The 121,896-nt window shown below is 46.3% G+C and overlaps 1 protein-coding gene across 1 annotated transcript; it reads right to left on the bottom strand.

Annotated features, from left to right (window-relative positions):
• Positions 1-492: 492 nt before the first annotated feature.
• PTGFRN (prostaglandin F2 receptor inhibitor) lies at positions 493-80,431 on the bottom strand. The gene is made up of 9 exons (XM_027623971.2): positions 80,242-80,431; positions 42,525-42,893; positions 39,277-39,690; positions 34,702-35,082; positions 21,943-22,368; positions 16,904-17,323; positions 8,520-8,627; positions 3,725-4,030; positions 493-2,250 (listed from the first exon to the last, which is right to left on the bottom strand). Exons 1-9 carry the CDS (start codon positions 80,288-80,290, stop codon positions 2,084-2,086), a joined length of 2,640 nt encoding a protein of 879 aa, XP_027479772.1. The 5' UTR covers positions 80,291-80,431; the 3' UTR covers positions 493-2,083.
• Positions 80,432-121,896: the final 41,465 nt, after the last annotated feature.

Here is a 121,896-nt window from a genome sequence, read left to right as displayed (position 1 = left end):
CAATCCTGAATCCTCTTTTAGGAGTGATAACCATGTGGGCCCGAAGGGCACGGGTGTCACTAATAGCACCTGTGAATATGTGGTCTCTCTTTAATTCCCTATCTACAATCACCTGTCACCCACCTCCTCTGAAATCGCAGAGTCCACAAACGATGGGTAGAAAAGACCCGAATCTAGAGCTATCAAGGCCTCCCCCTCTTCCTCCGGTCGCCCATGCTCCAGTGGGGCAGACGCTGGGCTGGGAACTCATCTGTGCTGCTACCGTTAGCATGGTGTCTACCACGAGGGGTCCCCTGTGTGGGCAGAACAAAAAGGGGAAGCTGGGTGGCAATCTGCACCCCCCGCCCCCCGGGGAGTGGGAGGGGAGACTCGGTGACAAGGGCAGAAGGGATTGTGGGCAGCACAGTGAGGGAAGTGGAGGGGACGATGGTGAGCCGAGGGAGAGTGTGGCTCGTCCGGCCCATTGTGACAAAGAGCTGCACATGAATGGCCATCATTTTGTATGACTTTATTGCTCAAAACAAACGAATCTTTTTTCCCTTCGGAAGACAGAGCAGTGTTAGATTCGTCAGAGCCAGGATAAAAGCACAGAGGATTGCAATGCAGGGCATGAGTCACCAGTGAGCCTCAGAAAACCCCACTGGGACGCTTCCGAAAGGCCAGTGCTGTGCAGGGGCAGACGCCTCAGGGAGCAGAGGATCTCTTTTGGTCCGTGTCCTACTCTGGGTACGAGCAATCGGGCAAAACAGATTGCTCTCAGATCTACTTTGTAGGCTGTTCACACAGCAGTAAATTGCTGGTTTCCTCCGTGTGCCTAACAGGAAAGCAAACATATCACAAAGCATACCCTTTCTCGCTAACCCCCTGCAGGGGATCTTACAAAGACTTGAAGGACTGAAAAGGTCATGGAAAATGCATGGTTTTCTTCCAGGCAATTTCTGATTCTGTGAAGTCAGACAGTCTTGCAAGCAGCAATACACCTTCACGTGAAGGAGCCCAAACAGCCCGTGAAGGACGCGGGGCATCCGTGGGTGCCACTGGCAGTCCCTCGGTGGCCAAGGCCTTTGCCACCCACAAAGGGCAGGAGCGGGGGGCGGTGGTGGCTCCCTCCTCCAGACATAGCCCCGGCACCAGCGCCCCTCCCGGCACGAGCTGCGGGCATCTAACTCTCAGGACCCCCTTTCACACTTCCGGGGGCCCCCCGAGGCACAGTGGCCTCGGAACCACTGGAGTGAGTGCCTTCTCCTTCCCTTGTCCCCATCCTCCTCTTCCTTGAGGACCTTCGTACTGCTCTGGACAGAGGTGGCTGTGTATTTTTCTTCATATTCATTCTTAAGGCTAAGGTGGCAAGATAAGGTGCTTGGTGGAGAGCCAAATTCTAGATTCCAGGGCCATGTCAGCACGCTCACATAAAAGCAAATACAAAGGAAATGGAAAGGGGGCAGAGAAGCATTAAAAAAAAAAAAAAAAAAGGAAAAAAAGAAAAGCATTTGGGCTCAGTAAGAAGTTACATACTGCAAGTTTAGATTTCAAATGTCGTCTAAACCCCTGAAAATCCGGGGTGGGTAGGGTGGTAAAAGCCACCAGTCAGCCTTCGGCACAGGTCAGGGTGGGGCAGAGGGCTGCACTGGCAGCTCTCCTCACACGGGCCCCCCACGCGGAAGCTGGCCCCCGGCGGGCAGCTCCGTCCCCCCCCCACCCCCCGAGACCAAGAACTCTGAGAGCCATCGTCCCTCCTCCCCGCAACCCCTCGAAACCAAACATATGAACACACACAGGTCAGAGATCTATCAACCGGCAGGAGAAAAAAAATTAGACGAAGGGGTAACCATTAAAAAGCCGCAGCTGGAAACACACACACACGCGATTGTTCTACCAGAAAGTGCCGTGGGAAGGAGAGCCGTGTGCTGGTAAACGTGTCCGCGCTCAGGACTGGACATGCAGAGAAGAGAGCGCGCCAGGTCCCACCTGAGATGAGAGAGGACTGGTTTTTAGTGTCACACACTGCGCGTGAAAAGCTCGCTGCCCTCTTCCCGCCCAAATCGCTCCTGCACCGCCCCGGTGGCCGCTCCCCGGCGGGGCCCTAGTCCATCTCCATGGACATAAGCCGGCGGCGCTCGCGCCTTGTCTCCTGGACCTCCTTCTTGCAGCACCAGTGCGAGCTGCAGTAGCCGATGAGGCAGGACAGGAGCCCGATGACGGTGGACAGGCCCACGCCGATCAGCAGCGGGTACTTGAAGGCGTTCAGCACTGGGAGGAAGGGAACAAAGGGATGCCGGGTGAGTGGTGCAGGAGGTGGCCACGGGAAGCCCACCTCCTGGCCTCCCCTCCCCTCCCCAGGAGAGGTAATCCCCCCACCCCCGCCCCAGAGGGCTTGAGCTGTATCCAGCATCTAGCACAGCGCTCTCGAGACACGAGCACTCTTATCTGTGTGTGCACAAAGTGAGTAGATCACACCCCACCCAGTTCTGTCGGGGAGAAACAAAAAAACCAGGAAAAAAAATTCATTTGATGTCTCTGAATGTCAACTTGCTTTTTAGGGTTTTGGCAGGAGATGGATTTTTAAAAGTCAGGATAAGGGCACCGCGCATTCAGCAGCAGATGCATCCTTAAAAAAACGGTTCATAAATCAATTCTATGCATCAAATAACTGAAGTGTACTCGGGGAGCTATTTTAAGTAACACTATAGTAAATTATCTAGCAAAGTGAATAATCGCTCCCTTGTTCGGGAAATCTGGGTTTTCATATGGAGCTACTGCAAGCAAGGAATTTCTAAGATGCAAATAGGGTTTAAATGACGAAGTTTCAGGAATGCACAAACACCGTACAGATCGCACAGATTCAAATCCCGAGTCTCTTCGCCCAGAAGCACCAGCACTCCTTGGGCGGATGCTGGCATGCTGGCTGCTGCCTGACATTTCACGTGGCTCACCTTTCAGAGCAGCCCGACGAAAGACAGGTACCCCATTGCAGAAGAGAGGAAACCAAGGACCACAAAGGCTAAGTCATCTGTGGACAAGCTGGGGTTCCAATTCCAGTCTCTCCCAAACTGACATCCCATCAGGGAAACACACTCCAAGGCCCCTCCTAGCCCTCGGAAGTGCTGGGGCTTTAATGCTCTCCATGGAATTTCCCCGTTAACATTTAGTCTGAAGCTTTATGCAGAGAAGATGGGTTTCTCACTAGCCAAGGACCAAGTGCCCCCACTCTGGGATGCTCGGGGAGCAGAGGGGTGGGAAGGGGGCCCTCTGACCACCTAGTTAGAATGACTCTGGCGGCAGTGTGGGCTAACGAAGCAGGGAGCCCCCTTCCCATCTCAGGGTTCCGGAGAGAACCCCCTCTATGCTAACGAAACCAGGCAGAGCCTCCCTTTTCCAAGAAGAAAACCAGGAGGAGGGCAGGAGTGGCAGGAACCCACTAACTGCCTCCGCTGAGGACCTGAACCCACTCTCTCAATGATGTTCTCTGCCTCTGCCCGGCAGAGTCCATGCCAACCCTATGACAAGGGAAGTGGGTTTGCACGGAATTTACAGAAAGCAGCAGAAATCTCTCCAGGAAGTCTTAAAAATCGTTTCCCAGTGGTGCCTCCGGCGCACAGTACCACTCCTGGGGAAACAGCTGCGGGCCTGGGCCAGGTCTGGAGAGAGCACAGTCTCAAACGGTGGCCACCTGAGCCCGTCAGCTGCGGCGCAGCACAGAGACTTCACCACGTGTCGGTCTTACCATCCATCTTCACAGTTACAAAGATGGGCTTGGAGTAGATCTCGGCCTCCTTCTGCCAGGAACCCGTCGGGGACTTGACCCACGGAGTCACGGAGCAGTAGTAGTTGCCAAAGTCCTGGTCCTCGGAGCTGTGGACTTGCAGCAAGAATTCCAGCACGCTCACGCGCTCCAGGCTGAGCTCGCTCTTCTGGTCCCTCTCGGCCGTGGTCACAATCCCCTTCCGGTCCAGGGAAGACAGGAGGACGGGAGCCTTGTCCAGACCGAAGGAGTGCACCGCAAACCAGGACACATCAAAGGCCATGTCGTCTGTGGATGACAGACCAAGCCGGAACCCTGGGTCAGTGCAACGGGCAGAAATCGCACGTGGGGCTAACACGCACGTCACGTCACTGGGGGCCAGCGTGGCTTGCCGTGCCTTAGGCCAGCCCCACAATGGGGGTACTGTCACACTCCCCGCCTCTGTGGCAGGGCCCAATACCTCATTCCAAGTCACAGAGCCGGGAGCAGCACAGCATGCGGCTTCACCCACAGAGTGTAGCTCCAGAGTCCTCCCTCTTAACCACACCGCCACCACCACCCAACCTAAGGAGCACCCAACACTGTCTCCCACAGGGAACACAGGACGTAAAGCTGCTAGGTGGTGACACTGCATGCTCTGTTTGCCAAAGCAGGGTCCTCTGACATGTCAGGGGGACGAGCCCAAGACCAGGAGGACACTAATGTAGTCAAGAACAAAAGGTATGTAAAGTGAACCGTACAAAATTTAGAGTGGTAAATAGTTTAGGGCTTTTTTGTTTTGTTTTGTTTTTTGTAGATTTTATTTATTTATTTGTCAGAGAGAGAGAGCAAAAGCAGGGGGAGTGGCAGGCAGAGGGAGAGGGAGAAGCAGGCTCCCCGGAGCAGGGAGCCCGATGCGGGACTCGATCCCAGGACCCTGGGATCATGACCTGAGCTGAAGGCAGACGCTTAACGACTGAGCCACGCAGGCGTCCCAACAGTTTAGGTTTTATTGTTCACTGTGTTTTTTCCCTTGCAGATGTGCTTAAGTTCAAGACAAGAGGAAAAAACACGTCCAGCTGAGAAAGTGGAACACAGCTGAACAGTCCCAGAGAGGATGCTGCTGAATCTCGAAGCACTTTGCAAAGTCACGGTTCTAACAGCCTCAAACAAATGAACATGGGCATAGGAGAAGGAAGACTCTGGCACGTTGAAGACGGAGCACACATCATAAGCCCCTGACCTCGTCTTCTGGCCCATTCCCTACTGACACCAGCCGTGTCGGGCCCGGGGTGCATTCAGCAGGCCAAGAAGGATTGCAAGGCCACACACACCTTTTATCTTAAATTCACCTGATAAGGCTTTCTATATAAATGTTAAACGACACCATTTTTGTTACACAAAAAATAACATTTATTCACTTCATGAAAATACACTAATAACCTCAAAAAGCACTATCTTAAGTGCTGTAATATGATTACACAAATCATATTCAGGTGCTTACGTACTGAAAAGGAAGAGAAGCAAAACAAAAAGCAAGACTTTCTACAAAATTATCCAAATGATGATTCCTTTCCAACTCACTCTGAACATGTTAAGGGCCAGGGCAAACCTCAGTCCCACCTACAGGATGACCGCTCTCCACTCCAACGCTCAAAGTACCTTCTTTTCCACCCCATCGGCCCACTGTGGCACTTGGGCAGAAAATCTGATTTTTGCCAGTGTTAGGGGTCATCTCGTACCAAGAAGACCACCTCCCTGGGGGCAGCGGGAGTGCTGTCAACGCCCTCATGCCCTCACAGCCTCACGCTGTGCTGCCCGTCACCTGGAGGGGCTAGGAGGATCCTGAAGGCGAGAAGTCACGACTGTGTCCCCACTACTTGGGTGCAGATTCTAGCCCCAGTCCCGCCATGCCTCATGGAGCTCCAGGCTACCGCGCCAGACTCCCAGCACCAGTACTGGCTAGCCATGTGGCCTGGACGAGCAACTTAACTCTCTGTGACTTAGGTTCCTCAGCTGTAGAAGGAACATTCCAACTTCGCCCATGGTTAAGTTAGTCATCTCTGTGAAATGCTTACAACTGCACCTGCCTGGTACACAGTAAGTACTCACTGCCTGCCCGCCGTGAACACCCTTATCTCTACACTACAACATACACAGTCTACGAACAGATGCTGCCACAGGGAGGGCCTTACCGCCGGCAGCAGAGGCCCTTGGTGCCCCTAACATTCTCACACCCGTACCCTCTTCCAGAGGACTGGCTTCAGCTGACGGAAGCCACCTCCTGGAGGTTTAGAAACACCCTTGCTCCCCAAGCATTCGGCCTGTGGACAGTGACTGAGGAATGGCGGGGAGCTAAAAGCCTAGTGCCTTAGCTCACGGAGGCCGTACCCTGTGGTACCACCCACGCGCCAGAGCTCCCCGGGGTGTGTGTGTGTGTGTGTGTGTGTGTGTGTGTGTGTGTGTGTTGGGGGGGCTCCCCGGGGTGTGTGTGTGTGTGTGTGTGTGTGTGTGTGTTGGGGGGGCTCCCCGGGGTGTGTGTGTGTGTGTGTGTGTGTGTGTGTGTGTGTGTGTGTGTGTGTGTGTGTGTGTGTGTGTGTTGGGGGGGGGGAGTCAGACTTGTCTGAATTCACATCTTTGCCTGGCTTCCTTCCCTGCTCTGTCTTGACTCCCTTGCTCCCTGGGAGCACATCCTCAATCACCTGCACGCCTGTCTCAGGCTTTGCTTCTAGAGAACCTGACCTAAGACACTGCCTCTAAAGGGCAGTGATCTGCCCTGTCCGGCCCCCTCTCGGCACTGGAGCACCTTGGCACTAGGCCCACTTACGCGGTATGTCCTTTCCAAAAGAAAATTCCTTCACAGCCCATCGGGTGCGTGAGGAAAAACTAAATTACAGCGTGTGCTTAATTATTCAGAATCTTCTACCCACACAGTCCAAGAGTGCAAAGTTCTGGAAAACTGTGATCTGCATCATAACAGCCACCTATAGCTTCTGTAATTACCCTGGAGAAAAAGACTTTTATATTAAGGGCACAACTGGTGACCCATTAATTTACTGAGAAAGAACATCTAAATGATTTATTTTGGTATATATATCATCCATGAGCTTCGAGGGTAAACATGGTACCGACTTCTGAACGGGACTCCCTCCCCTGTGTCCTGGCAGCCCCTTCAACTTTCACTTTTGTTTTCACTTCTGAATCCCACTCCCTGTCCCCGATCCTCTGCACCTCAGCTTCCTCAAGACCTGGGCTCCCTACCCCGTGCCCTTGAGAACACAGCTCACCAACCAGTGGCTTAGATGGATTCCTTTTCCTTTTCTTCGACCTTCTTTTTCCTACCTCTGCAGCTCAGCCAAGTTCAGGCTCCCTGAGAGAGCCAATTTGGTATCCATCATCTCATCCAGGGGTCGGTAGCCTAATCCAGCCCACCGCCTGTGTTTTGTCAATAAAGCTTCACTGGAACACAGTCAAGCCCATTTGCTTACGTGCTGTCTACGGCTACTTTCACACCAACCGCAACAGAGCCGAGCAGTTGCTGTGCAGACCATCTGGCCCACGAGGCCAAAAAGACTTCCTACCGGAGTAACTGCCGACCCGGAGCTGGTGACCACCCGCACCTTTGACCGGCGGTCCCAAAGGAGCTAGATCTCAGCTGGTGGCCACCCAGGCCACTGCTCCTCGAGGCCCGCTCTGCCCAGTCCCCTGCTCATGCTGTCCACTCTGGTTCACTGCGGGCCATCCTCCCTTTGCTTACAACCTGCCCTTACTACGGAATGAAAACCCGCTTCCAGTTTCCACGCCAGGGCCACACACCCAGTGGTCTCTGCAGAGAATGTTGAGAGCCTTGTACACTTCGGCCTTTTCAAGGCGCCGATCGGTGAGAGGCCCGGGCTCTGCCTGTGATGGGGTGGGAGGTACAAAGATGCTCAGAGACAAAGCGTGTGGGAGAGAGCGCAGCTCCCTGTTCCTCCAGGGTAATTACAGAAGCCGTAGGTGGCTGTTATCATGCAGTGAAGCAGGTTCTCCGCAGTCTCTCTAGGAGAAGGTGGTGGTGGGTACCGTCCTGCTCAGCAACAGACACCTTATGTGCCTTTAATGTTCTTTCAAACCCCGGGGGTCTACGAGTGAGGCAGGGACACCAACTGGTCACTGAAGAAAAGGTGTTAAGATTGATGTCCCAAAGCTCTTAGGCCCGTTGGCAATGCTAATAATTTTTGCAAAGAAAAGATTTACAAAGATTTCCCAAGAATTTAAACTACAATAGCACCACCTGGTCACTTGCTACTCATTTACTCTGCTCTGTCCTTCACCATAGAGTTAACGCCATCTGATATCATATTACATGAGGATTGCTTTCTTGTCTGTCTCCTTACCAGGTTGCAAGCTCCATGATGTGGAGCCTTTGGTCCCTCCTCTGTTCCCAGTACCTGTTACTAGAAGAAGCTCAATAAATATCTGAATGAATCAATGCAATGAAACATAAAGTAAAGGAGCTAGACTCTACTGGTAGGTTTCAAACCAGCTTGAGCTTGAATCAGCCCTGGAAGAGTCCCACTGACCGCCTTGATGACTCAGATTCCAATGTCTGGATGGGTTTCCAAATCATCTAACAGACAGATGCATCCATCAACAAGGATTTATTAAACACCTACTGAGTACCAAGTACAGAGCGAGGCAGTTTGGGGATTTAGACAGTCCAATCCCTGACCTCGACGTCTGTGTCACACAGTGTGGATGACACGAGGGGAATTTATAGAAAGCGACATGGGCAAGGAGAGAGGACAGAGAGAAATACCTGGATCCAGTGCTGCTCCTTCAACAGTGATGATGCAAAACAATCTGATCAGATCTCCCCGGATAACCGACGGTGTGTCCGAATGCACGGAGGCATTAAATATAGGCCCTGGAAAAGAGTGACAGCACCTCATTATTCCTGCTCACGCTTTTGTTTCAGTTCCATTCCTGACGCTCTCATGGGCATCTACGTGCAGCCGACCTTCCTTGGAAGTGGGCGAGGTGGTGTTCTCAGGCTGCTTTCCTTTCTCTTCAGAGAGACACGTGCATCAGGCACAGCCAAACGAGCACCATCTGAATTACAAACACAAAAGAACTCTTCCTACAGAATGACCTTTGCTTCTGGCTTTTCCTTTATCCCTTCTCTGATGACAACCACGGTCCCCTTGGAAGGCCACCCCCACCTGCAACCCGGGTGCCTCTTCTGGTTCTGTGTGGTTCACTTCCAGGCCGAGGTGGCAGGAGAGCAGAGGGCACGGGACTGAATTGGCGACCCTTCTGGCCCCGATGGAGTGGGCGGCCTCGCTGTGCTGGGGACAGGGGCTCTGCCATTAGGAGGCTGAAATGCAGTCAGCAGACAGACATGTCAACCATGATGACACTCTGTAGGGGACAGTGGGAGCACTGTCAGCGCCTGACAGCTCCAATCTGTCAGGAGAAATTGAGGCAGCACAGGCATAGCTTCAGAACACTACCCAGACCCGCACCCCTTCCTGAGAACACCCCCTTGATATTCAGTTTGCTTTAAAAAAGACTCTTTCCTTCTTCCAGAGGCCAAAAGATGTGTCTACCCAAAATGAACTAACTGTGCAAGGCAGAGATGCTCCCACTTTGAGTTGTGAGCATAAAAATGAGCAATAAACTATGAAGTATAACAACTGAACACACAGAATTTAGTGTTAAAATAATATTTATCATAGAGTCAACTAGGTGCATCTTCAAGTGACTGTAGGTACAATTATTATTATGCTATTTGATAACTAGGCACAAATAAGGGATTTATTAAATTAAAAAAAAAGTATGCCTTGCATGGAAGGAATCTGGCTCCTAGTCACTTCTTAGAGAGAGGGGCTACGTACATTCTTTTTTTTTTCTTTTTAAACTCTTTATTCCTCAGTTTCAGGTGACAGCATTGTACAGCTTTTAAGTCAACCTGATCCTAAGAGCCCAATATTTACCTTATCCTAATAAGAACAGGCAAGCCTGAAGAAGGTTCCAGAATACCAGTGCCATGGGATTTCCCCTGGGTTTCCTGGGAAGCAAAAAGAGATGGCCCTGGACACTGATTCTGAAACTCATTAGAAGCTAAGAATACAAGTGCTACTACATTTTAAATCAGATCACCAAAAAGAAAAAAGTACTTTAACGTACCAAAAAAAAAAAACAAAAACTGACTGAGAAAGTGTGTAAAGGTCACGCAAACCAATGAGGCAAGTCACGAAGAACCGATAAGGCAAAGAACTAAAAAGGCTGTATCTTCACCATGAGTGCGAGGATGAACTCATTGGACTGCTTTCCCCAAACCGAGAACCGGAGCAGCCAGTGTTCTGTTGGGAGAAAGGTGAAGGGTGGGTGGAGGAGATGGCAACCCAGGGAGGTGGGGCAGCCCCGAGCAGGTTGCGGTGAGAGTTCAGATTAACCAGAGAGCAGGAGGAGGGCATCAACTCCGGGTGCAGGGGAGAATGTAACAGAATGGTGGTCATGGGGCATCGGGAAAGGGAGGAAAGCAGAGAGGATGAGGAAACCTGACCTACCTGCGGGGAGCCTGCCCTTCAATCAACCTCTCTCCCAGCCACAGTTCCCACAGGTCCCGACCACCCTGGATTTGCTCTGCTTATTGGAGTGAGGCAGGACAGGATTGAGCCAGTGGCTCTGACCTGGCCCAGTGTTCATGACCAAAGAGCACTTCATACCACATATGGCCCCCTGGGAGTACAGGTTAGTATAAACCCAGGTGAGCAGTGAGGACCACGTTGTTTTCTCTGACTAGAAATTTCATGGTAATAAACAGAGCTACACCAAGGGGTTTTCTTCAAGTGTCTGAAGCCGTTCTAAGAAACCACAAAATGATAAAACATAAAGACCCTCAAAATGGATTTAGGTTCCTAAATCTGAAACCGCACAGAAAGACTTACCAATTTGGACACATTTCACTTTCTTTTCTTTATATTTCCAAAGAAAACCCCAAATGCCTTCTAGGTCACAAGTTATGGTTCTCATTTCCTCTAGTGGCTATGGCTGTGGGAACAACAGAGCATTTGTGCTACGGCTCACCATGCGGACATGGGCCAGGGAGAAGGCCTTCATTGTAAAATATTCACAGCAGTGGATTTCCTTCTAATGAACAACTCACTGTTAATGTGGGTCATTATCCCAGGCTTGGAAATATTTTTATTATGGTCAATTTCTGTGATAATGCTGTTTTCGCGAGGGAATTTGTCTGGTTAACTTCATGGATGACAGACTATGGCCCGGAGAATTTAAGTGAACCAGAGTCACTAGATGTCCCCCGATTCCTAGTCTGTGGAGAGTACATGGACCACACTCAGCTCTTAAATACAAACATTGACAGAACCATGTTCTAACTCCAGCCCCTAAAAAGGGCTGTAAATAGCAGTATTCTTGTGAAAGCCAAAACTGCAGACCATCTGTGTGTCCATCAATAGGGTAAAATGACTAACTAAATTCTGGGAGGTGTAGTCATTAAAGTTGTTATTTACCTAGAATTTGTATTAACGTGAAAACTGCTTATCTTAGAAGGTCCTTTAAAGGGGGGAAAGCAGATCACAAAACTGTACATACAGCCTGATCTCAAAGCCATGAAGAAAACATGGAAGGGAAGATTTCTAGGAAGACAAACAACACAAATTAACAGTGTTGGGTAGTTATGGCTAATTCTTTTCCTTCTTTCTACTTTACCGTATTTTCAAGTTTTTTCTATTAAGGAGAAAAACTTTATTATTATCCTTTTTTAAATGCCAACATCTTGAACACCATAACATTTAATCCATATTTTCCCCCCTAACACTTTGGGTCAGTGAAATTCATGACTCAGTAGCACCCCTTGGGAAACACGGTCCTCATACCAAGAGGCAAGCACCCCAGAACCTGGGGATAGAAAGGTGGACACCAAGAAGGACCTCTTTGTTATGTGTATCTTCTGCTGTTGCTGTTGATTTTTAGGAAGTGAAGACTCTTCAGTATCAAGTCAGTATTTGCTGGGAGCCATTCAGGGCGAGGGCACTGTGCTGGGTGGATCAGATGGCAACTTCTCCTAATAAAACCGTGAACTGGCCACGACAACTCCGTGGACTAAATAAAAGTCTCTGCCAGTTCATTCAACCTGGAAGCTACAGTCATTTTATCTGTGATGCAGAGATGTAAAGAATTGAGAAAGAGATTCAATACCCATTCCTCATCCAGAAATACAAAAGATTTTATGTCTCCCCTATTTCCCATAACAATTCTAGAGAAACATCAAATAACAAATGTAAAACAAAATGGAATAAACTACAGAGAATAAAACAGATACACAAATAAAAGACAAAAACCACATAATCATCTGACTCTCAATAGACACAGATAAAGCATTTGACAACATCCAACATCTCTTCGTGGCAGAAACACTCAACAAACCAGTAATGAAGGGAAACTTCCCCAACTCAATAAAGGGCATCTATTAAAAAAAAAAACAAACCCAAAACAACAAAAACCCACAGTTACAATGATTTTTAATGGTACAAGACTGAAAACTTTCCCTGTAGAATCAGGAACAAGACAAGGATGTCCACTTGCGCCACTATTATTCTACACTGTATTAGAGGTGCTAGCCAGGGCAATTAGGCAAGAAAATTAATTAGAAGGTGTTCAGTTTGGAAAGGAAAAGGTAAAACTGCCTTTATTCACAGATGCCGTTTTATTGTATTTAAAACACCCTAAGGAATCAACCAAAAAACAATTAAAACTAATAACAAGTCCAGCAAGGTTGCAGAATCCAACATCAATATATTAAAATCAGCTGTGTTTCTATATACTTGCAATGAATAAAGGGAAAAGGAAATTGAGAACAATTTAATTTACAATGGCATCAAAAAATAAAATACTTAGGAGAAACTGAATAAAAGAAGTTCAAGATTTGTACACTGACAACTACAAAACACCACCAACAGAAGTTAAAGACAACCGAAATAAACAGAAAGATGTCCCATGTTGATGGATTGGAAGGCAATACTGTTAAATGGCAACACTCTCCAAACTGATCTACAGATTCAACACAATTCCTAGCTGTCATCTTTGCATAAATTAATGGGTGATCCTAAAATTCATACAGAAATGCAAGAGATCTAGGATAGCCAGAAAATCTTGAAAAAGAACAAAGATGGAAGGCTCATACTTCTCGATTTCAAAATTTACTACAAAGCTATGGTAATCAAACAATGTGGTCCTGGTATAGGAAAAGACATACAGAGCAATGCAACAGAACTGGGAGTCTATAAAAATCCTTATATTCGTGGATAAATGATTCTTGACAAGTGCGCCAAGACAAGTCAAGGTGGAAGGAAGAGGCTATTCAACAAATGGTGTAAGAACAGCTGGGTGGTTCACATGCAAAAGAATAAAGCTGAATACCATCCTCTGCGACACAAAAATCAGGGCACCTGGGTGGCTCAGTCAGTTAAGCGTCTGCCTTCAGCTCAGGTCATGATCTCAGGGTCCGGGACCAAGCCCTGTTTCGGGCTCCCTGCTCAGCAGGGAGTCTGCTTCTCCATCTCCCTCTGCCCTTCCCTACCCTACTTCCCACCCCCCACATCCCACCCGGCTCATGTGCTCTCTCTCTCTCTCAAATAAATAAGATCTTTTAAAAAATTAACTAGAACAGGTCATAGCACTAAATGTAAGAGCTGAAACTGTAAAACTCCTTAGAAGAAAAGAGAGGCATAAATCTTCACAACCTGGGATCAGGCAATGGTTTCTTAGATAAGACACCAAAAACACAAGCAACAAAAAGAAAAATAAATTGGACTTCATCAAAATTACAAGCTTGGGTGCTTCAAGGGACACCATGAGCAAAGTGAAAAAACTACCCACAGAGTGGGAGAAGGTATTTTTTTTTTTTAAGATTTTCTTTATTTATTTGAGAAAGAGAGAGACAGTGACAGAGATAGCAAGAGAGAGCACAAGCTGGGAGGAGAGGGAAAAGCAGGCTCCCCACTGAGCAGGGAGCCCGATGCGGGGCTCAATCCCAGGACCCTGGGATCACGACCTGAGCGGAAGGCAGATGCTCAACCTACTGAGCCACCCAGGCGCCCATGGGAGAACATATTTTTAAACCATGTATCTGTTAAGGGGCTTTTTCCAGACTCTATGAAAAACTTGACTAATCAACAATGAAAAGATAAATAACTCAATTTAAAAATGGGCAAACAATCTGGATAGACATTTCTCCACAGAAGATACACATACAACCAATAACCACATGAAAAGATGCTTAACATCAACAGTCATTAAGAAAATGCAAATTAAAGCTACAATAAAGTACAGCTTCACACCCACCAGGTTGCCTATGATAAGAAAGATGGAGGGTAACAGGGTTAGTGAGGATGTGGTGCACTTGGAACCCTCACACATCGCTGGTGGGAATACAAAACGGTGCAGCTGCTTTGGGACACAGTTTGGGCAGTTCCTCAGAGTTAAACAGAGCTCATATGACCCAGCATCCCTCCTAGGTGAGAAATGAACTCTGATGTCCATCCCCAAAACTTGTACACTAATGTTTATGTCAGCAGTATTCACAGTAGCCACAAGGGTGAAAATAACCTAATGTCCGTCAACAGATGAATGGATAAACAAAATGTGGTCCATCCACATGATGGAATATTGTTCAGCCATAAAAAAACACGAAGTACTAACTCATGTTATAACGTGGATGGACCTGGAAAACGTTATGTCAAATGAAAGAAGCCAGTCACAAAAGTCCACATATACAATTCAATTTACGTGAAACGTCCAGAAGAGACAAATCTATAGCAATAGAAAGATTAGTGGTTGTCAGGGGCTGGGGGTGGGGAGTAAGTACTCAGGGGTACAGAGTTTCCTTCTGGAGTGGTTAACAACTCTGGAATAAGATTGTGGCATTGGCTGCACAACTTCATGAACATACTAAAAACCACTCAACTGTACACTGCACATGGGTGAATTTTACATGTTAACTATAATTCAATGAAGCTGTGATTAAAAAACAAACAAGCAGATATACACAGTAAAAGAAGCCTGCACTTTCTCTGCTCTTTCCAAATCTAAGGATTTAAATCAATATTTTCTCTTTATTAATCTAAATGTTAACAGATTGAAGAAACTAGAAAATAATTTCATTATACAGTATTGAAGTTTATTTATTTTTTTTAAGATTTTATTTATTTATTTGACAGAGAGACACAGCGAGAGAGGGAACACAAGCAGGGGGAGTGGGAGAGGGAGAAGCAGGCTCCCCGCCGAGCAGGGAGCCGGATGCGGGGCTCGATCCCAGGATTGGAGTCATGACCTGAGCCGAAGGCAGACGTCCAACTACTGAGCCATCCAGGTGCCCCAACTGAAGTTTATATTAATACAAAAGAATGTTAATAAAAAACTTTAATGAAAAAAATAAACTTTAAGGTCTAGTTTAGCTTTACTCTAAAAGGTAATCATGTAATTCAACAAATATCTTGTATTCATTATGCCGATTCAATTAATACCTGAATTTTTACAGGTGATTATAAATTTACACAGTCAGAAATTTCTAACTGGAATCCATGGCAGATTTAGTGAAAACATTCATTATTAAACTCATAAATGATGATCCTTCATCTTGATATCCTAAATAAAATTGGGGGATCAAAAACTTTTAAATATCTACCTGCTGAAATACACACTCATACATACACACACACACACACACACACACAGATTATTTCAGAGGAGTTTAATGAATTACATGGATGAATAAGAAATATTTCTATTGGAGAATCTGTATCCATGCCATTAAAAAAAGTTGACCTTTCCGTCTTATAGCATAAAAACATTTTACGTAACCAAAAACAAAATCAATTCAGAATAGACACAAAAATGTTCTTGTTTTAATTAACCTTGCCATACATGACCACCACCAGTAACTATTCTTAATGAGCTGGTTGACAGATATATTCATCCATACCACCACAGCTCTGGCAACTCGATTAATTGATGGGAAATCTTTTTCCAGTCCCAAAACAAGGTGAGGCACAAGGTTGGGATACTTATCACCTGTGTGGAAATACTGCTCTATAAGTCGGGCCAAAAATAGTGCCCATAACCGTCAGTCCTAGGGACCCTTGATGAACTTGGCTCTGAGCCTTGCATGTGTGGCAAGTCATGTAACCCCTCTGGAGGTCCAGTGCCCTCTTCTCTTTATCTATACTCCACTGTGTTCTCTAAAGGAGCTACAATAGCTGAGTTTCGGTTCATCTATTAAAAAAGGAAATGAGGGGGGCACGTGGGTGGCTCAGTCGGTTAAGCGTCTGCCTTCGGCTCAGGTCATGATCCCAGGGTCCTGGGATCAAGCCCCACGTCAGGCTCCCTGCTCAGCGGAGAGCCTGCTTCTCCCTCTCCCATTACTTGCCGCTCTGCCTACTTGTGCGTGCTCTCTCTCTCTGTCAAATAAATAAATAAAATCTTTAAAAAAAAAGAAATGAGGATAGTATGTGCACACAAAAATTTGTACACAAACGTTCACAGGATCATTCCTAATAGTCCAAGAACTGTAAACACCCAAATGGCCATTAGCCGATAAATGGATAAATAAAATGTAGTGTCTCCACACTGTGGAGTATTATTCGGTCATAAAAAGGAATGAAGTACTGATAAATGCTATGACACGGATGATCCTCAAAAACACTGTACAACAATGAAGAATAAAGACAAAAAAAAAAAGAAAGAAAAGAAAGAAAGAAAAAGAGAAAGAAAGAGAAAGAAAGAAAATGCTATGTTACAGTGAAACAAAACAGACGTGAGAACCATGTATTATATTCCATTAATGTAATGTGAAATGTCCACAATAGGCAAACTGATAGAGACAGGAAATAGATGAGTGGTTGCTGGAGGGCTGGGACTTGAAGGGTGTCAGCTAAGGGAGACAGGATTTCTTCGAGGTATAATGAAAATGTTCCACAAATCAAATGTGGTGATGGTTGTAGAACTCTGTGAATATACTGGAAGCCACTGAATGATACCCTTTAAATCGGTAAAACTATATGGCATGTGAATTACATCTCAATAAAGAAAGCTACTTAAGAGAAATTAAGCCACTGGCTCAAAATCCTATGGTTGCATTCTAGTTCAGTCTGTGGTTCAATAAGGTTCCTGGCTCACCTGCAGTTTGGAAGTCAATCTCAATAGGATTGGAGAGACTGGTGGCTGCTTCTCGCCACAGGCTGCCCCTGACAGGAGACCAGGCTGTCACCATGCAACGGTACAGCCCCGCATCCGAGACCTGAGTCTGGTACATTCGGTAGCGAAATTCATCTTCCTGCACTTTCTCCAATACAACGCCATCCACCCGCGACGCATCTGTCCAATTCTCCAGCTTCACCACAGAATCCTGGTCCAGGGAGATGATGTACTTGGTTTCATTGGGACTGGAGAGGTCCCCCACAGGCTTCTCAGCAGTGATGAGAACAGAATAGCGTGGTGACTTAATATTCTTGGAAGACACTTTGCAAGTCATTTCAAATGTATTTCCTGCAGCAAAGAAAGGCTTCGGCTGCCTTGCCTTCACCACGAGCACAGAATCTGGAATGAAGTACCAGAAAGAGGTGATTTCCAACAGGACTAGTGAAAATGGATATGCATCTGAAAGCACAATGACAAGGAAATTGGAATTTATTCGCAAATTGCTGCACAATAGCACTTAAGAAAATCTGGAAACTCAGAAAGAAAATCACGTGTTATCTGTAAGCAGGATACAAACCACCACGCTGGATGAAGCAGAACAGTCTGAAGTGATTTAATGGGTGTGAGGGAATCTGGGAGACTACTGGTATCCTCAAGGACATGAGGCAGGGCTCACTCTTCGTGAATAGGAGGAGATGCGCCTGAACACAACACCCAGGTCAGGCCCTAGACCATGCCAGGAGCATCCTCTCCCTGAGGTTCTGCTGGGAAAAGGGCAGGGAAAGTCTGCTTGGAAGATTAGAGCAAGGGAGAAATGGGTTCTTTCTGTTTAATCATATCATGGTCACAGTACAGAACAGATTATTAGTCAGGTGACTGGAACACACACCTGTCCATCTAGTGATTTCCACAGAGATGCCATTTTAACATTTTGAGCAAGTGTCCATGGCTACACTAACTTTATGTTTAAGTATGTTACTCCCTGCTTCTCTGTGAAAAAAGAAATCCCTAAGCATATACACATTAGAAGCCATCTATATTATAATTGCTCGATGTCAGGCACTTGGAAGGTACTTAAATATTTGTTGAATGGATGAATAAATGAATTAAACACATGCTTTTTATCCTTTAATAAGATTATTAATTCTATAATCTGTCTAGTTATAAAATGATTTTTATGTTGGGTTTTGTGGGCTGTTCCACCAAACCTATTAAGAACATGTGTGTTTTAGTGTCTCTCCAGTATCACAGATTCCTAAGGTCCCATTGAGCCACCCACATTCTTTCCTGATTCTCCTGTGAGTTTGGTAATCCATCCGTTCATTAAACAAGTACTTAGTGAGAGCCTCCCGTATTCCAGGCACTGGGAACGCCACAGTAAACAAAGCACACAGAAGTCCCTCCCTTTATATGCTAGTGGAGGAAGAAAAACAAAATAAATGAGTAAAATATATGGTATGGTTAGATGGTGACAAATGTTTGAGAGAATAAAGGAGGGAAAGAGGAGAAAAAGTGTGTGGGGGGGATGGGGGCAGGGAGAGACAACACAATTTTAGACAGAGTGGCCAGGATGGCATCCCTGACGAGGCATCAAGGAGCCAAGGAGGTGAGGGAATGAGCCCGTATCCATGTGAGGAACAGCATTCGAGGCAGAGGGAAGAGCAAGCAGAAAGCCAAAAGGCAGAGGTATGCCTGGCGTGTTGGAGGCACCATGGGAAAAGCAGAGGGGATGAAGAGGAGTAAGCACTGGGGAGAGTTATAGGTGAGGTCAGAAGGTAATGGGAGCTGGATGCCACAGGGCATGCAAGGCTACCAAAAGGACTCTGGGATTTGCTTTGAGTGAGATGGGAAGTCTTTGAAGGTTAGGGCAGAGGAGTTTCATGATCTGACTGACATTTTAACAAGGCTGCCCCAGCTGTCACTGCATGGGCGGGAGCAAAGAGAACAGTCAGGAGGGCAGTGATATAATCCAGGCAGGAGATGGCGGTGGCTTGCTAACAGGGGAGCGTGGCTGCAGCAAGACTCTGAGTCCATCTGAAAAATGAGGAATTGAGGATGAAGGTTTTGGACTGAACAACTACAACGAAGGTGCTAGAGAAGGCCAAAAGAAGACCAGAAGCGCCATTCTGAACAGGAGTTTGAGATGCCCGTTAGACAAGTGGACGTGTCAACAAGGCAACAGCGTATTGAATCTGGCATTCTGGGAAGAAGTCTGGGGTAGAAATATACATTTGGGAGTTAATGGTGTGTAAGCGGCTTTCAATTCACGAGTTTAGAAGACATCACCAAGGGAGGGAATCCAACTAGAGAAGAAGTCCGAGGGCTATGTTCTGACGCAATCTCATGTCTCAGGGTCAGGAAATGAAGAAGATCCAGCAAAGGAGGCGGAGAAGGAGTTGTGATGAGGTGGAGGAAAGCCCAGGGAGGTGGCATCCCACAGCCAAGGGAAAACCAAAGTATTTCTGGGAGGAGGGAATGACCACCTGCGCTAAATCCTGCTAAGTGAAACAAGACAACAAACAATTGGATTTTGCAGGATGTCAATCACTACTGGTCTTAACACAAGGACCAGGGGCAAAAGTCTGATAAGAAGCAGGTGCCACAGAGAACGAGAAGAGAGAAAGTAGAGACACCCACCGAGTACAGACAAATCAAATGCTTTGGCTATAAAAGGAAAGAAAGAGCAATGGGTGGGGGTAAAGAGGTTTGGAGAAGGGGAAGAGAGAGAGAGAACTGAGATCAAAATTATTTTATAAAATACTAAAACAGGAACAGGAGGTCTAACTATACTCAGGGGCCAACAGAAAAGGTCCAGAAAAGAGAGGAATATTGATGACATAAGAGAGAGGGGCCTCGTGCCTGACCAGTGAGTGGGGCTGGCCTTTGCTAGGACATGGGCTGGGGGCAAGTGTGTGGAAATTCTCCTCTGTTTCTGTTTCTTTAGGGAAAAAGAACCCAGGACCAACAGCTGAGAGTAAGGCTGGGAGAGGAGGTTTTCAGACAAAGAAGGTGGTACGCAATAATCATTTTGGAGAGTAGGGAAGTAAACAGATTATGGAAATGCAGAATGATTGCCAGGCAGTGTTGAGAGCCCCGCTGACATAAATGATCACAGATTTAAAGTGAAGCCAGTCAACACATTTAAATGTTTTTATCCAACTACAGAAGGTTGGCTTTGGACTGGTTTGTGGTTTGGCCAGAGCATAACGCAAAACAAGAGCAGGGCAAGGGAGCTTGGGGTGCAAGGGGGCGTTATGGCTGGCCAGGAATCTAAGTGGGATGCCTGCCCATCTTATCCTCTCTTCCACCCCTGGACATATCTTAAGAATGGAAGAGGGTAAAATGACACAGGGCAACAGGTGTAGACTGGACTGCCCTGGACAACTGGTCCAGCTACATGAGACAGAAATGGAGGCCAACACAAGGTGGTAGGGTTCATGGACGGCCAGTCTGGTGGGGTTGCAGGGGTGATGCTGGAGGAGCAGAGGGAGTGATCAAGAAAAACAGAAGGTATGTTTAGAGAAGAGGATGCCCGGAATTGAGCGCACGGAGGGCTTTCAGTTGTCACAACTGAGATGGTCTACCGTAGGGTGTGAGCACAGGAGGAAATGACCAAACCAGACAGAAGACAAGATGACTCAAGAGGAGGACAGGAGACTGAGAAGGAAACGTTGATCTTCACCAGGGTTCCCAACCCTAGCTGCTCAGGAGAACTGGCTTAAAAATTCCAATGCCCAGGGCCGCCTGGGTGGCTCAGTCGGTTAAGCGTCCAACTCCTGGTTTCTGCTCAGGTCATGATCTCAGGGATAGAGCCCCACAGAGGGACCCACACTTGGCTGAAGTCTTCTGGAGATTCTCTCTCTCCCCCTCTGACCCTCTCCCCATTTGTGTGCATGCACTCACTCACTCTCATACATACATGCATACATACATACAATCTTAAAAAGAAAAAATCCCAATGCCCAAGGCTGCATACACCCTCAGCCAACTAAGATAGGACCTCTGGTGGGACTCAAGCATCAGGGTTTTTTTAAAGCTCCTCAGGTAATCATGAGGTGCAGTCCAAGTGTGGGCCAGCGTTGTGTGCGGAAGAGAAGCTAGTGAGAAGTCAGTGAGAGTACTTGAGAGCACGGCTGTGAAACAGAAGTTAACCACTTCCCCAAGGGAACGAAGAGGATCCAGGAGTCCAATGAGGGGGGTGACACAAGCTGATGAACAGGCCCCACTGTATGAGGAGCGTGGGGAGAAAACACCTCCGCTCAGGAGACCCCAGGGCAAACAGAGGCCTCAGGGGTGGGGAGCGAGGGTGGTCATGTTTAATGTGGGAAAGAGCAAGAAACATTCCAAGCTGAGCCTCAGGCAACAGGAGATTCCGCTGAGCTCCCAGAGGGCCCTGTTTGGGGCTGGGGACAGGGTTGGGGGGGGGATGGCGGCAGTCAATTGAGGCGTGTTAGGGGTGTGTGGTACTTCACATCCAGGGAACAAGGGGGACCTAGGAGGCCTGGGCTTCCTGTAGTGATGGACTTGACAAGTCCGACGTCCCAACGCAGACAGTGCTCCGAGCATCAGGAGGAGATGTAGCAAAGAAACTGTTACCCTCAAGTTCTTGTCACCCCTCTCCAGAAACAATCTCTCTGAAGGGATGACTGGCACCTCAGGAGCAGGTGCGAAAGTCTGGCCCCCACCCCCGTGCCCCCGGTTTGTGGCCCTGCATCCAGCAGGAACTCGCAGACGTGAGCACACTCCCGAGGCTCAAGACCACCCAGCAGAGCAACAGCGTCAAGGGCTGTGGGCACCGACGAGCTACCACCCCCAAGTGCCAGCTCTCTCACAGGCACTGAGCCTTCGCCAGCATCAGCATCTGGAAGGGGTCCATGCTGTTTTTAGAGCAGTAGTCATTTGAGCTCGCATTTTTTTGGATTCCTAGCAGGGAGACCTGGCATATAAAACCGCGCAGTGCAACGACCTGGGCCAAAACAAAAACCCCAAACCTCAGTGAACAAGAATAAAGTGCCTACCTTCGGATGCCCAAAATATGGTGACGGGTTTGGAGAAGACATCCTTGCTCTTCACCCAGCTGTCGTTACGCTGTCTGGTCCACGCAGACACGACACAGTAATAATTGCCTCTGTCTTCCTCTGTAGTCCTTTGGATTCGGAAGCTGAACGTGTCCGTGTGCTCTTTAGAAAAAATAAAGTCTCCGTCCTGGGCGCGCTGCTTGCTCCGGTCTCCATACTTGAGCGTCCAGTCCCCGCTCATGACCGCCAGAAGCTCGCTGGCCACCACGTCGTCACTGCGCCGGTTCACCCTGTAGTACCAGGACACGGTGAAGCGGACACTGGCCTCCGAGCTCTTCATGTCCACTATCCGGCACTCCAGCTCTGTGAGGTCGTCGGAAAACTCAGGGACTTTTGAAGCATTCAGGTACACCTGGTAGTCTGGTTCTGAACGAGAGAGGGGCAAGGATTAAGAAAAAAAAAAAAAAAAATCAGACGGCTACATATGAAGAATGAGCCAAAGGAATGAGGAGTGCTACTCCTGTCCTGACAATCAAATGCCCAACCCACCAATTACAGTGATGGAAAGGAAAGTCTTCGCCCTGGATAGGAAGGATCTGGAAAGAGTCTGTTATGGCAAAACTCATCAATGCTGCATCACTATGGTCCCCAGGACATCTTCCAAGGCCAGAAGCCAACTGTCTGCAATCCGAGCCTGGACCTTTCCATAGGGTTGGGAGCTGCCGGCAGTGTCCCCGGGAGGTTAGTCCTCCGAGAAGGCTCTAAGACGGCTCGGGGCTCACACTCCACCAAGTTTTGCGTGGCGTGCCAAGCGGTGCCCACAGACCTCCAAAGCCCCCGCTGGGGCTGCACAGGGAAACCCCATCCCAGAGCACATTCCAGCACTCGAGGCCAAGCCCCACGGGGCCTGGTGTCCTGCCATCCCTGGCCAGGCCCCAAACGCAAGGCCCTCGGGTCATCATTCCCCCTGCCGATTCTCGTGCTCACTTTCCTGGTCCTCTGCCTTTTTCCACTCAATCTGTGTTCAGTGATCAATAAGCACCCAACCTCACACTCCCCAGATGACATTCTTTTCACGGCCACACGTAACTCTCCCACACGATTCTGCCAACCCTGAAGCCGGCTCCTGCGGATCCTGGCTCTAGGAAAGCCTGCTCCCTCAGGGCCACGCCCCCTCCCCTGCCCCTACAAACTCTGACGGGGGTGGGAGGAAAGCCAGCCCTCTCCTGGGGTCCCCTGCTGCTGCCACAGCCATCTTCGTCTTCACTTGTGTGGAAACCCCTTCTTCCTCTGACATTCACTGTGCTCGTTTCATCCATTTTTGGAACTCCATGTTTCTGTCTTCGCTGACCCCTAGGCCTTCCTCCACGCTTGCCAAGAACTGATATTGGAACCTCTTTGTCCCCTTCCTCCCCGTCCTCACCCCCTCCCCAGGTCATTCCCAATGACCTGAGGATCTCCAGTCCCCACACCATGTCACACCACTGTGGTCACCTACCAGCAGTGGTCTTCTCCTCTTGACCGCTCCGCAAACTTCCACTCCTTCTTCAATGTAACCTCCTCTGGGTCCCCTCCCAGGCCCCCAGAGCGTGGCCCCCGTTCTCCATGCTCCCACAAGCCATGGAGGGGCACCTGGTCAGCAGCAGCCCCTCCCTGTTATTACGCCTTGCTGAAGGTCTCGTCCCCGAGCTCTAAACACACAGCCTTACAAGCTCAGTAGGCACCCAGCCAACGTTTACTGCCTGGCTTTTAGAGAAGGCTACATTTTTCTCTTGTGGCACGTGGCCTGCTAGGAGCACCCGAACTCTCCCTAAACAGAACTTTCCATCTGCCACCACTATCTTTATTCCCATCACCTCAATCAAACAGTTTAGTTTTACTCAACATTGCTTATATTTATGACTCACTCAGATTATAAACTGCTGAGATCAAGGAACTGTTCTTTTGCGATTTACGCTTCTAATAAAACGTGTAACATCATGGCTTCCCTAAGAATGATTCAGTGGCCAGGAAAAGGAAAGAAGTCAAAATCCTGTCCCCTTCAAATGTCATCTTCACAAGCATTTAATTGCAATGAGGGTGGTCCCCACGGCACACACAGTTAAACCAACGGGCCCCGGCCGCCAACAGGAGCACACCGCATTGTGAGGGGGACACTGTGCAGAGACACCGCGGGCTGCTAGAGCGTCACCCCCCGAGTTGTACAGCTCGGGGGTGTCCTGCCTCCTGGGCGGAGGGCCAGCACCCCACACTGCCTCTGCAGTAGCACCGACTGTGGAGGAAATACCACCGAAAGGCCTTTACGCCGTCACGTGCATAAGACAAGGTGTCCCAAAGGACCCCACATCCCAGGCTTCAGCCCCTTCCCTCCTGGCAGACTCTGCCAGAGCAACGTAGCTGCAGCCAGGACACCCAGGTTCCCTTCACGTGGCAAGGACAGCCGCGGACTGGCTGGGTGCCGGGCAAGATGGCGCCCCTCCGTCAGGACCGGCCGGGAACACCGCACCATCACGAGCGCTCGGGACACAGCGGCGGCCCGCCTCCTGTGTGGACCATGACACGGGGACCCTTCACGTGCTCCCACGTTACCCTGAACGACAAACTGAGGCCGTGAAGAGCAGTGGTGAAGGGCCAGGAGTCTGCAGCCAGTCTGTTCGGATCCCGGCTCTGCCGTCGGCTTGCTGTGTACTTGGGCACATGCCTTCACCTCTCTGGCGCCTCACTTGTGAAAAGAGAGGTAGTAACAGTAACTAGCTCACAACCTGGCTGTGAGGACGAAGAGTTCAAGTATACAGGGGCGTCCGGGTGGCTCAGTCAGTACAGCATGTGCCTCTTAATCTCGGGGTTGTAAGTTCGAGCCCCATGCTGGGTGCAGAGATGACTTAAAAATAAAGTATTTTTATTTATTTTTTTTAAAAGATTTTATTTATTTATTTGACAGAGAGAGACAGCGAAGGAGAGAACACAAACAGGGGGAGTGGGAGAGGGAGAAGCAGGCTTCCCGCCGAGCAAGGAGCCCAATGCGGGACTCAATCCCAGGACCCTGGGATCATGACCTGAGCCGAAGGCAGGCGCTTAACGACTGAGCCACCCAAGTGCCCCCAAAATAAAGTTTTTTTTAAAAGACTTAAAATATACGTGAAAGTGCTTAAACTAGTGCCTGGTACGTGTGCAAATGTATACATACACACACATATTCACAGATATATATACACACAGACGTACGTATTTGTGAACTATTCCCCGTCCAGAGCTTTGAAGAGTCAGTCATGTGCCCGTATAGCTCAAAAGTGGCAAATCTGAACCCAGGGCCATGTCCCTTCTATCACCTTTCAAGGACATCTGCACCTCACAGATGAGCCAAGCTCCCTGCCTTCTAAACTCCATTATTTTCTCACGACCACTGACTGGCTCGTGACCTGCAGCAACACAGAATGCTGTGACTGGCAATGACATGACTATGGTCCTGCCACCAGGGATCTGACACAGGAAGACCGCTCCCCACGGGCCGTCCCCTCAGCCTGGATGACCAGCACAGTCCAAATGGCCAGGAGGCAACCTGTTGGATTTCTCTTCTGTCTCATCAGGCACCAGCTCTTAAAAAGAAACCCTTTGGTCCTTTGGGGTTTACTTCCTTCCCTTGAGCAGTCCCCCAAAGTGGCACTGTGAAAATAAAGACTGTCCAAGTTAGCACGAAAGATGGTAGAGAAGCGGTGACATCAGTGGTCAGACCATGGGACACATGGAAGAGGTAGGCAAAACTAGCTCCCGCACCGACCACCTGAGCAGCCCTCTCCCTCTCCTCCTACACCCTGGCCTGGCCACCCCCAGGGCACACTCCTTGTTCCAGAACCCAGCTGCTCCCCTGGGTTCTTCCTTAGGCTCAGACCCTAACACGGGCACAGAGCAGGCTTCTAGGCATCTCAGTTTCATGCTTCCATGGCATCACCAGCACAGCACATCTGTACCCTAATCCCCTCACTCTCCACCTGCCTCTGCCAATGTGCACACTCATGCACACACACAAAGTATACATACACAAGCACATTCATACACACACTCATACATGTGTGCGTGCACATACAAGCACACATTCATACACAGGCACACTCGTTCGTGCATGCACACACATGTGTGCAAGTATACACACACAAGCACACGTTCATACACAGGCACACTCGTTCGTGCATGCACACACACGTATGCAAGCATACATACACAAGCACATTCATACACACACTCATACATGCATGCGTGCACACACAAGCACACATTCATACACAGGCACACTCGTTCGTGCATGCACACACATGTGCAAGTATACATACACAAGCACACGTTCATACACAGGCACACTCGTTCATGTATGCACACACGTGTGCAAGCATACATACACAAGCACACATTCACAGTCACACTTATTCGTGCATGTGCACACACGTGTGCAAGCATACATACACAGGCACACTCATTCGTGCATGCATACACGTGTGCAAGCATACATACAGAAGCACACATTCACACACGGGCACACTTATTTGTGCATGTTAAACACGTGTGCAAGTATACATACACAAGCACATCCATACACATGTGTGCATGCACACACAAGCACACGTTCATACACAGGCACACTCGTTTGTGCATGCACACACGTGTGCAAGTATACATACACAAGCACAATTCACACAGGCACACTCATTCGTGCATGTGCACGCACACACTCATATATCCATGTGCGCATGCATACACACACACGCACACACATGGACTCAGCTGACTCCCACTCCAAACAGACATGGCCAACTCCTCCTCCTAACTTCCCCATTACGGTTCCTGCTGCCACACCCACCATTCACTCTCCTGGTCACCTCTGCTTGAATTGTGTGCCATCTCCGACTCTCCACTCTGAGGGTCCCCAACTCTCACACTGCCCCCATTCCAGGACTTGCACACAGTGGATGCTCTATAAATATTTGTGAACAAAAGTTGAAACCTCATGAACAGCATCCTCGTTCGGGCTCTCTTTGCTTCCAGCCAAGACGATTATGATAACCTCCCAACGCACCTCTAGGAAGACACAGTTATCTGCACAATAAACCTCCCGTGGCTTTTCTTCTCACTTCCTGAGTAAGAACACACTCCCCAGCCTGGCATGCAAGGTGCTCATCAGTGTGAGTCTAACCCATGTGTCCAGCCTCACCGCCTCCTGCCTTCCGATACATATTCTACACTCCACGGAGACCACACCTCTCACCATTCCCTAACCACCTCCTATGCTTCCAGGATTTGTCTCCCTTCCTGCTGTTCCCTCTGCCTCAGCACCTGGGACAGCTGCTCGGTTGGTTGCTGAACAGATGACTGAACAGACTCTCCCATTCTACTCCATCCTCCAGCTCCAAGGGAGTCAGTTTAAACCCTATGGAACCAAACACAGAGAAAGGAGAAGCTCTTCACTGACTGGTTAGTCTCATTCTGTTAAGACTAAATCTCAGGCCCCCAAAAGGGAGGACCTTAATGCAAAGGCATGGGTTCCTGGCTCGGGAACTCATAAGGCACAGGTTCCAGGGATTTAAAGGATGTTCAGAGGTCATCTGGACTACCCACCAGCCTTTCAGGTCCACTTTGGACTTACACTCCCGGAGAAGCTATGGCTCCACAATGTCACAATGGCAGGAGTGCCGGTGGGTTCTTCTTTAGTTTTTGTTTTAGTGCACGTGTAGACATTTTCCTTCATCGTTGTTCTACAATTTTAAACATTCTGTGCAGAAACGGCCTGTTCCTTGAAATCCATCATGCACGTACTTCTCCTATATAGCCTTTTCTACTTAACGGAGAATGCCTACTTTGAATTTACCTGTCATACCTCTACTTCATGTTCAACAAACCTTCACAGAGACCCCACCAGGTGGGTCCAGGCTTACTGCTTACTGCTAAGGATTTTATCTGAACGCTGCCTTGAACTTTGATTATTATTGTATATATGTCTTATGGACCTTCTGTAGGACTCTGCCCGGGGTCCGGGACCCCCTACCTCATTCATCTGTATGTGCTATGCCTGCAGTGCCTTGCACATAAAAGACATTAACACTCTTGCTGAATTGCAGTAAATTTAATATTTTGCATAAAAATGCTCATTTTTGGCATAAGCATTTCATCACTACTGATTACCGTTATATCCTGCTTGATCTCATCAAGAAATCAGCTAAGAATGCTATGGTGGTTATGTTTAAAAAATGCTTAACAGTTAAGGATGCATACTAAAGTACTTAATGTCAAAATGACATGTGTCTGGGGTATGCTTTAAATTCTTCCAGAAGAAAAAGTGCATGCGTGCGTGCGTGTGTATGTTTGTGTGTGTGTCTGCAGGAGGGAGGAGAGATGAAATAAGATTAGCAGAATACTGGTAATTATTGAAGCTGGTGCTTCTTTCTACTTCTGTGTTAGTTTTTTTTAAATTTATATTCCAAAAAAAAAAAACCTAACAAACAACCCACCCACATTGTAAGTAAGCCCTTTCACAGAATACTGAGGCCAGTCAAACCATGACATCATCACTTCTATTCTTAGAAATAAGGATCTGCTCCCTAATCTGGCTCCAGGATGCTGTCTGCTCATACACACACCATCTCCTAAAGCTAGGGCCTCCAACACTGCAACCCTCTCCCCACCCCCTGCCCAAAGAAACACTTGTTTTTTTTTTTTTAATACGGGTCATTAAACGCCCTTATTACAACTTTCAAAAACAGTGAAAAGCTGTCAGAATCCTTGGCTAATTTACTAAAGCAGATATTTTTAGCCTACTGTGTGCAGGGACCTGCACTGGAGGTTCTCACATAGATTGCCTCCTTTTTCTCTCACAGTAATTCCGTAAGGGCGGTATTTCATCATCCCTGTTTGAGAATGACAATCACAGCAGCTGGCCCTGACTGAGGGCTTCCCGTATGTCAGGGGCCGTGCTGTACACTTTCCTTGCCTTCTCGCTTAAGCTTAACAACCTTATGACATAGGTATGATTTTCATGTACATTTCCTAAATGGAAAAAAAAAAACAAAAAAAAAACAAAGCAAAACAAAACCCAAAGCCCAGAGGAGTCAGGTTGGAAGCCGAAGGTCTTGCACGGTGCGTGTGAGCAGAATGATGGCCTGGCTCCCACCAGGACCAAACCGCACAACCTCCTTATACGCCTGGTTATTAATGCTTTCTCGAAGCCCGCTCCGGCCCAGAAGGCAAGAGTGGTAATCACAGCCAAGGCACTGATCCCGAACTGTGTACAACAGGGCCCTGTTCTAATACCCGCTTTGAAGCTTCGTTAACTTGGGAGAGCTCATCAGAGGAGCAGGCTGCGTACCCGAGTTAGAAGAAACCAGGAGAAGGCGTGCCCTCGCCTCTGCTGAGGCTGGTTCTAGTCTCTTGAACTGGGCAGGTACTCCGGCGGCAGCTGAGCAAGTTGACTAATTGTCAGAGTTGCTACTCTCGTCATTTGTCTAACAATTAAATGTTCTCTCCCGTTTAAACAGACAAGGCTCTAAAAGCCTGTTGTTCGGGGGAGACACTTTACCCCACATGAGCAGAACCTTTATTAGGAGGTTGTTTTCAGCACTAGCCATTCTGGAAGAAATAGTAGTATCATTTGGATGACCCTTGTGCAGTTTTTCTCTCTTCATCCTCACTCACTGCTCCCAGAAGAGGAAGAGTGAATTCCCAGGTTTGGGAGCAGGGTCAGGAAGGGGGCTGGGTGTGGTCAGCCCAATCCCTTCTCCTTGCGAGCGGCTGCTTCCAGGACACACATCCCTAGTCCCTCCATGCCCTGAGACGGACCTGTATGTCTTAGTTAGATAAGCACTTGGTGCGGAAGAGTATGTTACATACTGTTACATACTGACCTGCCTTCCCCAAACACCAGGATCATTATCACCACCCTGAGAATGAATAGAGACCTTGAGTGCCAGGCACTGTGCTAAGCACTTCATATGCATTCTCCCATGAAACCAAGGAAACCAAAGCAACACACCCAAGATAACATGCCCAGAACGTGGTGGAGCAGGACCCCAGCACTTGCCCAGTGCTACCTTGCCTTCGGAGATAGCCGTGGGCAGAGAGCTGATAATAGTTGCAGACCTGAATCTGATCTCCTGTGGATGGCACAGGACTCTGAAGTCTCTACAAATACTGGGCAGATTAGCAGCTCCTTCTAAAGAAAAATAATTGCCTCCCTTGCTGGCACACTGCTGGAAGAGGGGACAGTCCTCTAGTGGGGAAGAGTGCCAATCAGGTTCTTAAAACTAAAACGCCCAACTCAGCTCTGCCTTCTACTCTTATAGCTGAAACCCGTGGAACGCCCCCCAGTTAACACCACAGAAGCCTGGTACTTTGGGCACAGAGCCCAACCATAAACTGATTAGTATCCAACTCGTGCCAAAGACTCATTTGAGACATCTGATCGCAGAGAGAGATGGCCTACTATGCAGACTAGCTAGCCACGCCCCCTTAGATTCTCTAGTTTTAGCCGTAGACTAAATTGGATCCACACAAAGCAACGTTTGTCCTCCACAGTCACTCAGCTTCTTACAGAAACTCCTTCACACACTTAAGATTTACGCCCTCAGCTTTTATAGAGAGTGGATATGAGAAACATCCATTTTAACAATCACTCAGAGCCTTTCATAAAAGAACAGTTGAAAGCACTGTCCATTATGTTCTCCAATGCCCTTACATAAAAAAAGCGCATGATGAATTCAGTGCCAACAAAAAGTTTGGCTCTCCCGGGCTTCCTTCATCAGAGGTGAACTGTGCAATCACATTTCTCTTTGCCCCAACTCTTCAAAACTTCAGAGGCAAATTCAGCGCTCAAGTGCAGCTAACTAATGCATCCCAACCACCTTGCGATATCTATTCTTTGATTTGTTTTTACCCCTTTTGATCTTGATTTTATTTTTATGTCTCTTACTTTAAATTGGGCTTCATTTTGCAAGCCAACTGAAATCTTTTTTTTTTCCCCTCCTTCAAAAGTAGGACATAAATCCTAGTAAAAGAGGCTTTTTCTTACCCTCTACAAAATCATCACAGTCCTCCCAGCTGCTGCAAGTGCTCTTGGGCTAGCTGGACCCTTGCACATCACTGCCCTGATCTCTGTCTAGTTAACATGATGGAACATATGAGAAGACCCCAATTAGCTTCAACTCCCTCATCTGCTCTGTGTACCAACCCCAAGCAAATAAGGACAAGAATGGCCCAGCTTTGAGGACTCTAGGCTCTAGCGTTTCAGGAATAAAGCCGATTCCCAAAGCCAAAATGTATTTACGTAAGATGGCAATACTTGGGGCAGACTTGACTTTGAGACATAATTTTCTAAGTCATTTTAAACATTTCTTTTGAAATAAAAGAAACAAGCGTTCACACCAATTGGTAGATTCTATTTTCCAAAGATGTCTGCAGTAATGTTTCCCATCCCCCACGCCCTTTTGCCATGTGACCTTGCTACTCTCTCATTAAGAGATGGGGTCTCTTTCTCTGCCCCCCCTCGAACTTGGGCAGACACTGTAATGGCTCTGACCCATAGAAAACAGCTAAAGGAGGGGCACCTGGGTGGCTCAGTCAGTTAAGCGTCTACCTTCAGCTCAGGTCATGACTGCGGGGTCCTGGGATCGAGCCCCACATCGGGCTCCCTGCTTGGTGGGAAGACTGCTTCTCCCTCTCCCACTCCCCCTGCCTGTGTTCCTGCTCTATCTGTCAAATAAATAAATAAAATCTTAAAAAAAAAAAGGCCAAAGAGTCAAGCCCTGGGACAGCTTTCCACTGTGGAAGGCTGGGCACTTCCACTTCCTGCCTCTTGGAAGGCAGTCACCACCTAAGAAGTGTGACCGCCCCAAGCAAAGCATCTGGTAAGAAGCCAAAGCCATGTGGAAAGGGCCTGAATGAGACGCCACGTGGAGAGGGAGAGGGCCGGGGACATAGCGTCATGCACATGAGAAAGCCATCCAGAAGGGGATCCCCAGCCCCACTCGTCCCAGCTGTCCCTGCGTACATGAGAGATGAACCCTGTTGAGTCCTTCCCTAAATCCTGACCATCAAAATCATAAGCAAAATAAAAATCACAGTGGTTTTCAGATGGGAAAGAGGGGGAGTCCTTCAATCACAAGGGTATTGTGGGGATCAGATATTTAACACATGCAAAGTCCTCAGCCCAGTGTACAGTAAGTGTTTGATAAACAGTAATTATTATTTTCAATCTATCAAGCAGCAAAACTAAAAGTTCTGGGTAACACCTGCACAGGAAACCAACTTTCTCAAGAACTCTTTTGTGCCAACATCCCATAATCACATAACGTAAGACGATCTCCATAAACAGCGTCCTTGGCAGGTCACCTGTCTTCCTGTCTCTTCTGGACACTTCTCAGTCATCTCCAACAGGCCCCACGGTGCATGCGGTAAGGTATCCACATACATGTTGTGTATCTAGAGACAATTGTTAAGCATCAGGTCAGGCCCATCCAATCCTGGGCAGAATCCAGATTGGAGGTCCTGGAGAAAGGTCAGCTGCTGTACTCATGCCTGACTCACCTCCTGAACAAGTGTCCAAGCAGCTGTAACAGTGTGAGGCACAGGGAAGGAGGAGGAGATACAGGAGGAAGAAAGAAGAACACAAGCGGTTTTTCTACCACCTACACGCCCAGAAGGTTAACCCATGTGCAAATATCTCTGCATATTCTGTAAGTTGAACGTTACTGCTTTCTTTGCAATTCTTGTTTTCCTGTGCACGCGCCTGCACACCATCCAGGTTTATCTACCCATTCAGCCAATGTTTACCAAGTGCCCATCACGTGCAAAACGCCGCACAAGGTGCAGGTTCTGCGTCCCTTCCGTCGGTCAAGGTAAAGCACACTGCTGACTTTCATTGACGGGGTGCTGACACTCTGTAGGAAAACAAACAACTGGATCCTGGGGATCCTAATGGAGCCTTTCCCCACAATTTAGCCTCTTTATGTCTTCTCATTCTCTGGAGAACGGAGCCGCCAACAAATCCCTTCTGGTGAAAAGAGCCCCATTCCCTCCCGGAGCAACCCTCCTGCTTTCTGACAGTCCCTGCGTCTCCCCGGGCGATGCCAGGATCAGTGCACCAGCACTTCAAAGAGGCCCTCACACTGGAGTGCAGGCAGCGCTTTCTAAAAAAAAAAAAAAAAAAAAAAAATCCACCAGAGCTCTGATTCTAAATTGGCAGGGGGAGGGAAGGGGGTACTGGGAGTCGGCGCTGGGATTTGACGGCACCACACAATGCACTGAGCATCAGAGCCGTGAGACAAATTCAGCCCCAGAGATGAAAAGTCTTCTTTCGGTGCTGACAACATCTGTTTTATTTTGAAGGTTGCTAAGGAGAGTTCTAGCTGGGCCAACATTGTTCCAGTTCAGTACTTCATAGCGAGACTCTCGCACAGGGTTCAGACGGCAAGAATAAAAGCTCGCCAGATAAACCCTGCTCCTTTTACTGTGCAGATATCAAAGAATCACTTTGCTACCGGGGATGATTAACACCCTGCCTGGGCTCACTCGGAATTGGCCGTACCTTCTGCTCACTCTCTTATTCCTCCTCTTCTCCCTGCCCCCTCTGTCCCCACTTGCCAACTCCCCCTCTCTGCCAAATAAAGGCTCATTAGGAAGAAACAGACAGCGAATGTGCCACTAACCCGGGAGTATCTGATGCAGAGATGAGGAAGAGCGAAGTGTGACATGAGGGTCACGGTGGGAGGATGCTCAGCATCAGATGATGGAGGAAATGATTTCCTGGCCTTTAAAGATCTGGTTTACCTACTAACGTCAGAGTGCTGCCAAATGCCCGCATTGGGGCTCAGAAGACCCATGCGACAGCAAAGAGATCAAGCTCAAAACAGAAGAGTCTGACTAGTAGGTCCAGCTCCACCTCTGTAATGGCGGAGGTGGGAGGCGAAGCACCCCATCCTCCACTTGCCCCTATTCTGCTTAAGCTATTCTAAGATGGTAACAGGAATTAGAAAAGTCAGGCCTGAAGGGCAAGCATTTAGGAAAATAAGGGCCAGGGAAGATGCAAATGAAAGAAAGGCACAACAATTTCATATACACGCCAAGCTGTTATAAAGTGAGGGCCATGGTAGCCAACAGCTGAGAGCTACTCTGCTCCTCCAGCTGGGTGAAAGAGCCCACCAGGACAGCCCAGGGAGCCAGGAAGGCCCTTCCATTTAACTGGTATCTGCAAATAAAATCATGTTGGAATTCCAGGGCATTTAGGGAAGAAAAAAAAAAAAAAAACAACACCCAAAGCACCACATTCCATTAAGTGAAGGAATTCTCTTTCTGTTCCGGGCTTTAGGAAAGCACCAGCTCCTGCCGGAGAGCACCTCAGAGTCTAGGAAAGGAAAGGAAGAATGGCCAGTGTTCTCACTCCAACGAAGATCCATTTCAAAGAGCCATTTAGCAGGGCCCACCCTGCAAATCTTGACAACAAAAGGAAACTCTATCCTCTCCAATGAGGGCCTTGAGACAACTGAGGCCCCATTATCTAAACATTTCCCTTGCCAGATTCTATTTCAGCCTGCTTTGCTCCGCCCCCTCCCCCCCCCCCGCCCCGCCCCAGCTTGGGATCACTCCAGGCTAAAGCATGCATGTCCTGATGTAAAGAACGCCAGGATAATGCAAAAGGCAAGGCACAGCACTCTGCCCAGTCCTGATATCCCAGCAGAGGGAGTAAAGCCCCAGAGGCTAAGGGCCACCTTCCCAGCCACTCACCTAGCCAGGTCACGTCCACACTGGCCGGGGCAGACCTGGCCTCTGCCACCTTGTACCAGCTCCTGTTGTGTCCGGGTGCCCAGAGCGCCACGTGGCAGAAATAGTAGCCGGAGTTTTCTTTGCTAACATCTCGAACCAGTAAATGGTAGGAGCGTGCATCCACATGGCTCAAAGCAACGTGGGGAGAGCTGTGCACCAGGGAATCCCGGTCCAGCCTCGCCAACACGGGCGAGCCAGTCAAAGTGCTGTCAGGCGACCTGCCGAAGTACCATGTCACCTCGGGTCGGACATCATCTACTCGGTCCGTTGTGATGTTGCAGGTCAGATCCAGCTCCTTTCCCTCAGCCACAGACACGCTCCGGGCCACGGCCGCTCGCAGAACTTGAAAATGAAAACAAAACAAAACAAAACAAAAATACATCTAGATCATCTGGGTTATGTTTGCCCCTCCCTCCCTCCCTTTAGATCATCTCCTTCTATGTTCTTATTTATGGCGTTAAAGTTAGAAGGCTTTGTGCGATTCTAAGTGCTTGAGAAATATTTACTGAATAAATTAAGGAAATTATAATACATTTCTTTCCATTACATGAAAATACTAACAGCAGCAAACACTTAACATACACTTACGAAATGCCAGGCACTGCTCGGAGTGCCTTAGAAACGTTAACCTTCAAAACGACCGTAGGAGGTAAGTACTATTACTATCTTCATTTTACCGATAAGGAAACTGAAGCACAGAAAAGTTAAGTAACTTGCCCAAGGTCACACAGGTAATAACATGGCAGAGCAGGGACTCAAATGTAAGCTGTCTCCAGGGGCTCTGCTCTTAACTGTTAACGTCTGTTTGAAAAGAAGTCGAAACATCACAAAACTAAAATTATAGCTTCTCCATGTGCATAGTAAGACTTGGGTGATTTTACAGAGAAAGGATAGCTCAGTGCTGACTGGCACGCGTTATTAGTTGGGGACCAGGGGCTTGGGGTTGGAGGCTGGACTGCAGGAGGTGAGGGTGAAACCATCTTCTGGGTAAAAAAGAAGAAAATCCTAAACAGAAGGACCAGGAAAGTGAAACCAGACAATATGCCTTATGAGTCAAGCCTTCAAAATGCAATGTAATGGAATAAATGCAGAGCATCACTTATTCCATTAGACATACCCACCTTAAAGCCAAATATAAAACAGATACTCTAAAACGAAAACACAATGACTTTCGGATTATCCACGCCACTGCCTTCTCACAAGACTGTGGATAATTAAAAGTAGACTATATTTAGATGAAGTATTGAAGTATTTGGTGTCACAGTCTCAGGGCAGATCTGGTTTCAGCATTCCCCTGTCAAAGCTTTTTACATGGAAACATTTTACTTTATTTGAGTGTTGTTTTTTTTTAAGAAGTTGAACATCTGTAATCAGAGTAGAAAAACATTCAATTCGTGGTAATGCTCTGGGAACCACTGCTTAGATGAGAAATAGCTAACACCTCCCAGGGGATTCGAGTGGAGGCATGGTCTTCCAAGACTGGCTCAGCCTCAGCTGCTATCCTGAGTAAGCTCAGCAACAAAGGCTGGTGCCTGGCTCAGAAAAGGCCCAACCCCAAAGCCCATGCCCTCTGGAGTAGACTGCTTTCATATAAATGTTTCCAAAGCCTGACAACATTTCGAACAAGCATTTTAGGCCAAGTTCAAGACCCACCTTGATGAAGACAGAAAATGAGGTGGGTATAGTATTATGAAAGGGAATTTAAAAGTTTGATTTCTCACCTCACCCACCCTCCAAATTCTTCCTCCTCCTTAACCCCTTTAAAGGGGCCAAAAGTAATCTGAGGGCATCTTTTGAGAGGAGTCAGTATGGAAACTGCCGCTCTGAGCCTGCACTGTGAGGGGTTCGAACAGCCCCACAAGCAATGCCTATGGTCAGAGACCCTGGAATACTGCTGGAGTACCTCTGTGCCGGCTGGAGTACCTCTGTGCCGGCTGGAAGTAAAAGGCGGCTCAGGAGGGAAGCAGGTGAGTGAGGAAGGGGTAAATACACAGCTGTGGACTGCAGGTATGGACAAAACGGATTCTCAGCTTTAAGAATAACTGAATAGTTCTCTTTGTAATCTTCTCCCTGCAAGGTGCTAAATAGCTTGCCACATCACTAACCATTGTTCCCGTATGTTCTGGATTGGGGGCGATTCACAGCTGGGAGACAGGACAGAGCAGGTGGAAGGAAAAAAAAGAATAATTTCTAAGGATTCATAATGCAAGGGGATACCCCAGACAAAAGCCTGTGGTGGTGAAGCTTTCTCTGGTTGGATATAACTGAAGCCATAAATTAGGCACCAAGATCTGCATGATGCAGACCACTCCCAACATGGGGGGGGGGGGGGGGAGAGGGGTATTGCCACATACATAACACAGCCCCACTGTTTAAGTAGCTTTGGGCTGTTTATCATAATAATGCAGTAAGAATATTCAAGAAGCTAGCTATGGATAGTACAGGTGTTGACAAAAAGAGAGAGGCCAGCCCTCTAGTGTGGTGGTTCTTAACCTGGGGTCCAAGAAGATAATTTAGGAAGTCTGTGACCTGGGTGGGAAAAAATCTTGTCTTTGTTTTTACTAATCTCTACCTGAAATATAGCATCTCCTCTCATTACGAAACTAAGCACCAAACCGCTAGAGTATTATCTGTCCCTGGGACTTTGGCCCAATAGAAGTCAAGGATATTTTCAAATTACATTGCAATTGTTGCAGATATCTTAAAATATCATTTGCACTTGTTGCTACTTGGAAAGTACAGTGGTTGTTAAGCCTGCCACTATATATTATTTAATGCATTAATAAAGCACAATATTACCATGTAACAAATTTGTCTTAAAATATTTTGATAACTATTTCAATAGAATCATTTTCCCTTGTCAACCTACATACATTTTTAATGAATTAAAACACGTTAATTCCTAGAAGGGGTCTATGGGCTTCAAGACTGTCAAAGAAGCCCATGGCAACAAAATGGTTATGAAGCCCAGGCTCAGGAGAGAGACAGATGCTATTATATGCATAAGAAGTTCAGACTTTTCAAGTCTTATACTCGATATTATGGGTTTTGTGGCTTATCTGAAATAAAGAATACCTTTACAATTCAAATTCTGCACAAAAAGATAACTTGTTGCAAATCTGAAACTCTTAATCGTTCTGCACCCCCCCTCCCCCGCCGGCCTGAGAATAGTGTGATGCAAACTGAATATCCCAGTTTCTTAGGAGAGATTCCAGGCAGATCACATCCTTAAAGGCAGGCGACCTGAATCCACTTAGAAAGTGATTTCTGCGGCCAGTGGAAGACTGGCCATGATGAGTAGCCCCTTTCCTCGGCAAGAGCACCTCCCACCTCACTGATGGCCGCAGTCACTCAGGAACCTCAGTCCTGCTTTTTTACCAAATCCAACTCCTGGGCAGTGGTATAAATGCAGAATGAAGTGCTCAGGACCATGCAGCCTGCAGGGGGAAAATACTCCCCATGAGGACCATCTCCTGCTTTCCTTCCCATCTGAGCAACAGAGCGGCCACACATTCACATTTATACTCAGGAAATGAGTCTGCCCCAGGTCTTCCCAGTTTATAAAGCAGGAGGCGGCAGCAATGGGTCTGAGGATGTTAGCCTCCCAGAAAACCAAGGATAGCCATCCATCCACAGCAATGACCTCATCCTGAGATGGTCTCTCTACACTGTCTCTGCTGGAGCTCGAAGCTCTATGGGGCCCAGAAATGTTCCTCAAGCATGTCTGACCCCAGGGCCCAGACAGAGCTGATCATCCAGTAGGTTCTTTATTAATGTTTGTTGGACAGAGTCAATAACAGCTTGTTTCTCCTCTCTTACTTTTTATGGTTTTTATAAATGTATCTTGTATTTTCTTGCTTTCTAATAGGAATAGGAAAGTGTGTGTGTGTTTTTTCAAATACAAAGGCTGGTTCACAGGTGAGAGCACAGAGAACCGCCTGCAGGGAGACCCCAGGGCTGGATGCACACTCCAGGGGTATGTGTCATACACAGACCAAGAAGAGGCCCAGCCCTAGAGAAGTCTCATCTAGCCTGGATGGCATATCTAGAGGATCCAAGGTAGACCAGACGTCTGGGGAAGAGCCGGACGCACTCCAACGGCTGTGCAAAATAGCCAAACCAGAATTTCAGGAAACACCCAAATAAGATAAAGCCAAAACAAAATAAAGGGAGTGGGGGCAGCTCCGTCCCGAAGCCCCCCTGAACACCAGGCCAGACCTCATTCTGGCACTTGAAGGGACTTAATCTTTCAGTCAACAAATTGTCTTAGTATTTTATGCAACCCGCAGAGTCCCAGGAGTATGAATCCAGATGAGAAGCAGCTGTAAAGCAAAACCACAGGCAGCCAGCACAAAACAAACACACCTTCCCCAAACTCTCACCACCACCCTAACTCGCCCTGCCCGTCAACGGGAGGCCTCACGTGGCCAGCACCGACCTTGTCCCCCAAAGGATGGGGCTCCCGCCTGGTCCTTTACCCGGCCCCTGGCCGGAAAACAGGCCAGAGCGTAAGCCAGACAAATTCCAGGAGCTCACCTGTTGGCTGGATCAGCACGGTGGCCACTTCCACGGCTTTCTCTTGAATCTCTTGCCAGCTGCCCTGCTCGCCGATCCACTCGCTGACCACGCACCTGTAGGAGCCCTGGTCCGAGGCCAGGGCGCGGGCCACGGCCAGGCGGTAGCCGTCGCCGCCCACGGTGTCCAGGCGCACGTCGCCGGCGCGGTAGCGCTGCTCGTAGCCGGGCCCCGGGCGGAAGCGGCCCTCGTGGGTCAGGGCCAGCACGCTCCGCCGGGCCGCGCCGCGCTGCAGCTCCCACAGCAGCGCCAGGTGCGTGTGCAGCGGCGACGCCGTGGAGGCCGCGCAGCGCAGCTCGAACGGCTCGCCCAGGCGCAGGCTCAGGCCCGGGGCGGGCGGCGCGGCGGCGCCCACGCGCAGGGCATCGGCCAGCACTGCGGGAGGAAGCACAGCCGTCAGCCGCGCGCGCCCACGGCCCCTGCAGGCACCCGCCCCCTTCTGGGGCTTTCTGCCCCCCCCCCCCCCGCGGGAGTGGCGCGGCGCCCTCGCCCTGTTCTAGCGCCCACGCGGGAACCCTCTCCCGTTTTAATTCGTGTGTAATCCCAACTGACTTTCTGACCTGAGAAAGAAATTTTAAAAAAAAGAAGAAAAAAGGGAAAAAAGAAAAAGGAAAAAAAAAAAGAGAAACAAAAAGAAGAGGCACTAAAGACCCCCCCCCCCCCCCGCTAGAACTGAGGGGAGAACACTCCCTTTTGGGAGTTGTGCCTTAGGGATGGATTTCTGTCACCCCTGAGCAAGTTACTTCACTCCTCTGTGCCTCAGTTTCCTCATTTCTAAAAAGGGATGACAACTGGACCCATCTCAGGGAGCTGACAGCGCTGAAGTAGTGATAAGCAGAGGTGCTTGGCGCTCAGCAATGTTGGTAAAATAACTGGCTGTTACCGTCACACACTCCTCTGTTAGGGCACCAGGCTCCAGAATCTTCTACCAGTTAAAGCAGCATGTTCCAAAGAGGGCAAAAGCGTGGCATGAGCTGCCTGTGCCCCGAGGCCTGGGAAACGCCTGAGAACAACTAGGGTGAGTAGAAGGTACATGCAGAAAAGGAACCCGTCAAGGAAAACAGAACCCTCAGCTATGTACCCTGTTAGGGCCATCTGGGAAAAGGCTGGCTCTTTATAGGGGGCCAGAAATCCAGAAAGTATTGGTGAGTGCTATTTGGGAAGGGAAGTGATAATCGAGATAACCAGAGAAAAAGCCTCTACCAAAGGGCGTGGCCAATCTCTGAGACTTGTCTACAAGCTGGATAAAAGAACCCTCCAACCCTACTATTCATTATGTCTTTGGTTTTTCTCGAAATTCCACACTTAGAAACTAATTTAGTGTCCTTGAGAAAAAACTGCTCCATCTTTAGAAAGACCTATCCCAAAGACCCATCTCTACTGCAAAATGAATATAATGACCTTCTAGTATTATCCAGCAGTCTGTGAGTCCAGTTAACGGGACTCCGTTCTTGAGGCCAGATATCTGTCAGCGCATGGCTGAACAGTTTGAAGACCCACAATGCTGAAGACCAGACAGACCCCGGACCCTGCATGGCAGCCACCAGAGGCACTACCTGGGCAACCAGCCAGTCTCATTCATGACCATCTATCTGCTTTCCTCACCCAAGGAAAGCCTCTCCTTGCTCCTTCCTTCCAAAGACTGGAGAAGAAACAGGAAGACACTGGGGGGACAGGGTAAGGGGAATTCTCCTGCTGCCCCCTACTCCTCAAGATGAGAATTACAGGGGAGATAAATGTGCATCTAACCTAATGGAGGTACAGCATGTTTGTGATGACTAAAAGCAACACATAAATATTAACTGCAATGCAGGGCGCCTGGGTGGCTCAGTCGTTAAGTGTCTGCCTTCAGCTCAGGTCATGATCTCAGGGTCCTGGGATCGAGTCCCGCATCAGGCTCCCTGCTCCTTGGGAAGCCTGCTTCTCCCTCTCCCACTCCCCCTGCTTGTGTTCCCTCTCTTGCTGTGTCTCTCTCTGTCAAATAAATAAATAAAATCTTCAAAAAAAATTATTAACTGCAACGCAAGAATGTCTCACGGGACTTTTTTCTAAAAAACATCTTTGGGATTTTCTATAAAGAAGAGGTGATGGAAGAGGTAGATTTGATGTTTTAATACCTACATAATGGATATGGCTGTTTTATTCCCTCCTGAGTCAAATGGGGGGAACAGCCCCTGAGACATAGCAGGGTTCTGTACATCATTACAGAGGGGATGAATATCTGGATCAGCCCCTTCTTTTTAGATCATCACATACATCTTCTACTTTCCCAATCGTTACCTACGTTCCCTACTCTGATATACATGCTTTTTGGAATAAGGCAGGATATAAATAAATGCATAATTAAGTAATAATAACAATAAGCATGTTTCTATTTTGCTGACCCCAAATTAGTTTGTTCTCGCTCATTTACCAATTAGCTATATGATTTTTGGGCAAGTAATTAACCTATGCTCTTCCATTCCCTCCTATGTAAATCAGGGAAATAGTCTGCTGATCTTCTTCATTGGGTTAGAGAACTGAATGTGGGAATAAATCTAATAGGACTTGGAAAAGGGAAAAAAAACCCCACAAAACCCCAAACCTTCCAAATATATAAGGTGTGATTCTCTGCAGAATCAGGCCAATAAGCTAGTAGGGTTCCATCATAAGCTAGCAGTGACCACATCGTTCTTTCTCTACATATAACCCACACAAATTCCAGAACACACTGCCCTTTGTGAAGGGCACAAAGAAAGACATGAGCTTCGAAGTATCTGATATTCCCATAAAAGTGAACACCATCGTGACCATCACCTTCTCAGGGCAAACCTTATGAATGCTTACTATGGAACTGCTCTGAGGCCTGACACGTGCTAACTCACCTTGTCCTCATAACCTTTAAGGGGAGCACTGTTTCACAGATGAGGAAGATGAGGCACGTAACATGCCCACGGCCACTTGGTGACAGGTGGTAGAGCCAGCAATTGGATTGAATGCAGGCAACCTGGCTCAGAGCTGGGCTCTGCCACCACGCCAGCCACAGATGGTTCAGAATCATAGCGAAGAGAAAGGGCCCTCGGAGGGGAGCTAGCCTATCCTCCGCTTTTAATCAGGTAAGATACTTCTGTCCATCGGACAGGGAGCAGAGTCCCAGAGGAGTTAAGTATCTTGACAAAGGAGAGTGGCAGAGAAAAGTCTGCCCCTGATGAACCCCATGAGGATGTTACCTTTAACCTGCACTGTATCCTCATAGTTGCCCTGGACGGTGGCGTCGGTGCTGGGCGTTGAACATTTGTAGTGGCCCTCGTCTGAGGGCTGGATGTTCTTGATGTGGAGCTCCACGGCATCATTGGCGGTCCTCCTCAACACGATCTCGCCCCTCTGCAGGCGTTCACGGTACAGCTGGGCTGCGAAGCCCGCCTCCCAGGTGCTGGCAAGCTCCACGAAGCTGCTCCCCGAAGACGAGAAGCTCCAGTCAAAGTTCTGCTCGCTGGGGCCGTCATAGTCACTGACGTTGCAGGGGATGACCAGCTCAGTGCCCACCACCCGCACCAGGCTCCCTGTGGGGACTCTCACCACGCGCCCTCGACAAACAGCTGCAATGACAAGAGATGAGAGGTGGGACTTGAGTCACAGAAGGTCATCCCAGTATAAATGTGTCAAACCCGTGGGTGCTCCTGCTCACAGGCTCATGGCAAAAAAAAAAAAAAAGTGACATCTGGCCACCTGGGAAAAATGGTGCGCTGCCTAGGGCTGAGCAGAAAGAGGTTAAGCCCATCCCTAGAACCGTGAGCCAGGAATACAACCCTGAAATGAGCACCTCTCCCACAACAGTTTCCTAGGATTCACAGGGAAGAAGACAAGTATTAAAAGTAGGCTAACCATAAACCTGAATAGCTTCTTCCCTCCTGTTACTATTTAACATACCATTGTCACTCAATGTGATGTAGAAGTATTTTAGGGGTGGTGTGAAAGAAAAGGACACAGCTAATCAAGTATTTACATTTCTGCCCACCCTAGATCAACCCTCATCCCTAGAGACCATTCCCCAGGGCTCCTGAGACCTGATTTATAATGATCGATGCCAATTTTTAAACCCTAGAGCGGCCTGCTGATAAAAAGATTTAACTCTGGTTATCTGACATTGCCTATAAATTAATATTAAAATATGACGACCCCACCAAGTATTAATTTTCTATTTTCTGGCTCATTTCCTTCTCTCTGTTCACCCTGATCTAAATTCAGAATGAGGATAGGGAAGCACAAAAGGAGACCGTGCCTTGTCTCGCTGGTTGCTGGGCGTTGTTAGGAATGCAGCAGCTTGCTGGGGATGAGTTCAGTGGATGAAGCCAACAGTTTACTGGCACTCCCTGCCCCAAGAGCACACACCTCCCAGGCCTCTGATAGAGCTCTAGGGACCCTCACCTGTGTGTCCTTTAAGGGGTCACCTTTGCCGTGAACTTCAGTGCGATTTTGTACTGCATTTATTACCTGTGCATAGCATTTCAATTTGGACCAAATGAACTTGTCTGGCTCCTGCTTGATGTTTTATGAACAGGTACAGCACTAAGGCAAACAAGGGAAAGCATGGGCTCCGAAATCCAGGAGACCCAAGTTTGTCTATTTTCTTAAGTCAAAAATTTCTTTTATTTTGTACTTGAGTGACATAACACAAAATAACACCTGCATCCCACACACATTCCTCGTACTGGGATGAGGGCACATTCACTAAGTTTCTCTAAATTAACTTCTTCAATATTAACATCAGGTATAGCTATCTCAAAAGAAACATCACTCAGGGCGCCTGGGTGGCTCAGTCGGTTAGCATCTGACTCTGGATTTCAGCTCAGATTATGGTCTCAGGGTTGTGAGATCCAGCTAACATTGGGCTCTGTGCTCAGCTGGAGTCAGCTGGAGATTCTCTCTCTCCCTCTTCCTACGCCCCTCTCCCCGTGCCTGCACTCTCTCTCAAGATAAATAAATAAATCTTTTTAAAAAAATTTTTAAAGATTTTTTAAAAATTTATTTATCTGAGAGACAGGGAGAGGGAGTACGAGCAGGGGGAGGGGCCGAGGGGGAAGCAGACTCCACGCTGACCAGGGAGCCTGATGTGGGGCTCAATCCCAGGACCCTGGGATAGTGACCTGAGCCAAAGTCAGACCCTTAACCGACTGAGCTGCCCAGGCACCCCTAAAAATAAATAAATAAATCTTTAAAAAAAAAATTTCAAGGGGCTCCTGGGTGGCTCAGTTGGTTGAGCATCTGACTTGATTCTGGCTCGGGTCACAATCTCAGGGAGCCCTGCCTTGGATCTGCACTCAGCATAGAGTCTGCTTGAGATTCTCTTTCTCTCCCTCCGCCCCTTCCCCTGCTTGAGCTCTCTCTCTCTCTCTCTCTCAAATAAAATTTTCTTAAAAAAATCGCTCAAAAATTGTAAGAATTTTGAAAAAATACTCACTGTTTAAAAAACTGAACAAAATCAACACTATGCTAACAATTATAGTGGAAGGAAAAGAAAGCATGAAGTTGTTAGAACGACTGGGAAGAGCTCCTTCCTGATACAAAGAGATTATATTTTTATAAGGGAATCAGTTATGTTTTATACAGAAATCACACACAAAATTGAGTAATTTCCCCACAAAATTTAGTTGCAAGACCAACTACCACACCAGATTTACCCTCACGGATATACCCTGAAGGAGACCCAAGTTTAAATCTGAGAGACTGACCGACCTCTCTCAGCTTTGGCTTCCTCAACTATCATATGGGGCAAGAAAGATTTACTGAGTTCATGAAATAAAATGCCTGGCTGAGAGTCTGTCATGTAATAAGAGCCCACTAAGATAGGAACTTATGTCTTTTCAATTTTGTATTTTTATCATTTGTTACTGGTTGAGTTCTGCTCCCCCCAACAAAACTCATCCGGTGGAGCCCTAGCCCCCCGTACCTCAACATGTGACCTGACTTGGGAACGGGGTCACTGCAGATGTGATCCATGGTTATTAGACACCATTGGGTGAGGTCATACGAGAACAGGGTGGGACCCTAATCCAATGACTGGTATCCTTAAAAAAGGGGTAAGCCCACATGCACACAGACATGCATACAGGGAGAACACCATGTGAAGATGAAGGCAGGGATGGGGGTGAAGTCTCTACAAGCCCAGGAACATCAAAGATGGCCCACAAACCACCGGGAGCTGGTGGGGAGGCCTGAAATAGACTCCCCCTCACCTTCTGAAGGAAGCGACCCCGCCAACAAGTGGCCTGCTCATCCCAGGAGCTGTGAGAGAGCATGTTTCTGCTGGTTAAGCCACCCAGTCAGTGGGTCTTTGTTGCAGCGGCCCAAACAAACTAATATACCATTGTTGCTTGTTTTTCAATGATTTAATTCATGTTTTTCAAAGTCTGAGCTGCCATTTAGTGGTTGTGAAATGAATTTATAGTGGTTGTGACCAGCATGTGTGTGTCTTACTACAATGAAACAGAAGAGGAAATATTAGAGTCCACTGCGTTTAGTAAGGAGTAAATACTGTTTCAGTACATTTTAAGTACACAAAGGTGTGTGTGTACCAGAATACGATGAAAACATTTATCTTCATTTGTATTGGAGTAAAAGGGAAAAAAAAAGTTGCACACTTTTTAAAAGCCATCTCTGGTTTTCACCCATTATCATTTCCCTTGAAAAGGGAAAGCATCCATAGGAGAGAAATGGTGGTAAGGTTAGTGTGTGCTCCGAGCAGGGGGTTGTACGCCAGCCTGGCTGGGGGGCAGGTCCAGACTGCTGCCCAGTTCGAAGAAAAGATGCTGCGCCCAAAAGCACTCCCCTTAAAAACAGAATTGCAACTCAGGCCTATGGGTCACATCTCTTCCTGCAGACAACAGAACCAACCTCAAATATTTTTTTTTTAAGATTTTATTTTTATTTGTTAGAGAGAGAGGGTGCACGCACACGCAAGAAAGTGAGCAAGAGCACAAGCAGGGGGAGCGGCAGGCAGAGGGAGAAGCAGGCTCCCCGCTGAGCAGGGAGCCCAACGTGGGACTCGATCCCAGGACCGTGGGATCATGTCCGGAGCCGAAGGCAGCCACTTAGCCGACTGAGCCACCCAGGCGTCCCCCAACCCCAAATATTCTTCCGCAGTAGAGCTGGCGTCCCCCAACCCCAAATATTCTTCCGCAGTAGAGCTGAAACATGCCGCTTTCTTCCTAAGGCAACTCGGTGCCCATAGGATGACAATGCCCATGAGCTCACACCTGCCAGTTCTGACAAACCGCAGCATATCTGTGCCTCTGGCCCAGCGTTCCTCAACTGCTCCTCAGATGGGGCTGACCCTAAATGACCCAGCCCCAGGGATGGACACTGGCTGACATCAGGTCAGTCAGGATCCTCCTGGCTCATTTTTGCTGAAGCTACTCAGAAACTTTCACTTCCTCTGGAATCAGGGTACTATAAAGATGATTTGAGGAAAAAAAGAATCCAAAGTGGCTGTGTAGGAAGATCCTGCATTCACCTCCTGCCAAGGACACATGAAATCAACAGCTACATCAGGATCCTTTCCCTCTGGAAAAGATATGAAAACTCGATGAACTGCTCTCCACAACAAAAGATAATAGGACTTCACTGAAATGGGTGAGGCAGGGACACGGTCTGGCCAAAACACGCCGCCCACCCCCTGCCCCGCCCTGCAGTGACCCCGCCAGAGAGAAGGATCTCACCAGACAGGCACTTCTCCCGGAGGAGTGGTCACAGTGCCCCACATCAGGCACTCCAACCCTTGGGGATCTGCATCAGAGAGATGAACTCCCAAAAACATCTGGCTGACATCCAAGGAACCCAAAGTGCCATAGGAAACCGAGATCCTCCTTTTAAAGGGATCACCTGCAGTCTCACTGGCCCCAGAATCTGGCGGAAAAAGCACCAATTCCAAAAGCACCTGGACTGTATGCAAAGGAGGTTCATTTGCTGGCCTGGGGGCATCTGCTGGAGGGGCAGGGGGCAGCCTGCTCTCTCCAGGGATGGAGGCACTGGTGGACACTGTTTGTAGCTCTCCACCTACCCTGCTAGCGCAGACTGTGTGCTTGGGCACACACCCACCCACTGCCTCACCGGGTTGGGCGGGGGCTGGTGGGGGGGGGGGGGGACGGTTATGCCGCTGTCCTGCCACCTTGCTGAGGCTGGAGATCCTGAGTGGCTGCAGCAATTCCCAGCTTCCCGGCAGGGGCAAGCAAGCATGAACAATCACAGCATTCTCTCCCTCCCGTGCTAAAGTCCATGAGCACAGGTAGCACTTGTGACACACCCCCACCCCCTGGCTGGGGCTGGTGAGCACCAGTGGTCATGGCATTGCCCCCTCCCCAACTTGGGACAAAGCATGCACGCACACATGGCCCGCTCCGGCTGCACTGCTAAACCCCGGAGGCATGCACAGTGAGGGCATTTTCCCACTGCCTTTCCCAAGCTGGTGAGTGTGCCTCACCCCTACAACCCCCCGTTGCCCTGCTAAGGTCAGCAGCCACACAGAAACCAGGCAGGAGACAGCCCTTCTTTGCCTGGCCCTAGTGGCCAAGGGGGCTGGCATTCCTGACCTCCAAGGGACTCTAACAATCAAAAAGACAGTTCTTGGCAGGCCAACACCCGCAGGGCACTGCACAGACAGCAAACTGAAGCACACGTACTGCCTTCCTGTGAAAAAGGCCTATTTACTTATCCTGAAGCTTCAGCCTGAGGGACAACTCTCAGGTTTCCAACACATCTAGAGGCTATGAAGGCGCTCCCAGGGAAGTGCCTGGGTATCTCTCAAAGAGATACCATTCCTGTGCACCCCACTGGCCTCACTATGGCTTGATGAGACTCTGCAGTGAGATTATACACTCGTTTGGAGCCCCAATTTTTGCAACGGTTGCCCAGGGAACACCTGCAAATCTCCTGGCCTGGAGGCCAGCAGGGTTTACAACTGCAGCCCCACAGGACTGTATATATTTGCATACTTTAAAAACTGCTGCCTAAGGGTCTGGCTTCTAATCAACCTGAAACTAGGTGATAAATGAGATTCGTCCCTTGGAACACTGACAGGTCTTGGCACATCCTCAACAACAGGGACATATCAAGAATAAATCAGGCTACTTAGACAATCACAAAGGTTTGAGAGACAACCAAGAGCTAGGGCAAGGTTGAACAAGAAGTATCATTATCTACGCAAGGCCACTCCTTCAAGACTGAAAGAGGAAGCTGTTTCACCTAATACACAGAAACAGAGTCAAACAAAATAAAGAAAGAGAGAAATATGTTCCAAACAAAACACACACACACACACACACACACACACACACACACACACACACACACACACCCCCTCAGAAAGAGACCTTAATGATATGGAGATAGTAATCTACCTGATAAAGAATTCAAAGTAATGGTCATAAAGATGCTTGCCAAACATGGGAGAAGAATGCATGAACCCAGTGAGAACTTCAACAAAGATAAGATATAAGAAAGTACCAAGCAGGGTGCCTGGGTCAGTTGGTTAAGTATGCAACTCTTGATCTCAGGGTCACGGGTTCAAGCTCCATGTTGGCCCACTATGGAACCTACCTTAAAAAAAAAAAAAGTACCAAGCAAAGGTCACAGAGCTGAAGAAAACAATAACTGAACTGAAATACATACTATACAGGTTCAAGAGCAGACTGGATGAAGCAGATCAGTGAACTGGAACACAAAACACTGGAAATCACCCAGACAGAGAAGCAAAAAGAATTAAAAAAAAAAAAAAAAAATGAAGATAAGAGATCTATAGGACATCAAGTGGAATAACATTCACATCATAGGGGTCCCAGAAGGAGGAGAATCAGAAAAAGGGGCAGAAACTTATTTCAAGAAATAATGGCTGAAAACTTCTCTAACCTGAAGACAGAAACAGACATTCAGGTCCAGCAAGTCCAGAGAATTTCAAATAAAATAAACCCAAAGAGAGCCAAACCAAGACACATTATAATTAAAATGTCCAAAGTTAAAGATAAAGAGAGAACCTTAAAAGCAGCAAGAGAAGAACAACTTGTTACATACAAGGAAAACCTCATAAAGCTACCAGCAGATTTTTCAGCAGAAATTTTGCAGGCCAGAAGAGGGTGGAGTGACATATTCTGCTGAAAAAACTTCTGACCAAGAATATTCTACCTGGCATGGTTATTGTTCAGAATTGAAGGACAGATAGAGTTTCCCAGATAAGCAAAAGCTAAAGGAGTTTATCACAAAAACCAGCCTTACAAGAAATGTTAAAGAGACTTCTTTAAACTGAAAAGAAATGTCACTAATTAACAACAAGAAAACATACAAAAGTAAAAATCTCACTAGAAAAGGTAAATGTCGGGGTGCCTGGGTGGCTCAGTCGTTAAGCATCTGCCTTCGGCTCAGGTCATGGTCCCAGGGTCCTGGGATCGAGCCCCGCGTCGGGCTCCCCACACTGTGGGAAGCCTGCTTCTCCCTCTCCCACTCCCCCTGCTTGTGTTCCCTCTCTTCTTGTCTCTCTCTCTCTCTGTCAAATAAATAAAATCTTTAAAAAAAAAAAGAAAGAAAAGGTAAATGTATAATAAAAGTTAATCCATATTAACCACTTATAAAGCTAGTATGAAAGCTGAAAGACAAAAGTAGTAAAATTAAAATTACAATAACTAGTTAATAAATGTATAAAATAAAATGGTAAAATGAGACATCAAAACCAAAATGTGGGCCAGCAGGGAGTAAAAGTGTAGAGTTTTGGAATGTGTTCACATTTAAGTTGCTGTCAATCCAAACAAACTGTTATATACATAGGACAGTAAATACACAGTAACCACAAAGCAGAAACTTACAGTAAATACACAAAAGAAAATGAGAAAGGAATGTAACACTAAAGAAATAAATCATACCACAAGGGAAGAGAAAAACAGAAGAGAGGAACTGCAAAAACAGCCAGAAAACAATGAACAAAATGGCAAGAAGTACATACCTCTCTATAAACGTAAATGTAAATGGACTAAATTCTCCAATCAAGACACAGAGTGGCTGAATGGATTTTAAAAAACAAGTCTCATTTATACACTGCCTACAAGAGACTCACTTGGGCACACACAGACTGAAGGTGAAGGGATGGAAAAAGATATTCCCTGCAAATGGAAATGAAAAGAAAGCTGGTGTAGCTATACTCACAGCACACAAAATAGACTTTCAAACAAAGACTGTCATAAAAGACCAAGAGGGCCACTACATAATGATAAAGGGTTAAAGCAAGCAAGAAGATATAACATTTGTATATTTTCATGCACCCAACACAGGAGCACCAAAATATCTAAAGCAAATATTAACAGACCTAATGAGGGAAACTGACAGCAATACAATCATAGTAGAGGACTTTAAAACCCCACTTACATCAGGAGATAGATCATCTAGACTGATAATCAGCAAGGAACATCAGCTTTAAACAACACATTATTGGGGCAGTTGGACTTAACAGATATATACAGAACATTCCATCCAAAAGCAGCAAAATACACATTCTTCTCATGTGCACATGGAATATTCTCCAAGAAAGCTCACGTTAGGTCGTGAAACAAGTCTCAATAAATTCAGGAAGACTGAAATCATATCAAGCATCTTTCCCAAACACAATGGTATGAAACTAGAAATCAATTACAAAAAGAAAACTAAAAAAACCCACAAATACATGGAGATTAAACAACATGCTACTGAACACCGTTGGGTCAACAAAGAAATCAAAAGAGAAATTAAAGAAAAAATACCTAGAGAAAAATGAACAGAAATATGACATACCAAAATCTACGGGACTCAGCAAAGTGGTTCTAAGAGGTAAATTCATAGCAATGCAGGCCTACCTCAAGAAACAAGAGAAGTATCAAATAATCAATCTAACTGTATGCTTAAAGGAACTAGAAAAAGAAGAACAAAAGAAGCCCAAATTTAGAAGGAAGGAAATAATAAAGATCATGAGTGGAAATAAATGAAATAAAGACTAAAAAGATAATAGGAAAAAAAATCAATGAAGCTAAGAACTTTGAGAAGATAAACAAAATTCTTAAATAAGCAAAACTGACAAGTCTTTAGCTGGACTCACCAAGAAAAAAAGAGGACTCAAATAAATAGAAATAAAAGAGAAGTTACAATTGATACCACAGAAATACAAAGGATAATGAGACTACTGTGAACAAATATATGCCAACAAATTGGACAACCCAGAAGAAATGGATCAACTCCTAGGAACATTCAATCTTCTAAGCCTGAATCAGGAAGAAACAGAAAATCTGAAAAGACTTATTACTAGAGTAAGAAGATTGAATCAGTAATCAAAAACCTCCTAACAAACAAAAGTCCATGACCAGATGGTTTCTCTGGTGAATTCTACCACACATTCAAAGAAGCTTTAATACCTATCCTTCACAAACTCTTCCAAAAAACTGAAGAGGAGGGAATGCTTCCAAATTCATTTTATGAGGCCAACATTCCACTCATACCAAAACCAGACACCACCACCATAAAAAAAAAAAAAAGAAAATTACAGGCCAATATCCCTGATGAAGACAGATGCAAAAATCTGCAATGAAACATAAGCACACTGGATTCAACAATACATTAAATAGATCACCATCATCAAGTGGGATTTACTCCAGGGAGCAAGGCTTGTTCAACACCCACAGATTAATCAATATGATATACCACATTAGTAAAATGAAAGATAAAAATCATAGGATCATCTCAATATATGCAGAAAAAGCATTTGACAAAATTCAACATCCATTTATGATAAAAACTCTCAACCAAGTGGGTACTGAAGAAACACACCCCAACAAAGGCCATATATGACAAGTCCACAGCTAACCTCATACTCAATGGTGAAAAGCTGAAATCTTTTCCTCTAAAATCAGGAATAAGACGATAAGCCCACTCTCCCCGCTTTTATTCAACACAGTACTGGGAGTTCTAGCCACGACAATTAGGCAAGAAAAAGAAATAAAAGGCATCCAAATTGAAAAAGGTAAAACCTTCACTATTTGCAGATGACACAGTGCTAAGAGAGAGAAAACCATAAAGACTGCACAAAAAAACCCTGCTAGGATAATTGAATTCAGTAAAGTTGCCGGATACAAAATTAACATACAAAAATCTGTTGCACTTCTAGACAGTAATAATGAAACATTAGAAAGAGAAATCAAGACAACAATCCCATTTATAATTGCACCAAAAAGAATAAAATACCTAGGAATAAATTAAATAAATTTAATCAAGGAGATGAAAGACCTGTGTACTGAAGACTGTAAGACACTGATGAAAGAAACTGAAGAGGACACAAATAAATGGAAAGATATTCCATGCTCATGGGTTGGAAGAATTAATATTGTTAAAATGTCCATACTATTCAAAACAACCTACAAATTCGGTATAATCCCTATCAAAATCCCAATGGCATTTTCACAAAACTAGAATAATCTAAAATTTTTATAGAATCACAAAAGACCCCAGGACCCAAAATCACCAAAGCAATCTTGAGAAACAAGAACAAAGTCAGAAGTATCACACTCCCAGATTTCAACCTATACTACAAAGCTACAGTAATCAAAACAGTATGTTACTGGCATAAAAACAGACACACAGATCAATGGAACAGAATAGGGCCCAGCAATAAACCCATGCATATCTGGTTGATTAATTTATCACCAAAAAGGCAAGAATATACAGTGTGCTGGGCAAAACTGAACAGCTACAAGCAAAAGAATGCAACTAGACCTCTATCCTACACCATATACCAAAATCAACTCAAAATGGATTTAAGGCTTGAATGTAAGCAGTAAACCACCAAGCTCCTGGAAGAAAACATAGGTGGTAAGCTTTTTGACGTTGGTCTTAGTGATGTTTTTTCGGCGATCTGACTTCAAAGGCATGGGCAACAAAAGCAAAAATAAACAAATGGAACTACATCAAACTAAAACTCCTGCACAACAAAGATAACCATCAACAACATGCAAAGGCAACATACTGAACAGAAGATATTTGCAAATCATATATCCAATAAGGAGTTAATATCCAAAACATATAAAGAACTCATACAATAACAAAAAAGCCCAAACAATCTGATTTAAAAAACGGGTAGAAAATCTGCATAGATATTTTTCTAGAGAAAACATACAGATGGCCAACAGGCCCATGACAAGATGGTCAAGATCACTGATCATCAGGGAAATGCAAATCAAAACCACAATGAGATATCACCTTAAACCTGTCAGAATGGGTACCATCAAAAAGAGAAAAATAGCAAGTGTTGGCAAGGATGTGCAGAAAAGGAACCCTCGTGCACTTGCTGCAGCCACTGTGGAAACCGGTACTGAGGTCCCTCAAAAAATTAAAAATAGAACTACCGTGCGATCCAGCAATTTCACTTCTGGGTATCTACCCGACCTTGAGGGTATCCTGCTAAATGAAACAAATCAGACAGAAAAAGACAAATACCATATGATTTCACTTACACGTGGGCTATAAAAAAACAAAGCAATCAAACAAAAGCCAGACTCCTAGACACAGAGAACAGCCTGGTGGTTGCCCAGACGGGTGGTTGCCCAAAGGACAGTTGGGGGAGGTGAAATGGGTGAAGGGAATCAAGAAGTACAAACTTCCAGTTATAAAATAAATATGTCATGGGGATACAATGTACAGCGTGGGGAATACAGTGAATAGTATTATACTAACTCTGTATGTTGACAGATGGTAACTAGACCTATGGAGGTGATCATTTTACAATACATACAAAGGAAGAATCACCATTTTTGTACACCTGAAACAAATCTGATATTTTATGTCAATTATACTTCCACTTAAAAAAGAGAGAGAGAGACGATTTGCTCTGAAGTTGCACTTGGGCAGCCCTCCTGACTGGGTGAGGAGGGCAGCCAGAGAGGAGAACCCGGCCAGTACCTGGACCAGAGAGGTAGAATGAATGTGACCTAGTGACCCAACAGCATCATATAAGCCACTGGATCCAGCCACACCATTTAATTATCACACACACACACACACACACAGACACACGCACGCACGCACACACACACTTCCTCCCCCACACATTTCAGTTTCTTGCAATTTCTCTCCTCCCCACTTACATTCCTTTGGTGAATTTCTGTCACTGGCAACCCAGGGCCCTGAAATAATACAGAACTATCCAGCCCTGAAGCTGTGCGTCACCAGAGTTCACAAAGGAAATATGCAATCTCTTTTTTTACGTTTAATTTTAGCCATGACCAGACAATTCTGCATCTCCCTAAGAGACCTTTCAGAAGAAGTGTTGGGGGGGGGAGACCCTCCAGGGACGGTGCGGCCTGGTGTTTAACCTCCTTGAGGCCAATGGACCTCATCTGCTCATGCGAAGCAGAGACAGCAGTAACCCCCTCCAACGCCCAGACTGTGCACCCTCACCACGGAGCCCCACACTGGGAAGGAGCTGTAGCTATCTGCTTTGCAGACTGTGCTAGAATAACCTGATCACAAGCCTTCCACTCTGCTTTCTTGGCAAGGTTTACAAAGGAATTCCCTAATGTGTAAATCTTGTCAATTCCTATCCCCTTGTCAAGAAGTTGACCAGGGTTAACAAGCTGCCCACAGCACCCTCAGGCAGGAGCCTACAGCCCTTACAAGGTCTCTCTCTTTCTTTTTAGTGCTCGGAGCTTTGGAACCTGACCCAGCTCCTAGTCTCAGCTCTGTAATCCTTTCTCCACATGGTGGCCAAAATCATCTTTTTAACACACAAATCATATGTCGGTTCACTGGTCAAGGTCTGTAAAGGCTCCTCATCACCTCCAGGATACAATCGATCTTCCCAGCACCCCCCACACGATCACCCCAGTTCAAGCCACCATCCCTCTCACCTGAAGGATAACAGCCTCCCAACTGGCCCCTGGCTTCCACTCGTGCCCTCCACTCCCCTCACGGCAGCCAGTGTGCTATTTTAAACACTTAAGCTCGATTACATCATCACCTGCTGCACACTCGCCAATCACTCATGTCAGGTAAAAGTCCCAGCCTACAGAGGCCTCACAGGACCCGGCCCTCTGTTTCCAGAACCTCCAACTCCTCTCCCACCGGCTCCCTTGACCGTAGCCACCCATGCTTTCCCCCTATTTCTGGAACAAACCAGATCCACTTCCCCCTCGGAGCCCTTACACACTCCCTGCGTCAGAGCACACTCCACCTGCAGGCTCCTTCACCTGCTTCAGATCTTTATTCCTGGGTCAGCCTCCTACACGCACGCGTGCACACACACATTCTTGCACTGCCAAATTTCCTTATCACTTATCACTAACATACTTGATGTGTATTTGTATATTTTTACTATTATTTATTGTCTGTCTCTTCTTACTAGAATGTGAGTTCTACAAGAGCAGTGATTTTTATTTACTTTGTTCACTGCTGAATGCCAGTGCCTAGAACAGGGCCTGGTACATAGCAGTTGTTCGATAAATATTTGCTTAATGAGTGAATAAAAGACATACGAGATCATTCAGGGTCTGGCCCACAGCTACCCCCTCATCTCCTGCCATTCTCCCACCCTCTAAAGTTTACCCTCCAACAAAACAAATGGCCCTTCATTTTCCAGAAATGCCCTGCTTTCGTGTGCCCCATGGGTCCTGCTGCTGTGTCTCCTTCACTTGAAATGCTCCTTGTCCCCCTTCAAGAAACTGCTCCAGCACCACCTCCTCTGTGAAGCCTTCCCCATCTCTCCTGGGATCACTTGGGCACTCCTGCCTCCATGTTCCAGTTCAACCTGCAAAAATCCCTCCAATGCTGGCTATGTCATCCTGCCACTGGGAAAAGTAAAGCAGGGATGAACAGATGCTTGAAAGAGCAAATTCTAATCTAAAAGGATATAAACCCAAGCAGTGTCTTGCATGCAGAACAGAGATGTCCCCTCATCTGTACAAATCAAGATTTGAAATTTTGGTAACAGAATTTCAACTTGCTAGGAGCAGTCTGGCATTCAGCATAGATTTCCCTTAATATTGTTAAATCAAAGCTAATAATATGTTTAAATAATTAGAACTTGTAAAACATTAAAGCTATGGCTCTTTTCAAATCAAGAAGAATATCTGCATAGCCACCCATTGCCAATTTTTGTCAAAACCTCTTGTAACAGTTGATAACTGAGGGGAACAAGAACAAAATTTCCCTCTGGTTTTCCAAATTCTACCGGTATTTCAAATGAAGAGCCCCAGACCCTTAAAGGTAACCGAACTGTATTAATTTAGCTCTCCATAAATATGTCTTTTCAAAGTAACAATTTTAAATTGTGGCTTCACTTGTTTTTAGGGGTTAATATAAGAAACCTGCATATGAAAAGCCTGTCTTTAACAGCCTCAAAAGTACTATTGGGGAAACTACTGTGTTGTTCAATGACACAAGAATCTGTATGATAAAATTCCCTCAAAATTCAGTGCCAGAGGAAAAAAAAATACCTACTGATGGACCACTGTACATTCTTTCCCCCAGAAAACAAGAAGTATGTAGGTATCTCTTGCATTCAAGTCTGTTAGCACAGCCCCAGAGTACCTCTGAAACTCAAGACAAAATAAGGGCACTTTAACATCACATCTGTGCAGTGGTACGAAGGCTTCTAGACCAGAGCATTAGCACTTCCAATTCCTAAGTGGCCCTGCCCCACATCCCAATGCCCTAATTGGGTTAGACCCTTACAGATAAGTCTCAGCACCTTCTACAGTCTCCAAACTCCTGTTTTTAAAAAAATTTGCCTAAGGCTACGAAAAAACAAACAAACAAAAAATACCGCATGTAATCTTTACTGCTAACTTCATCTCTCTTTTTTCTATTCCAACTTCCAAGTCCTGTTTCCCCCAACTTATATAAAATTCATATGTAATTTGTACCTTAGCTTCAAGTCCAGGACTAAAGATGATGATCAAATATGGAAAACATATGTAGTCTAAATTTCTAATAACCTCCTTTCTCCATCTCTATATTATACCTTCCTCTGCCTTCCCTGCTGCCCTTGCACCTTCTTTTTAACCCTTATTTTAAGGTTCTTCTTGCATGTGTTATGTGTATTTCATTGTAAATTGCCTCAAATACTTTTTTGGAAGGAGGGGAGGTAAGCGGGGTATAAATTTCAAGAGATCAATATTCAGCTTTCCTTTTCCAGGAGATTTTTGCTTTCTGCTATGATGGAGCAGCTTGCATCAGATCAGCTCTGGCCCTGAAAACAACTACAAAAGATGGATAAAATACAAGAAACAGCTAATTGAATGCATTGTGAGTAATCAAGGTATGCAGAATCAAGGGGCCAAGATCACAGGAAAACACCAAGGTGGGCCCCGCTGCTTTTTCTCTTGAAACATTTGCCAATTTTTAAGTGATGGAGGCCAGAGACTAAGAAGTTAGTGTAGCTCCAGAGCTTCCCAACACCTTATGGAGCCACGAAGACAAGTAAAGTTAAGGACCCTGTAGAAAGTCATAGTTTGAGAAGCCAGGACCCCAGAGAAAAAGGCAACAGCAGAGAAACAAGCCTGACCTGCTACACTACTTTCTCCTCAAGGCAAACTGACATTATGAAAGCTACACTGGGAGGGAAAGGACTGGGGTTGGGTAAGTGGCTGAGAAGCTAAGAAGAAAGTAAACAGTAGGAGGTTAAAAGGTTAAGCAAAGTTTCCAACCATCTCCCAGTACTGGGGAGACAAAAATTGGAATTCTGACTTTACAAAGGAAGGTAGACGATAGTAAACACCCCAGGCTTTTGGTTACAACCCTGGAAGGGCCATGCCCTTGGAGTGAGAGCAAAGCTCAAAACACTAGCTCTCCTCAACACTGAAATCCAGTCTCAAAACATCTCAATTCCTCATTGGATCATGGTGAGTTTCTCTTATTAGGAAAAAGAGAACACAGAGTCTCCACAACTTTTTAGTATGCAACCAAAATTTATCAGACATTCCAGACGACAGGGCCATATGACTGAATATAAAAGAGAAAAAAACAAACAGACAATAGAAATAGATCCACAGGGATCCAGATGTCGGTGCTATCAGTATGGACTTTAAAATAACTATGATTAATTTACTAAAGAAACAGATAACAGGATTTCACCCCTTAATTAAAATCTCTTAAAATAATCAAATTGAAATATATATATATTTAGAATATCTGAAATTAAGAGCTCAAGTAGGTTTGATAGCAGATTAGATGTAGCAGAAAAAAAGTCAGTACAAGTTATCCAACCTGTAGCCTAGGGTGCAAAAAAAGAATGAAAAGTACAGAATATAGTGTACCAGACACATCAAAACAGTAAAAAGGTTAAATATATGTGTAAGAGAGTCCTCCAGGAGAAAGAAAGAACGTGGTAGAATTAGGCAAAATTAATTTTTGAAGAGATAATGACGAGGATGTTAAACTGACAAAAGACATCATGCCACAGATTCCAGAAGTCCTACGTACCCTATGCAGGATACATACAGAGAAAACCACACCTAGGAACATCATGGTAAAACTCTGTAAGGGCAGAGCAGGAAGCAACAACACAACTGACAGCTGACTTTTAACAGACACTGCTCGTAAGATAATGGAATGACATCTTTAAAGTAATGAAAGAACATAACTGCCAACCTACAACTCTTCACAGAAAAAAATTTCCTTAAAGGCAAGCAAAATAAATATGCTTTCAACTAACTCTCAACAAGGGAAAGAGAATTAATTTGAAAAGTACTAAAGAAAGACCAAAAAGGAATACTAAAGGGAGTTCTTCAAATGGAAGGAAAATGATCCCAGATGGAATCATGGAAATGTAAGAAGGCATAGAGAGCAAGAGAAAGGATGATGCGGGGGGGGGGGGGGGGGGGGGGGGGGGCGCGGAGAACTCTGTGGTAAATACAGGATACTGACTATATAGTACAATATTACTAATACCTTCTGGAATTTAAAATAGAGGCATAATGAAAATATATGATATCAGTGACACAAAAAGTGAGAGAAGGAGTAGAATAAACGGAGTTTCAATGTTCTAAGGTCTTGCATGATCCTGGAAGTGATAAAAGGATCAGCAGTAGACACTAATAAGTCAACAGTGCATAATCTCTAAAATAACCACAAAAATGAAAGAATGTATAACAAACTAATGGAGGGAGGGGAATAATACAAAACAGCTAATAAATCAAAGAACCCATAATTTCAGCTAAAATCATGGAAGCATTTCTCATTTATTTTGTAACCGGTTCACTTTGATTAATCAGCAAATATCTCTCAACAATAAGGTTGGGATAGAGTATAAGGAGGAAAAATAATGTGCTGTGTGTCTCTTATACCATGCACTGAGCTAGGTGCTATTCATAACCTAGTTTAATTAATCCACAGAGCAGAACCATAAAGTGGATACCACCTCCCCTATCACAGAACTGACGAAGCTAAGAACTGAAACTGAGGAAACTGAGATTCAGAGAAGTTCAACAACTTGCTGCAGGTCACAAGAGCTATCAAATGAGGGACCCGAACCCAGATTCATCTAGCCTCTATACTGCCATGCCCTGTCAAGACAAAGATGGGCTGGATTGGTCGGTCAGCTTTCGACTGCACTATCGATATTACCACCTAATATGGGTTTTGCCCTTGCTCTTAGTAGGAAGAAGAAACAGCTTGAAATTCCCTATAAAATATTTCAAATTCTCCAAGAGCAATGTGAACCAGATAGGCAGCAAAGTAACAACAATGAGGGCCTAAGAAAGGAAATATTACAGATCCTCAGTATGAAGCGGATAGATGAGAGAAACAGAATTGTTAAAGATCATTTCCAGTTTCTTCATAACCTTTTCTGACCTATCGCCTTTATTGTTTTAAGCGATACTAACTCTAACGTCTCACACATTCATATTCAAAAAAGGTGAAAAGAACTTTCTCCCAAAATCATCCAGGAAGGACTTCTGGAATCCTCCTGCTGTGACTTGTCAGCAGTAGGAATAACTCTGAAGCAAGAGGTAATCGCTTCCAGATTACCATTTCCCTACCTTTGAAGTACTCAAGAAAAGAAGTAAATGCCTTCAACTTTCTTCTCTCATGTAGAATGGATGGGGAGAGGAAAGAAAGGCAGGCAAGTGTTTCAAGGTAAGCTATTCCTGCAATGCTTATTTCAATAAGTGCTTACTGGCAACCGTGAGGAATCATTAAGAGAGACAAGCTAATGAAGACTAAACTGTATTTATCTACCCTCTTCAACCCTTCATGATATCCATGGGAAATATGTAGATTTTATTTCTTGGGTTATCATCAACATTATTCTAAATCAAGACCCACAGAGTACAGCCTATCTGTGAAGGACTTTTCGCAATTGTTTCTATTATTGCTCCAATTTTATCATCTCACTGAGCTGCCTAGAAGCAAACAACTGGACTCTCCAACCTGAGCCATTTGTAAGATAAATATTGGCAGTTACTGAATCCATTGGTACAGGTAGAGCTGAAATACTGCAAACAGAGAGCTTATGGTATTTCAGCTTGCCTTGTCAAAGGACACCTAAATCCCTCTTTCAGAGTCCTCACAAGGCCATTAAAAGAGACTGGGGGGCTGTGGATTTCCACACGCAGTCCCCCGTCCACGCGGGAGCTAGAGATGAGCACAGAGAAGGTCAAACCTGTAAGCTCTCACAGAGCCTTAACTGGAGTATTGGACACAACAAATGAAAAACCTTTGTCTCTTCACGTCTGCCACTGAGAGGTCTGGCAGGAAGAGACTGTGCCACCTCTCCCTAAGTGAGGAAAATGCAGCAATGTACACATTAAACAAGCTCCAGCCAGCAGAGAATGTGTAATGAAGTCACATATGGCCGTACTTCAAAATCCGATCTGAACGCAAATAAGGTTCTACTAGAGCAGGCCGTTTAATCATTAAAAAGAAAAAAAAAGAAGGTTCGGCTAAGACCTCACTGAGGTACACTAGACAAATAGAAGACAGTATTACTCATTCGACAAAGAGCTATCAAGCAAGAAGCCCGGGTGCTAGAGGACATGGGAGAGAAAGGTAAATCAGCTTCCGGATCTTCTTTTAAGAGACTTAGAGTACGTTAAGGGCCATGTGGTCCACGTGAAAACCACAATATAAGGACGCATAGAAGAAACCAGAGAGGTATACCAACAAGCGCCGTGGGGATCAGTGGAAAGCTTCATGCAGTGTCAACACTTGAATGAGGCCTTTGAGAAATGGCTGGGGGGGTGAGGCGTTGGACAGGGGACACTGAGGACAAAGGTGACTAGAGCTGAGGGGAGGAGCATGAACAAAGACCTGGAGGGCGGGGGAAGGGCCATGTGGGGAGCAGCGGGGTGAGGGCAGCGTACCAAGGGCAGACTGGAACAGACACCCACGAGGCCCATTGGGAGCCCTCTACAAGAGGACAGGGGACACATAATAAAAACCCAAACTAGGGCAAAGCCGGGAATGGAAAGACAGCAGCTCTGGGGGCCACGCTAGATGCAGCCCCAGATGACAGACCCAAGGCATGAGAGAGACAGTGAGGGGAAGCTAACACCTGGGGAAAAAGAGCCAGTGACATTTAGGCAAGTTGACAGGTCCACCAGGCAGCAGGGATGGAGACCCCCAAAAAGTATCCGAGCCCAAAATGAATGTGGAGTCACATACATGGAGGGAGGTGGGTGAAAAGGAGATCAGCCTAAAGGTGAAGATGTGGGATCACTGGGGTCACCAAGGTGCAGAGAAGAGCGGGAGGGACAGACCATCATGAGTTCCTGTATTTAAGACCCAAGTGGAAGGAAAAGACTTAGCAAAGAAAAAAAAAATTGCAGGCAGTTAGGAAGAAAACGAGAAAAGGCTTATATCCTACAGCCACGGGATGCAAAGATCTCAAAAAGGAAGGGCTGAGAATACATCTGCCATTCACTCCCGGACATACCCACCTACTTGCTCCCCAGTAGCCCGCAAGCTCATCAGACAGGACCCGCTTCCTACCCACCCTGCATCCTGCACGGTATCTAGAGCAGACACCTGTGATGTTCTGGTTTGAAAAAAAAAGAAAGAAAGAAAAATGAACGGCAATGTCAAACCTGCAGAAAAGTCGAGGCAGAGAACTGCTGAGAAAAGATGACGGAATTGATGACCACTGGTCATTGGTAACCACTGCGGAAGTGCATTTGCAGTGACGCTGTGTGGGATTCGCAGAGAAAGAGCCAAGGGAAAGGCACTGATCAAGGAGGCAATAAAGAGAGGGCACAACCATGAAGAAGATCCAAAGCAGCAAGAGGAGATGAAGGGCGCAAGCAGGAAGTTTACTCTGGAAAGTCAGCCCGTGGGTTCCCTAGGCACCTTCTAGGCCCTGCAGACATGCAGCTCAGGGTCCCTGCTCATCAGAAGCTGGTTTTCTAGTAAGGAGGGAGTGAGAACAGACCCAGAGGGCTGATAAACACTATCATAATAACCCGCTGCTTTAGCCAGCACGGTCAGGAAGGGTGGACCCTCTCACAAGGTCACCTTGACCTTGAGTTCAGACCAGAATGAAGGGGGGGAGGTGGGAATCTCTGGGGCAAGACTGCTCCAGGCACAGAGAACGGCTAATATAAAGGCACTAAGATGGAGCAAGCTTGGTGTGTTCACGGGATAGGGAAAAAAGATCAGCATGACTGGATTATAATGAATGAGGGGCAGAGGCCTTGGACTCTGGCTGAAATGGGAAGCACATAAGCTAGGGAATGACCGACGCTGCTTTTTGTAGAAAGTTCACCCCGGCTGCTGTGTGAAAGATGGATTATGGTGCGGCCAATTTGGAAGCAAGGACACCAGTATGGAGGAAGTTACAGTAGACCAAGTACAAGACGCCTGGCCTCAGGTTGTAGTGGTGGTGATTCTCAGGAGTGGTCGGAGTCAGGATGCAGCTAGTACAGTGGATCCTTAAACTACATGGGGATTAGGGATGCTGACCACCCCCCTCCGCCACACAGCCAAAAATGCACATATAATTTTTGACTCTCCAAAAACCTAGCTACTAATAGCCTACTCTTGACTGAAAACCTTACTAATAACATAAATAGTCAATTAACACAGTTTGTATGTTCTATGGATGATTATATTCTTACAATAAAGTAAGGTAGAGGAAAGAAAATATTAAGGAGATTGTAAGAAAGAGAATATACATTTATAGTACTGTAAAAAATCCACATGAAGGTAAATCCGTATATGTAGCTCAAACCCATGTTGTTCCAAGGTCAACTGTGTGTGTCTGGAGCTGGGGGGAGGCCCAAGCAGAGACCTTCATTAAAGAGTCATCAGTACATAGACAGTGTTTAAAGCCACAGATCACATGGGTTCACACAGGGAGAGAGTATGTACATAAAGAAGAAAAAGGAGCCAAAAATAGAGCCCTTACTTTTGTTAGAATTTATGAGAAAAGGATGGGTAAAATTATAGAAAAGTTTTGAGGCAAAAGCTTGAGGCACATTAGGTTCGTCTCCAATGTCTCAGTAAAGTAGCAGAGAGGGGTTGCGACCCTTTTCACAGAAAAGGTTCAGAACGAGCATTAGAAGGAATGTAATCGGAAGCCATCACAGAACGAATACAAGGGAGGGCTGACATGTGGTAAAGACACCCTGACTTTTGGGAAACTCAGGTCTCAGGGTTTGAGATTTTCCCAGCAAGATGACACAGCTCAGGCTCAGAGACAATGGTCAGTGGGGATCGTTCAACCACAGCGTGAGGACTGACAAAGGAGCATGGGAGAGAGTCCTTCAGCCCACTGCTGAAATGCACACCACCGGGAGTAGAGCCCAGGACTGTGAGAGTGGCCTGGTGGGCTGGACAAAGGAACGTTCAAGATCAAGGGATCACAGGGAGGATGAAGAGCAGGTTCCACAGACACCGGGAAATGTGAAAGGAGTAAAGGGAAGAGGTTGTGGTCACAAAGGGAAATATCAGAGATGACAATCAAAAAGGTGAAAGACTTCTGAGTGATGACAAGGTCCAGGTATGGCCATTAAATCTCACAAATTGGGTTCTTTTCCCAGGAGCTAAGATTACCATAGCAGGCACTCCCTGGGTCCTTGCTGGCCCAGGCTGGCTGCAGAAGCACAAGGAAGGGGCAGTGTGCCTAAAAGACCATGAGGTGGAGAAGGGTGGCCCAGAGATCTAAACCTGGTTCTCACCTAACCTGTACATGATAGCTTCTGGCTCTAGTCTGTAGCCATTCATACCTGGAAATCTTGGAGCCTTCCTACAGCACAAGGAGGAGTAAGTATCTATATTCCCTGGGTCAAACAAGACCTCTGTAATAGAAAGGAGATGGATTTCACCCAAATGGACCGGCTCTTCAGGACCAATCCACCTTTACTTAGCTTTAGGTGCCGAAATAACTGTCACCTCCAGCACTATACACAGGATGGCAAGGAAGATAGGAGAGATTCAGGGCCACCAGCAACTGAGAAACACAACTGCAAGTCACCTTTTAAAAGACTGGATCATTAACTAACTGAACTTCTTACTGGCAAAATGCTGTATCATATAACCATGACATCGCGTCCAGTTCTGTGGCCTTCGAGAGATCCTGGGAGGCCAGAGCCTTGCCAAATCTTTAATTCTCTATTATGAAATTATGAGGTTGGGTACTATGTCAGCTTGGCCAAGTTGGAACTACATTTCCCAGAATCCTCCTCCCTGTGCAGTTCCGGGTTAAGAGTTAGACAAAATAGAAGTGCACTTGAGATTTGGGAGGTGGAAGCAAGGGAAGCTGCAGCCATTATGCTCTGGTGGTCGCCATGGTTAACGGTGGCGAGAGACGAATGCACAGGTGCTGGTGGGCACTAGTTTGTCCTTGTTCTTCTTTCTGCTCCGGGTTTCTTCCCAAGTACTATCCTCACTGACCAACATGACCCCGAGACCACCAGATGCTTGGCTGCAAAGTCGGAGGTGGTAGCTCTAAAGAGGTGGTAGCCTTCCATGACTCCTGTGCCATCCCCCCTTCCCTGTGCCCCTCTGCGTGGCTCCCAGGCTGCTCTGCAAGCCCCAGCCTGTCCACCAGTGCTTCAGAAGGGCTGACTAGTGGTTTTCCTCTGATCCTCCAGCTCGCCTTTCCAAGCTGTCACGTCCCCAGCTCCTCCCATAATTGTGTACAAATTAATTCCTCTAACACACGCCTCGTTCCATAATATTTATGGTGGCTCTGCTTCCCTGATGGAACCCTAACTGATACAGTAAGCCAAGTATTGAGCAGACAGCTTTGCCCTCAAGGACTCAGTAATTGACAGAAACCACCTTACATTTATAGCACTGCTTTACAGTTTGCAAATCCTGTTCACATGATTGAATACTCAACCTTGAGAGGATTAAATAAGGAAACTGAGGTTCGGAGAAATCAGGTGACCAAAGGACAGAGGCGAAAACCACTTTGCGGTAACCCGCGCTGAGGAGTAACCAAAATATCTCAATACGCGTGGAGTGACTTAAGCAATTCTCGGTCTGAGGACCAGAGACCAAAAAGGCTGAGGCAAGATCTATCCACAAGGATTACTCTAGAGCATTCTATAAAATTAACAGCTGCTAGTGGACCAAGCACTGCCCAGCATCCTGCACTACTCAGCCATTTTCAATTCTCCCCATATTTGAACTAGCCAACATAGTCTGCCAAGTTCTGTGTGAACACCTGGTCCTCCTTTCAGTCTCCAGTTTAAAGAGAATGGAGGATTCATACCGGGTTTAGACTTGCATGTGGGCACAAAAAGCACCTGAGGTAATAGTTGAAATTCTCCCCCACTCCCTACCGTGGGCAGCTTTGTCCTTTCTCCCTATTTCACTGTTTCCTGTACCTTTTTCCTGTTCTTCCTTTGCCTTGTTCACCCTTCTTCCCCAACAAGGCCTTAAGTCCACCCTTCGCATCTCTAGGCACGTTGTCAGATGCCATGGGTGGTGTGGAGGTCCCTGCCCGGCTTCCCCACTGAAGCCCAGTGAGGAATGCAGTGTGGTAATCCAGCTTGACCAGAAGACTCTGTGTTCACATGCCCTTCAGGGAGAAGACTTTGGCTCCATCAATCTGATATTTCAGTCCTCCACTCAGCAGTCTTTTACTGCACACCTAGTGTGTGCTGAACCACACCACCAGGTAAGCTGCCGAGCTAACGCCTAGCCAAGTGTCAGAGTTGAGGTGAAAGGAACAGGAACAGTGTGGCAGTTATGCAGAAAGGCCAGAAGATGAGTTCTCCAACAATGGGAATCTTAAAACATAAGTAAATAAAGCACATGAGAGGCTTAGGGCATTCTAGAACCAGAAAAACAAAACAAAACAAATTCACCTATGACACCAGGTTTTTTTGTTTTTTTGTTTTTTTTTTAAAGATTTTTTATTTATTTATTTGAGAGAGCGAGAATGAGAGAGAGAGAGCACATGAGAGGGGGGGAGGGTCAGAGGGAGAAGCAGACTCCCCGCCGAGCAGGGAGCTCGATGTGGGACTCGATCCCGGGACTCCAGGACCACGACCTGAGCCGAAGGCAGTCGCCCAACCAACTGAGCCACCCAGGCGCCCTATGACACCAGGTTTAAACTCCTTCAGGTGACATTCAAAGAGCTTCCCAATCTTATGACTTTCTCTCCAGTCCCAACTCTTTCCTTCTGAAGAACCTGTAACACAACCTTCCACTTCAACCACAAAAAGTTTTCTTCATGCAAAACCAGCATACTCTTATAAATAGGTCTACTTTTACCCATGCTCTTCCTTCTGCCTGAAACAAATAACCCAACCCTTCTCTGTCAAACAAAACCCCACTGATCGACAAGACTTAGTGAGCTCACGTGAGTCCACCTTGCGGAAGCCTTTCCTGATCGTCCCCTGCCTTGATCCTCGGCCTGAGCTCTGAATGTGTCTGCTGGGGGTCAACTCGGCTCACCCACTGCTAACAGCCTGAGCCTGTTTGCTTATCTGCCTCCCGCATGGGACTGTGAGCCCCTCGAAGGGGCAGATCATTCCCTGGTCATCATCACATTCCCAGCCCAGCAACATGCCTGGTGATAGAACGATGTGATCACTGTGATCTCAAGGAGCTTCTGCAAACTGGAATTTTAGAACCAAAACTGACCTTTGGATCATCATCTAGGTGGGTTAACGGGCATTATTTAATCTCATTTATATCAGAAACAACCCCTGATCAATCATTTTCAAAAAAGCTCTTTGCTAATAAGCTCATCACAGAAAGAGAAGCGCCCATGGCTAGAGGCACCGTTAACACACAGCATCAGTCAAGAGACCCCGGGGTGGGGACCTCAGCACCTCAGGATGTGATGTGACACAATCACAATATTCCAAATCCTGAAGTTTGACACATCGGTTTTATTATCACTCTTCGTTGGGGCTAGAGAAGTCAACGTATCTGGGTGCTTCAGAACCTTCTAGAAGGTTCTCATTCCAGACATGGCACCGAAGCCTAAAAGATGTGTTGACAGGAACAGAGGAGACGAGGGTAGTAATACAAACAGGTATAAGGATTATGTCAGTCATCTTACCTTTTCTGCAAGAGCATCTCTGTCTAAACTAGCCCCCAGTCCTCTCCCTTTCCTCCAAACTTTCAACACTTTTCTGTCTCGACCCATCTTGGACACTTCTTCAATGCCACCTCTCCTCCTGTGCATGTGTCACGCCTCCACAACTAGACTAGCAGCTACAGGAGTCGAGGGACTGTGTCTAGGTCCTCAGGTGCCCAGAGCTCTAGAATAATGCATGGCCTAGGGTGGATAATAAGGAGGAGTTGCAAAGTAGGCAGACGGAGAGACAAGGCATGTGCTGCCTGCAGCAATGCTGGCCCTTCTGGTTTGGGATGGGAGAGGTTGTGTCAACCGCACCAGTGCGGAGACAATAATGAGGACCCGTGAGTCATTTGTCTTCTGCACCAGTGGCCAAGGAAGAAACTGGGGAAACTCTCACGAGGAAGAATAGAGACGGTCCCATCCCTTTGTTTTCGTTGGTGGACTTCATGTTCGCCTACCCTACTCCACAAACCTCTGTCCTAGAAATGTAGTCACAAGCCATTCTCTCAGAAATCGTGTGAGAGCAACAACAACAAAAAAAGTGAGCAAGGACACATGGATAACCTCTGCCTCCTTTACAACTTATGGTCCCACAACACAGATTTTATATATGCATTTCACACAGGTGTCGTATGTCATAGCACAGATGTGATATGTACCTGTATATAGATCTACAGCTGTTTTCTACGCACATAAATTAACCTAATCACTCACAGACTTGAATTCCTAGATACTGGGACAAACAAGAACGGACACTGCCCTGTTTTCGTGGTGCTTACAGCTGGGATGACACAAACACCCCTCCTAATAAACAGATCACTATCAATGGCCGGCTGTGCTCCAAAGGGACGTGGCTCAATGAGAGCCCACGACAAAGGAATGTGCCATGGGCAGCCTCGTCCTGGATCAGCCTCGTCCTCTGGGGGCAGCAAGGCTTGACGTGGGCTCCAAAGACTCAAACAAATGGAATTAACTCCAAGACGACATATAAACAAAAGAGGGGCGCTGCATACAGAGATTAGATGGGCATCTCTAAGGGCACGGAGTGGGGGTTACTTGGGAAAACTTCAAGAGGAGTCCTCACCACTCAATTACATGTTCCGTTTTCACACTTCTTCGTTTGGAGGCCCAGATGCCCTCAACGAACACACTGGATGGAACACAGAGCTTGCCTTGGCATTGCTGTTTTCTTAGGGCCAAACTCACACCCAGCTGTGGCTTCTGAGGCTACAAATGGGCAGCTCACACCTCCTTGCTACCTCTGTGAGACTCCAGAGATGTGCCAAGAGGTACCTCCTCCCGTTACTTACAAGCCAGCTACAATGCTGAGCTTTCTGGGACTCGTACTGATGCCTTGAACGCAGCTTATTTGTGGGATAAATTGTTATTAAAGTGGGACTCTGATGAACAGGCCACATGATTGCATAAACCTTGTTTCCCCCAAAAAGCATCTAAAATTCCCCATCTTTCCTCTAAAACTTATCTGTGTCTCTTATCAGGTGTTAGTCCTTTGAAGAAATGCTCTGATCAGCTACCTAAGGGGAGTATCGGTAATTGTTTTGTGAGCCATTTTCCTCATAAGAAACAACCCAAAATAGGATTATGGCCTGACTTATCACCTTAATTTAGCAGGCGAGCTTCCTGCACGCCCCCACGGACCTCACCAGCCTTACGCACGTGGGCTCTTAGCTGCTCTGTGGGTACTGACAATGTGGCCAACACCTTTCAGGGTGACTTTGTGCACATTCTGCCTCCCTGCCAACCTCCCCTCCACAGAGTTTAATATCCACATCCCCTGAGGTCTCCCTTACTGTTCCAGTTTAAGTCAGCTAATTCCTAAATGGAGTGCTAACCTGCACACACTGATCTGCTCCCACCTCCGAGAAACTGCGTTGGTCATTTTCCTACCTGAAATGCTCTGTCTGCTCCTGGCTCAAACTGCTTTCTAGTCCCACCTGCTCCATGGAGCCTTTCCATAATAACAGCTCCCGGCCTCACTTTTATCCCTATGATTCTGACAGCCCCATATGCACAGCTATCTAATGATTCAGCCACTTCAATGTTTAAAAAGCACCAACGATCCATTCTTTTATAACTGGTTCAGTTTCCATGCTGGCTCCCGTTTCCTAATTCCTTTGCAATCTCCCAGTGTCAGAAACATGGTAAATAGTCCCTAAATGCTGCCCAAGTTCTAAAAATTAAGATCACAAGAAAGAGCAGAAATGTCTTATATTGTAAAGTAGGGTCGTAGTTGGGCACGAATTATTTATTCACCACCGTGTTCACTTTGCCCAATGGAAGTGCCCACCGTGTGCCAGGCTCCGGGCTAGGCACTATGGTCTGAACTTGAAACGTACTGGATGGATTTCTCAATCGAAGATGATGGACTATAATGTCTTCTAATAAATAAGAAAACATTTGGACGTGCCAGCCTTCGGAAAATGGAAAAATGAATAGCTGTGCCAAAAGTGGTTTTGTTTTGTCTTTTTTTTTTTTTTTTTTGTAAGTCCTCACTGCAACCTAAGCAAAGCAGTGGCACACTGGACAGACACCAAACTGGCTAATATTCTGCTCTTAGGACATCCTCGGGGACAATGCATTTATAAAGCACTCCCCACCCCTTCACCTCCAGAATAGCAAAAGCCAGCAAGCCACTTCAAACATTTGCAAGAACTCACTCCTAGAAGGCTTCTGGTTCCCCTGAAAAATCTCTGCATTCAAGATGAGTGAGAGAATACCACTGGGTCGGCAGTAAGGGTTACGTCCTAAAGTAGCCAGGCTGCAGTGAAGACCAAAGCCATAAACACGGCTCCTTAGCAACAACATGGAGGGTCTCCAGGTTACACCCTTTTTGCCGGTGTTGCATCCCACATCATTTTTACCTCCCCCCTTCAGACGGAGAGAATGAAAAGGAAGAAAGTCCCCAAACACTAGGAAAGCTAATTAAGGCTATTGATTGGAAACGTCTGAGTTTCGACTCTCCTATCCTTTAGGAAAGTGGAAAATCCAAACTAGTGTCAATATTTGGACACATTTAAAGATGTCTTTGTCTCTTGTCACTGTGGTGTGGAGAGTATTCAGACCATCTGCCAGGCTCTCCCCTAGACTTGAAGGCTAAATGGGGGAAGAATACACAAGTCACGTTTCTCAGGGCTGAAACTCGATGATTTCAACCCCAACTTACTTAGGGCTGATTTCCTCAAACAAAACTGCAAAAAAAAAAAAAAAAAAAAAAAATTAGTAATAAGAAAAAGTCTGCCATCTAGAAATGCCTATCGGTTTTACTCTTTCTGCAACTTCTCCCAGAAGTATGCCTGAAGGTGCAGTTAGCCTGGGGGTGGGGACACCTCCATAACCTGGAGAACCACAGGGAAAAATGCTGTTTCCCAGCACGGGAAGTAGTCTGGAAGGAGGAAGTGGTTGCCGATATGGGGCCAAAACAACAAACTGTTCCCAGCGCCCTCTGAGGCACCAGCCGACCCTCTGTGGAGAGGTGCCAGGCAGGTGAGAGGTCAGAGGGTTTGCAGCCTTGCAGACAGAGGAGTGCTGGGGAAGAAGGATGGGCCAGGAGTCAGGGACTCCGGGGCTGGACCAAGCAGCCCATATGACCACCAGCAGGGGTCAGCGTGGACTCAGTGAGTTCTGGAGATGGAAGCGGGGGGAGGGGGGGGAACCTTCGGGATCCACTAGCCCAGGCCCCACTTGACTGAGACTAAGAGCTAGTCAGCAACTTGTCCAAGGTCACAAAGCTAGTGAGTGGAAGGTCAAGGGCCAGAACCCATGCCTCCTGTTTTAAAAGCCAGGGAAACAAATGCTGTCACATTTTGGCTAATTGTATCAATTCCTCTCCTATGTTTGCCTCTGAGTATCTATACTGACACAGAGATGCAGAACAGCCTACTGTGGTAATGAGCCCAGACTCTGGAGCCAGGCCCTGTGAATCTGAATCCCTGCAGCTCTGTCCGTTACTGTAACCTTAAGCAAGTCACTTCATGTCTCTCCGACTCAGTGTTCTCATCTGTCAAATGGGAGTAATAACCACCTACCTCATGCGGTATGAAGCCTCCTAAAATGAGTTCATACATGCTAAGTGCAGTGCCTAGCACAAAATAAGTGCTATGTAAAAGGTAGGAAGGAATTTCTTAGGGAGGAAATAATCCCCATATTGGTTTCTACCCAGCCCCCAGTTCATCTTAGTCACAGGTTACTGACTTTTCCCTACAACACCTGAACATAATGCATCCTCAGACCGTTGTCTCTTCATCCATTCAGGCGCAACCCAGTCATGCATTAGAGGTAAACTGGCCAAAATGCCCAGAGAGGTACAAACTCTGGCTAAGTGTCTATTTTGGCTACTGCTCGCCCAGCCTACTGCCCGTCCAGATTTCCACTTCCAAGACCATGCACTCAGAAGTTACCTCTTTGGATCCTCACCTCCTACCTTCCCAACCCACCCACTCCTGTGAGCCTTGGGATCTGCTTTTTTACCCTCATCATGCAGTCTAGTCCCTCAAACCTCCTGTCATCACTGGCCTTCCAACCTCACTTACTTGCCTGTCCTACCTGGACTACCTGGCCAACCTTCTCTGTGATGCTGTCACCAGCTCCCTACAGATTCCTGCATCCCTCATCCCACAGAGAGATCACACCACATCCCTCCCAGGCTGCCAAACTTGGTGGAACAGTCAAGAAACCAGGCCAATTGCCTCCAGGACAGACCTATGCCAACCTCACCCTTCATGGCTAACTGGAGGCCTGCCACATTCCCATGGAGCCCACCCCGGCCCGCTCTCCTCTAGCTCGGACTCTGACCACGGCCTTTGCCTCAGAGTTCACCAAGGAAGCCAAGGCCACCAGATAACCTAGATGACAAGCTCTCTTCCAGACTAGGGCTTCTCAGACTTTAGCGGGCATTTGAATCCCCTGGGGATCTGGTTAAAATGCAGACTCTGATCCAGCAGATTGGACTGGGCCCTGGGATTCTCCCTGGTGCTGCCAATGCTGCTGGTCCCCAGACCCCACTTTGAGTGGTGAAGTTCGAGGGGTCACATAGTGTTCAAAGTTTGCATTGTTCTAGATCTATTCTTTTTAATCTTCATGACAAACCTGCAAGAGAGATATCTGTTCCATTTTACGGATGTAGAAACTGAGTTTCAGAGAGGGTAAGAAACCTGTCCAAGGCCGGAGGGCTGCTGGAGGGCAGATTCCAAAGCCTGACGCCTACTTCTGCTCTATATAAGGGATTTCCACGAGCAGAAATCACTTAGAAAAGCACATGGGATGGTTTATTCGTAATACAAAATCTTCTTAGCTGATGAGGATGAGATAAAGATGGGTTATAAAACGGCCACAGAGTCCCCGTGCTGGAGATGCCACCTAACAGCTGAAGGCCTAAAAGCAGCTCTCAGAAAGTAGGTTAATTCCACCAATCAACATGGAAGAAGACATCCAGGGGAACAGGGGGAAAACTTTCCATTTGTGCAGGGAATGAAAGGGAACACACAGATAACCTCTAACTGGCATGTCTGGGGACTTTGTGGCCACTCTTTGGGCTAAAAAGGTTGAGGGCAAGGCAGAGACCATGTGTCCCACACCACAGTGCTCTCTGCAGGTTCGCCCTTCCCTCCTCTCCGGGAGACGGGGCTAGCGCTCTGACCTCCAAGGCCAGGGACGCCCTGGGAGCCCCCCCCCCCCCCCCCCCCCCGCACTGCCTCACCCTCCCCAGAGGGCAGACCCAGCAGTCAGCCTCCCTGGAGGCACGCTGGAGGCCTGGGTGCTGTTCAAGTCGCTGGTCCTGCTGCACTCCAAGCTACTCCCCTCATGGTGGTCTCCCACCGGGACCGCTCAAAAAGGTGGGCTGTGGCATCTGATGGCAAGCCCACCTCGCTCACTCCCCCACTTCGGTGATTCTGCCTCCTCCTTCACTGTTGAGTCAGACTCACAATCTCCCAGTCCGGGGCTTCTCTTCATCTTGATCTTCCTGCATTTTCAGCAGCTGCTGCCCAATCCCTTTAACGAGTCTCCTCAAACCTTCTCTGCTTGCTTCTGACAGAGGGCTCTCCTGGATCTTCCTTCATCCCTGCCCACTCCTTCTAGAACTCTCCTTTCCCGGTCCTGCCCCCTCACTGCCATCATTCCCGAGAACATGCTCTTGACCCTCACCTCAATCATCCAGGTGGTGCCGCACTTTTTGGTGACACCACCTGCCACACCTCCATGCCGCATCCTGTGCGCCACCCCCCGCCCCACGGGACGGCAGCCCTGAGCCAGCTCGGGTCACTGAGGAATGAGCACTCAGAACAATGTCGGGGCTGGAGTAGTGTGCACTCTCTCGGGAGTCACTGAATGAATACGTGACCTCTGTGGCAGGTCACTGGGCTGCTCAACTTCCATCTTCAAACAGCTCATCCCAAGGCCAGGCCGGGGCTAACGGGCTTTGGCTGACCAGGTAAAAGAGGTAACCAGCAATCTCCGTCAAATCAGAGGACACACAGTAAGTGATAAATATCTGTATGACTCTCTTCAGTAAACAGGGTTTCTGGTTTTAGAGGCAGCTCTGACCCGTGGGTTCCAGGGGCTGAGGGCCTCAGCATCATGACACACCTCCCACCCACCTGGGGCCCCTTCCCATGGCCCACAAGCTGCGAAGTTCTGCCCCCGTCCAGCTCTAGATAAGGACAAAAGACGAGCCATTGTCAGGATGCTCTTGGCCTGGCGGCCCTTCTGAGAAGTAACCCAACTGCTTGCACACCGCTTCTAGTTCATTAGGATTCAAAGGTAGCGCCCATTCTGAAGTGTGCCCTGAGCCCTTAATCATAATTCTGTTCTTCACGGTGCTAAGCAAAATCCATCCAAGACAGGGCAACACCAGCCAATGTTTCTCGATTCCCCGGAAACATCCTTCATGATGTAAATGCTCACGTTCCAGCTGCTTATAAAGGTGCGCAGCAGGATGCAGTTACGGTCCCAGAACATCATACTTAAACTTGAGTCATGCTGCTTAGCGACCCCACAATCTCACACAAACACTTAGGGAGTATTGTGGAGAAATCAGCATTCGAAGGGCACAAATGTGCACACAGTACCATCATCTCTAGCCTACTGGAAATCCCATTGCTGGTCCGCAACAGTGCTAACTACCAGCTCTAATTCTGTTGCTTTGCAAAGACTATACAGTTGGCGTGGGGGGAAAATATTCCAAGATCTAAAAACCACTGACTGTGCCAACTGCAGCACTTCGCCTTTTCCAGAAGATAAATTATGAAGAATTTTTGCCAGTTCAAGTTATTTTCCCAAAGCAGAGAGTCGAATGGCCTTGCTACCCTGCCTTTAAGACACCGATGCAATTAAACTGAATAGCTATGAGCTGCCCTGACAGCTTCCCCCCAACTTCGTTTGATAAAGTGAGACGCAGACACACACTGACAGACAAGCACACACCTTATTTAACTGCCAGACACAACGCCAATATGAAAATGTACATCCAATCTACAGGGTAAAAATCAGCTCCGCAGCTCCATGACTAAAGCAAAATAGCCATATACATGCCGACCAGCCCGACTGCCTTGTAAGGAACGATCACTGACAACTAAGGTTCCTATTCAGCAGGCTAATAAGAATAATTATAGCCAGGGCAGGCATTAATCAGCTTGGCAGATACAGGAATTCTGTTAACAAGGCTAAAATGAGTGCCAAGGAATCTCTGAAGGCCACAGCACTTCAAAGACCGTTAAGCTGGATGGATTCACTAGGGTTCCTCCTGCCAGTCTCCCCCCTCCTTCTGCCTTTGGGTCCCAACCCTCCGAGCAGGCATGGGGACCTGCTAGGGGTTAGAGGTCGCCACATCTGGGAGGGGGTTCGTGGTACAGCCGCTCCAGGAATTGCGCCCGGACTGCACTCACCCCAGACCCTCTTGTTTGCAACTGCGCTCTGGCTGTCAAAGCACAACCATCCTTTTCTGCCGAAACTAGTCTCAGGCAACACACAGCATGAGGTTATGGCGAGCATCAGTCAACTCCTTCCTGAGTACAGGCACAATGGAGTCCCGTGATCACATCCTGGCTCTGCCTCGGAACAGCTGTAGGACTCCGGACACGTGATTTAACTTTTCTGGGCGTCGCTTCCCTCGTGTGCAGTGTGGACAAAAGAACAGCACCTTTCTCAAAGGGTTGTGAGGATTACATAAGAGAATGCACATAAAACCTGATGCTCATATGTACTCTCTGAACGGCCGCTATTATTACTCCGTTCCGTACAGAGCCCTCTATAGAAACTAAGAGAAAAGAAACAAAACATTCGCTATTACGGATGCACGCACATTATAGGAGTGGCTCCGCCTGGGCTAAGCTTTTTACCTTACATCCTTCGTAACTGACAGAGACCGCTAGCTCTCCCCCGCCAAATCCATTGTTTTCTCCCATAGCGGGTGGTGCTCGGTGGCTGCCAGGCTACTTTGCATTTCTCGGCTTCCCTTGCAGCTAGTGTGAGGAGGCTGAGTTCTCTTGAATGGAATGTGTGCAGAAATGATGCATGCCCCTTCAAAGCCTGGCCTAGGAAACCTCCATGAGTTCTCCTCCATGCTCTGCCCCCTTATGGGGCTGGAAAGGAGATGAGGACAACCAAAGTGATCTTAGATGGGCTGAAGACAGGGGAGCTGCCATCAGCCTGGGCGCAAGAATGGCTGCAAGGAGCAGGGATACCACTCACCCTTGTCATCCGAAGCACCCCTTGGCACTGTTATGAAAGACACTTCTATTGTTTGAACCATGATGCTTCAAGTCTCTTTCTTTTCTAAAGCAGTTTGGCCTACCTAATTAATATAAAACTCTTCTATCTCATTTGAATTTGAAAATACAGAGGTAATGCTTTTGTCATTTAACAACCATTTCACTGGATTTGAAAGTTGTTTTTTGTTGTTTTTTTTTAAGACACAAATGAAGAGAATATCTTAATCCCGCCCCACGGGTCTTCCTACCTCTCACTCTCCAATTCATGCTGTATACTGGTGAGGGCTGACCTCCTCAAGCACATTGCTGTGTTGTATTAATTTCACCCTGAGAGCTTTTAATGGCTATCCATTACCCACAGATAAAGGGATATATGCATGTATCTATTCAGTTGGCCAACATTTATCAAATACCTACTATGTGCTGCCAGGTGCCCTACTGGTAATAGTACTTCGCTATAGTATTACCCTACTGGTAATACTATAGTGAAGAGGATGAGCATGATCCCTGCCCCTGGGGATATAATCAGGGTGAGGATTCAGACCAGAAACAGACAACTATATACAGTGAAATAAATAAGTGACATTAGAGGAAAAGTACAGGCTGCCCGGCACTACCCCCGAAGCCAACGAACCCACCCCTCACAGCCCAGACATCTCAGCCCAGCACGAAAAGCCTTCAGGAGCTACCCCAAGCCCAACCTTCCAGCCTGCTCTCCCATTAGGACCTCCCCCTCCCACCTCCAGCTCCGTGGAACTTACATGCCCTTCCTGAATGAGCAGAGCACTTTCACTTTGTCCACACTCGATGCCCTTCCATGAGTGTGATTTTCCTGGAATGCTCTTCCGCCCCTTCTTTCAAAATTCTAATCATCCTCGAGGATGCCACCTCTTCAGCAAAATCAACCCCAAGTCAAAATTAATCATCCTTTTCCCTGCTGCCTACCAGCACTTGGTGTCTCTGTCAGGTGTTTCACTTTTGTCTTGTAGTTAGCTGTTTTGTCTATCATCTGTCCATCCATGCGCACCGACCACCCAGGGAGGAATTTGTCTGCGACGTTCTGTGGACTCTGATGGGTATTCAAGAAATGCCATAGTGAATGAATGGACAAGACAGGTCAGACACAGGACCTGCTCTGGAAAGCTGAGTGGGTTCTGATATGATCATTGAGAGGGAGACTTAGGAAAGTTTCATGGAGGATGCGAGTTTTAGGGGAAAAGGGAATACATAGGTGAGAGGAAAGAAGCAGGAGGGATGTTCCCAGGCCATGGAAAAGGGAAAGGCCGGAAGGTTCACACAATTCTCTGTAAAGGATAGCAAACAGATTCGTTAGAATGAAGTGTTTGATTCAGAGGGAAGCAACACAAGGGGCAGAGTATCCTTGGAAGAAAAACCATAAGAACCAATGAGCAAAGGTGGGCCTCCCAAAACTGATCCTTCTGGAAAATAATGAACTAAGAAGGGAGGGTGGAGGAAACGGTCAACCAGGAAGATGTCCAAAGTTATCTGTGTGGGGAATTATCAGAACCTGGGCTAGGAGAGTAGCTGTAGAAACAGGAAGAATGGGAAGAAGCCTGAGTCTGTCCTCGGGGAAAAGCCACAGAATTGAGGAACTGTGTGAACATGGAGGTCACAGAGGGCAGTGATGGCAAGATTTTGCTCAGGATGCAATACAAGAGGGAAGATGAGGTTGTTTATCGACATATTAAGTTTCAGGAGCCAGTACAACATGGAGGGCTTCCCAGAGGTCACAGAGAAGCCACACCGGGTGAGACGCTGGAGGGCAGAGCTGTCATCTGCAACACCAAGTTCAGGAGCTGTTAGGTGGAAAGGCGTTGCCTGGTGACTCCTCAGATATTCACGTCTACTTAGCACGCAGTGTCCTGCCAGCGCAGGGCACAGTGGTGCACATACAGCCAAGACTGCTCCAAGCTGTCTTCTACTCCACTTCTACTTTTGCTTTTGCCCATCTCTCTTTGCCCCCTCTCCCTTTTTCTCCCTCATCAGTTCCTCAAGGGCATTCTTTTCCGACTTCTACGTGAGCCCTCCATCTAAGCTGGTACACGGGTGGTCAACTGCACAGCTCTAGAGGGTCACTGACCTTGGCTACAAAGTGAAGAGCAGCTCCTAGGGTTGTGCAGTGCACAATCTGTGCGACCATGGGGCATGGTCTGGTTCGACCCAGACACATTAGCCAATTAATGGGTATGGACTATCAAAACAAACGGAGAACTTCAGGGGTCCCGGTATGAAAGGGAAAGCTCTAGGACCCCCATTCAAGACATGCTACAAAACTAAGTGAAGGATCTAGAAGCACTCTGCACATGGTTGCAGCTAAAGCAGTATGGCTGGATGAGCTCTGTTGGGGAGTGAATTCCAGAAAACCCTTCAAAGATGAAGAAAGAAAACACAGTAGCAGCTAGAAAGGCTGGCCCACCCGCAGCAGGAGTCATGGGGGTGGGGACAATGCGGGCCCTGGTGTCAGCAGGATGGGAATGGCTGTGGGAGGCTTCCACTGGGACCCTCTCTGACTGTAAGTGCAGAGTAGTCATTTGCCCTGTGTGCAGCTGGGGCCTGGCTGGGACAAACACCACACACCATGCATTCTGCAAAAGATTCAGATCTGCCTTCTCTAGGGGCTTGGAAGGGAACCCTGGGTCAGGTCACAGGACTCCTTCTGTTCTGGTTGACACAGACCAAAGGGATCCAAGAATATCAAAGAATATCAAAGCACTGGGGTCAGCCCTGCAGCACCTCCGTGGGCACTTAACAAACATATGTATTTCTATGGCTGATAACTGCATAGTTATGTTAAATAACCATATTGCCATAATCATGTGTATCTACACGAAAATGGTGTCTGTGTGTAATGGGGTAAAAGGAAAATGGAGAGGAAAAAAAAAAAAACACCAAAGATTCCTTGGGTTGGGGGGACGGCGCTGGGTCAAATTATCAAGAGGCCACCCAGGTTTGGGGAGGGTGGAAGACAGGGGACCGTAAAGGGAAGAAAAGTAACAGGTAGGAAAAGTTGGAGAAGCCAAGGCTCCCAGGTCTTTGTGTGCAAATGTGCAGCTAGGCAGCTTCAAGAAGAGCTAAAGGAAAAGACTGAGGCAGACTATCGAGCCACAGCCAACATGACGAAGGACGCGCACACCGATTTTTCCTAGCGCTCTGGGCCACCCCGTGACCTTCGTAGAAGGAAGTTGGCGGATTGTCTCCCTTCCCTGGAAAGGCAGCTCAGCGTGGGCTGGCATGTGCCAGGGACGGTTCGGCCGGTCTCGGCTACGGCGAAGCACATCAAAGGCGCATATTTCCGCCCCCCTGCTGCGGACGCGGCCGGGGACCGCCGGCACCTTCCGGGCCCGGAGTTCAAGGTGAGCCGGGCTCCCGGCGGCCAACAGGTAGGGAGGGCTCGGGGAAGCCGGCCACGGGCCACTCCCCCCTTCCCCCCGGCACAGGTGGGGCGAGGCGCGGCCTGGCGGGGCGGCCCGGCCGGATTCGCGCCCGGCTCCGGGCGGCCCCGCGCCGTTCCCCGCCGCCCCGCGCCGCCGGCGGACCCCGCCGCGTCTCCTGGGATCCGCCCGGCACCCCGGCGCCCCAGGCCGCGCGCCGCAGCTGCGCCCCCGCCGAGCCTCTCCCCCGGCCCCCGCGCCCCGCCGAGCCCCGCCGAGCCCCGCGCGCACTCACCCAGCCACAGGAGCGCCAGCAGCAGCGGCCTCGGCGCCAGGCGCCCCATGCTCGCCGGGCGGGAGCGACTCTCCCCCGCCTCCTGCGTCCCCGCCGCCTCTCCTCCTCCTCCTCCTCCAGCTCCGGCTGCTCCAGAGTCCGCGCTCCCCCGCCTGGGCCGCGCGCCTGCTCCGCTCTCCTCGCGAGCCGAGAAATCCCAGCGCTGGGCCGTACGTGCGCCCCTCGCTCCGCGCCGCCCGCCCGCCTGCCCCCGCCCGCCGCCCGCCTCCCGCCTCCCGCCTCCAGCCGGCCGGGCACCGGGAGCCGGGCGCCGGAGCCGCCCCGCCGAGCCGAGGAGCGCGCAGCCCCGACCGCTTCCCGAAAGCAAAAGGGAAGAGCCGCAGCGCCCGCCCGCCCGCGCCTCCCATCCGGCGCTCTGCCAGCAACAAACACAAACTTTCCCAAGCCCCTCCCCGCTCCAGGTAACGGAGGCAGCGCCCCGCCACCCGCTTAAAGGGGAGGAGGCGTCGGAGCCCACCCCGCTCTCCCCTCGGGCCCCCGCCCCACGACAAACTTTCCTCCGACCTTTAAAAGTTGGCCCGGGAAGGACTCGTCTGGAAACCCCATCGCCTGAGCTCCATTCCGGGACACCCCGCGTTCCCGTCCCTCAGAAGTCACCCACGCGTGTCTGCTATTCCCTCAGCTACCTCCCCGCCGTTCACCCACTCGTCCCAGGCTCAGCACCCCACCCACCAGCCGCTGGGCTGTTGCTAAAAATGACCCAGGTAGGACTTTCCCAGAGATGAAAGGGCTTTAAAGGTCATGGGGGATTCCAACCTCTTCGTGGTACAAGGCCATAAGTGTTCAGGTGACCTACCCAAGGATTCACAGCGAAGTGCCAAGAGCAGAACCTAGATCTCACAGGCTCTGCTCGCTGCCCTGTGGACGGGGGAGGGGGGTGGGGGGGGTGGGGGGGTGGGGGGGTGGGCCTCCCCTCTCCAGGGTGCCTATGGCATTGATTAGAACACTTCCCACAAGTACACCCATGGGGAAAAAACAAACAAACCAAGTGTATTAATAGCTACAGTTCTTCATATGGAATGTACTCTTAAGACTAAATATGTGTTGCTTTAAGTGGACACAACTGGTTACCAATTAAGACTCTTTTTTTTCTCTACAATAGGGTTTTGTGCTTCTAATTTGAATACAAAAGGCCCAGTATTGAAAAAAAAATAGTGTTCATTGTTTAAAACTTCACAAGGGTGATTCACAAGGTGCTCCTATAGGGAGAAACCCTGATTCCCAATGCCCCCCAGGACCATAGCCTTTCATTAATACATGCAACACACATCACAGATGTGAATGGACAAACTGCCCAGATTGGGGAGAGGAGCACTGCTTTAACTCTGATGCATCATTACTTCCACTAACAAGTGTTTCTTATTTCCACTAACAAGTGTGTGATTAGCCAGGTATGGACCCCTGTGAAAGGGACTCAAAAATTATTTCCTGGTGGCACAACAATGGGAATGTCTTAATGCCACCGAACCATACACTTAAAAATGGTTAAAATGGTAAATTCTGTTTTAACACGATAAAGAAAAATTTTTATTTCATTTTTGCCACTGAGCCTTTCTTCATACTGTTCACCCATCCTGAAATCCCTTTTTCCCATCTCATGGAACCCTCTAGAATTTCTCTGAGAAGTTTTGGAATTTAATTCAATCGACCTCAAATGCAAGACCTAATGTTAGGCCTTGGGAGATGCTGGAACTACAGAAGAGTAAGTCCTGGCCCCTCTGGAAACTTGAATCTTTTCCTTTCTTAACCACCCACAGCACTTAATGTCTGGACCACACATTTTGGCACTTGGTGACATTCAGGTTAGCACATGCTTGGACTAAATGTTTGTATCCTCCTCACCCCCCTCATTCATATATTAAAACCCTAATCCCTAATGGTATTTGGAGGTGGGGCCTTTGAGGGGTAATTAGGTCCTGAGGATGGGATGGAGCCGTTGTGAATGGGATTAGTGCCTTTATAAGAAGAAACACAAAATAGATGATCTCTCCACCACGTAAGGATACAGCTAGACAGTATCTGCAAACCAGGAGAAAGGCCCTCACCAGGAACTAAATCTTGGACTTCCAGCCTCCAGAACTATGATAAATAAATGTTTCTTGTTTAAGTTACCTTGTCTATGGCATTCACCATGGCAGCTGGAGCCCACCAAAACAGCACAACATACATACCACTCCCTTTTTTTGGGGGGGCTAAAAAAGGAATGAGTCAATGCCCAAAACTCTTTTGTTTAACAAATAAGTACAAGTCTGGAGGTGTGCCTGGCACATGATAGGTCTTCAATAAATATTTATAGACTGAATTCATGCCAGGCACTGGGCTAGACCCTGGGAATACAGAGATGGTTAAGGTAGTTCCTGACCTTACGGTGCCTGCAGTCTGTGCTTCATGACTTGGAAGGTGTGACACAGGGAGTGGTCATTCCTGGGAAAGGTTGTCCAAAAAAGCTGCTCAGAGGAGATGACTGTGAAATGAGTTTGGAACAATCGGGAAGTCTTTGGCTGTGAGGTGTAGGGATGTGCTTACTGTTGATGTTGTATATTTAATATGATAGGGATTCTTCTCCCCTCCCCTCTCCACCTCTAGGTGTTATTAAGTTAATGGTGCATTTTCAATCATGGAAATAACAGTGGTTAGTAGTTGAAATGGAAATAATAAATAAGACTGTCCAGGCAGGGCAAGCAGAATGAGGACTAAAGTGGGTAGCCTGTTGGTAGTGGGCAGTCAGGTGTGTCACGAGAGTCAGCCTAAGACAGCCGTTTTGTAGCAGAAAATGAGTGTAAGTTAATAACTCAACTCCAGACAGTTGCTTACAACCACCACCCTTTGCGTAGCCCTGACTACCGAAGGGTAAAATCCTAAAGAAACATAACACCCTCAGCAGACCAGCACACTTTGTTAATTCACAACTCTGGAATCCGATGATGCTTTTATTATGAAAGATATTTATTTGCCAGAGTGAGTAACCTCCTATACGGGTAAGGCTTTCGCCCCAACCAATTGTTCTGTTTGGTTAGTCTGCAGGCTTGCCTGGGGCAGAAGGGTTCATTTCTCCAGCAACTCTGACCCACACCCATCCTCAAGGAGCTGAGCCCTACCCTGGATTTTCTTTGCCAGATCACAGTGACCGTGGGAGGCTCTGGTCACAACAGCTAATCCTTGTCTCCTGATTACACATATCTGCCTACAGGCATTGCCCCTGAAAACCCAGTGAAGGTCCTCACACTCTCACTCCTGACGGATTTTCCTGCTGAGATCAGGAAAGTCACCCTATTATTTAAAGTTGAGAATGGAAATATTAAAAGGTCCCAATGAATGAATTTGCTGATTGTTCTAAGATTCACCCAGACCTGATGTGTTAGTTCTGCCATCCCACCAGCCCATGTACACACACACACACACACACACACACAGTCTTCAGATGACCCTAACCCTACTTCAGCAGAGTGGCAGGGGGAGGAGTTTTTCAACCTTTCATTCCATTAATCATTTTCATTAAAATAAGGCCTTGTTTTTTTTTTTCCGGGTGTCTGTCCCCTACAGAAGTTAAGGGGATTACTAATGAAAAAGAAATATAAGATTTAATCATAGAATTAGAGGATGGAATTAAGAGTTAAAAGAGGGGGACACCTGGGTGGCTCAGTGAAGCGGCCCCCTCTTGATTTTGGCTCAGGCCATGGTCTCAGGAGTCGGAGCCCCAGGTCGTCAGGCTCCGTGCTCAGCGTGCCGTCTGCTTGAGATTCTCTCCCTCTCCCTCTGCTCCCCATCCCCGCCCCCGGCCCCCGCTCCTGCTATCTCTCTCTCTTGCTCTCAAATAAATAATAAATAAATAGAATCAAAAAAGTTACAAGGGAAGAGTAGGGAGAGGAGGCCTTCCTTTCCTGATGAGTGACAGTCATCTGCCGCCGCAGGGAAGCCCACGGGGGAAGTTATGAAATGCCCAACCGACGAGCTTGCAAAACAGTAAGGGCCTCATCTGTTTGGAATGGGTTAAGCATGGTCCTGCTGAGGCCTCTGGTCTGTGACCTCTGGCCTCAGGCTGGCACAGGAGATACTGGAGAAAGTGTTCTTAGATGACCAGGCCTGCCCCTGATTGCTCTTCTGCCAGGTCCAAAGTGTCTCCTGAGCCCCCGCCCCCGCAGCGTTGACTCCCCAGGGGACACGGGGCGCAAGAGCGTGAGGCGAAAAGCCAGGAATGGAAGGAGGCTGGCCTTTTGCAATAAATGCCCTCCAGAAAAGTGAGGCGTTCGTAGGAAGTAGAGCATATACCTGGCCCTTGCCCTAGAGGGGCTTATAATCTAGTCGAATGTATGGAAAGAGCTACAGTGCTACAGAGGAACGGAAGGAGACTGAGGCCAAAGCAAAGGGAAATGAACGGGGTAAGTAGGTAAGGGAGGCTCAGCCACTGTGTGTAGGATTCTGCAGCTACCCCCTCATCTGGGCCGAAAACACCTCCCACAGTGAACAGACACATCAGAGTCAGTGATGAGGAAGAGCCGCCTTGTGCCAGAGGTTAGAAGGAGCTTCAGGATGTCAGAGGAGACTCTTTCCCCAAGGTCAGGGCTGCCCCACCAGGCCTGACCTTGTGCCTGGCAGCTGGTGGGCCACGGAGGGGCCTTCATGCCCTCCCCCCCCCCCCGGAAGGCACCACAGCATTCACAAATGAGCCAGGCAGGGAAGTGAAGAAGCGGGGGAGGTCCTCCTTCCTCCCCCTTACCATTTCCCCCCACCAGCTTTTCTCACCCCACTTGAGCTTTGCTTCGGGGTTCAACTGGAACACAAACACTACAAATTTAAAATATTTGCAACCCAAAATGCATTCAGAGTAGGACTGCTAGCTAAAACACACGAGGGCCAGTTAAATTGAATTTCGGATAAACGAGGAATACTTTTTAGGATAGGTATGTCCCAAATAGTGCACAGAGCACCCTCATACTTAAAAGTATTCCTCGTTTATCCGAAACTCAAAGTCAACTAGGCATCCTGTATTTTTATTTGCTGAATCTAGCAACCCTTGACCGGAGAGGAGTTACCTTATATGGAAATAGGTTCTTCAGGATGACAACGGGGAGCTCTAAGTAGTTATCTTCCGATTACTTTGGAGTTCTGCATTTCAAAGGAGGAATAGACTTGCTTTGGGGCTCTATGTTGAGTCACTGGGTAAAAATTGCCAAGAGACAAAATTGGCCTCATTTGTCATAACCAGAGTGAGCTCAAGGATGAGGGGAGCCGCATGATTTGTTGGAATTCCCTGCTCTCTAAAAACATTCGGCCAGACACTAAATGCTTACCTGTAAGGGCAGCCACAGGGATTACTGCATTGGATAGGGGGGTACAGAGAAGCCAATCTAGGGGCAATCCTTTCCAACCTCAAGATCATGTGATTTATCTAAGGCCAGCCAACTCTTTCCTAGTCCCTCTTCCAAAGTGAAATCTTTGTCCATGCCGCCCCTCCCTTTTCTGGAACTTCTACCCCTTGGGACTGGGCTGGCTGTCTGTCCTGCAGCTTAGAGAATATAGCAAATTCATGCAGATGCCACAGCTTTATTGTGAAAAACTAGGATTACTACCCCTGCTACCTATCTACTCTCTACCTGAGAGTACTCAAATGAGTTATTCTAAAACCCATCCTCTATTTTTGGGAGACATCTCCCATTTTTATCCAGTCCGTAGCTTATAATCCCCCTCGGCAAGTCACTTAGCAGAGGGGTACATTTTGCAATTTTGTCTATCGTGGAAGGTGCCTGGCAAGTGGCATTTTGCCAGCCAGCCACTTCATGGTACTTTTACCAAATGACTTTTGTCCCCCCATAGCAGAAGTAGCTTTGTAGCACCTGCTTTTTCTGGCCTGAAATTGTACCCATGCTTTGTGACATAAAGCTTGTGGAGGTCTTAATCAGCCATTTGCCTCTGAGTTAGGAAGAACACAAAGTTACTTTCTGAGTAGACTCTTGGGCACCTTGCCCATGAAAACACTGCAAGTCCACTTCTGAACCACGGTGGGCTGTCCTGGCGTGGCCCCAGCATCTTCACGAGAGCACGTCAGACCTGCCCCAAGTGGGCTGATTGATGGGTAGGGTAAGTGTGTCTGTGCTTAACCAGCCACCCGGAACAGCAACCATCCAGATGATGATTGCAAACTTACTGCTCCTCAGTATTTTTAAAAGCCCAACTGAGCGGCGCCTGGGTGGCTTAGATGGTTAAGCGTCTGCCTTTGGCTCGGTTCATGATCCCAGGGGCCTAGGATCGAGCCCTGCATTGGGCTCCCTGCTCCGCGGGGAGTCTGCTTCTCCCCTTCCCTCTGCTTTTCCCCCTGCTCATGCTCTCTCTCTCTCTCTCTCTCTCTCTCTCTCTCTATCTCTGTGTCTCGAATGAATAAATAAAAATATCTTTAAAAAAATAAAAAATAGAAGCCCAACTGAGAGCTACAATATTTATGGAAGATTACCTGAAGTAAATGCAGCCTGTACATTCTTCTAGAAACCCTAAGATCCCCCTGAATTATGGATTAAGTAGACCATCAGTAAGCTTGATACCTGGCTATATCACATTGGCACCCCCATAAAGTTGCTTTTACTGAATTCCATTTTGTCATGATGCCATCAGTTTATATTGAGGGACGACCTAACAAACAGTCATATGCACTTTGTCCCTGTCTTCCCTGGAAGGACGGGTTTACAGAGGCTCTTCATTACATCAGGCAGCAGCCTCTCTACTTAGGATTCGTGGCAAATTTTTACTCTGTTCTCAGTACCACAAATGACTGTGCTTTTCCTTAGCAACTGGTTTCTTTTTACCTTATGGATTCTGTAAATGTTATAAGCGGTGGTGTTTTTCTTTTCATGGCAGTGATTAGAAAGCTTCTGGTCAGATCAATGCCCCTTCCCTCCCCTTCCCCCCCCCCCCAGCAAATGAATAGGACAAAAAGCACGAATTTTGAATAACCTTACTTGCCACTGTTATTTTCCCTTTCCCTCGTTTGACTCTTTTCATTTTCCTTTCTTTGCAGCTCATGCACGTGCACAAAGTAGGACTCCGTTTCCCATCCTCCCTACTACTGTCACATTCTATTGCACACCTCCTGCCCTTCAAGAGACATTTTACATTCTCACTCCTCATTTGCAGATTAAATACAATGAGGTAATAATCACAATGAACTCTGCTTCCAGGGAAAGGATGGAATGTGATGAGGCTGAGCCGGGCCACCCTGGAACTTGAGGCCCCGTGTGGCAGAGGTGTGGCATCCCATCAGAGACCCAGGAGCTCCTGAGAAAGGATATCTTTTCTGAGAGAAGCAGACAGCGGCCTCTCCCCTCACCCTAGCACGGGGCACTGGGCATCTGTCCACACTGGCTGGCAAATATTAGAATTCACTCGCTTTCTCTGAGCACACAATGGGTGGAGGGTTACAAGGGTCCGAGCAAGTCCTGGGTGGGGGGATGGTAACTCACCTCGGGTTCTACATAGTCAACGGGCTCAACTGTGAAGGTCCAGCCAGCCCAGAACTGCTCGTGGTTCCCCACACTCCGCTGCTTCTCCCTTCCTTTTGCTGCCACCCTGCCCAACCTCTGAAATGCTCTTCATACTTCTCCACATGGCTACTCTGGAGGGTTGGGTTCCCTTGAAAGCAAAACACAGGACACTGGCTTGGGTGTGAGTCATTTCTTTGGGAAGTAAGCTCAGAAAGCAGCGGTGAAGCAGGGGGAGCCAGTCAGTGGGGGAGAGAAAGTCAATAAAGCATGTTACCGACGGGGTACCGCTGTAGGCCAAGTGGGTAGAATGGGCTTCTGAACTGTCCCCTCCATCCCCAGTGGAAACAGAAGGTTCAGGCATTACTCTCTCACTCTCCAGCCTCAACAGTTGGAGTTGCCACCCACCCCCAACACCGCAACATTAACTCCTCCATTCCTCTGGTGGCACCTGTCCTAGCCTAGTGTCTTGATGCAGGCAGGTGGAGGGACACGGGTGTGCTTGAGGTGGGTCGCTGATGGCATGCACTGAACAGTCCCCCCAAAGCTTTGTGGAAAGCCCAGGAGAGGCCAAGGGATGCGACTCGGGGCATCTGTTATAGCTACTCATCACTCCTATTTCCAGACTGGTGTCCCCCTCCCCGAAATGCCCTGTGGGTATCTCTGGCTCTTCGTTTAATGTGTGTCTTAGAGTTCAACAACAGTCCTGTGTGTGTCTGTCTCCCCACCAATGGGAGCAGAAGCTGCATTCTACTCAGCTTTGGACCCCAGCGCCCGGCACAGCGCCTGACGCAGAGTAGGTCTGCTCAATAAATGTGTCAGTTCCGACTAGTGTGGTTTGTGTCTCTTTCATCTGTTGGAGTGTCAATCACATTTTATTTGGGGAAAAAATAATCCCAAACCACTTATTTAGTCCAACCCTCTCGTTTGACAAATGAGGCATCGGAGGCCCAGAGAGCCTGAGTAACTTGTCTGAGATTACACAGTATATTAAAGTGATTATGGAATATTAAAATGATTCCACAAACTGTGCCAAATGCAGACAAGGGGGCCAGAGGGAGTTACAATGTAAATTGTTAGCACTTCAAATGGAGGGTATGACCACTCTGTGCTGGATTTCCAGCAGGAAATTGCCTAAAATAAATTAACTTGGAAAGTTCCTGTGCTCTGATTAAAGAGGTGAATGGCTTGAATGGGGCTCTCTCTTTGAGGAGAAGAAATTCACCCTCTGTAAACACATTTTCAAGTAATGTACCAAGGCCTTTGAATCAAAATGAACTTACTTAGCATTCTCTTCCTCCAACCCATTCATGCGACAGTGGCAGCTATAGGGAGAGGCGTTTTAGTTTTTAATAAAAGAGATGAGATGTGGATGGTACTATCTTAATAAATTGAAAAAACCCTCTGAAGCCCTCCCCTTCACCTGTGCTCCCTCCTATTCCTAGAAAACCTTCTGCGGCCATCTTCAGCAATGTGTGAGATACAGAATGTCAGGGATGGTCAAAGATTATGATGAAAACCAAGAAAAATAAAAGCTTACCACCCCATGGGGTGCCTGGGTGGCTCAGTCGTTAAGTGTCTGCCTTGGGCTTGGGTCATGATGCCAGGGTCCTGGGATCGAGCCCCGCATTGGGTTCCCTCCTCGGCAGGAAGCCTGCTTCCCCCCTCCTACTCCCCCTGCTTGCATTCCTTCTCTCGCTGTTTCTCTCTCTGTCGAATAAATAAATAAAATCTTTTAAAGAAAAAAAAGTTTACCACTCTTCACTGCACTCTAATATAAATTAAAAAAAAAAACACAACAGTGAAAAACTTTAACTTGAGAGGGCAGTGGGAGATTGTGAGTCATGGGAACTAGTCATCCTGCCAAATGAGAGAGTTAGGACTCATTTGAACAGACATACTTGCACTAAACTTTTCTCATGTGCCTGGACATGGGCCAACACTAGTCTATAAAAGAGGGGCTGGTTTAGTGTTTTCAGAGTCCATAATGCCATGACAAAAGAACAAACAAACAAAAAACCAACCTGATGAGTCTAAAGCGGACTTCTGCTTCTCATCTGTGTGGCCCATTCTCTAAAGTTTTCCTTCTGACACTCACCTGGGCCAGATGCTCCAAAAGTCAAGTGATAAAGGAGTGGTGACGCTTTTCTTCAGCAATGTAGAAACGAAGGTTAAGAGGACTAAAGTCACACAGTGTAGGTGAACGTTCAGGCTCTGCCACTTACAAAAGCCCTCCGACCTGGCACGAATTTATTTAACCTCTCTGGGTCTCAGTTTCCACATCTGTAAAATGGGGACTATAGTAATATTTATGGCAAAGCATTATTTTGGGAATTGAGAAAGGGTTCATTGCATATTCATAAGATAGAAGCTGTTGGTTTGTCACTCAACAGTGAGTGTCCCCCCCTCCACAATGACTGCCTACCAAAATGTGTGCCCGGCTCCCCATTGTGGAATCATCACCGGAAATTGGTCCTCCCACTGGGGACTACATTTCTAGCTCCCTTTCCGCCTGGATGAAATGACAGAAATTACACATGTAACTTGGAGGGAAGCAGGTTAAAAAGTAGTTTTGTGGCTTTTTTATACTCTCTTCCCATCTGCTAGTTGGAAGCAGAGGCTTTAAGAGGACAGATCCTCAAGATGGGAAAGAAACAAGGGTCCCCAAATCACTACATGGAGGAAAGCTGTCCCCAGCCAGGAACACCAGCAATCGTCCTGTTATGGTAGGGAGAAATAAGCGTCGATGGTGTTAAGTCCCTGGAATGTGGGGCTTACTTGTTCCAGCTGCTACAGCTACCCCAAGTAGTACACCTCCCTCCTTTTTTTCTAAGAAACCTCACTGTTGCTGAGGAGTCTGCCCACCTCTGTTGAACCGTATGCCCCAAGGAAGGCTGGCCCCATCCCCAGGGGAATTCTTGATTGCTCTACAACTAGAGGTCTCTAAAGCTCTAAACTTGAAGACTTATAAGTTTAATTCCCTTGTCAGTGATTGGTTTAAGCATGACCAGGTAAGAAAACTCTGACCATCGAGATGTAAGGCAAAGTCTTCTGGGAGGGGTCTTGCAAAGATCTCTTCCTTACATCAGCGTCACTCCAGCTTTTTTATGATTATTGCTTTTTCTTGTTTCTGTTTTCCTCTTACCATTTTTAAGCTTTATTGAGGCATAATTTATATATAATAAAATTCACCAATTTAAGTATAGTTTGAGGAGTTTTTACAAGGTCATGTAACCACCACCACAATCATGATCAAGAATATTTCCAGGGCACCTGGCTAGCTCAGTCGGAAGATCATGACTCTTGATCTCAGGATTGTGAGTTCAAGCCCTATGTTGGGTGTAGAGATTACTTAAAAAAATTAAATCTTAAAAAAAAAAAGAATATTTCCATCTCCCACTAAAGATCCCTGTGCCCCTCTGTAGTCAATCCCCTCCCTTCATACCTAGGCCCTGGCAACCACTGATCAATTTTCTATCACTATAGTTTTACCCTTCTAAAATTTTATATAAATCCAATTATACAGATATAGTCTTGTATATCAGGCTTCTTTCACACAGCATAATGCTTTTAAGATTCATCATATATCTCTTGTTGTACGGATCAACAGTTCACTCCCTTTTATTGCTGAGGAGTATTCTATTATATAGATATAACCCAATTTGCATATCCATTTACCAGTTGATGCAAATTTGGGTTCTTTCCAGTTTTTGTTTATTATGAAAAAAGGTACTATAAACATTTGCAAGAAAGTGTTTGTGTGGATATACCTTTTTGTTTCTCTTGAGAAAATACCTAGAAATGGTATTATTGGATCGTATGTTAAGTTTTATGTTTAAATTTATAAGACACTGCCCAACTGTTTCCAAAGTAGCATTTTGGAATATATTACTTGGCATTTCTACCTAAAATATATGAGAGTTTCAGTTCCTCTGTGCCCTTGTCAACACTTGGTATTGTCAGACACATTTAATTTAGTCTATCCCAGTGGGTCTGTAGTAGAATCTCATTGTGGTTTTAATTTGCATTTCCTTAGTGACTAACTATGTGGAGTATCTTTTCATGTGCTTATTTGCCATCTGTATATCTTCTTTGGTAAAATGTCTATTCAAATATTTCACCCATTTTTAATTGGGATGTTTGTCTTTTTATCCATGAGTTATATGAGTTCATTATACATTTTGAATACAAGTTCTTCATCCATTACATGTTACATAGATTTCTTTTCCAGAGTCATGTTTTCATGGTTTATCTTTTTTCATCCTTTTACCTTTACCTGTTGGTGACTTTATATTTAAAGTACAATTTTATTAGATAGTATCTAGTTGGGTCTTGCTTTCTTATCCATTCTGGCAATCCCTGCCTTATAATTAGGATATCTGAAACATTTACATTTAATGCAATTTCAATGTAATTGAGTTTAAGTCTATGATCCTGCTATTTGTTTTCTTTTTTTTTTTTTTAAGATTTTATTTATTTTTTGAGAGAGAGAGTGAGAGACAGAGAGCCTGAGCAGGGGGCAAGGGCAGAGGGAGATGGAGAACAAGACCCCCTACTGAGCAGGGAGCCCGATGTGGGACTCGATCCCAGGACTCTGGGATCATGAATGAGCCAAAGGCAGGTGCTTAATTGACGAGTCACACAGGTGCCCTGCTATTTGTTTTCTATTTATCTCATTTGTTCTGTTCTTTTCTTTTTCTGCCTTTATTTGGTCACTGTTTTTTAGTATTCCTTTTTATTTCTTCTTTCGGCTTTTAGCTATACCTCTTTGCTACTCCTTTTTAAATGGTTTCTGAGCTTACGATATGTGTCTTCAACTTGTCATGATCTACCTTGTGTAAATATAGAAGTCTTACAACATTGTCCTTCCATTTACTCTTCTCCTCCTTTGTACTATTCTTTTCCCATTAATTTTGTTCTACATATGTTATAAATCTCAGACTACATCATTGTTATTTTTGCTTTAGATCATTACTTTACATTTTTTTTAAATAAGAAAAATGTCTCATATTTGTCCACATCCTTACATTTCCAGAGCTCTTCATTTCTTTGTGTGGTTCCAAGCTTCCATCTGGTATTGCTTTCCTTCCACTTTAAAAACTTTCTTAACATTTCTTGTAGAATAAGTCTGCTGGTGATAAATCCTCTCAGCTTTTGTTTACCTAAAAATGTCTTTGTTTTGTTTGTATTATTTCTCCTGGATATAGAATTCTAAGTTGTAAGCTTTCTTTTTCTCTCAGAACTTTAAAGATGTCATTTTGTTGTCTCTGGCTTGCAGGGTTTTTGACAAGAAGTCAGCCATTATTCTTATCTTTGTTTGCCTGTTTACAATGTATCTCTTCCTCTTTAAGTTTTCCTCTTTATCACTGGTTTTCGGCAATTTTATTGTGATGTGTTCTGCTGTGATTTTCTTTGTGCTTGTCCTGTTGGGAGTTTATTAAAATTCGAAGATCTGTGCTTTTATAGTTTTTAATGAAATTTGAAAAATTTTGGCTACTATTTCCTCAAATATATTTTTGGCCCTCATTGTCCTTTTTTCTCTTTCTGAACTCCAATTATATGTCACTTGATATTATTCCATAGGTCACTGTGGCTCTGCCCATTGTTTGAAAAGCTTTTTTCTGTCTGTGCTTCAGTTTTGATAGCTTTTATTGCTATGTCTTCAAGTCCATTCATCTTTTCTTCTGCAGTGTTGATTATTCTGGTAAGCCTATCCAGTGAATTTTTTATTTCAGATATTGTATTTTCAGTTCTAGAAGTTCTATTTCATTATTTTTGTAGTAGTTTCCATTTACGTCTTTATTATTTTCATGTTTGGTCTTGAATTCTTGGACATGTTTATAATAGCCATTTACATTCCTTTTTTTAAAATTCCACCATGACTATCACCTTTAAGTCTGATTTTTCTTCTGGTTAAGAGTCACATTTCTCTGCTTCTTTGCATGTTTACTAACTATTGGAGGCTAGGCATTGTGAGCGTTAAGTATCTGGATTTTGCTGTCTTCCTTGAAAGAGTGATAGGCTTTGCATGAGGAGGCAATTAGGTTACCTGCAGATCAGCTCAGTTCTTTTTTTTTATTTAAGATTTTATTTATTTATTTGAGAGCGAGAGAGCGAGCACGAGAGTGGGTGGGGGTCAGAGGGAGAAGCAGACTCCCCACTGAGCAGGGAGCCCGATGTGGGACTCGATCCCAGGACTCCGAGATCATGGCCTGAGCCAAAGGCAGATGCTTAACCGACAAAGCCACCCAGGCGCCCCACCCCCCCTTTTTAAAGATTTTATTTATTTACAGCTCAGTTCTTTTTAACTACTTCAAATGTTTTTATTATTAGAAGTAATGTTTGCTTTCTACACAAGAGTTGGAAATCTGGAAAGTATAAAAAAAAAAAAAATAAAGCAGTCCAGAATATAATTACCCAGCAATAACCGCTGTAAATATTTATGTATTTCTTTTCAATGTTTTTCACCCCTTAAGGATACATTTTAGTTTAAAAAATACATAGATATTATCACAATGAATACACAGCTCTGTTTCTTGCTCTTTTTCATGTAAGAACATTTTCTCGTTTCATTAAAAATCTTTTATAAACTTGGGGCTCCTGGGTGGCTCAGTCGGTTAAGCATCTGACTTTGGCTCAGGTCATGATCTCAGGGTCCTGGGATGGAGGCCCACGTCAGGGTCCCCACACAGCATACAGTCTGCTTCTCTTCCTCTCCTTCTTCCGTTCCCCCTGCTAATGCTCTCTCTAATAAATAAAATCTTTAAAAATCTTTTATATATTTAATTTTTTAGTCTTTTATTTGAAGTAATGTTAGATTTACAGAAGAATCGCAAAGGTAGCACAGAGTTCCTGCATCTCCTTCCGCCAGCTTCCCTTGATGTTAACATGTCCATAACTATAGCACGTTTATCCAGTGTTGCCAGATTTAGCAACTAAAACACAGAATGCCCAGTTAATCTTGAACTTCAATGAGCAATTTTTTAGTACAAGTATATCCTGACTATTGCATGAAACAAAACAAAAACAAAAACAACCCCCAAAAAACAAAAAGATTCTTTTGAGCACTTTTTAACTATCATTAAGCAAATTGCTTTTAATCTGGGGTGAGTTTAGCCTTACTACTTAAGGCACGACCCTTCTGGAGTCCCTAGTGAAAGCCCAGGGACCCAGAGAAGACTCTCCAGTCTAGCCAGCTAGGATACAACTGTCATTCCTGTGTGAACACAGAATTAGGCAGCTTCAAGAGTTGTTTTATTACCCAGCCCTGTGCAGTTTTACTCTGAATTTGTGCAGCTTAGTTTCAACCAAAGACTCGAAGTTTCCCCTTGAGCACATTGCTAGGGGCTCTTCCTGTGTGGCTTTCGTCCCTCCAGGGCTCTGACTTCCCCATTCTAAACTCCATGCCCCCAGACTCTGATCTCTGTCTCCCAGATTTGGAGAGGTTGCCACACTCCGTGTGGGATCCCTGCATTGGGATCCAGAAATGTCTCCAGGAAGAAAGCCAAAGCAATTGTAGAGCTCATCTAATTTTTTCCGCTTCTCTTGAGAATCATCCTGCATTGCCTGTGTACAATGGTGGAAAACAGTTTTTTCATATGTTTTGTCCAGTTTTGTAATTCTTTACGGAAAAAGGCAATTCCAATATCAGCTACATGTTCATGGCCAGAAATGGAAAAATTTATTTTTTAACAAAAACAAAACAAAAACTCACATACACATATGATTTCCTCTTGCTTGAATGCTGTTGTGCCTGGCTGTAATGCTGGTTATGTGCAAGCCAATTTATAGACATGGAAGAGACCTGGCCTACAGACAAAGCCAATATGACAAGAATGGCAGGAAACAAAGATGGAAATTGCCTGGGTCCTTGGTGACACTGTTGATCCACTGATCCAATTAACCCTGGAGCCCCCCAATTTGGAGACTTATTGCTATGTGAAAAAAACTTTTTTCTTAATTTTTAAGCCAGCTGGATTGAGATTTTTGTGACTTGACATTAAAAGTACCCTAATTAATACAAATTAGCATACTAATAAAATCACAATTGCTCAGTAATTGTCAGCAGGTAATTTTTAAAATATGACTGTAGAGCACTATGTGCCACCTAGGTAGTGTGCTAAGAGTTTTATATACATTATCTCGCCTACTGTCATAGCAAACCTAGGAGGTAGTTAGTAGTAACCCCATTTTATACATGCAGAATCTGAGGTTAAGAAAAGCAGCATTTTTCAAGCTTACAATGTTTAGTCTACGGCACGACCAGGATCCAATCTCGGCCTCTCTGCCTTCACAGTCACACAGTTATCTAGTCTTCCAACATTGGTTTTCAGGTCCTTGAACTTAGTCTAGACCAAAGTTCTTTTCACTAAAAAGGGGAAAGCTGATCAATGAAAAAAATACCCTTCAAGAACAGGGATCCAGGTCACTGTTAGTCCAGACTCAGTGGATGGAGAGTTCCAAACTGAGTCCTGTGTCCTAACTTCCCCTGCCTGCCCATTTCTGAGATATCGGTTTACACATCTTCTGCTAAGTCATGACAGTTAGAGGAGTCGTAATACAAAATACCCCAATAGAAACCCTAATCAACCCAGCACCCAGGAAATAGATCCCCTGAAACAAGAGGCCCGGATGTGCAGCGAGGCTGAAACGAGCAGCCAAGGAGCATCACTGGGGGTCTCAGAACTGAAGAAAGACCTGGGAGTGAGTGACACAGGAGGTGGGAAACAGAAATTGCCGGGGCACGGGGGGAGGTTGGGAATCCCCCAAGTCCTGTGTCATGGTTCCATTATGGGCAGGAACCTGAATGGTGCTAGTTTGGAGGTACTGCAAAGAGCCACAATCCTTAAATCATACTCTGTGCCTGCTAGGAATACCAAAGTCATAGTTTTAAGACTTTGAGAAATGTAAAAGATGGGATGCATCATGATGGTATACAAACACTATAAATCCTTTCGAAAACCCTTCCCTTAGTCACTTAATGTAAGCGGAGGTTTGGAGAGCTGTTATCAGTGGAGAGAGAGAGAACTCTGGAGCGGGAACAGGGAACGGAAGCAGGGAGTGGGGAGGGGCAATCTTGGCCCAGGGCAGCATGCCCAGGCTGGGCTCCAGGAGGTCAATTGCACTTACACGTCCTTCTGCAATGACACACTCTGGGCAGGCTCGCAACCAGACCGGGCATGAGGCTGAAAAAGCATGCTTCTGTTCTTAACAAGTGCTTTTCCCAAAGAAGGTGGGCAATGAACTGGAGTCAGCTAGTCATTGAAGACACATCACCAACAGAAAGGAGGGCACCTGGACGGAAGGAGGGAAGGAGTGTGGGAGTGTGTGTGTGTGTGTGTATGTGTGTGTGTGTTGGGGGGGAGTGAGCCGAAAGACAGAGAACGGAGAGCCGCCACTCTTTCCCCTCTGATCCCAGAAACCTGCAAATGACAATAGTTTGGGTAGAACTGCCTTCAGAGGTGGGGAGGAGACAAGAGAAAACTAGGCATGACTGATGGAGTAAAAAGAGCAATAAAAATTGCATTAGCTATGGAGAACATGGAAAAATGAAAACAGTGAATTTGCTGGGGCGTGGGGTGGGACTGTGCATGATTTTCTTTTTAAGTCTGTTATTTCAAAAAAAAAAAAGAGATTTTTAAAAACGATATCCTGTATTTGAGTCAAGATTCTGTCTGGATGGCCCTGAGTCCCTGTTCCTGGAATTGAAGTCCCTGCCCAAGAGGCTGGTAGCGCTTTAAATTGATCCTGAGAACAAAGAAGGGAGCCTTTGCCACATTTTAATGGCCTCCAGCTGCTGGACCAGCCCCACCCTGGGGCCTTAGCCACACCCTCAGTGTGCTCTCTTTTTGGGCAGGCAGTGCTTCCCGAGGTTTGGCTGTCTCTGAGTTAGATTGGCTCCCTGGAAAATGTTACTGCTAGGGTCACCAGTTGCAGAAACCATCCTGCCTTTGGCATAAGGAGCCTTGCTGGCTTTGCTTTCCTTAGGCTCTCCCGTGGGAGGAAAGCCATGCAGCACTGACATGGGGCCATCTCTCTTCTCTGCATTGGAGGGTGGGCAGAGAGACTTCCCGAAAGGCATGGGTTAGTCGGTCAACAAACGCAAAGGCCTGACAGACCCCTTGCTAAATGGTTCAGGCTGGGTAAGATGATGTGACCTACAGCCCAGCCCACCTTCCAGCTTTACCTTCAGGGCATCTTATAGGAAAGGTGAAGCAAAGCTAAGCCATTTTAGGGGCGCCTGGGTGGCTCAGTAGTTAAGCATCTGCCTTCGGCCCAGGTCATGGTCCCAGGGTCCTGGGATGGAGCCCCTCATCAGGCTCCCTGCTTCACGGGGAGCCTGCTTCTCCCTCTCCCGCTCCCCCTGCTTGTGTTCCCTTTCTCGCTGTGTCTTTCTCTGTCAAATAAATAAAATCTTTAAAAAAAAAAAAAGAAGAAAAGCTAAGCCATTTTATAAATCACTGGATTTGAAGGTCATTCCTCCTTTCTCCCAACAAGGAGAATCTAGATGTTTAAATTGCTTATCTCCTGTATTACTTAATTAAGTTTTTAAAGTTTAAAGTGAAATGAAATGGTATGGAGGCTCCTCAAAAAAGTTAAATCATAGTATTACCATATGACCCAGCAATTCCACTTCTGGGCATATACCCCAAGGAATTGAAAGCAGGGACTCATACAGATATCTGCACACCCACGTTCACAGCAGCACTATTCACCATAGCCAAAAAGGTGGGAACAACCCAAATGTCCATCGACCGGTGGGTGGGTAAGCAAAATGTGGTGTAAATACACAAGAGAATATTATTCAGCCTTAAAAAGGAAGGAAATTCGGACACATGCTACAACACCCTTGAAGATATTATGCTCAGTAAATAAGCCAAACACAAAACCCACAAATGTCTTATGATTCTACTTTTCTGAGGTACCTAGAGTCATCAGATTGAGAGAGACAGACAATAGAATGGTGGTTGCTGAGGGAAGGGGAGAATGGGGAGTTATCGTTAATGAGTATGGCCTGTCAGTTTGGGATGAGGAGAAGGTTCTGGAGATGGATACTGGTGGTGTTGGTCGCACAACATAGGTGGATATAAGTCATGCCACTTGAATTGTTCACCTAAAAATTGTTAAAATGGTACATTTAGGTTTTGTATATTTGACCAAATAAAAAAAAAACTAAATGAAATATAAGAAGTAACTGAGTAATTCACTTAGTCAGCAAGCATTTATGAAGAACTTATATGCCAGTGCTGTACTAAGCTGAATAAGAGAGTACAAAGTATGCCCGACCCCTTCCAAGGTGCCAAACACAGTCGTGCCAAACTGACCTGCTTTCCTTCCTAGACCCTGTCCAGAGAATCCATAGATAGAAATCCATCTAATTCTGTCTGACTGTTCCTTTCTTTTTTTTTTTTTGTTTCCAATTCTTCGTGCCCTCTACTCTGTTCCTTTCTCCCCTGCCCTTATACGCATTTATATGCACCTTTGTTAACGCTCACTACATTATAATGTAATCGTTGGCTTATGTATTTCTCTCCTGTTCTAGACTCTCATTTGCCTGACTCGCCCCTGTGCCTAGACCCTAAATGCCATGAATGTTGTGCTCCTGCGTCAGATGAAAGCCTCACTCCTCAAAGTGTGGTCTGAAGACCAGCAGCACCAGCATCCCTTGGCAGCTTATTAACAATGCAGACTCTCAGACCCGCCCCTCCCCCCCAAGACTGATTTAATTGGAATCTGTCTTTTCTAGAATCCCCAGGCGATCTGTATGCCTATTCCAGTTTGGGAAAAGCCATGGTTTAGAGGCTGATAGAGGTGAACAGTGAGCCTGTGTTTATGAATTCACATGCACTTTTTATGGGTCTGACCACCCCCAAAGGAGGCCCTAATTGGTAGCCTCTAGAAGCATCCCCTCTGATCACTCAAGCTGGCTCTGGTCTTGCCCACAACTTTCCTTATGTTATATAAGAAGTAGCGAAAATGAGGGGCAATGGAGAGGAATCCAGCCGGCCTGGGTGGGGCTCCCTTCGGTGCAGAGAAAATAGTCACTCCTTCCTCAGATCAAATCTTATTACAGCAGCAAAACTGGCGTGGCAGAATCCCTAGCACAGTCCTGATTTCTACATTCCAGATGACTGTCTACTTTTCCCGAGGAAGAACTTCAAAGATTCATGTGATTTTTAAAGGTACTCAATTAACCAACATTTGTTAGGCTTCGACTTTTTTTTTTTAAAGATCTTATTTATTTGACAGAAAGAGAGGGAACACAAGCAGGGGGAGTGGGAGAGGGAGAAGAAGGCTTCCTGCTGAGCAGGGAGCCCGATGTGGGGCTCGATCCCAGGACCCTGGGATCATGACCTGAGCCAAAGGCAGACGCTTCACGACTGAGCCACCAGGTGCCCCTGGGCTTTGACTTTTAAATCCTTCCTTCCACAAGGCAGCAATCCAAAGGCCAACTGAGGTTGGAGGAGCCTGAGCTGATTTGCCTGCAGGATCAGTGCTAGACCAAAATTGACAGCACCTGGCAGGCTAATGAGCTGTTTTGAAATATTTGTTCAACATTTATTTAGTGACTCGAGAAATAAACTGATCTTCTATTAATAAAAATTGCATCTAGAAACAGATTCTCTTGTTCAAATACACCCACTGGCCAAAAGAGACTCGATGTTTTTTGGGGAAAAAAAAAAACTTGGCAAAATATTTTCCTCTCTTCTGATGTTCTTGTTCTTGATTCAGTTTTCTTTCACAATTTTCTAAACAAGGCAGCTTCATGATAGGAATACGAAAGGGTTTAAAATTTAAACAAAAAAGAATTAGATCATTCAATCTCAGTAAGTGGCACTCTGTTGCCCCATTCTGGTTCAGAATTCGTTTACTTGTGACTTTTGGCTTCAGGTTTGGTTGCATCAAGCGTGTGTAGGAGGCGTATCTGAGTAAAATCCAGAGATAGGTCAACCTGGCAGTGTTTTTAAAATTTATCACTCAAGCATGTTGCGTGTTTTCGGGAAAGAGACCAATGTTCACATGACTTGGGGGGATACCTGAATTAAGCAGCAATCATTCCCATTTAGAACAGTGGTGTTCTGCTACCCTGGACAGTTGCTTGGCTGGATCTTCTTAATCTATCTCTGATTGAAATTCAGATGCATCTGGGCATATCTGGAGGATTAAAAGCCACAGCCTGCCGGCAGACGATTTGCATGAAGGGGCTGGGAGTGTTTAGACATTGGAAAAAAGAGTCATCCCAAAGAGTGAGACCCACAATCCTGTGTCAAGGTCTCCCATTCTCTAGTGGCGCCCCCCTGCCCCAGGACAAGGGTAGGGGCTGTTGGGATGTTCCCTGGCTTCCTCCCCCTTCCTCTTTCCACTCTAGAATGGTGGACTTGACCCAGAATGGCAACTCTGGCTCTGGCATTGAGGACTAGCTCCCGGGTTCCTGACTGCCAGCACCAGCAGCACAGCGTCATGAGACCCATGGAAAAGCAGAGAAGAGGAGAATGGAGGATGTCACATGACAGCTGAAAGGGCTCGTGCATGAGCACCCCCCGGAAGGTCCCCAAAATAAGTACGAGAGGCTTCAAGGTTGACTGGAGAGCCAGCGATAGCACTTCGGAGGGTCATTCTGTTTGCATCCTAAAGCTCCTTTGTCTGATGAATAAACAATAAACTAGGAGTCAAGAAGTCTGCTTTTCCTGGGTTGGGCGACCATTGGCGAGTCAGTGACCTCTGTGAGCCGCTTCTCAGTAACTGCCTAACCCCATCAAAGGAGTATTGAGTTTCTGGTGATACAAAGTACTTCCTAGATACACTCTACTTGAAAGCAAACTATTATTACTAACCAGAAGAAATGTCAACTCCCAAGGTCACAAGCCAGGGGAAGGGGCTCTAAGATGAGAGAGACATCTAGGAATCCAATGTTAGAGATGGTATGTTTGTGCCAAGAGGACTAAGAAATGATGTGAGACAGCCAACTCTGGGTTGTTGGCAGAATAGCTGTGTGTGAACAGCGCCCCCTGGAGTTGTGCAACCCAGCCGCTCGGGTTCTTTGGACCCCCACATTTTTTCATATTGTACAGTTTGATGTGTGTTTGAATCACCTATCCTAGATTTCATGGGGCAGGACTGTCAGTGTGGTACCTTTGGGGGGGTGGGGAAGAACCTAAGGAAGGTTTAGAAATGATAGAAAGAGTGTGAGTGGACATACCAACCTCCATATTCCCCTGAGTGGTGGCAGAAAAATTTAACCTGAGATCTCCCAGACCAACACGTCACATCCTGTCTGGAAGAGGGCTTTCCCAGGCAAGGAGGAGACTCATTCAGCATTCTGTGGAGTACTGCCATCATAGTCTTGCGCTTTCTGATAAGAGGCAACAGACACAGGTTAGGGCATGCAGTGCTCCAACAGGTTCTGGCCACACAAACCAAGGTGGAGCCTTGGGTGGTTGGGAGAAACCTTTCCGTGGGAGATTTAAATGGCCTGAGTTATGTCAGTAATTGAAGTTAACCTCACCCTGGTGGATCCTTTCACAATGGAAATTTTGGGTGTTTTCCCAGCCTAAGTAGGGTGTGCTTTTCTTGGGAAGGAATACTAGAGAATGCTGTGCTAATCACATTTGGACAGAAAGTATTGCAGAGATTTCCTTGTTCCGTACAGAAAGCTGTAGCAGTTAGACCAGAAAATGCAGTCTTGGCAGGGACTGCTGGGGTTCCTGGAAAGCTCTTCAGTGCAGACACCTGAGGCCAGATCCTTGGAGCAACAGAGGTATTCCCTTCTTCCCCTGGCCAGGGAGAGCTGCTCTGAGGTCCACTCCCCAGGCTCCTAATTGGTTCAGTTTTCAATCAAACAATCTTCTGTCAGCCATCAAGGTCCCTTTCAGCTTTGAATTTCTACAAGTCTGTCATCAAATATTGATTGTGCGACTAAGTGTTCAGTGCTCCATCCCTGGCACTGTGGAAATTACGTGCTTTTTTTTCTTCCCATCCCCCCCCCCCACCCTCCCAAGAGCTTCTCCATCTGAGAAGCCAACGAAAAAACTAGAGAACATTCGCGTTTACTTAACATCTTCTGTTAAAGCATTGCAAGCAAATTATTTTTCCAGATAACTGAAGCTTACTCCATTAAGTGCCAAGATTTGATTTGAATCTGTTTTGATGGAAATCTTTTCAAAATGTATTACACAGGCCTCTGTTTTCTTAAAGGGACGGTGCTGGATATTATGTAACTATTTGGGGTTTAATGTTTTCGGGTTCCTATTCATTTGCAATCATTTGTTCAACAAGTGTTTATTAAGTAACTATTACTCCCCCCACGGAGCATGCACTGGTGAACAGGACACAAATCCTGCCCTCCCAGAGCTTTCCGGTGCTGGAGACAGAGAAATCAGCAAGCAGTTGCCATAGGGTGAGCTCCTGTCACAACAGGGGAAGCAGAGTGAGGACTTTATCTAATCTTGAGGTCAGCAAAGGCTTCTAAAGAGGTTCCCTCAAGGCCGAGAACTGAAGTCCTGGTAAAAAATTAATTGAAGGGGGAATGAGGAGCTGAAGGGAATCCTCCGGAAAAGGGAACTGTGAAAGCCAATGCCAAGAGCCAACATGGAGTTTGAGGGAAGATGCAGAGAAGCCTGGGGGGAGAGGGCACAGCAGTGGAATGCCATGTACGTGGGGTGTACCCACCGCTGGTGCTGAGGCTTGAGGCTGGAGGCATTACCAGAGCCAGGACACAAAGAGCCTCCCCTGCCTTTGGATACAAATTGGATCTTTATCTTCTTTTCAGTCTGTGGATGGCACAAGGTGATTAATTAGTGGACAAATGTTAGCTGGCCACTTACCAAATGGCAGGTGGTGATCGTAAGAATTCCTAACCATGAGTGCTTACTATATGCCAGGCGTTACACTAAGCACTTGCATGGATTGCTGTATTTCATCTTCATGTAGCAGGCATTAGTATTATCCCCATTCTATGGAGGGGGAAATGAAGGTTCCTAGAATTTAGGCAGCTTGTGCACAGTCTGGTGCATACCGTGGTAGGTGCCACAGATGATGAAGTATCTGGGGAGATCTCTGTAGAAGTGCATGGCATGTTCATGACATAGCTTCAGAGGTCACATGTCATTTCTGCCATACTCTCTTGATCGACGCAATCACCAAGATCTACTCATGTTTAAAGGGAAGGGATTTCGGCCTCACCACTAGATGGGAGGAGCGTCCAGGTCACGTTGTCAGAAGAACAAGATGGATGGGAGATATCGAGCGGCCATGTTTGGAAAATGCAGTCCGCCAGGCGGTACCTTGGCAAAAGGTAGCGGACTGAAGGCTTGATCTACTGCCCCACTGAGCACCGTTGTGCAGCGCACCTGCTACAGAACATACATCGCACCCTTGGCCCCAGGGAAGACCCCTGATTGCGCGAATTGAAGGAGAGGAATGTTTTCTGGATCCCCATACTGTACTTCCTGGAATTATTTTTACTTCGTGAAGCCAGTATCTTATCACCAAGGGTGTGGCTAGCTACACAGCTGGGAATAATTCCTATGACGCTGATGCTCTGCAGTCTACCAAGCACTGGGGGCAGCTGTGAGTGGGGGAGGCAGTAACTGGAGCATTTGTCCACGAGGGTTGATTATTTCAGAGTCACCACCTCTCCAGACAACAGTGGGCTCTGTTTCGTTCAGAATTATGAGCATCTTGGTTACTCTTGGGGAGCTTATTTAGGACGGGTGGTATTCCAGAAAGGACTAGAATCTCTGCTGGTAGGTAAAGTGGTTGGAGGCTCAATGGACCCAAGCCAACACGACCTCATTTGTGGGTGTTTGACCAGCCAAAACACAAAAGCAAGAAAGTGTTAAAAACAAACACAAACAAAAAACTCAGGACTCTCTGGTTGATCGGATCCACTTTACTGCAGTGGTGTGCTGAGAAGTGAAATAGCGGGACAGGAGGTAGAAGAGATAATTGCAGGGGACCTTGAATGGCAGGCTAAGGGGGTTCATCTTGCTTAGACCAGTCATTTCCAAACCTTTTTGATCATGCAACCTGTTAAAATGACACCTTTTGCAGCCCCTTGTTGAAATGAATACTAATCACAGCTCTCCTAATATACAATGTACGTTATACAACCTATTTAAGACTAGAAATCGAGGCAGAGGCCAAGGTTCTTGCTCCGGGGACAGGCATGGTCAAGGTAGCATATAAGGAAATCTAAGCTAGTTGAGACTCAAGAAGAGGAGCTCATTATCTCTGGACCTGGGCTGGCCCTAGCCTTCTCTGTGATTTTGTTACCAAGAAAACCTCTTATTCAAGCGTGAACTCATCCAGCTCCCTCCATGCTCTTCACATCTCCCCTTTCCCAGCTGTTCAGGTGGGAAGACTCACCGCATTGTTCCACACACAGAACAAATTGCACTGAGTTCTCTAGACCTGCAACATTTCAAATAAAGGAAAATCATATCTCATCCTGTCAAAGCCTTTTCTTGATCCATCCTGGAAAGCTATCTGGTCTATCTTCCTCTGTTACCACGTGCTCCAATTTCTCTCATCACCAAAATCTTGATAGGTCTCTTTCTCTGGTGGCTGGTGTTGGAACCTCGTGAATCACCCAGTGGGCCAATAATGCTGTTCTGCGTAGGAGAATGTCTGATAATATTGTGTAATACGCATTCAGCAGTGTGAATATGCACAGCTATTGAATGTTAATTCTCTCAGCAGGCTTAAAACCATGAGTACCAGTCCGCCAGAAGTCAGGCTTTGGGTTGTCTATATCTCTTGTTTGTCTAAAAGCCCTGGCCGGCAGTTGGTTGGAGTACACAGGCTTATACTTGCAAACAGGGCACAGAAAAGCTGTCAGCCTATCCCCTTCCATTATTGCTACCTTTTAGTGGAGGTGACCTTTTTTTTTTTTTTTAAGATTTTATTTATTTATTTGAGAGAGACTGAGAGATAGAGAGCACGAGAGGGAAGAGGGTCAGAGGGAGAAGCAGACTCCCTGCTGAGCAGGGAGCCCGATGTGGGACTCGATCCCGGGACTCCAGGATCATGACCTGAGCCGAAGGCGGTCGCCCAACCAACTGAGCCACCCAGGCGCCCGTGACCTTTTTTTTTTAACGTGCCTTGTTTAATTAGAGTCTAATGGGGAGGCGGGCTTCCAGAGGGTAGCAATGATCAAGCCAGAGCCTTGCTGTGATTTTAGGGCAGGGCCAGGACAAGGGTGAGGCCAGTGAGGTGTCTTTTAAAATATGGGGAGATAGAGGGGCACCTGGATGCCTCAGTCGGCTGGGTGTCTGACTCTTGGTTTCGGCTCAGGTCATGATCTCAGGGTTGTGAGATCGAGCTCCGCATGGGGCTCTGTGCTCAGCGGGGAGTGTGCTTCAGATTCTCTCTCTCTCCCTCTCCCTCGCGCCTCCCTCCCCACCCTGCTCACACATGCACACACATGTGTACTCTCTCTCTCAAATAAGTAAATAAATCTTAAAAAAAAAGATATGAGGAGATGGATCATTTTTTACCAGGGTTTAAGCTGAATTCCATGTGGTCTAAACGTACACTAGATCCTGAGAGGTTTTCCCATCAGTCCAGAGGAGCTGAGCCCAGATGGAGTTGGGAATTCAGTTGGTGGTGATTCACAGTTTTAAAGGCCTCTACCTGAGGTTAGGAAAATGAAATAGCAGAGATTAGGGAGGTTAGAGGAGCAGAAATAATTCACATCTCCTGCATATTCACACATGGCATCGTGGCCCTTGGCAAGTGGACGGTGGCAGCTTCTCAGCTTGTGGAGAGCATTTGAATCACATGCCTGCGTCCCGTTGGTTTAAGGAGCCCTGACCTTTTGAGCTCTGGCCAGTGGGCCATCTGTTACCAAGTTAAAAATGTCACTTCTGCAAGTCTGTTGCTCAGCCTGCTCTGCTGGTCTCTGTTACCCACACCACTTCTGACACCTCGGCGGCGACATTCCATTCCAGAATGAGTGTCATTCCGGTCCCTCTTCCACGTCTTCCGAATCCTTCAGTAAAGAAGAGCATCTATGAAATCCTTCCAGCTCACACACACACCTCTAACCTTCGAGTAAACCTTGGGTGCAGGCCAAAGGTTATCAGAATGGCTCCACTTGCACGGATTAATTGACTCTCCTCTGCCTAAACACAGTTGAAGTAGTCAATAAAAGGAAAAAATGGGAGCCAAGATTGTTTTGTTTTGCCTTTTCCTTTTGAAATGGTGACATGCTGGAAATAATCTAAATGTCCAAACTAGGGGACTGGCTAAGTGAATTATGGTACATCAACTCAAAGGAATGCTATGCAGCAGTTAAAATCAGTAAGAAAAAAACCTTATGAAAATATCCTTATAATGTCACCTGAAAAAGCTCAAAGAATACAGAATTAGATGTTCACTCTGTGAAACATGTGGAAACATTCATGTATAGAATCAAAGGGGCAATTTTAGCAGTCACTGCTTTTTTTTCCCATTCTAGCACGTTCTTCATGATGTTATTTATATAACGATATTGGGGTTTAAAAAATTCCTAAGCACTCTGAAAAAAATGAAGGTAATCTGATGAAGACTGGAGGTTTGTGTCGCTCAGTGAAGGTGCAGATCTCACTCCGAGGGGCTAGAGCGTGGCCTCTGGCTGGAGACACTTGGCCACTCTCTAGCTATACAACCTTGAGCATACACTTATCTCACCTGTCAGACAGAGATAAGAATGATGTCTAGTTTATAGGTGAATGTAGAATGTAAGCCTAAGTTAGTATATGTACAGTGCTTGGAAAAAATCTGGGCCCAGAGTGCGCACTCAGTAAATATTAGTTCTCGTGATTATATGGTGGATAAGCCCGAAGCTACATCAGCCTGGGCAAAAAACTAAAATCATAGAAATTTCTCTGGCTTGACCATGACCTGTCTTGCAAATCTTTCTTGATTTTCTCCAGGAAGCTTCGGGGGTATTTGGCAAGCGTGGGGGTGGGGTGGGGGTCCTGGCTGCCTCAGCGGGCTGGCAAGAGGGAAATCCTACCGCGTTAGCTGCCAGCCGAATGGCCACCACGCAGAGGCTGGTTGTGTCCTCCAAGGACGGGGAGGTGCGGGCTGCTGAAGCTGCAGGGAGGGCAGTCGAGGCAGTGGCTCCTGCAGATGCTACAGCTGGATGCCCAGAGTCTCCTGCGGATGCCCAGAGTCTCACACCGACTGCCCCACACCCATCCACTCTGTCCTGGTGAGAACATGGCTTTCCCTGTCCCCATGCACGCAGCCCCCACACACTCAGCCTGTCAGGATGGAGGCAAGTCTGGGTGACAAACCCTGTATTTCTCTTCACGCCGCCCCTCCTCTGTGCCGTTGAGTCAGTGCAAGGGTTGAAGACTACGTGTGACTGACTCTCCTCTCTTTCCCTTGAGGCCCCCCAGGCCATACTGCCTCCCAGCGGGACAAGCCCAGGCTTGACCACATCCTCACAGGAGGACAGTTCTGCTCCAGCTGGGACCCCACGCAGCTCAGCACCAGACTGACATCCAACCTGGAGAAAACATTTGGATGCAAAAATGAGGCGCGATGCCTAGACAGCAAGGTCAGCGATGGCCAGAGTGGAGGGAGAGGGGGCGCCTGAGGCTGCTGACTGGACACTAAAGCTGTGGGGAGGATGGGGCGGGGGATGGGGGCGTGATGCAGCTGCTGGAAAGGAAGAAGGCAGTTTCCCAGCAGAGGCTTAAAAAAAAAAAAAATCCAACCCCGAGGCTGGTTTGCACAAATCTGCTTCAACCTCCCCCCAGAGTGTCAGGAAGACCCCAAACCACTCCACCCCCCCATTTCTTTTCTGACTTCTAGTCTAAAAAGAAAAGGGTGTTGGGGGGGAGTTGTTCATAAGTGTGATGGTCTCACACAGCTCATTCTAGAGGCAGTCCTCTTCTCCCCAGTGATGCTTTCTTTCCCCTTCCTGTGAGTGGGATTGGAAATGGGGACAATGTTCCTTAATAAAGGGGGAGGGGGCGTCTGAGCAAAATTGGATGTTGCATAAGGGGAAGAAGATACACGTAAAAAAGCCCTGGTGGAAATAAAGTGCTCAACCAGTCCTGTATCCATTAAAGTAATAACATCGTAGCCTGGCAGGTTTATCACTCCCTTGCAGCTCCTCAGCGTGGGTGCTGTGGCTCTTTTTAAACATGAGAACAGAGTTGTGTGTTGCTGCTCCGATGTGGAAGGGCAGGTCCCCCTGTCCATCTCCCCAGCCATCTTCCCCCAACCCCGTCCCCCAACCTTGAACTTCTCCCAGTCTCTAGAACCATCACTAAAATTCATTTCACTCTTTAATTAGATTTCATGGAGTAAGGGATTGGGAGGGGTTTTGGGAAAGGCGTTCATATGACCTCTTTCTGTAGAAAGGGGTAACGCTGTTGATAGGGGAGGTGGGACAATGGTTGCTATGGAAACATATTCCCAGACATACAGACACACACTCATTTTAATGCCTTTTTTTTTTTTTTCCAGCAGGGGAAGGATCCGGTGCCCTATTTTTAGTGTCAGATTTCAGCAAAACAATTCACTTTCATTTCATCACACACACACACTGCTGGGTTTTAAAGTAGGTCACATTTTCTAACCATATCAGGAGCTCAGATCTGTCTTGCTTGAGTAGTGCAAGGTTCCACGGAAGATTTTACTGATTGAGACGAAGATCTCAGACTTGCCTTGATACAGCTTTCTTTCATCTCTGTTTGACAGGCTTTAGAATAGGCAGAATGAATAGCTGCAGGTAAATTTACATTTTAAAGACGAATGCAAAATGTCTAGGCAGCAATAATAGGGGAGGTATAGAAATTAAAAATGACAAACTGATCTGTTACTCTATTATCAGATTATCACTGATTATTATAAAAATAGTCCTTGAGTGCCAATTTCTACACAGTCCATTGGGGAAGAAATAAGTCCTGACTGGTGGCTGTCCAATTTAAATTTTTGATCTTTGTTTCAGTTTGATTGGGTATGTCAGAATATGTAAATCCAGAGTTTGGGGTTATATTTCTGCCCTGTGCCAAGTTGCAATTTTTAAGTGTTTCTATCTCCATTTCTTGCTTTGTGCTCTCTGCCAAATCTCACAACCCCTCTGTGACTAGAATACCCTATTGACTGGAATGAGTGCTGGACGTTCCTCGGCAGAACTAGCCTGAGGCGGCTCACCCACGCCCCTGGATCATCCTAGTGCCTCCTAATTTAGGAAAGGCTACTCTCTAGTCCCTTGTAACTTGGTATATATTAACAAAGCCTTTTTGTGTCTAATGGGGGAGTTACTTTCACAGTGATAGGCTTCTGGCTTTCCTTCCATAACACAGAGTGGGGAACTGCCTGTGTGTAATGGAATCAAACGGATTTGTGGTCCACAGCCTTAAAAATAATAGCCTGATAGAAAGAGGAAGACTATAATGAAGTCAGGGAGATATAATACTGACAGTGTCATCCCCGGTCATAGGAGTTCGGCTGAGTTTTATTTTCTCCTTCCTGTGTCTTTTTCAAACTTGGTCGAGCACATGTTGTATTCTTAATAAAAAATAAAAACAAAAATTATGATCTCATCTTGAATGACTGCTGTGCTATATGCTCCTTGTTCTTTTGCATATAATCCTTACAACCACACTCTGAGATGGGTATTATGAGCCCCATTTAACTGAAGAGGAAACTGACAAGGAGAGAGTTGGCTCCTGGTGACACCAATTGCAAGGGGCAGTATGAGGATCCAAACACAGATTGTCCAAATTAAGACCCAAGTTCTAACATCCTAATCACATGCTTCTAAATAGGTAGAGCTACCATTTATAGATACTTACAGAATGCCAAACTTCATTTTATATGTATATATATTATATAATATATATATATAATTCTATTCTATTATATATATAAATCTCTGCACAATAGGTAGTTTTGTTTTTTCATCTCTATTCTACAGTTAAGAAAACTGAGATTCAGAAAGGTTAAGTAATTTGTGTAAGTCACAGAGGTAGTAAATAATGAAAGTAGGGGCTATTTGAACCCAGGTTTGAGTAAAGCTCATAGGAGTTCCCGGGGGCTGCAGGTTCAGATTGGGGAATTGAAAGGAGCCAATCTCTCAATTAGGGAATAGACATTCTCTTATATGGATACTCTATCGTCACACACATGAAACTCTATTGAAAACTTTTGAGTTTTCCCTACATAGCTATTTATTGTGCAGACTGCAGGTAGGTTCCATCAAGACCTCTTCAGAGGGGCACCTGGATGGCTCAGCCATTAAGCGTCTGCCTTCAGCTCAGGTCATGATCCCGGGGTCCTGGGATCGAGCCCCACATCGGGCTCCCTGCTTAGCAGGAAGCCTGCTTCTCCCTCTCTCACTCCCCCTGCTTGTGTTGCCTCTCTCGCTGTGTCTCTCTCTGTCAAATAAATAAATAAAATCTTAAAAAAAAAAAAAAAAAACCCTCTTCAGAGGCCAGGCTCTAGGATAAGAGGCTCTTATCTTAGTCAGCCTATTCACTAATATCAGTATGGCTGCTTTGTTTATGAAGATGGCCTCGGGTGGTCTGGGACCCTAAATCTCTGGAGCATTTATCCCCTACAGTTATGTCAAAGGGAAAGTCATTTCTTTTGTCTTAGCGTGATTAAATCCTTAGGTCTACTTTTGGTAGCCATTTTGCCTATCTTAGCTAAAACATGAATTGGTATTGGGATTTCGGGTTTGTGGAGTATTGTCATTACACAGTCCTAAAGCCCTTGAACAGCAGGAAGAGTAGAAAACTAAAGCTAAATCTATCCAATTTGTAAGATGTTAGGAAAGTGATAAGGGATATGTTTCCTGCCTTTGGCCTGCCATTGAAATTGACTAACAGTCCAGTGGTTTAGGAACTTAAAAGTGAAAAAGATAGATATTCTGACCCCCACGCCCCCCAAAAAACATACATTCATAAGTGGTGACTCTAAAGCTGTGGTAAGTTTTATTCTGGTAAGTGCCATTAAAAGTTCTCGAATCTAGAATCAAAGGGATTTGTGGTCCATAGCCTTAAAAATAATAGCCTGATAGAAAGAGGAAGACCATAATGAAGTCATGGAGATGGGTGACAGCTTAGCTGTTAATATCCAATTAAAGATGTTGCTTTCCTTCCCAAATGTATTGTTTCAGGTAGCCTCAACTAATTGCCATTAAACTGGGGGGAGGGTGGGGCAGAGGACAAATGTCTGTAAGTGAAAACCTGAGTCTTCACATTTAAACACCATTTTTAGATACGATCTTTGGCTGTTGTTCCTTGTGCATGGAACCGATGGAAGGCAAATGGAAGAGATACCTACCGAGTTTTTGAAAGAACTGAGTTCCCAAAGAAACCATAGCCCTAAACTGCAAAAGCCTATGACTATTCAGTGCCAAAGCAACCCTCGTGCCTCCACATCTGCATCGGCAGGAAACAGTTCTGAAAGCTCTGCAGAGGGCATACTCACTGCTCCGTGCCTCAGCTAGGGCCATGGAGGATAATGGACACAGGGGAACCTCCCAGAAGTTGGTTGACCTCTTCTGTTTAAGAAGTTGGCCACCTCTACTCTTGCTCAATAGGATTTGATAATTGCTGTAGACTGCGACTTTTTGGGCTTTCCCATTTTCTGAGTGGTAGTTTTAATTGTGGTTTTCCTGTTCTTACCCCATCACTGTGGAAGTAGTGTGGTAGGGGGCAGATAGCTAGTTTTTTAATTGGTGGGTTGCAAGATCATGGAACATCACCTCTGGACTCATGTTCTCGACTTTGAGCTGGAGGCAGTGCCTTGATAAAATTTTGGTGTTTCTCCTTTTTGGGGAGGGAATATGTCTGGCATAGGGAAAGAAAAGTTCACATTTATTTTTGGGAGTCAAAGGGTTAAAATATGGCAGAGACTGCTTAGTTGTCTGAAAATATTTGTTTTCCTTGATTCTACTGTATTGAACGCTTAATATTTAGGCAGGCATATGCTGCTGGAAAGACTCCATTTCCCAGTCTTCCTGACTGCCTTCCAGTTAGGTAAGATCACGTGATTAAGGTTTAGTCAATTGGGTATAAGTAATAGTGTGAGTGATTTCTAGAAAGTGTTCCTTTTTTTAATAAAGAGTTTATTTATTTATTATTTTTTTAAATTTTTATTGTTATGTTAATCACCATTCATCATTAGTTTTTGATGTAGTGCTCCATGATTCATTGTTTGTGCATAACACGCAGTGCTCCATGCAGAATGTGCCCTCTTTAATACCCATCACCAGGCTAACCCATCCCCCCAACCCCCTCCCCTCTAGAAACCTCAGTTTGTTTTTCCGAGTCCATCGTCTCTCATAGTTCGTCTCCCCCTCCGACTTACTCCCCTTCATTCTTCCCCTCCTGCTATCTTCTTCTTCTTTTTTTTTCTTAACATATATTGCATTATTTGTTTCAGAAGTACCGATCTGTGATTCAACAGTCTTGCACAATTCACAGTGCTCACCATAGCACATACCCTACCCAATGTCTGTCACCCAGCCACCCCATCCCTCCCACCCCCCACCACTCCAGCTACCCTCAGTTTGTTTCCTGAGGTTAAGAATTCCTCATATCAGCGAGGTCATATGGTACATGTCTTTCTCTGATTGACTTATTTCACTCAGCATAACACCCTCCAGTTCCACCCACGTTGTTGCAAATGGCAAGATCTCATTCCTTTTGATGGCTGCAAAATATTCCATTGTGTAAATATACCACATCTTCTTTATCCATTCATCTGTCGATGGACATCTTGGCTCTTTCCACAGTTTGGCTATTGTGGACATTGCTGCTATAAACATTGGGGTGCACGTACCCCTTCGGATCCCTACATTTGTATCTTTGGGGTAAATACCCAGTAGTGCAATTGCTGGATCCTATGGTAGCTCTATTTTCAACTGTTTGAGGAACCTCCATACTGTTTTCCAGAGGGGTTGCACCAGCTTGCATTCCCACCAACAGTGTAGGAGGGTTCCCCCTTCTCCACATCCCCGCCAACATCTGTCGTTTCCTGACTTGTTCATTTTAGCCATTCTGACTGGTGTGAGGTGGTATCTCATTGAGGTTTTGATTTGGATTTCCCTGATGCCGAGCGATGTTGAGCACTTTTTCATGTGTCTGTTGGCCATTTGAATGTCCTCTTTGGAAAAATGTCTGTTCATGTCTTCTGCCCATTTCTTGATTGGATTATTTGTTCTTTGGGTGTTGAGTTTGATAAGTTCTTTATAGATTTTGGATACTAGCCCTTTATCTGATATGTCATTTGCAAATATCTCTCCCATTCTGTCGGTTGTCTTTTGGTTTTGTGGACGGTTTCTTTTGCTGTGCAAAAGCTTTTTATCTTGATGAAATCCCAATAGTTCATTTTTGCCCTTGCTTCCCTTGCCTTTGGTGATGTTTCTAGGAAGAAGTTGCTGCGGCTGAGAGTGAAGAGGATGCTGCCTGTGTTCTCCTTTAGGATTTTGATGGACTCCTGTCTCACGTTTAGGTTTTTCAACCATTTGGAGTCTATTTTTGTGTGTGGTATAAGGAAATGGTCCAGTTTCATTCTTCTGCATGTGGCTGTCCAATTATCCCAACACCATTTGTTGAAGAGACTGTCTTTATTCCACTGGACATTCTTTCCTGCTTTGTCAAAGATTAGTTGACCATAGAGTTGAGGGTCCATTTCTGGGCTCTCAGTTCTGTTCCATTGATCGATGTGTCTGTTTTTGTGCCAGTACCATACTGTCTTGATGATGACAGCTTTGTAATAGAGCAGGAAGTCCGGAATTGTGATGCCGCCAGCTTTGCTTTTCTTTTTCAATATTCCTCTGGCTATTGGGGGTCTCTTCTGGTTCCATACAAATTTTAGGATTATTTGTTCCATTTCTTTGAAAAAAAGTGGATGGTATTTTGATGGGGATTGCATTGAATGTGCAGATTGCTCTAGGTAGCATTGACATCTTCACAATGTTGGTTCTCCCAATCCATGAGCATGGAACGTTTTTCCATTTCTTTGTGTCTTCTTCAATTTCTTTCATGAGTATTTTATAGTTTTCTGAGTACAGATCCTTTGCCTCTTTGGTGAAATTTATTCCTAGGTATCTTATGGTTTTGGGTGCAATTGTAAATGGGATCGACTCCTTAATTTGTCTCTCTTCTGTCTTGTTGTTGGTGTATAGGAATGCCACTGATTTCTGTGCACTGATTTTATATCCTGCCACTTTACTGAATTCCTGTATGAGTTCTAGCAGTTTTTGGGGTGGAGTCTTTTGGGTTTTCCACATACAGTATCATATCATCTGCAAAGAGTGAGAGTTTGACTTCCTCTTTGCCGATTTGGATGCCTTTGATTTCTTTTTGTTGTCTGATTGCTGTGGCTAGGACTTCTAATACTATGTTGAATAGCGGTGGTGAGAGTGGACATCCCTGCCGTGTTCCTGACCTTAGGGGAAAAGCTCTCAGCTTTTCCCCATTGACAATGATATTCGCTGTAGGTTTTTCATAGATGGCTTTTAGGATATTGAGGTATGTACCCTCTATCCCTATACTCTGAAGAGTTTTGATCAAGAAAGGATGCTGTACTTTGTCAAATGCTTTTTCTGCATCTATTGAGAGGATCATAGGATTCTTGTTCTTTCTTTTGTTAATGTATTGTATCACGTTGATTGATTTGTGGATGTTGAACCAACTTTGCAGCCCAGGGATAAATCCCACTTGGTCGTGGTGAATAATCCTTTTAATGTACTGTTGGATCCTATTGGCTAGTATTTTGGTGAGAATTTTTGCATCCATGTTCAGCAAGGATATTGGTCTGTAATTCTTTTTGATGGGGTCTTTGTCTGGTTTGGGGATCAAGGTAATGGTGGCCTCATAAAACGAGTTTGGAAGTTTTCCTTCCATTTCTATTTTTTGGAACAGTTTCAGGAGAATAGGTATTAATTCTTCTTTAAATGTCTGATAGAATTCCCCTGGGAAGCCATCTGGCCCTGAGCTTTTGTTTGTTGGGAGATTTTTGATGACTGCTTCAATTTCCTTAGTGGTTCTAGGTCTGTTCAGGTTTTCTATTTCTTCCTGGTTCGATTTTGGTAGTTGATACATCTCTAGGAATGCACCCATTTCTTCCAGGTTATCTAATTTGCTGGCATAGAGAGGCTCATAATATGTTCTCATAATTGTTTGTATTTCTTTGTTGTTGGTTGTGATCTCTCCTCTTTCATTCATGATTTTGTTGATTTGGGTCCTTTCTCTTTTCTTTTTGATGAGTCTGGCCAGGGGTTTATCAATCTTGTTAATTCTTTCAAAGAACCAGCTCCTAGTTTCGTTGATCTGTTCTACTGTTCTTTTGGTTTCTATTTCATTGATTTCTGCTCTGATCTTTATGATTTCTCTTCTCCTGCTGGGTTTAGGCTTTATTTGCTGTTTTTCCTCTAGCTCCTTTAGGTGTACGGTTAGGTTGTATATTTGAGACCTTTCTTGTTTCTTGAGAAAGGCTTGTATTGCTATATACTTTCCTCTCAGGACTGCCTTTGCTGTATCCCAAAGATTTTGGACAGTTGTGTTTTCATTTTCATTGGTTTCCATGAATTTTTTAAATTCTTCTTTAATTTCCTGGTTGACCCAGGCGTTCTTTAGTAGGATGCTCTTCAGCCTCCATGTATTTGCGTTCTTTCCGACTTTCCTCTTGTGATTGAGTTCTAGTTTCAAAGCATTGTGGTCTGAAAATATGCACGGAATGATCCCAATCTTTTGGTACCGGTTGAGACCTGATTTGTGACCGAGGATGTGATCAATTCTGGAGGATGTTCCATGGGCACTAGAGAAGAATGTGTATTCTGCTGCTTTGGGATGGAATGTTCTGAATATGTCTGTGAAGTCCATTTGGTCCAGTGTTTCATTTAAAGTCTTTATTTCCTTGTTGATTTTTGCTTAGATGATCTGTCCATTTCAGCCAGGGGGGTGTTAAAGTCCCCCACTATTATTGTATTGTTGTCAATGTGTTTCTTTGCTTTTGTTATTAATTGCCTCATAAAAGTGGCTGCTCCCATGTTAGGGGCATAGATATTTACAATTGTTAGATCTTCTTGGTGGATAGACCCTTTAAGTAAGATATAGTATCCTTCTTTATCTCTTATTACAGTCTTTGTTTTAAAATCTAATTTGTCTGATATAAGAATTGCCACCCCAGCTTTCTTTTGGTGTCCATTAGCATGGTAAATGGTTTTCCACCCCCTCACTTTCAATGTGGGGGTGTCTTTGGGTCTAAAATGAGTCTCTTGCAGACAGCATATTGATGGGTCTTGTTTTTTAATCCAATCTGATAGCCTGTATCTTTTGATTGGGGCATTTAGCCCATTTACATTCGGGGTAACTATTGAAAGATAGGAATTTAGTGCCATTGTATTGCCTGTAAGGTGACTGTATATTGTGACTGTATATTGTCTGTGTTCCTTTCTGATCTATGCTGCTTTTAGGCTCTCTCTTTGCTTAGAGGACCCCTTTCAATATTTCTTTCAGGGCTGGTTTTGTGTTTGCAAATTCCTTTAGTTTTTGTTTGTCCTGGAAGCTTTTTACCTCTCCTTCTATTTTCAATGAAGCCTTGCTGGATATAGTATTCTTGGCTGCATATTTTTCTCATTTAGTGCTCTGAAGATATCATGCCAGTCCTTTCTGGACTGCCAGGTCTCTGTGGATAGGTCTGTTGCCAATCTAATGTTTCTACCATTGTAGGTTACATATCTCTTCTCCTGAGCTGCTTTCAGGATTTTCTCTTTGTCTCTGAGACTCATAAATTTTACTATTAGATGTCGGGGTGTTGACCTATTTTTATTGATTTTGAGAGGGGTTCTCTGTGCCTCCTGGATTTTGATGCCTGTTTCCTTCCCCACATTAGGGAAGTTCTCTTATATAATTCCCTCCAATATACCTTCTGCCCCTCTCTCTCTTTCTTCTTCTTCTGGGATCCCAATTATTCTAATGTTGTTTTGTCTTATCGTATTGCTTATCTCTCGAATTCTGCCCTCGTGATTCCGTAGTTGTTTCTCTCTCTTTTTCTCAGCCTCTTTATTTTCCATCATTTGGTCTTCTATATCGCTGATTCTCTCTTCTGCCTCATTTATCCTAGCAGTTAGTGCCCCCATTTTTGATTGCACCTCATCAATAGCCTTTTTGATTTCGATTTGGTTAGATTTTAGTTCTTTTATTTCTCCAGGAAGGGTGTCTCTAATAACTTCTGTGCTTTTCTCAAGCCCAGCTAGTATCTTTAAAGTCATGATTCTGAACTCTAGGTCCGACATCGTACTAATGTCCGTATTGAGTAGGTCCCTGGCTGACGGTACTACCTCTTGTTCTTTTTGCTGAGGTGATTTTTTTCGTCTTGTCATTTTGTCCAGGGGAGAACAGATAAATGAAAGAACAAAATGCTAACAGGTTAACAACGTCCCCAGCAAATATACTCTATACAAATCAGAAAAGACCTGAAACCAGGGGAAAAGAAAGGGAAAGAAAGAAAAAAGAAAGAGGAAAAAAAAAAAAGAAAAAGAAAAAGATAAAGATAAAAACAAACAAAAACAGAACAAAACAAAACAAAAAACAGAATATGATCAAATATGATCAGGCTGGTGCATAGATCAATGCCACACACTAGATTTTGGGTGTATTTTGGTCTGTTAGAAGAAAGTGCCTCCTAAAATTTTAAAGGAAGAAAGACTTATATATGTACAAAATAAGGGTTGATACAATGAAGGGATGGAAGATGACTGTAAAGATGAAACCTATAAAAGGTTTTATAAACCGAATTGATAAGAAGTTGTTTGAAAGAAGAAAGAAGAAGATTTAAAAAAAAGAAAAAAGAAAAGGAAAAAAATGGGAGAGACTGTGATCAGGCAGGAGACTAGAACAAAGCCATACACTAGTGATTTAGGGTATATTTTGATCTGTTAGAAGAAACTGTATATCAAAATTTTAAAGAGAGGAGAACTTATATATATATGCCAAAAATAAGGGTAACTACTGTGAAGGGATAAAATATGACTCTAAAAATGAAAAATAAAAAATGTTTTTTTTTAAAGGGATTGATAAGATGTTGGTTGAAAAAGGGAAAAAGAAAAATTCAAAAAAACACACCAAAAAACAGTTAAAAAAATTAACTTTGAAAAACTAATGAATCATGGTAAAAAAGCCATGAATTCTATGTGCAGTATTCCCCTGGCGCTGGAGTTCTTCCGTTCTCCTTGATCGGTAAACTTGGTCTTGGCTTGCTGGCTGTAGGTGCTGATCTTCTGGGGGCGGGGCCTGTTGCCGTGGTTCCCAAATGTCTTTGCCGGAGGCTGAATTGCCCCGCCCTTGTCGGTCTGGGCTAAGCAAGCTGCTTGGGTTTGCTCTCAGGAGCTTTTGTTCCCTGCAAGCTCTCGGTACAGCTTTGGAGGACCAGGGCGAAAATGGTGGCCTCCCACTCTCTGCCCGGAGGAGGTGAGAACTCGGGACCCCGCTCCTCAGTGCGCCCCCAGAGAAAAGCAGTCAGTCACTCCCGTCTCCCCGGTGTCCGGCCTCACTCCGTGCTCACCTGGCCTGTGACCGAGCGTTTCTATCTCTGGCACCTGACCCCGTGTGGAGTCTCCAAACCCAGCAGATCCCTGCGGTGCGCTCCCGCGCTGCTCCTCTCCGGGGAGGGAGGGGAGTCTCCCCGGCTCTGCCGCTTGTTGGGTCCCTGATGGAGGAGCAGTGACCCGACTGGGCCACAGATCACAGTTTATGGCAACCCCGAGCTGAGAGCCCGCGCCTCGGCTCTGTCTCTGCAGCCGGCCTCCCCTCTCCGGTACCTGCCGCACTCAGGCACCCCTGGTCTTTCTGTGACCCCGAGGGTCCTGCGTCCACACTGTCCCGCGATGTTTCCACTTCCCGCTTAGCCACTGGAGTGACGTTGCTCAGCGGAACCGAGTTCTAAAAGTTCCGATTTTGTGCTCCGCAGCTCTAGCATTTGCCAGAAGCGGCCGACGTAGGCCCCCTCCCCCGCCGTCTACCCTCCCGAATATCGCCTCCGATTCACTTCTCCGCACGTCCTACCTTCTAGTAAGTGGTCACTTCTCTGTTCAGAGAGTTGTTGCTACTCTCTTCTTCGATCTCCTATTGAGTTCGTAGGTGTTCAGAATGGTTTGATCCCTATTCAGCTGAATTTCTGACACCAGACGAAATCCAAGTCTCCTATTCCTCCGCCATCTTGCTCCGCCCCCCATAAAGATTTTATTTATTTATTTATTTGACAGCTAACACAAGTAGGGGGAGCAGCAGGCAAAGGGAGAGGGAGAAGCAGGCCCTTTGCTGAGCAGGGAACCTTGTGTGGTGCTCAATCCCAGGACCCTGGGGTCATGACCCAGGCCAAAGGCAGACCCTCAACGACTGAGCCACCCAGGCTCCCCTCTAGCAAGCGTTCTTAAAGGACGGGAGAGTTTCCTTCTCTTTATCTTTCTCTTCTTTCTCCTGACTGGAATGGGATGTGAGGGCTGGAGCTAAAGCAGCCATTTTGGGCCATGCAATGATTTGGGAACTCAAGATCATGCAAAAATAAGGAAAAGGAATCTGAGTCCCTGATACTCTGAAGCACTTTACAATCTGTGAAATACTTACCCAGGCTCATTGAAAAGAGAAATAAACTTTCATGTTGTTTAAGCCACTGTGTTTTTTTGTTTTTGTTTTTGTTTCATAGGGGAGAAGGGTAAGGAAAGTTCAGCTTCCTGCTGCCAAACCTAACCCCAGCTAATGCATGAGAAATTACTTTCTTAAGTTATCCCAACTTTCCCAAAATGAATATATTTTGGAGGGTGAAGACCAAAAGTGGTTTAGAGAGGCCACAAATTGAAGTCAACAAGATGTCACCTTGTCCTATGATACATAAGTTAGAGGAGAATCCCACGCTCAGGGAATTCACATTCTGTTATACCATAATTTACATTATTGTCAGTCTCTCTAGGAAACACTAATACCTAGCCCTCTTATTGAGACACTAGAGCTTCAGAAACCCAAATTCATTTACTTCTCTGGGTTTTAGCCAGGGAGTTTGTCTGCAAAGCTCCCTTATTAGACAACTGTCTGCCAGGTTGGTTTAGGAAAAATTTCCCAACTGGCACAGAATATCTGCGCTCCGGAAAATGACTAAACTATTCCAAACTGTTTTAAAAGCGAATCCATTCTTAATATCCCAACAACTGTTTAAATTTTGCTCCATCTAGTTTGGTATAAATCTATTTTTGTTCCTTAACTCCTTATCTCTCCATTGGCTTCATTTTCTACATGGAAATTTTCGTATTCTATTTCTTTCCAAATTATATTTTATTAATTTGATGCAGTTGAAGGCTTCCTCTGATTCCACATCATTATTTAATCACCTCGGTATAACACTGATTCAGTGATTTTGCTATTGGTTACCTAAATATTACTAGCTCCCTTCCGTTTCCTCTCTGGTAACAATCATAGTGCTTGTTTATAAAGCTGCTTTGAAATTACCAAGGGGAAAAAGCTACATCAAGATGAAGTGCTGTGTTGTTCTTCCCTTGGAAATATGCCTTGGCTCAAATTGGAACATGGGGTATAAATTGTAAAAGATTCTGCCAAGAGCACTCCAGTTCCGATATGCAGTGTTGGATGGATTTCTGCTTCCAAGCCAGGTCATTGCGCAACGTGAGGGAGATGGGAAAAGAGAGGCAGGCAGAAGGGCTTTTCAGGGCTATCCCATGTAATCATCACACTCGGAAATGGAAGTAGAGCTCCGTTTTCCCCCTTGCTTCCTCCTTTATGCCTCCCTCCCTTCCTCATTTTCTTCTTTCTAAAGTTTCCCTCCCTTCCCTCCTCCCCTCCCTTTTGGCCTTCCTTCCACCACACAGATACCTCTTGAATGCTGCGGTAGATGTCACCCCCAATGAACTGGGAGAGGTCATGTCATGTGTAGGCACTCCAGACCACAGGCCCAGCTGAACTCTTGGCCGGCAGCGAGCATTGGGTGCCAGACATATCTTTCAGGTGACTCCAGCCCAGATGCCATCGACTCCAACCACATGAAAGTTTCCCAAAGAAGAACCACCCAGCCAAGCCCAGTCAACCCACGAGATTGTGAGATTAGAACGAACCACTGTTTTCAGTTACTACATTTTAGCATGTTTATGACATAGCAA

This window comes from Zalophus californianus, chromosome 4, assembly GCF_009762305.2.
Source record: "Zalophus californianus isolate mZalCal1 chromosome 4, mZalCal1.pri.v2, whole genome shotgun sequence".
NCBI classification, from domain to species: Eukaryota; Metazoa; Chordata; class Mammalia; order Carnivora; family Otariidae; genus Zalophus; species Zalophus californianus.
This window is presented reverse-complemented; position numbering and strand designations above follow the sequence as displayed.

Bases quoted from the DNA above. Each gene is read 5' to 3' on its own strand.
- PTGFRN (XM_027623971.2), bottom strand. From the start codon at position 80,290: ATGGGGCGCCTGGCGCCGAGGCCGCTGCTGCTGGCGCTCCTGTGGCTG. The intron at 8,628-16,903 runs GTGAGCCAGGAA...ACTCTTTTCCAG, and splicing joins GATTGACTTCCAAACTGCAG to GGCCTATATTTAATGCCTCC. The intron at 4,031-8,519 runs GTATTTCTCTCT...TGTCATCCACAG, and splicing joins AGGAGCAGCACTGGATCCAG to ACGACATGGCCTTTGATGTG.